Here is a 144179-nt window from a genome sequence, read left to right as displayed (position 1 = left end):
GCGCAAGAGTTCTTGCATTAAAGTAGTTGGGCAAGAAAGCATCTACACTGGCATGTGCTTTTGTGCAAGAGCATCCATACCAGTGTAGACTCTCTTGTGCAAGAAAGCTCTGATGACCATTTTAACCATAGAGCTTTCTTGTGCAAGAAATTCATGTTGCCTGTCTACACTGGCCTCTTGCGCAAGAACAGTTGTGCAAAAGGGCTTATTCCTGAGCGGGAGCATCATAGTTCTTGCACAAGAAGCCCTGATTTCATACAGTAGAACGTCAGTTTACTTGCACAAGAACACACGGCCAGTGTAGACAGGCAGCAAGTTTTTGTGCAAGACTGGCTGCATTGACACAAGATCGCTCCAGTGCAGACACAGCCATAGGGACTAGGAAGATGGTGAAAATGGCTGCTGCTTGCTGTCCATCCCCATTTCCCTCCCCTATAAAGATGCACCAAAGCATTTGAAAGACCTTTATTTCTAGCTGCTTCTCTGGCCTTTGGATTTGGGGGGATTAGCACAGTTTTAGCCAAAAGCTGGGCAGCCCAGAGTGTCGTCTTAGTGTTATTTACATCTGTCCATGCACATCATTGTCAGAACATATTCCTGCCTGCTGCCGGTACGATGAGACAAACAAAGCTGCACCAAAGGGGTTAACTCCCCTAGACGGAAAAGCCTTATTTCCCCAACTCAAGAATCATTGTTTCATGAAGAGACCCGCGACTGTATTGAACCCCTCGGCAGGAAGGCTGCTGCAGCTCTGGTATTTGCATGCCTCCCCAGAGCGCTGTCGCCTCACCCTGTACCGGGAACCACTCAATTAAGGTGCACCAGGAAGGATGGAGTATTGATTTATTTTAGCACAACCCGCATCTGTAAGTCACTATGATTGTAGCTGCTGTGTTCCTGGAAGGCCTTTCGCTTTGCTCTCCTTGATGCATCTGCTGCTCCAAAAGCACCTGAGTCAGGTCCCATATGCTCGGAAAGGATATTTTAAAGCACTCCAAAATATGAGGCTTAAGAACTTATCTGGCTGTTTCGAGGACTGAGCCATTCCAAGGGAACCCTACAAACAGTGGCAAAGAAGGAATCTGTGCAGCAAAGGACAATGTGCCATTTCCAGAAGGAATTTTGAGACCACTGCCTGTTACGGTTCAGGGTTGTGTCATCGTCATTTAAAGGATCAGGAGTGGCGGGATTAAAAATCCCTGCACGGGTCTGGTTTGTTTCTCCTTCTGGCCAGCCTATGCGTCTGTCCCCCGCCTCCCTGTTTGGATCAGGGATCAGGCTGACAACGTACACCTACTGCACTCAAAATGGCACACTTTTTAAAAATCGGGCTATGCCAGAATCAACGGAAGCCCAAGATGGCTTGTAAAAATGGGTCCATCAGACTAAACAGCACACTGTAATATAATGCATTTTGCAGTGTCGATTACTGTGCACCGAGGCATAACATCGTTAACATTTCGCAGCACAGTGGTGTGCAAAGTAGTAACGCGAAAGCCAGGCAAACGCTGCACTAACATCACTGGAAATAACTATTCAGACTGCTACTTGGTTTTATTTCACTCATACGCGTGTATCCTTTTGCACTCACCTGCTCTAACTCTCCCCACATACCAGTTGGCTAGAACTTAGGTCAGGACAGGCCATTTTAAGTGAATATTCAGAACGACAAGAATCTCGGCTTGAAGCAGGTGTTGCGACATGTTTAATCGGAAAACAGAGTCACGCCATGTGGCTGACGTGCCCCATCAAAGCTAGGAGCTCGCCTACCCCGACTGAACTGCTCACAAGCTAGCTACAAACCACCCCCTTGTCACTTGGGATTCTGTTTGATTGATGAAGACAGGTGAGATGCTCATGAGCGTTTTGCAGCCAGAAAAGGGGGTGATCTCAATCAATGCTGTTAATTATTCATTTGTCGCCGCTGGCTTCGTTTCACATTTTTGATGCGGTGTCAGTTCTCCACCTGGGCCTCGCTTTCTAATGATGATTTTATTTCCCCGTGATCCTCCTTTCCGAGTCCCAAGCACATTGAACAATCTCTGGCAAGAAGGGCAATGGAAGATTCCAAACCACCAGTTCTAGTCCAAGCTCATTAAGAGAGTAATTGAATTGAACATTTAATCTCTGGAGGCCTAGGGGGAAAGACAGTCGTCTTCTCCCATGTACATGAAGGTTTTTTTCAGGCAAGGCAAAGTTCAGGCATCATAGAATCATAGAACTGGAAGAGACCTCAGAAGGTCATCAAGTCCAGCCCCCTGCTCTAGGCAGGACCAATTCCAATTCCATCCTGTCAAACCAGCAGGAACACATGTCATGCTGCCAACGGAGCAATCGCTCTTGAGACAAACCTGTAGCCCAGTGTTTCTTAACACTGTGAGGCAGTCAGAGATGTGCCACAGAGAACAACAGAGTTCAAAATGGCCGCCTTAAAGGGGGCAGGCCAACTTTTTTTTTTTTTTTTGGCTCAATAATTTTTCCCTGGCCTCCTTTTTTTTTTCCCCCCTCAACAAAAAATCCTTGGTGTTCTTCATAAAAACAAATTGTTTGGTATTCCTCCATCTTAAAAAGTTTAAGAAACACTGCTGTAGTCAATGACCAGCCACGGTCTCGCCTAGCCACAGCCATGTTCCCCTTCCCTTCCGGTGACCGTGTCGTCTCCTGCATGCTCCCTGCTTAGCGATTTCATGGGCCACTTGCAAAGTGCTGCAAAACAGCCTGTCATTTCCACAGCCGGTCAACCCGCCTGAGCCCCATACTCAGCAGTTCCCATGATCTGCCAGCCTACATGGATTTCCTCTGGCGTTTTAAAGGCTGTTTGGGTGTTGAAATACATGAATTGGACTCATCATAATCATCAAAGCAAATCCCAGAGGAAAATGGCTTCCTTGCTGGTCAGGTGCCACCCAGGAGGGGGTTCTAATACTAATTGGAAGCAGTAGCCTAATTGACGTTTGTTTCCTCACTGTGGCCTAAGGCTTCATCACCACTCAACATTGAAGCAGTTTGACTAAGGCAGGCATGGGCAAGTTCTGGCCTGCGGGCCCAATGTAGCCTGCAAGCAGTTTGATCTGGCCCATGGGCTGCCTTGTCGAGACGCCAAGGCAGGCTTTCTGCAACCCGAGGCTGCTCAAAACAGCTGGCAGCTCCCTCTAGGGGCTGCATGCCCCTAGCAGGAGAGAGTGGAGACTTTGCATGGGGACCTCAGCCCCAGGTCACAACCCTCTCCTTCACCCAAACTCCCTCCCTGACCCCACCCCCTCTCCTGCACCCCAGTCCCTTATCCCAAGCTTCCTTCTGCACACAACCAGACCCCCACACCCTCTCCATAGAAAAGTGCAGCCCTTCCCCACCTACCAAACTCTTGGAATGGTCCCCCCACCAAAAATTATTGCCCACCCCTGGAATAATGCCTTCCCTATACTGATGCAGAGCTCGATAGTCCAGAGGTCGATCTTCTGGGGTTTGCTTTAGCAGGGCTAGTAAGTCCAGTACTCATGGGGTCGCAAGGAATAAGGGAAGTTGACAGGAGAGTTTCTCGTAGCTGGAGTTGTGTATCTGAAATCAAATTTATCCCATCGTGTAGACCTGGCCTGAGGGTATAATATCTATAATCTATCTTCTACTGGGACCTTGGTTTAAATGATACATGCCCACACGCACAGTTACATTGCTATCGCACACCTTTATTTACACCAGTGCAAATCCCATGCCTTACCCGGGCCGTAACTATCCCGATGCAGGACTGTTGTTTGCTTCTCTTGCTCCCCTTTTCTTTAGAAGAAAGCTGATCTCCGTGGTTGTGCGTGTGAATGTAAAAAGTGCTGCTGCATTTTGTTTGCATGAGCAAATAGCCCTGGCAGTTGAAATGCAGACCTCTGAGCACATGTGCCGCTTGCCACGCCCTGACTAGCAGGTAGGGTTGCCAGATGGTTTCAACAAAAATATCGGACACACTTGACATTACAGCACAATCTACATTACATTTTATTTTGAAAATACCAGCCATTTATATATTCTCACTTATATTTTCTCAATTTATTTCCCGGACAGAAAGCTGACATATTGGACTGTCCAGTTCAAAAACTGAAATATTGGACTGTCTGGTTCAAACCCAACTAGCAGGGTGCACATGGGTAGCTGGAGGTGCACATGCTCAGATTTGCATTTGCAGCTTATTTGTCCAGGTCCAAAAAGGAGCAAGTTTCAAATACCGAAGAGCCTCTGACATACTTGATAACTTGTGTTGTGAGCCTTCCTGGTAGAGAAACAATTATAACTACTGCACAGAAGAACCTATTTGGAATTTCAGCAGCAGTGCTGTCTAATGGTCTCAGCACAGCCCTGGGAGCTAAGAGCTCCTGCGTTCTAACCCAGCTGGCTCACTGTCTGAGCCAATCACGTCACTTCTCTGTCTCACAGGGCTGCTTGTAAGGGTGATGTGAATGAAGATCCACAATGCAAAGCGCTAGCACCTGAATTTAATTATTTGATCAATTCAGCTGGGGAGGAAGGGGGCTACGCTCCAGTCCGGTCAATTCATTTCCCCCAAAGCCTTTCGCAGCGGTTCCATTTTCATAAATTCGGTCATATTCCCTTCATCATAGGGCAGGCCAGAGTCCTCTGAGAAGCCTTGAGAAAGGAAGAACAAACATTTTGTAGGGGAAAGAGGTGGGGAAAGGCCTCATGCAACAACTGGCAGAAGCTGCTCCCCAGATGTTCCATGCACCAAGGTTACACCTTTGACTGTATTGACTTTCCTTCTCTTTGTTGAGATGGAAAATTCCCCTCCAGAAATCGGACTCCATCCCCAATGCAATTAGATGCAGCCTTTAATCTGTCATTATCACAAGATTGTGCGGGCTGCATGCATACTAATAAGTGAGTTTGATATTTGTACAAGCTTTTTTAGGATGAATAATTAAATTGACTTTAGCCATTAAACCTTGCCCATTAAGCTTTTAATGCAAGGATGTATTTTAATGGCTGAGGGCCATATCGCTTTCTTTATGGGGGGGGGGGGTCTTAATTAGGGTTTTAATGCATCCTGTTAGGAGCCTTTTGCAAGAGTATCAGTCATCGGTAGCATGATCTGAATGGCTGGAATTGAGTGTTTGGAGTATGTCTCCTGCTTTCCCTCTGATCTCCAAGGATAAATTGTACTAGCAGCAGTAATCAGTGTCTTGAGTGTGATTCTTTTTTCAGTAGTCTGAGACCCTTGGCTAATAGATAATAAAAGCTGTAGAAGAGCTGAGCAGATACACCAAGTAATCTATCTGAGAGAGTCCGTCTGTCTGTCTGTTCAAGACTCCTAAACGCTAAGAGCTAGGACCACCAAATTCAGTATACAGCTTCCTCCTATCATAACTGAAAACAGGATGTGCCAGGAAAATGGGATGTGCCAGGAATGGAATTGCTTCTCAGGAAACCTAGCAGAAAAGAGCCAGGTAGGTGACACTCCTCCCCGCCCACCCTCGGAGACTGCCACCCTCCTGAGCCTTCCACCCCCCCAAGGAGCCATTTAGAATTGAGCTTCTCCTCCCCCCCTCCTCCCCACACACAGATTCATAAAGGGACATTCCTGGCTGTTTCCCCTTTGTCAGGGAGTGAGGGGAAAGTGCAGTTTGCTTCATTCCTCATTCTGGCGGGGGTGTGGGGGACAGATGCATTTTGCACTCACTCCCTGACAGGGACAGGAAGGGGAAGAGCAAACAGCCCTGAATCTTATGGGGCAGGGCTCCAGCTCCCCCTGCCCTCTTCCCTACAAACACACACATACAGAGTCCCCTGCCCTGAGCCCTTCCTCACCCCCCAACCCTGAATCCTGGATCCTCTACCACATCTCGTGCTCTCATTTGCACATTCTCGTCCGATCCTTTTTGTGGAAGAGGTTTTTGCGCACGAAAACCCCAGTGTTGACGGGGCCGTTTTGCGCAACAAAACCCTTTTGCACAAGGACCCTTATTCCAAAAAGGATCAGAAGAGAATATGCAAATGAGAGCATGAGGTATGCTAATTAGCGCTCCATTTGCATTTCCTTTTCCGCAAAAAAGCGGCAGTGTAGGCATAGCCTGAGGTTCTCCATCACTTGGAATCATTAACCCACGGAGGGAGATGTCTTTCTGAAAGAGATTCTAGTTCAACTGAGTGTCATGGAGCTCAGTGAAAGAATCACGGGGTGGCAGTGCTGGATTGAGACACGCCAAGGCCCTACAGCATGTCACGTTTAAGAGGCCCCCTTGCATTGCCAAAAAATGTGTATTCTTCTCACAGAACGGCCATTGAAAACAGAAATAATAACGTTTTATATTTGCATGTCTACAGTACCTAGCTGAGGATGCAACTAAAACCTTGTCATTTTTCTTATTTATTTAGAGGTCCCTCATAATCTGTATCTTAGTCAACGTGTGCAGAAATCCAGCACTGGCTGGGTGGGATTCTGGGCTGTGTGGTGCCAGAGGACAGCCTCGCTGTTCACAGTGGGCCCTTTTGACCTTTAAAATCTAGGACAAGACAGGAGACTTACCAGGGGGGTACCACCAACCTCAAGCATTCCAAAACCATACGTCAGGCCCCCGAAATCGCCAGGTTGTCTGTAAGATCAGGAGACGTTTGTAAAATAATGAGTTTGGGGGTCTTTTTAGTGGCTCTCTGGTTGTTAAATGTTGAGGGTAATTCGCTTCATGGGTTCAAGCTCTTCCTTGCAACAAAGTCTAGAAAATGATTTGGGGGGAGGGGAGGCGGTCGAATGAAAGCGGAGAGTCACCTGACACCAACTGACCAAAATCCTGAAATTGGGGAATAAAATCGCTACCGGAGCTGGCAACACAGCCATGGGACTCCCAGTCTCAAGCACCAGACCTGCTCTGCAGGCAAATGCTCTATCCTCTGTCCCCACTCTAGAGGATCCCTTATCCTACCTTCCTAATAGGCGAGCCAGGTACATCCCTGGGACAGCCAGTATTGGCTGACCAGCTGCTGCCTGGGTGGGCAGAAAGGGGAAGACTTGAATCCGCCACCCTATGCTCTTCAGGCAAATGTCCTATCCTCTAAGCCAGTGTTTCTCATACTGCTCCGAGACATTTCCAGGGGCTCTACGAGGTTGACAAACTGGAAACATCGATAGGTACAACACATACAATCCGTGGACCACTGGGGCGCCACATAAATTGTTATGTATGTAAAGGGCTCCGGAGCCCAAAAAGTTTGAGAACCGCTGCTCTAAGCCACTCCCGAGCCCAGCCCATCTTTAACTACAGCAACTACAAGGACAACAGAAATGATTCGAAGCTCAGGAGAATCATTGTTCCCTCTCTCCATGTACCTAGCTGTTCTTTAGCTTCCAGGACCTTTCGAAGGCCAGGTCAGCAGAATGTATGGTTCCCAATGGCTCCCCTCTCAAACAAACCCACCCTGCAGCTCCTAGCTAAAGACCTGTCATAGATAGGGTTACAGGGATTCTTCCTTGGAGGGTGGGATGCCATCAAACCAGAAGGGGGCCTTGGACTTCCAATGATTCTTGCTCCCTGATACAATAACAGACTGGAAGGTGAGAGACAGCTGATGATGGTCCCATCCTTCTTCTAGGAAGTGTGGATAAAATGTGGTGCTGCCATTCAGGGAGTTTAATTCCTCACAACATCCCGCATCAGCAAATGAATCCACCTGCTTGACACCTCGGCGCCCCACCTGGGCTGTGGGGCTTGCATTTCCTTGTCTCTCAGTGGTGCTAGGAGGCTTGATCTACTTGTGTGAGGTGCTGAAATTCTTGGGCGTTGAGAGCCAGATAGGTTTAGGTTGGACATTAGGAAAAATTTCCTGTCAGGGTGGTTAAACACTGGAATAAATTGCCTAGGGGGGTTGTGAAATCTCCATCACTGGAGATATTTAAGAGCAGGTTGGACCGACATCTATCTGGGATGATCTAGATCAGGGCTACTCAACACGTGGCCCACAGCCCAATTGTTTGCAGCCCACGGTGTGGTTTGGATTTACGTGGGGCTCAAAACGCAGCCCACAGGTGGGAGCCAAAACAAAAAAGTCGTCAATGTAACGATTTTCTGTTAATATGAGTTTTAGTAGTTAAATTCCTGGAATGTCATTGCTCATTAAAAGTGCTGTCATGTGGGTGGAAATGGATTAAATATTGCATTTTATTTTATTTTAGAACTGACTTAAATGGGGGCCTATGTGTTGTGTGAAGTTGCCATAATCTTTGTATTCATGCCCTTCAGTGTGAAAGAAGCTATTTGCATATATTTGCCTATATATTGGCATGTATACGCAACCAAACTTAAGTTGCAGCATGTGCTGTGCGTATCATTGTGGCCCCCGGGGCTTCCACAGTTGAGTAGCCCTGATCTAGATGGTGCTTGGTCCTGCCGTGAGAGCAGGGGACTGGACTCGATGACCTCGCAAGGTCCCTTCCAGTCCTAGGCTACTGGCATGATTTTGCGCAAATGCTTTTAACGGAAAAGTTTTTCCGTTAAAAGCATTTGCGCAAAAGAGTGTCTAGATTGGCACGGTCGCTTTTGCGCAAAAGCATCCGTGGCCAGTCTAGACGCGATTTTGTGCAAGAAAGCTCCTATCGCCATTTTCGCCATCGGGGCTTTTTTGCGCAAAACAGTTCTTCCCTGTCTACACTGGCCCTCTTGCGCAAAACCATTTGTGCAAGAGGACTTGTCCCTGAGTGGGCGCATCATAGTATTTGCTCAAGAACACTGACAATCTTACATGAGATCGTCAGTGTTCTTGCATAAATTCAAGCGGCCAGTGTAGACAGCTGGTAAGTTTTTGCACAAAATCTTGCCACTCTAGACACACCCCTAGTGTTCTGTGATTCTAAGAACAGGGAGGGGGTTTGTCTCCTCTGGTGGCTATTTTGAATTTAAACTAGAGCTATAGACGTTTAAGGCTGGAAGGGAGCATAGGGTGTGTCTACTCTACAGGGTTTTGTTGACAAAAGTCCACTTTTGTAGACAAAACTTTACCTGTGTTTACACTACCGCCGAGTTCTATCGACATAATGTTAACAGAACTTGTCAGTTTTGTCGACGGCGGTAAACCTCATTCTACAAGGAATAACGCCTTTTGTTGACAGAGTTCCGTCAACAGAAGGCGTTATTGCATCTACACCAGTGGTCCCCAACCTTTTGGGGCTGCCGGGCACCCAGGGATGGGGCCGTGCATGCGTCGCGCACACGGGGCGGAGGCCGCGCACGCGCTGGGTGCCCGGGGTCCGGGGGTGCAAGAATGGTTCAGGCCATCCCTGGTCACTAGGAAGGTGCACATAAATGCCCCAGAGGGTGCCATGGCGCCCGCGGGCACCGCGTTGAGGACCACTGATCTACATTGTCCTTTGCGTCTACACTCTCATGTCGACAAAGCGGCTTGCTTTGTTGACAGAACTGGATGTAGACAGGACAGTATCTGTCCACAAAGCCTCTGTCGACAAAGTGTAGTCTAGCCGTACCCATAATGCTCATGTAGTCTGACTTCCTGCCCAGCACAGGCCGGAGCCTTCTGAGTTGTGTTCCTAAGTAACTGGAAGCCTGCCGTAAGCAAATAGGACAGACTCTCGCTCTTCTTGCCCTGGTCCTCGCATGCCCCGGGGGAATCGACGAGCTACAAAAAGCAAATCACACGGCGGCTCAGAGCATGTGGTGTGATAGAGCCAAGTGGAACCCGGGCCTTGCACATCCGGATGTTTGTTCTATGTCTAGCAAGCTGAGGGCCAGATTCCCATGTCCTTAGAGGAAGGCAAAGGAGCCAAGCAGCCAGCTTAACTGGCAGGCCCATGCCTATGGCGTTCTGCCGGGTCTCTTTGCAACCCCTGGTGGCGTGGCTGTGGCCAGGGAAAGGAGGGTGGGCAGGGTGTGCGCCAGATTATCCCAGCAGGCGGAAGGCCTGGGTGTAAATTAGAGTCACCTTCGGGCTACCCTACTTTGCTCCGGGGCTAGCCCAGCAAATCCCAAAAGGGTTGTAAAAAGCCATCTCTCCCTTCCCCCTCCCATTGCGTTCTGCACCTCGCCCAGAAAACCAGGCCAAAGGAACGGGGCCACAGGCTCATTCTGCTGTGATTTTAACCCTTTGCGGGCCAGTCACCAGACAGAGGCTCTTCCACACAAGGAGGTGAGCCTATAAGAATGCCGGACTGACCATGGGTCAGCATACACTGGGAGACTGGGCTTCAATTCCCTGCTCTGCCCCAGACTGCCCATGTGACCTCAACAAGTCACTTTTCCAAGCTGTGCCTCAGTTTCCCATCTTCACATGGGGGGAAATAGCCTTGCCCTGCCTCACCGGGGCTTTGGGAGGTTGACGTCTAGGATGGGCTTGGCGCTCCACTTGCAAAAAGTGCGAGGTGGTGTCAAGCCAGAGAGCCAAAGCCCAATAGGGTTATGGATTTGCTTCAAGACAGAGTCAATTAGGGTTAGAGAGTTGCTTTGATTAATCTCACTACATCACTACTATTACAGGCTTAATACTGCCAGATGGTTTCATAGCTACTGCAAAGTAATGCAACAATCCGCACAGGCAAAGCAATGCATATAAGAGCAACAGGCCCTTGGAAATGCTTACGCCCTTTCAGGTCTGTGGGAAGTCCCGTTCTGGTCACCTCACACCCAGCCACAGTGGACGTGGCTCCAGCTAGGGGGATTCAGGAAACCCTTTGAGGTCTAGGTCCCTGTGGAGACTCAATTGGGCACGGGACTTCCTAGACTAGTTATACTATTGGGGCTACGTCTACACTGGCAGCTTCTTGCGCAAGATCGCTTTTGCAGAAGAGTTCTTGTGCAAAAACTCTTCCACAAGAGCGCGTCTACACTGCCATGTGCTTTTGCACAAGAGCATCCATGGCAGTGTAGACGCTCTCTTCTGCAAGAAAGCTCTGATGGCCATTTTAACCATAGGGGCTTCTTGTGCAAGAAATTCATGTTGCCTGCCTACACTGGCCAGTTCTGGAAGAACTCTTGTGCAAGAGGGCTTCTTCCTGAAAGGGAGTGTCAGAGTTCTCGTGCAAGAAGCCCTGATTTTCTACAGTACAACATCAGTTTACTTGTGCAAGAACGTGCGGCCAGTATAGACAAGCGGCATGTTTTTGCACAAGAACGTGCCAGTGTAGACACAGCCCAGTTGTTTACCAGGTGTGCACGTACCTGGCCCAACACCATTCTTTTCACTCTGATGCGCTGAAACTGAGGTCAAACGTATTTACCGCTTAGTAGGTTCCCAGCTCAAGGCCTGGGTTAGAGCTGATAAAGGCCGGCTGCTCTCTGGGCTTGCCATGTGCCACAATATGCTAATCTGGGTCCAAGAGGGATGGAAACGTCCATTCTAAGCAGGATCCACATAGAACTTTCATGTGACAGGTGGGAGGGGCAAATCTTCTTGCCAATGAGCCATCAGCCCCCGTGAAACTCTGCACAGAAGCCACCAGCTCAGCAAGCTCCTGCCAGCAGCCTCAGCCTTGCCCTGTGGGCTCATGGGAATTTTCTTTCCTGCTGCACCCAGGTGTTATGACACGGTCGCTTGAGCCAGGAAATTGTCACGTCCGGAGGGCAGGCGGGTGCTGGCTGGCTGCCTGAGATCGCTGTCGCTGTTCCCATCTCCCCGGCTAAGCAGAGCATGAAGGGCAGCGGAGGTTTGCCTGTTTGCCATTACCTTGTCAATCAGTCCAGCTTCTCATTAGGAAACCACCTCTCTGCCAGGTGTGCCCCGTAATGGGATTCACACGCGGCTGGATACCACCATGTCTCCAGCAGAATGTGCCCTGCTCTGTGCAGCCAGTCGGTGCAATAGGGTCTGGCCACGTTGGCTAGGATCTGAGGGCCATGCACATGCCCTCCTGTAAGTAGGGAGGGAGGCTCACTTTAGACTAGGGATGTTGAAGACTAGTAAGCATTTGCTTATCGGATAGTCTGTTGACTAGTCAATATCCTCCCCCCACTTGCTGCCTCTCTGAGATAGGAGAAAGGGTACTTCAAAGTGGCAGTGCCACACACTTTGAAACCCCACGGCAGCCGCTGTCCCTTTATAACGCCGCCTCTGCACAATTCAAAGGGGCAGCCACGGAGCCTGGAGTGAGCTAGAGACTCCCAGCTGACCCCGGGCTCCCTGCAGCATTTCCCCAGAACCTGGGATCAGCGGGGGAGTCCCCAGCTGACCCCAGGCTCCTAGCAGCATGCAGTGTCGCATGGAGCCCGGGTCAGTGGGGGACTCTGAGTCCCCTGCTGATCCAGGGCTCCATGGCTTTGAAATACACAAGAGCCTCTGCTGGCACACCATGTGCAGCCTGGAGTCAGAGGGATGTCCCGTTAGCCCCGGGCTGTATGCAGAGTTCCGCAGTCCTCCTTTGAAATGTACAAGAGCTCCAGCAGGGGCTCTTGTACATTTCAAAGGAGGAATGTGGAAGTGCTTATCGACTAGTCGATTAGTCAATTAACCGCATTTGAATACCCTTACTGTAGACGTGGATGTGTTCCCAGACTTGGGGATACCTTTAAAAAAAAACTAAACAAAAGTCTGGGGTTCTTAAGAAGAATTGTCTTGTGTACTAGAATAGCTGCAGGGGAGGCGGGTATGCCAGGAAGGGGAAGGCATTGCTTTCCCAAATCATCAGCCTGGCCCCACCTACTGTAGGCATGCTGTGGGGCGGAGTGTTACTGCCCCTGAATGCCCGCCCTCCCTGTGCTCCGGGGCTGGAGAGGCTGGGGCTATGCATCACCCGCTCTCCCCATGGTGCTGGTGCGGGGCTTGGCTCCCATGGAGTTGGAGCCTGGGTGGTAGGGTTGGGGCTGGGGGAGGGTTGAGGGCTGACCTCCTCCAGCCCTACCTTCACCCACCACTCATGAACAGCTGAATAAATGGTGCTGTCTTGGCTGCATTGACCATCTCACACCCTAGCAGGCTGAGAAAACAAGGCGTGTACTGATTTGTCTTTTAATCCTCACTGTACTCATGACAAAGTCTTGTGTGTGAAACTGAAGAAATGCTAGTCCCTCCGAACTACATTGAGATATGGAATTGATATTACATTTATTTCATATCATTCATATTTATTTTAAATGCCTTGAGCTGCTTATTTTTTCCTTCCTGCTTTGTCCCATTTCTACACATTTAGTAGTCAAAGGCCCGTGACAATGAATTCTAATGCTATCTACACTATCACATATATAAAGCACATTTCATGCTATCAGATTCCCCCAGGACTACATGGTCTGGCCACTGACATGCAGCCAGCTCTGGGGAGGAACAGTGGAACGGTGCACAGCAACAAAACACAATACCCCCATCCATAAAAATACTTCAACATGCACTTAACGCCTGCTAAATCTATGCGTGCAAGCCTGCGTTTAGAGTTAAGCACACACCCAAGTGTTTTGCTGAAGCAGAGCCTAGCACAGTTCGTAAGAAATCCTGTATCCCCTTGAAATCGTGGAGACATTTGGTTGACATTAGAGGGCAAGAATTGCCCTTCTGTTCTGATTTTGTACGTTCCTCGCACAATGGGTCTGTGACAGGGGCTCCGAGGTGTTGTGGTAATACAAATAAGTTAAAGATAACATATCCTACTTGACATTCACTTGACAGCTCCATAGTGGTAGAAATGTAGCTGTGTTAGTCTGGTGCAGCTGAAACAAAAAACAGGACTGTGTAGCACTTTAAAGACTAACAAGATGGTTTAATAGGTGATGAGCTTTCGTGGGCCAGACCCACTTCCTCCAGTCATTCTTGAACTTAGACATCAGCCCATCTGGTGCAACAGATCTGAGGCAGGATCCAAATTAAAGCTCCCAAATCACAAAGATGTGGGCTTGGATTAGAATGGAACATCACCTCTTCTCTGCCTACCCTACTGCTCCTGAGAGCTGGCATGACTCATTGATGCACCATTTCTTATTTCCTCCTATCAGTCGCTTTGCCTTGTATCCGGCTCATCTGCTGCACCCACAATACTGTACAGCACCTGCTGATGGGACAGGAGCTCTGGTCGAACTGTGGACCCCAAGGCGAGGTGACCAAGTGACCAAGTCCAGCTGATGGTGAAAATCCCTGGAAAAAGATCTCACCTCGAGTGCAAGGTAAGTGTTCTTGTCTAGTCTAAAGTAGGATTTGGAGGAGATCAAGCCAGGGGAAAGGACCCTCTTCCTGCCAGCATTCGAGTAGGAATCTCTCTCCTGGAGACACAACACCGCACCTCTTGGTCTAGCCATGTGGGAGATGACAGCTGTACACACTGAATGAGTTCAGCTGCGTTGTCGTCTAAGGCCTCAATGGTAGATCTTTCTAAGGCGCCCATCCCTTGGCCTAAGCATTGCGTTCTGGGGTATGTATGGAGCAGAGATGGGGTTCCAAGCGAGGCCAGCTTTGTTGTTACCATACCTGCGTTGTTGCTATGGCAACTGGGGACCACATAGGGTACCACGGTTACTGGCCCACCACAGAAGCGCAATATCTGATCGTCAGTTCCAAGCCCACTTTCTCTGTTGGCACAAGAAGCCGAGGAACGGAGAGCCGCTTTCTGAGGCTGCTCAGATGCACCAGTAAACCAAGGAGGGGCATCTGGAGGATGAAAATCGGAATGGAGCCCATTTTAACCTGGGCAATTCCAGCCTCTAGGAGCTGGGGGACATTTATCCACCTCCGGCCACCCCTCATCTGCAGCTCTTCCTGCTGCACTGGCTTTCAGGACAGGTGGCCCATTTTCCACAGCCCCTGGGACTGACCAGATGGTGCCCTCCTGCTTTGTGTCCAACATGCTTCTGGACTTTGTGTCTGCTTGGCACGCGTCTATCACTGCTGCCCCTCCCTCCTGTGACACGATGCTCAGCCCAGTCACTGATGTTATTGGTCGCTTTTGTTACCCACCCGCCTCCCAAAGTCAGTGTCCAGCTCAGATCCAACGCCTCAGCTACTTCTCACTCTGCCCGGCATCGTCAGCTTCCGCGCAGACGTGTGTAATTTATTCTGACTGGCTCCAATGGAGGCACTAATTAATTTTCCTCATTTAAAAAAAAATTAAACAAATGGTAGCGAGTTCTAATGCAAATTAATTCTTCATAGAGCACGAGGCATTTCACAAATCATTAGCAATAACTCTTCCTGGAAGCCGGGGTAGGCTGGCCGGGTTAATATATTCCAACAAGCTGCATAGCAGTGCTCTGTCACTCTGCTGACTTGCTAGCCCATTTTCTGCTCCTAACCAAGAATCACGTCAACTTTCGGACATTCCTTGTCTGCACTTGGGGCCTTAGAGACCGTGCCGTGTCCTTCAACAGACAAATCCTGAGAACTCGTCTATGACTCACAGATCTTCCCAGGAAAGGACTGTAGAATCTCACCGAAACCACATGTGCATCCGGGGGGAGGGGTGTAAAACTCATCCATGCTACTGGCACGTGAATGCCAGGCAATTCCAACAGCCTCTTTGATTGACCCACCCCGCTGGCAAATGCTAGATCCAGTGTGTTTCAGAACTGTGAAAATTACAAGCTCCCACTTTAAATTCTGAGTGGTTTCCTGCTTCTTCTTGCCAGATAGGGGACTCTGTCGGGAAGGGTGCGGTTGGGGGCGGGCAGTGTGGCAAAAGCCAGTGTGGGGCAAGGTGTTTTGATTCTTTGCCTTTGGGAGCAGCATGCTTCATCCCTGTCTGTTTGGGGTTTTGTATGGGATGGGAGTGTTACGTTGCAGACCTCCAACAAGAGCATATAATTTTTTAACTTTTCTGAATTCATGCCATCAGTATAACAGCCGCTGGCTGACTCGCTGTGCCAGGCATAGCTCGTTAACTGTGTCTGGAGTATAAGCAAGGTGGGAACAGTTCTCCCGGTTGTATTTAACTTTCTATTATCACTAATGGAGCATACCTTGTGTTTTGAAAGGGTTTTTACTACCCTCCCCACCCCTCATCCCTGATCCAACTACCCCATTTCTTGCTCGTATTTCCTTAATTGCCTGCCAAACTCAGGCAAGTGATGCAGACAAAGTCCAGCTGCATTAGTTTGAGTCTTTTCCCTTCTTACCCATCCAAAATCTAAGAGCAAATATAGTCATCTAGCAAATATACACTCCCTCCTTCCCCTCCACAGTGCAATCCTTTCAGGGCATTTACCTGTACATTCATTACAACAGCAGAGTGAGAGTTCTAAGACCAGAAGCTAAAAGGCCATTAAGAAAAAGGGCAAGGAATAGCTTTGTATCTCTCTAGTAGCGGTAAAGACTGTGCTAGGATGAGTCAAACTCACAGCTCTGTGCAAACAGACTCCAAATAAAACAACTTGATTGCAGATTAATGACACCATAAAAATGTATTTCACTGTCCATTTAGCAGATGTTGATCATAAATATTTGGGATTATAAATAAACTCTCCCATGTGCCACTGTATTGTGATTTCTGTCTCTCCTGCCTCCCCTTGAGTGCTTTATGGACCGCCATGAATCACCGCTGGGGATGGTTTAATCATAGTTTAAAATATGAAGGAAATAACAGTCTCCAACTTTCTAGGCATTGGTCTCGGATTCAGAGGCGCGTTCATGCAGGTAGCAGCATGTAACAACCATTAGAACTGCCGCTCAGAGACAAATTTTGTCCCTGTATCCTATCTTCCAACAGTGGCCAGTGCCAGGTGCCCCAGAGGAAATGAACAGAACGGGTAACCATCAAGTGATCCCTCCCCTATTGCCCATTCCCAGCTTCTGGCAAACAGAGTCTAGAGTCACCATCCCTGCCCATCTTGGTTCATAGCCACTGATGGACCTGTCCTCCATGAATTTATCTAGCTCTTTTTGACCCTGTTAAAATCCTGGCCTTCCCAATATCCTCTGGCAGGGAGTTCCACAGGTTGACTGTATGTGACGTGAATAAAAATGTCCTTTGGTTTGTTTTAAACCTGCTACCTATTGATTTCATTTGGTGACCTCGAGTTCTTGTGTTATGGGAACAAGTAAATAACTTTTCCTTGTTTGCGTTCTCTACACCAGTCCTGCAAGGCTAGAACTCTGGCTGGGGCTTCAGCAGCGTGTTAAATGGCAGTGCAGGATACAGGGGAGTGTATCAGAGAGTTTGGCATTACAGCAGCCCCCAGTAAGTCAGTTACATATGCACCTGGGTGGCCTGCCTCCTAAGAATTCCCTTGGCTGTGGTGGAGTATCCCCTTTCGGGGTGGGATTCTGTCCCCCGGTTGGTGCTTTGCTCACAAAAACAATCCTGCAGAACTCATGTTCCAGTCTGTGGAGGGGAAGGCCTTCATCTAGAAGAGGAAAGTCCTAAAGCATCCTGCCAGGGCACAATCCTGCTGGAGCACATGACCTATGAGGAGGACTGAGGGATTTGGGTTTGTTTAGTCTGCAGAAGAGAAGAGTGAGGGGGGATTTGATAGAAGCCTTCAACTTCCTGAAGGGAGGTTCCAAAGAGGATGGAGAGAGGCTGTTCTCAGTAGTGACAGATGGCAGAACAAGGAGCAATGGGCTCAAGTTGCAGAGGGGAAGTCTAGGTTGGATATTAGGAAAAACTATTTCCCTAGGAGGGTGGTGAAGCACTGGATGGGTTCCCTAGGGAGGTAGTGAAATCTCCATCCCTAGAAGTTTTTAAGTCTAAGCTTGACAAAGCCCTGGCTGGGTTGATTTAGTTGGGATTGGTCCTGCTTTGGGCAGGGGGGTGGACTTGATGACCTCCTGAGGTCTCTTCCAGCTCTCTGATTCTATTTCCCATCCCCACACCAGGGTGGCCCTAAAAGGCCACATCCCAGCATGCTAGGATGCTCAGCTTTGCAGAAGATCCCTTTGCACAACCACAGCGAGATGGTGCACAGACAGAACTATTATCCACAGGGCTCGACCAATAATGCAATCTACTCACCCGTGGCGAGTAGATTACAACCCAGAAGAGGTGGGTTCGGGCGATCTGCGCATACGCAGAACGCCGGACAGTTTGGCGAGCCCTGAAATTTATCCAACCTGCCAAAATCTCCTGAGCCCATCTGTATCCATTCCCAGAGCTCATCTGTATCCATCCCCAGGGCCCAGCTGTCACTGAGGAGACAAATCCTCACCACCAACTTCACACCCCACCACAGAAACACTCACCCAGAAACCAATCCCTGCCATGAACTCCGGTGCCAGTTCTGCCTAGTAACACCATCACAGGCTCTAAACACATGGACAGATGCCATCACGTGCCAACAATGCCCCTCGGCCACGTGCGTCGGACAAACCGGACTGTGGCTATGCAAAAGAATAAATGGACATGAATCAAGACATTACGAATGGGTGGAGAAGCACTTTAACCACCCTGGATGCACCGTTTCTGACTTGCAAGTTGCCCGTCTCAGGCCAAAAACAAACAACACATTCAAACAGAGCCTGCAAGGAGAAACGTCTGAGCTGGGATTCATATGCAAATTTGACACGCCTAAACAAGGTTTAAATAGACAGATGGAGTGGTTCTCACATTACACTCTGTACTCTTGCCTCAGCATGGGCTTCTCTCTTTGTATTTATATCATTCTACCAAGCACGAAATGCCATTCTCTTCGCATTAATGAATGGCTCAGTTGCAACACCATTCTCATCAAACCAATCCTGATGTTTTCTGGTTTGGTAGCCTCTGGCTTCCTCACAGCCACTGATGATGGCTTCTTTCAGCTGGTTCCAATGTTCCCCACTTTCTTCTGAAAATTCTGATGACAGCTTTTCTTCTAAGACTGCTTGGAAGATGATCCTACTTTGACTACGAGTGATTGCACATCACAATAGGCAATTTCCCCTTCCAGTGCTCTCACCTTCTCTTCACTGTTGGAGATGAGCTATAGCCAGGCTGATTTAATTAGCCCCGATGTCACACTCCCCGCTCTGTTTCCCTGCTTTTTTTCTCTTCCGCATCTGAAGAAGAGAGTTGTAGCTCAGGAAAACTTATGCCCTAATGTCCTAATAAATGTGTTACTCTTTAAAGTGCCTCCGGACTCTTTGTTGTATTTTAATTGCACTTCCAAAAAAAAAAGGTATTTGCCTGGGACTGCGAGAATTTGCAAGACTGCTTTTCCTGGAGCTCAAAAGCCAGCCTGTGCTCAGTTCTGAACAAGTCAACTTGTCTTTTAATAGAGAACATACGAAAGGCGACACTGGGTCGGACCAAAGCTCCATCCAGCCCAGTATCCTGTCTGCCGACAGTGGCCAATGCCAGGTGCCCCCCAGAGAATGAACAGAACAGGGAACCATCAAATGATCCATCCCCTGTCGCTGATTCCCAGCCTCTGACAAACAGAGACCAGGGACACTAGAGCGTGGTCCCCAACGCGGTGCCCGTGGGCGCCATGGCGCCCGCCAAGCCATTTCTGTGCGCCCGCCGAGTGTTCGGGGCCAGCCCCTGGGCGCGCAGCGTATGGGTGGCCCTGCCCCCGGGTGCACGGTGCAAGGGCTGTGCCAGCCCCAGGCTCACGGCATATGGGCGGTGCCGGCCCCTGGGTGCACGGCGCAGGCATGGCACTGGCCCCGGGTAAGTGGCACAGGGGTGGCACCAGCCCCGGGCACGCAGCGCAGGAGCAGCGCTGACCCCAGGTGCACAGCGCGTGGGTGATGCCGGCTCCTGGGCATGCGGCACAGGAGCGGCGCTGACTCCAGGTGTGCAGCGCGTGGGTGGCCCCGGCACTGGGCACGCAGTGTATGGATGGCCCCGCCCCCAGGCGCGTGTGCAGCCCTACCCCCAGGCACGTGTGCAGCCTCGCCCCCGGGTGCCTGGCGCGTGAGTGGCCCTACCCCCGGGCGCCCGGCAGCCCCAAAAGGTTGGGGACCACTGCACTAGAGTTTGCTAGTAGTTGTTATTCTCCACTAGTGTGTCCTCTTCCAGAGAGTAATTAAATGGCCCTTTGCTGAACTGTACACACCTGACAAGCTCCTGCCTTGATGTGAGAATGAGTCAGTCATTAACAGCGGGAACAGCATGTGCATGCAAACACCAGCGCTGCTTGTTCTGCAAGAGGGGGGAACAGTCCAACCTGCACAAACAGGTCTCCTTTGTTCACGATGTAGGAATTAAGATGGCTACAGCACCTCTTTCCCAAAGGAAGGCCTGGGTTTGTTTCTTTTACAAGAGGCAACATCGCACAACTGTGGGGAGAAAAAGCAATACCAGCATCATTCAATAATGGGCATGAAACACAGTGATACACAATTTTCCATTAAAGCCAGAGATCAAACTCCCTGCTGAATTGTTATTTGCATTTGCTGTCAAGGTAAAAACCGTTTCTGCTTGGGATTTCATTATATTCATAAAGGTTTAAAAATGAAGCTAATTAGAGAGAGGTTGGCAAGAAAAATCACTCGCCGGGACTGGGAGGGGATAGAAGTGGTACATGAAGCATTTACAAGTGACCTGGCTTCAAAACGCAGCTTCATGCCCTAGCAAGGGAATAACCCTGCCACCACATCGCTGCTTGAAGGAAGATATTAGTGTGCTGATTTTAACTCCTCTGGCAGCCGGCTGATTTGACCAGCATCTTGACAAGGGCGAGACTGCTGGTGTGCTCAGACTAGGGATGGTTAACTGGTTAACCGGTGGGGGCGGGAGCAATTCCAGCCCCATGGACCTGCCATGGACAGGGGTGTTCCAGCCCTGCTATAGCGACCCCTGTCCACAATGGGGGTGGGGGCCGCTCCAGCCTGGCCACGGCCGACATGGGGACCACCCATCCTCCTTTATTCGGTTAACCAATTAACCAATTACACGGGATTTTACATCTGTCATTGTCTCATTTCCTCGTACTCCTTCATCAGCCTGGATCCATCTGTTGATTCTTGTTTTGTACTTAGCTTGGAAGCTCTTTGGGGCTGGGCCCGCCTTTTTGTTCAGTGCCTGGCACAATGGGTCTGTGGTCCACGCCGGAGACTCTGAGGAACCGTGATAACATGAAAACTGAACAAACAAGTTGCTGGATGCTCACACTTCTTCTCCGCTAGATCTGCTGTCGCCCACGTGAATGAAAGGCCAACACAGGCTACGTGGCGGCTACAGCTGTTCAGGAAATCTTTCTTTTTCCCTTGGGAAAAATGTGTGTGAGAAATATGGAATGTCGTATCCTTTGACATTTTTCTCTGATTTTTTTTTAATTGTTGTCAAAAATCCCTAAAAATGCTCCAGTGGGTGGAAAATGTTCTGCTCCTGCCCTGGAAAATGTAGTTAAAAATGGACATTTCTGGTGGAAATGTCCATTTGGACGCACCAGGTATTATCCACCAAATCCACTTCTTCAATGGAAAGTTGTCAACCAAAGGGCTAAGCACGGCCTTGACCGCACACCTGCATAGAACTTCGCACGGCTGTAGCGGGATGTGCAAACGGGGGCTCTCCAGCCAACGACTGGCAGCCCCTGGCTTCTAATGTAGTGCTCAGCCACTCTGGATCAGACCCACCTCGGGAAACTGATGCCTAGATCCTTCATGGGAGGATCCTTCATGGAGAGCCCGGACCTGAGTGATGAACTCCTATTCACACGCTTAGGGTACGTCTAGACTACCGCATTTTGTCGACGGAAGTTTTGTCGACAGATACTGTCGACAAAACTTCCGTCGACAAAGAGCGTCCAGACACATTGAGTTCTGTCGACAAAGCAAGCTGCTTTGTCGACAGAACTCCATAGTCTGGACGCAATGTTACAGGCAATAACACCTTCTGTCGACAGAGTTCTGTCGACAGAAGGTGTTATGCCTCGTAAAATGAGGTATACCAGCGTCGACAAAACTGCTGAGTTCTGTCGACGTTATGTCAACAGAACTCAGCGGTAGTGTAGACGCTGGTATAGTTTTGTCGACAAAAGTCCACTTTTGTCGACAAAACTAGGTAGTCTAGACACACCCTTGGTGCTTGCTTCCTGCTGTCTACACTGCCCCTTCTTGCGCAACAAAAACCCTCTTGCACAAGGCCGCTCTTCCGGAAAATAATCGGCGTAGCGGCATTGCGCAAGAGGGTTTTTCTTGCGCAAGAAGGGGCAGTGCAGACAGCTCCTTCTTGTGCAAGAGCCTCTTCCGCAAAATGGCGGCTCATTAGGTATGCAAATGAGGCTCGGCGATATTCCACGCTTAGCCTCATTTGCATAGCTCTGGCGCAAGATCGCGCCAGTGTAGACATAGCCCATGTGTCGGGAAGTGAAGTGCCCTGAGGCAGGGGCACTCTGCTTCCCTCCCCTGTGGAGAGGCCAGATGCAGCAGGTTGGAAGAGAGTGGTATGGCGGGGCGGAACACCACTTCTGGCTCCCGCCACATGCTTGGTGAGTGCGGGGGTGACCCCTGCTGTTGCCCTGTAATCCCCCGGGTTCCTCCCATCCGTAGGACAATTGGGGCTCAAAAGTGCAGGCCTGGGGCAGCCGCCCCGATTCACCCTATGGAAGGGATGGCTCTGCTGGAAGAAGTAAACTAATCCTGCCACCCATCGTTCTCCCAACCATGCAGATAGAGGAGGGAGCCAGTTGTGCCCCCTGACGAGGCCGTAAGGGGGAACCAGCAAGCCAGTCTCCCCCAAAACTGCCAAGAGGGGGGAGGTGAAGCTGTTGACTGAATCCCCCCAAGGAGAGAGACCCAGGTGGTAACACCTGAGGCTTGTGGAGAGGGCGGATGCAGGTGAGTGTCACAAATACGGACCAGTTAGCAAGCCCTTGAGCCGACAGAGGAGTTCTTAACACAAATGGATCCAGCAGCCTCCCCAAAATGCCACATTGCTGAGCCTCCCGTATTCCAAAAACTGTTGCCTCCCTATGATCCTTGCGATATGGGATGAAAGGGAATCGCAGCAAAAGCCCACGTGCCCACGTTTGCTAACCCAAGCCCTCAGGCCTGATCAGCCCCGAAAGTGGGGAGCGTTTGGGGAACTGCGGGGAACCAGGCACTGACCCAGCCCCCGTGCAAAGGCTTCTGCCACCCCGAAAAGGCCAAGCACCTCTGAAGAGGGAAGTCACTGGGACACAGTCCACTGCATGGAATGATTCCGAGTCAAGCCCATAGACTCTTCAATCTACAGTAGACTTCCGATAATCCAGAACCTATGGGACCTAGGTGGTGCCGGATTATCAAATATGCCGGACTATCAGGAGGTACTATAAACTGGTTATATATATACTGTATACATTATATACTGTATATAAAGTATTCCTAGCCCTTTTTATTGTACATACTGTACACAGTATACTGTAATGTTTTAGTTTTTTTAAGCCTTTTTTACCCTTTTTGCTCAGTTCAGCTGCTGCTGCTGCTACCTTGTGACTCATTTTTTGCTGAAGCTCACTCACTAGGCTCCTGCCATTTTGATGTCGGACTATCAGGAGTGCCGGACTATTGGATGCTGGACTATTGGAGTTTTACTGTAGATCAATTCTGACGCCCTACAAGACAATGCGAAGTGCAAATCACCACCAGCCAGAGAAGAGGCCTAGCAGAGAGAGGTTTCCTGCAGTGATGGATAGCCTGTCATCCAGCAGCACAGGTGACGTGGACCCAAACGCATTTAATTACAGCAGGGAGGATAGGAGCAAATGTCCAAGTCCCTGCCAGCCGGCAACTCTACCAGAGAGAGTTTGGTGTCAAAATTTCCTTCAGATTCCCCCATAGTGCTTGCAACAGCAGTCTGCTCTCTGGAGCCGTGGGGGTGGCCAGAAAAGGGAAAGGCAACAAGTGACTTGCTAGATCTCATTGGCTTAAGCTTCCCTTTGTGCTCCATGACATTTACACACCTCCGCGTGGAGGATGAGGGATTCCTGTGCCTAAAGGCTGCACACGCATATTGCTGCTGGCATCACCAGTCAACAGAGTTCTTGCCCATCCGAGCCCAGAGATTGTCTCCAGTTCTGTCTGGGTACAGGTGTGGTGCATAGACTTCCATAGGATCCAATCTTTAAAAGGTTTCCTCAGCTAAGAAATTAAAGCACACAGAATATCCACCACAAGGTCCCGACGTTTTTATTGAAGTTGCATGTCTAATTATCTTGGTATAATTAAAGTAGTACGATCCCCCCTAATATGGAAGCAGGAATACTGGAATAAAGGTCTTATACAGGTTTTGCTTATAGGAAAAGGTATAAGCTATACCTGCATAAGGTACCATGATAATGGTATAACCACAAACACGCTAGACATTGTATTAAGATTACAATACAAATAAAACTCACACCCGTAACCAAAATAGTTAGACCGGTGCAAAACTGTGAGCAGATTAGGAGCTTAGAAAGGCATATGGGAGTCAAGGCAGCAAGCCAGGCTCCAACAAAACTGACGAGAAAGCAGGGGATGATGGGAGATGACTATGCACTGACACGTTCCCACATGACTAGGGAAATGTGGTCTAGATGAAATCACAAAAAAGTGCGTGCAAGATGTTTGAAAAAACGTGTACTCGGAGTAGTTATTAGTGATTGCCTGTCAAGCTGGGAGGACGTATCTACTGGGCTCAGTCCTAGTTCTGGTACTAGTCAGTATTTTCACTAACGATTTGGGCTAATGATTTGGAGAGTACAATTGTGAAACGTGCAGATGACACCAAGATGGGAGGGATCGAAGCACTTTGGAGGTCAGAATTAGAATTCAAATCAACCTTGACAAATTAGAGAATTGGATAGAAATTAACAAGATGAGATTCAGCAAAGAAAAGTGCAAAGTAATTCACTTAGGCAGGAAAAATCACATGCACAACTACAAAAATGGGGGGGGGGAACTGGCTAGGTTTCTGCTGGAAAGGGTTTTGGAGTTGTCGTGGATCACAAATTGAACAGGTGCCCACAATGCGATGCAAAAAAAAGAGCCCAGAGGAGAGCAACAAAATGCTATAAAAGGCTTAGACATGCTGACCTGGGAGGAAAGGTTAAAAAAACTGGCCTGTTTATACTTGAGAAAAGGATAAACAGAGCGGGGGCGGAAGGATAAGAGACTTCAAATATGTTAAGGGCAGAGAAAAAGAGGATTGGGCTCAGTTATTTTCCATATCCAGCAAATGTAGGACACAAAATAATGGGCTTAATCTGCCACAGGAAGATTTAAGTTAGTAGGAAAAGCTACCTACCTACAAGGGTAGTTAGAAGGGTGTAAGAAGGCGTTGTGGAATTCCTGTGCCCAAAGGTTTTTAAGAACAGTTTGGACATATGCCAGTCTAGGTTTACTGGGTCCTGCTTCAGTGGAGGAGGGGATACCATTCCTGCCTGACATTTCTATGGTTCTGTAACTACCACCATTCACCAAAGCCCAGTTGCTCAAAGGCACAGGAGTTAAGCTCTTAACCAAAGTTCCTTCTAATTTTTTCCATCTCTGTGTAGAATAAATTTTGTTGCATGCACCAAGGCATACATGGGTGTGCATCACCAGTACAAACATGCTGCAGGCTGGGAGGGCTCTGCTAATTTCTGCTCAATGCCCGCCCAAGCACTCAGTTTCCAGGGAGCATTGCTCCTAACTCCAATTAACTTCAGTGTGAGTTGCTGAGCACCAAGTATCTATCATGGAAATTATGTGCTCATCGCCATGGAGACTAAGCCCCACTAGTATCAGTGACAGTGCAAAGCCAAGAGCAGCTGTTAGGCCCTGAGAGGCACTGCTTCTAGGGATGGATACCGGCTCAGCGAGGATGTGCTGTTTCGTCCCAGCCCTGCCTGTGTAAGGCTCTTTGATAGGAGCCAGTCTGCGCTTTGTGGCTATTAACAATATTGTGTGTCCAACCAGTAGTTTGGGTATTGCTGAAAGCCACTGATCAGGGTGTGTTATATGCTGCCAGTCCACAGGAGCTGTGGAGATGTTCTAACTCCCCAACAGAACCTGGCTCTATAGCTCAGGCTCTACAGACTCAGGCGTTGTCTACACTAGCAAGGGTTGCTGATAAACCTCCCTAGTAAAAGTGCAGTTAATACAAGCTAAAGAGTGCTTCTGCTAGCAGCTTGCACCGGGTCTCCAAATTAAACAAGCAATACCAGCAAAAGGCCCTTTTTTTTTTCCTGGGATAGCAGTCTGGGCTTTAGATTTAGGTTGGAGATGAAGGAAAACTTCCTGTCAGGGTGGTTATGCACTGGAATAAATTGCCTAGGGAGGCTGTGGAATCTCCATCACTGGAGATATTTAAGAGCAGGTTAGACAGACAGCTGTCAGGGATGGTCTAGAATGGTTGGTCCTTCTGAGAGGGCAGGAGACTGGATTTGGTGACCTCTTGAGCTCTCTTCCAGTTCTAGTGTTCTAGGATTTTATGGTCGGATTATTCTGTCAGAGCTATGTGGAAGGCCAGGGGTGATTTTCTTCTCCCTCCCCCGTACACACACATTCCTGACAGTTATGGCAGCAAAATTGAAGTGTAGACCAGATCTGTAGCACTGAATGATCCCCAGTCCAATGTCCCAGCTGTATCAGTCAAGCAGCCGTCCTTCCCCCTTAGGCAAAATTTCCCTTCTCCCCACAGTGCTGCGCTAGCTGGAAACCCCACTACACCCCTAAGGCATTGTGGTGGAATCGTAAGCAGAGCACTTGTGAAGCCGTATTAGCTCTTTCAGATGACAGGCAGTATATTAAACACTATCATTATGTTAATTGTATTATGCAGTCCTCTCTCATAAAATACATTGTAAACCCTTCCTTTATAATAATATGCACCTTGTCGTAATTCCCATTTTATAACACAACCTGCAAGAGTGTTCTGATAATGACAGAGCTCCTTAGAAATCATGACTTTATGTGTTTGACAATTACTGTGCAGAAACTATATGCTTATTTTTGCCATGTAAAATACTGTGGTGCCTTTAAACTTTATTTCAACATTAGTATGCAACATATTTCCTTTTAACGGTTTGGACTGTTTGTATTTCACTTCTGTACGGCAGCTGGTAAAGCATTAGTGATATCTAGTGGCCATTAGCAGTGCTACATAGGTATACAGTAATGTACAGATTGAAATTCTCTAGTCCAGTAGCTTTGAGACCTGACCTGTGCTGAACCAGAGAATTTGCCAAACCACAGGCGTTCAGTATTGTCTAGCAGCATTACCAAGACAAACACTGCCTATCGGGTGCTTAGAAGATATTTAGAGGTAAATTAAAGCTAAATAGCAGCACAGAACATTGAGCGCGAGGACTGGAAGCTGTAAACAAACTTTATGGGACCATGGGAACTTTGGCCACACCCATGATCAGTGGACATCCAGCTCACTAAAATCATGCTGGACCATGGATGTTACCAGAGCAGATTAGATTGGATTAGTGGTTCAACCTGCAGTATGATTTAAGTGCTGGAGGAGCAACAGATAGAATTGTCTACTTTGATAATTCATTTCTATTTAGTGTAAAGAAAGCAGAAGAATAGTTTGGAATAAAGAAAACTTTGAGGCTGACTTGATACAACAATTTTTTGTTTATTTGTTTGCATTTCATCTGTCCAATGACTGCTAGAATCTGCCAAGCATATGTAAGATAATGTGAGTGGGTTGCTGTTTCATGGATCTGGCTGTAATGATGATTTGCATATTCAGGAACAAATTGGAATTTGCTTGAATTGATTTTTGTCCTGGGAATATCTATGGGTAGTAAATAGAGACAGTAAGGGTACGTCTAAACTACATGGCTCCGTCGATGGAGCCATGTAGATTTGTTTGTTTGGCAAAGGGAAATGAAGCCGCGATTTAAATAATAATTTGCAGATGATACCAAACTGTTTAGGATAGTCAAGACAGAAGCAGACCGTGAGGGACTCCAAGAAGATCTCACCAAACTGAGTGATTGGGCAACAAAATGGCAAATGAAATTTCATGTGGATAAGTGTAAAGTAATGCACATCGGGAAAAATAACCCCAACTATATGTATAGTATGATGGGGGCTAATTTGGCTACGACAAATCAGGAAAGAGATCTTGGAGTTATCGTGGACAGTTCTCTGAAAACTTCCACACAGAGTGCAGCGGCGGTCAAAAAGGCAAATAGGATGCTAGGAATTATTAGAAAAGGGATAGAAAATAAGACCCAGAATATCTTACTGCCCCTGTATAAAACTATGGTATGCCCACATCTTGAATACTGTGTACAGATGTGGTCTCCTCACCTCAAAAAAGATATTTTGGCCTTGAAAGGGTTCAGAAAAGGGCAACTAAAATGATTTGGGGTTTGGAATGTGTCCCATATGAGGAGAGGTTAAAGCGACTGGGACTTTTCAGTTTAGAAAAGAGGAGACTGAGGGGGGATATGATAGAGGTCTATAAAATCATGAGTGGTGTGGAGAGGGCCAATAAAGAAAAGTTATTTATTAGTTCCCATAATAGAAGAACTAGAGCACAACACCAAATGAAATTAATGGATAGCAGGTTTAAAACTAATAAAAGAAAGTTCTTCTTCACACAGCATGTAGTCAACCTGTGGAACTCCTTGCCAGAGGAGGCTGTGAAGGCTAGGACTATAAGAGAGTTTAAAGAGAAGCTGGATAAATTCATGGAGGTTAGGTCCATAAAAGGCTATTAGCCAGGGGATAAAATGGTGTCCTTGGCCTCTGTTTGTCAGAGGCTGGAGAGGGATGGCAGGAGACAAATCGCTTAATCATTGTCTTCGGTCCACCCTCTCTGGGGCACCTGGTGCTGGCCACTGTCGGTAGACAGGATACTGGGCTAGATGGACCTTTGGTCTGACCCAGTACGGCCGTTCTTATGTTCTTACGTTCATTTAAATTTACATGGCTGCTGCACTGAGCCAACAAACAGCTGATCAGCTGTTTGTTGGCTCAGCGCGCTAGTCCGGACGCTCCCCTGTCGACATGAAAGCCCTTTATCGACCTCCCCGATAAACCTCATCCTACGAGGCATAACGGGGAGAACGGGGAGGTCGATAAGGGGCTTTCAGGTCGGCACGGGAGCGTACAGACTAGCACGCTGAGCCAACAAACAGCTGATCAGCTGTTTGGAAGCTCAGCACGGCAGCCATGTAAATTTAAATGAAGCCGCGATTATTTAAATCAAAATAATAAAGCATTTCTTTATATTTCAAAATATTTCAAAAACAAAGCATTTCTTCCTTTGTTTTTGAAATATTGATCAGTAACCACTGTGTTATTTTTCACCAATATTTCCATCTTTAAAACTTTGTGAGTGCATTTGTGAATGTTTTATACAGGGCTGAACATGTCTTACTGTCACAGGTAGGGTTGCCAGATGGTTTCAACAAAAATACCGGACACACTTAACATTACATCACAATCTATGTTATCAAGGCTTGACAAATGGCGGTGAAATCTACTCGCCAGCCCCGCAATGTGCATGCGCAAGACCCGCATTGTGCAGGCACATGCTGCTAGTGAACGGGGTGACCGGCTGAAATCTACTTGTCACAGGTGAGTAGAAACAGCGATTTGTCAAGCCCTGTATATTACATCTTATTTAGAAAATACCGGACATTAATATTTTCTTATTTATATTTTCTCAATTTGCTTCCCGAACAGAAAGCTCAAATACTGGACTGTCCGGGTCAAAACCGGACACCTGGCAACCCTAGTCACACGGTCTTTCCTGAAGTGCCCAGCAGCAGAAAACGGTGTACAGATGAAGAATTTAGCCTCTTCCTCTCACCTGTGATTTTTGGAGAAGAGGGAAGGCCAGGAACATAAGAACTGTTATACAGCATCAGCTCCGCTGCAAACCTCACCCAGTATTCTGCCTGGAACCGTGCACCAGTGCTCAAAGCTTCAGAACAAAATGCAAGAAACCCTGCCATGGATGATTATGGAATAAATCTCTTCCTAGACCCATGGACATTGGCTGTCTACTACATTATTGGAATTTTCCCAAATAGCGGAAGGGGGATAGAAAACAACTGCAGTTTATGAGATATAAAAATCAAAGTGTGGGTCAGCTAGAGGTCAGTGATTTTAAAATCAGATCATGCCCCTCATACCCTTAGGTTTGCATTTCACACTTGCATGGGGAAACTCTGACATCTAGTGGCCTCTAAGGGTGTGTCTCGACTACAGGTTTTTTTTTTTTTTAAAGTAGCTTTTCGAAAAAACTTCATCTGCATCTAGACTGCAGCCGCATTCCTTCGAAAGTAAATCAAAAGAATGCGGTAGTTTTTTTTCAATTGCGGTAAACCGCAGTATATGAGGTATAACGCCTTTTTTTGAAGTATTTTTTCGAAAAAAGGCGCTATTGAATGCAAACTGTGCTTTTTCGAAAGAGAGCGTCTAGACTTTCTTTCGAAAAAGCGGCTCGCTTTTTTGAAAAATCTGCTTGTAGTCTAGACGCTCTCTTTCGAAAAAGGCTTGTAGTCTAGATGTAGCCTCAGGCTCATCACATGAGCATGGCTCTGCCAGCCCATCTGAGTGGACCCCCCGCCAGGTTTGCACAGTCCACGCTACCTGGACTTCACTGCTGTTGTTATTCAAGCTAGCTCGATCAAAGCTAGCTCAGGTATGTATGTGTACATAGACTGCAATCACACCTCTGATGGCAGCATCCATATATTCTACTCGGTGCTATGGAAATCATTTGGAGGAGGTCCCTGCTGATCGGAATTTTCCATGGCATAGAAGCACTGCACCAGAGTCAAAGATGAAGGACAGAGACTACAAAGTTCATGGAACACAAGGCCCGGACCATGTTAGAGTAGTTGGCATAGTGTAGTGTATGGATCCTGGGTGCAGAATCCCCCGATGCAGTTGTACAGCTCCCAGTGGGGCCTCTAAAAAAGAAAAAACTGACTCCATTTCACATTTTATCAAAACTGGTTGATAAATATAGGAAATATTGGGGGGGAAAGATTCTCTCTAAAAATAACAAGCAGTCCTGTGGCACCTAAGCCCTGGTCTACATGGGGAGTTATTTCAAAATTACTCCCCTTATTTTGAAATAATAAGCGGTGCATCCACACGACCAAACCCGTTATTTCGAAATAATAACTCCTGCTTTTCACGAGGAAAAACGCTTCTTTCAAAATAGTTATTTCAAAATAATGGTACTTTGGATGCTCCACTGCTGCTATTTTGAAATAATTACTCCCCAGAGTAATTTTTAAGTAATTACTCCCCTGTAGGGAATAATTCTGGACACGCTGGATGCAGGTGAAAACAAGATGAGGATTTATTGTACACCAGCACTGGTGGAGTACCAACCAGGGGTTAACCTGGAGAGCACTAGTTAATGAAAATATTACATTGAATTATCTAGGCAGCAGGTGGGCGGAGTAGAAGCAATGTCATAGGTCCTAGCGGCAAGACATAATGAGCACATAAGCCAATAAACTACAAAGGTTAGACAGTATCTCCGCCCACCACCAATTAAACGTCTTATCAATGATACAGATAGTTATTCCTAACAAGCTAAATAAGCCAACATAAACAAAAGACATGTTGATGGCAACTTTGTTTGCTGTAATTAAGATTGTAGAATGATTACTGCTTCACCTTGGTGTGGTCCTTGGGATCCAGGTTTATCATCTAGAATTAAAGGAGACAGTGAGAACGACTTCCGTGAAGTTTGTTTTGGTACCGGCCAGGGTCTTATTGGAGCGAGGTCCTCTTGGAATGTGGTTGCCAAGGAAACCAGGGTCATGTTAGCTGCTTGTTCTGTGTTTCCAGGCCTTGCCTCAAATTTAGGATTTGAATGAGAGATCTTAGCAAGGTACCATGGACTGCTTCAGTTTACCCCTACATCCCCAGTGCTTCCTGGGGCTCCAAGTTGAGGTAGCACATCCACACAGAGGGAGCCTACCTTGGACTAATTTCAAGACTTCCCTGTAGGGTGGACACACTATTTCAAAATAAGTTATTTTGAAATAATTTCCTAGTGTAGCCATTTCAAGTAACACCCACTTCATTAGATGAGCTTGACTGGAGCATCTAAAGAAGTGGGTTTTACCCACAAAAGCTCATGATATTATATATTTATTAGTCTGTAAGGTGTCACAGGACTACTTGTTGTTTTTAAAGTTACAGACTAACACAGCTACCTCTCTGAGCCAAATATGACACGGCTACCTCTCTGTCAGATGTGACAAAAATATACACATCTGGCTACGCAAATACTCTTACTCTGTCCTTACCCTTCACTAATTGCTCATTATTGACAGGCGGGAAAAATTAAAAAACAATAACTGCCCTTGTACAATTAGTATTTTTACGAGTACGTTTGTTATCAGTCTCCTAAGGCAACTTTTCTGACTGTGCTTTCATAACTTATTTAAATAATTTCACTACCAAGAAAATTGGGGAAAATGTGAGGTCGGAGACAGGAGCATCATTAATCCTGCTACGGTCACACTTATATGGTACTCATCCTAGGAGTGATGTCATGTGTGGCATCTCTCGTGACTGGTAACAGCAGGAAGGCCACCATCTTTTGTTCACAGTCCAGCATGCTCAGTCATTGCTTCTGTTTGTCTTTGTTTCTGTAAGTGTGTGTGGGTTCTTTCTTCCTATGCTCTGTACATGTGTACAATGGTGTATTTTAGGGCGCATGCTGCTTTTTGGTTCATGCTTCACGTGATTGACTTTGAAAGTCACTGTCTCATGAATCTGGGTCAAATGGAAGGATACGTTTGTGTAATGGTGAAAACAGAAATTGTTTAAAAATAGAAGAAAATGCTTAAAAAGGAACATTAATCTTATGAAATAAACGAACGCAAATTCTGCCACGTCAGCTTGTAGCGTAGGGCTCACACTGGTGCCCTTTCCGTGCATTTGCAGTGGTGGTGTAGCCAGGGTGGAGACAGGATGTGAGAGACGGCACCCCACTTTCCCTGGGGAGGGCTCCCTCTCCTTTGGGGGCTGCCCCCCACTTCCCCTGGGGGGGCTCCCTCTCCTTTGGGGGCTGCACCCCATTTCCCCTGGGGGGGCTCCCTCTCCTTTGGGGGCTGCCCCCCACTTCCCCTGGGGGGGCTCCCTCTCCTTTGGGGGCTGCACCCCACTTCCCCTGGGGGGGGCTCCCTCTCCTTTGGGGGCTGCCCCCCACTTCCCCTGGGGGGGTTCCCTCTCCTTTGGGGGCTGCCCCCCACTTCCCCTGGGGGGGGCTCCCTCTCCTTTGGGGGCTGCCCCCCACTTCCCCTGGGGGGGCTCCCTCTCCTTGGGGGAGCTACTGAGCTGGGGGAGTCCCCTTCCCCTTCCTGGGGTGACGTGTCGGGGTTTTACCCCCGAGATTCCGCCCCGCCCCGCCCCGCCCCCCGCGCTGCGCTGGCAGGAAGTTTGTCCCGGCCGCCTCGCCGTCCGGTATCCAAGGCGGGCCGGGGAGAGCGGCCCCTAGCAACGGGCCGGGATCGGCCTCCGGCGCCATGGCAGCCGCCGGCGGCCCCACGGTCTTCCTGCTCATGGTGACCGGGCAGATCGAGAGCGCCCAGGTGAGCGAGTCCCCCCCGCCCCGCCCCGCCCCGGCTGGCGCCTGGGGGCCACGGTGAGGGGCGCGCTGGAGCAGCCTCGCTCCGGGCTCTCCAGCATGGATGGGGGAGCGTGGCCCTGTGCCCCCCCCGCACAGCCCCCCCCGGCTGAGAGCTCAGCCCCCCCCGCACAGCCCCCCCCCGGCTGAGAGCTCAGCCCCCCCCCCCGCACAGCCCCCCCCGGCTGAGAGCTCAGCCCCCCCCCGCACAGCCCCCCCCGGGCTGAGAGCTCAGCCCCCCCCCCCCGCACAGCCCCCCCCCCGGCTGAGAGCTCAGCCCCCCCCCCGCACAGCCCCCCCCCCCGGGCTGAGAGCTCAGCCCCCCCCCACCGCACCAGCCCCCCCCGGCTGAGAGCTCAGCCCCCCCCCCCGCACAGCCCCCCCCCGGCTGAGAGCTCAGCCCCCCCCCCCGCACAACCCCCCCCGGCTGAGAGCTCAGCCCCCCCCCGCACAGCCCCCCCCCCGGCTGAGAGCTCAGCCCCCCCCCCGCACAGCCCCCCCCCGGCTGAGAGCTCAGCCCCCCCCCCCGCACAGCCCCCCCCCCGGCTGAGAGCTCAGCCCCCCCCCCCGCACAGCCCCCCCCGGCTGAGAGCTCAGCGCCCCCCCGCACAGCCCCCCCCGGCTGAGAGCTCAGCGCCCCCCCCGCACAGCCCCCCCCCGGCTGAGAGCTCAGCGCCCCCCCGCACAGCCCCCCCCCCGGCTGAGAGCTCAGCCCCCCCCCGCACAGCCCCCCCCCCGGCTGAGAGCTCAGCCCCCCCCCCGCACAGCACCCCCCCGGCTGAGAGCTCAGCCCCCCCCCCCGCACAGCCCCCCCCCCGGCTGAGAGCTCAGCCCCCCCCCCGCACAGCACCCCCCCCCGGCTGAGAGCTCAGCCCCCCCCCCGACAGCCCCCCCCCCCGGCTGAGAGCTCAGCCCCCCCCCCCCGCACAGCCCCCCCCGGCTGAGAGCTCAGCCCCCCCCCCAGCACAGCCCCCCCCCGGCTGAGAGCTCAGCCCCCCCCCCCCGCACAGCCCCCCCCCCGGCTGAGAGCTCAGCCCCCCCCCCGCACAGCCCCCCCCCCGGCTGAGAGCTCAGCCCCCCCCCCCGCACAGCCCCCCCCCCGGCTGAGAGCTCAGCGCCCCCCCCCGCACAGCCCCCCCCCCCGGCTGAGAGCTCAGCGCCCCCCCGCACAGCCCCCCCCCGGCTGAGAGCTCAGCGCCCCCCCGCACAGCCCCCCCCGGCTGAGAGCTCAGCGCCCCCCCGCACAGCCCCCCCCCCGGCTGAGAGCTCAGCCCCCCCCCGCACAGCCCCCCCCCCGGCTGAGAGCTCAGCCCCCCCCCGCACAGCACCCCCCCGGCTGAGAGCTCAGCCCCCCCCCCCGCACAGCACCCCCCCCCGGCTGAGAGCTCAGCCCCCCCCCCGCACAGCCCCCCCCGGCTGAGAGCTCAGCCCCAGCCCTCCGCACAGCCCCCCCCGGCTGAGAGCACAGCCCCCCCCGGCTGAGAGCTCAGCCCCCCCCCCCGCACAGCCCCCCCGGCTGAGAGCTCAGCCCCCCCCCGCACAACCCCCCCCGGCTGAGAGCTCAGCCCCCCCCCGCACAGCCCCCCCCCCGGCTGAGAGCTCAGCCCCCCCCCCGCACAGCCCCCCCCGGCTGAGAGCTCAGCCCCCCCCCCGCACAGCCCCCCCCCGGCTGAGAGCTCAGCCCCCCCCCCGCACAGCCCCCCCCCCGGCTGAGAGCTCAGCCCCCCCCCGCACAGCCCCCCCCCCCGGCTGAGAGCTCAGCCCCCCCCCCCGCACAGCCCCCCCCCCGGCTGAGAGCTCAGCGCCCCCCCGCACAGCCCCCCCCCGGCTGAGAGCTCAGCGCCCCCCCGCACAGCCCCCCCCCCGGCTGAGAGCTCAGCGCCCCCCCCGCACAGCCCCCCCCGGCTGAGAGCTCAGCGCCCCCCCGCACAGCCCCCCCCCCCCGGCTGAGAGCTCAGCCCCCCCCCGCACAGCACCCCCCCGGCTGAGAGCTCAGCCCCCCCCCCGCACAGCCCCCCCCCCGGCTGAGAGCTCAGCCCCCCCCCGCACAGCACCCCCCCCCGGCTGAGAGCTCAGCCCCCCCCCCGCACAGCCCCCCCCGGCTGAGAGCTCAGCCCCAGCCCTCCGCACAGCCCCCCCCGGCTGAGAGCACAGCCCCCCCCGGCTGAGAGCTCAGCGCCCCCCCGCACAGCCCCCCCCCCGGCTGAGAGCTCAGCCCCCCCCCGCACAGCCCCCCTCCCGGCTGAGATCTCAGCCCCCCCCGCACAGCCCCCCTCCCGGCTGAGAGCTCAGCGCCCCCCGCACAGCCCCCCCCCGGCTGAGAGCTCAGCGCCCCCCCGCACAGCCCCCCCCGGCTGAGAGCTCAGCCCCCCCCCGCACAGCCCCCCCCCGGCTGAGAGCTCAGCCCCCCCCCGCACAGCCCCCCCCCGGCTGAGAGCTCAGCCCCCCCCCGCACAGCCCCCCCTCCCGGCTGAGAGCTCAGCGCCCCCCCCGCACAGCCCCCCCCCCGGCTGAGAGCTCAGCCCCCCCCCGCACAGCCCCCCCCGGCTGAGAGCTCAGCCCCCCCCCCGCACAGCCCCCCCCCCGGCTGAGAGCTCAGCCCCAGCCCCCCGCACAGCCCCCCCCCGGCTGAGAGCTCAGCCCCCCCCCGCACAGCCCCCCCCCGGCTGAGAGCTCAGCCCCCCCCCGCACAGCCCCCCCCCCCCGGCTGAGAGCTCAGCGCCCCCCCCGCACAGCCCCCCCCCCCCGGCTGAGAGCTCAGCCCCCCCCCCGCACAGCTCCCCCCGGCTGAGAGCTCAGCCTCAGCCCCCCGCACAGCCCCCCCCCGGCTGAGAGCTCAGCCTCAGCCCCCCGCACAGCCCCCCCCCCCGGCTGAGAGCTCAGCCCCAGCCCCCCGCACAGCCCCCCCCGGCTGAGAGCTCAGCCCCAGCCCCCCGCACAGCCCCCCCCCGCACAACCCCCCCCCCCCGGCTGAGAGCTCAGCGCCCCCCCGCACAGCCCCCCCCCCCGGCTGAGAGCTCAGCCCCCCCGCACAGGCCCCCCTCCCACTCACCGGGTTTTCTTTCCTTTCGAGTTCCCGGCGTGCGACGAGCTCTACTGCAAGTTCTGCTTCGTCTACGGCCCCGACTGGGCCCCCACCACGGTGAGTTGCGCCCCCCGCCATGGCGCCCCCGAGGTCAGGCTGGGGGGGGGGGTGGATGGTCCCTGGGGCTGGGGGGCTACGTTCCCGTGGAGCCCCACTCATGCGCGGGGAGGGGAGCCCCTCGCTGCCAGCCTAGGGAAGGGGGGCCCCCCTCACCATCCCCAGCAGGGAACCACTCGGGGAAGCCCCCCAGCACTGAGCACCCTCCTGCACCCCCAAGGCCCCCCACCGCCCACACTGCAGCCTGTATTAGGGATGGGAAATCCCATTGCTTCGGTTAACGAGTTAAACACGGTGTGTAACCGGTTAACCAACTAAAGGCGGGTAAGAGCAGCCCCCTGCCCCCCAAGTGGGGGTTGCTTCAGCCCTGCTACTTCCATCCTTTGCAGGGGCTGGAGTAGCCCTCTGCCTGTGGCAGGCCATGGGCAGGGGGCTGCTCTTGAGCACTGGTTAACTGTTACCTGGTAAGCATCACCCGTTAAGGATGATGCTTACCAGGTAATCATTTAAGCCTGTACCCCCTTTTGCATCCAAGCCCTGAGCCCCTTTCCAAACTTGGAGCCCTCCCTTCCTACACCCCAAATCCCTCATCCTCATGCCAGAGCTCTTGTACCTCAACCCTCAGTCCCACCTTCTCAACCTCAGTCCCATCCTAGAGCCCACATGCAAGCTCGGGCTAAGCACACTCACTCTGCCCCAGCCCCGAGCCCCCTCCTGCAATCAGAACCCCTTGTCTCTACTCCTGCCACATAAATTATGTGCATCAGTACAAAGGTGATGTGTGCATCACCTACCCATTGGTGCCCATAAGAAAATTCATTCCGCTCAGGGGTGGGAAAAATTAGAGGGAATAGTGGTCTTGATCCATGACCGGAGCTCCTAAGTGTTACACTAATCCCAATGCTAAATAATAACTTAGGAAATACACACACTAAGACTACGTCTACACTGCAGACTTGTTGCACAAGAGCACGTCCACACTGCCATGTGCTTTTGCGCAAGAGATGTGCTTTTGCACAAGAGTGTCCATGGCATCATGGACACACTCTTGCACAAGAAAGCTGTGATGGCCATTTTAGCCGTAAGGGTTTCTTGCACAAGAAACTCCGGTTGCCCATCCACACATGGCTTTTTACACAAGAGCTCTTGCGCAAAAAGGCTTATTCCTCGTAGAAAGAGGAAAAATACTCTGAGTTCTTACAATTAACTGTACTTTGTAGTGTGGACGCTCCGCAAGTTTTTGCGCAAAAACTCTGCAGTGTAAATGTAGCCTCAGATGGAGATGGGAGCTACAAGTGTCTTTCCTTTTACATTGTCTTGGAAAGATGAGGTGGTCTAATGTACTGGGACTATATCCGGAATTCTAATATCATCTCTGCCCTGATTACTAAACAAATCACTTCACTTTTCTGAGTTCTAATATTCCCTCATTTAGAAAGTGAGATTAATTATTCTGTCCCATTTCAGAGGAAGTGCTAATCCTGGTACAGCACTTCGAAAAACTAGAATGTTGTGTATGTGCTGTGTGTTGTTATTGGTTTAGTTACTCTTATCCCTTGTTTTGTGGTTTACATAATCAAAGCACTTTCTATTGTTAGTTATTATGAATCCAGTCAATGCTTTTCATAAATGTGGATAGGATGAGCTAATTGGCAAAGCAGTATGAATAAGGGTCAGATTTTAAATGGATTTAATTTTGCATCAGTTTGCATGCCCAACCCTGTGTTTGCACATGCAAAATATCGTATGCACAGATGGAAGGGAAGGAGCTTTGGATATTAAAAATGTAAGCTCTTTGGGGCAGGGACTGGAGCTTGACCTTGATGGTCTATCTCAGGACCAGGCAAGATGCACCCCGGGGGCTGGATGCGGCCTCCCTATCACTTGAATCCAGCCCGTGGACTGCATCTGGCTGCTTTCTATTTATATTGTGCTCCCTGTGCCACCGAATTTCCAGGCGATGGCTCAGGCAGCAGGATCCTATTTAAATGGCTCCTGGTCACGGCACTACCCCAGCAGGGGAATGAGCTGTGAGCCCTTTCAATGGCTGCAGCAACCTTATGCAGCTACCAGGCAACAAAGTAGCGGAAGAGTCAGGAGCCACAAGTCCTTTGCTGTGTTTTTAATGCAAAGCCTCTGGCCTAGACAATCCTGCGGGAGGCTAGTCCCCAGCCCTGCCCTTCCCGCCCCAGGCTCTGCCCTTTTGGGCGTGGAGCCAGCCCGTGATCACGTACCAAAATTCATTAAGTGGCTCCCCTGTGAAATTAATTGTCCACCCTTGGTCTATCTGAAAGCAGGCATTCAAGTTTTGTAGACATGAAAAGCATACATACTTTCTGTATAATGTGGGTGAATATCAGCCGCTTGTATTTATACAATATGTAAGCTTTTGTTTTAGGGTTTGGAAGAGGGAATATCTCAGATCACTTCTAAAAACAGAGATGCACAGCAAGCCCTTGTGTGGAATTTTCCAATTGACATTACCTTCAAAAGTACCAACCCCTATGGCTGTAAGTAAACCACTAAGAAAATGTATGACTGAATACAGGTACTTGGTATTTGAAGATTGTAGTTCTGGAATGGAAAGCTGAAAGCAATTCTGTGAGTCTCCATAACATATTACTGGCATGACCTTCTGAATAAAGGAGACTATGCCCAGCAGTTATTGGAAATCACAAACATGCATGGCTCTGTGTCACATTTTGCCTTGTGAATAAAGGATAAACCAACTAATATTGTGACTTTTGTTCTGTTGAGTCTAGTTTGTGTTTTCTCTTGATTGTGCTTTTAGGTAATGCATTTTGTTACCTTTCCTAAATGGGGATATCATAGAAATCATAGGCTACGTCTACATTGGCAAGATTTTGCGCCAAAGCAGCCGGTCTTGCGCAAAAACTTGCTGCCTGTCTACACTGGCCACGAGTACTTGTGCAAGAACACTGACATTCTAATGTAAGAAATCAGTGCTTCTTGCGCAAGAATTATGATGCTCCCGCTCAGGAATAAGCCCTCTTGCGCAAGTGTTCTTGCACTAGAGGCCAGCGTAGACAGGCAACATGAATTTCAGGAGCAAGAAAGCCCGATGGTTAAAATGGCCATCGGAGTTTTCTTGCATAAGAGAGCATCTACACTGGCACAGATGCTTTGGCACAAAAGCACATCTCTTACATAAAAGCACATGCCAGTGTAGACGCTCTCTTGCGCAAATACTCTTAACGCAAAAACTCTTGGGTTAAAGAGTATTTGTGCAAAATCTTGCCATTGTAGACGTAGCCAGAAAACTTTACACTATTTCAGTAATACAGGTTGGACCTCCCTGGTCCGGCACCCTCAGGGCCTGACCAGTCCCAAACGAGGGGATTTGCCAGACCACGGGAGGTCCCTCTCCTTCTGACCTTTGCTAAACTCCCCCACCCCCCCCCCAACTAGTGCTTCAGCCCACCCTGCTGTCGTTTCCTGGGCCGGAGCTCTCCAGCTCCTGCTGGCCCTGCAGCTGCTGGGGCCAGAGCTCCCTGTCCACCTCCAGGGCTCTGCAGCCAGGGCCGGCCCTTTGCTCCTGCCCAATTGCTGGGACCAGATTTCCCCACTGCATTGTCCCCCAATCCTCCTAATACTGGGCTCCTGGCTGAGTTGCCAGCCCCCCTCTGCTGCGCTTCTGCCCCAAGGCCAGACCTCCCTATACCTGGGTGCTGTGGTCCAGGAACATCTGTGGTCCTACCAGACCACAGATGTTGCCAGACCAGAGAGTCCTGTTTAAGGGAGGTACAACCTGTACAATTAGCAGTTTGCTTTCCTATGCCTACTGGCTAGTAGTTCCCTAATACAGGTAACTAAATACATATTTGGACCAGCAGTTCTTGACCATCTATAGTTGCTTTCAGGTACTGTTAAATAACAGCGGGTTAGTAATGCATTTAAGAAATTTTAGGGCCAAATCCATCTCCTTCCTTGCCCTTAACTCCCTTTATATTAACACCTGTTTTCTTTTTAAGGGCCCCAAATAGTAGTAAGCGTCTATGGCCCTGATCTTTTTGGAAATGATGTCGTCCGAGGTTATGGAGCTGTTCATGTTCCATTCGTACCTGGAAGGTGGGTTAAGGGTTGGTTCATCTTTCTGTTTGAGATGTTCCTCCCCAGATATAATTTGACCTTAGCTCCATCTTGTTATTTTCGAAGGTAAAATTATCAGAGCCAAAATAAATGCCCCCAAGCATCTCTATAACTTGCTTATGCCATGGACATGGAATCTATTCTCTGACAGACACTGGGTCATCAGAACTGAGCCTTGATGCCTTTTATTCAGCATAGGGCTAGTTTTAATTTGTGGATGGGAGGGCAGGTGAACTGGCCCAGATCCTGAAAGGGCTTGAGGCACCAAACCCCTATTGCTTTCAGTGGGACATAGGCACCTAAATGCTTTGGAGTGTCTGGGCATGCAAGTCTTCAGTTCTGCACTGTCTCATCTCCTGAGAGGACTGTACCATTCCAGGTTTAAGGGGCTCCCCCAGCTGGCCTGGTGCCCTTTGCAAGTTTCCCATGCAAGCTGTGCATTGGAAAGTTTGATTTTATTCTTACAAGTTACTTGTGGAGGTCTCACCTCATTTTTTAAATCTGTATTTGTACTTTCATTATTATAATACAAACAGGAGTATTGGAAATTGGTAGTAGGTGCATTTCATCAATACATACAATCTCTCTATCAATTCCATTTTAGTCATAGAAGAACCATTCCTATGTTTGTTCCAGAATCCACATCTAAGCTGCAAAAATTGACAAGGTAATAATCAAAAGTGATGTTAATGACATGAGAAGGGACATTTTTGTTTTAATTGATGGTGTGTCTATTCATTGTGTACACGCGTGAGTTTCTGTATGGGTAAAGACATTGCTCATGAGTTTAATGGGCAATATGGCTTTACTTATAAAGCCTTACCTTAAAATGTAGCATTAGCCATCTACTTGGAGTGATACTCTGTATCTTCATCCTTCTTCTTATCCATGCATTTGAAAGCATGACTTTGAAAAGCATTTGCTGGATTCCTGCCAAGACAGAGCTGTTTGTCTCTTTGAAAAGTAGCCACCATATAATGGCAAACACAACCAACCACACATTCCCTTCTATTCACTGAGGCTTCCGAAAGAGAAAACATTGCCACTGATGAAATGGTGTGAGTAAGAGTGCAAACAAAGCTGCTTTCCTATATAGACTTGAAGTGAACACATTAATTTCTTTCTAGAATAGATTTCACTAATATTACACTTATTTTTCTTCATGTAATTCAGCAACATCTGCTGCTGTAATTACTCCATGATGAAAACAATCATTATGAGGATGCAGAATGTTAAATACAGCATAAAAAGTTGTTAAAATTAAAATTGGACTATTCCCCAAGGGACATGTTTACATTCTAAGAATGAGTGTCTGTATATATTGGTTGCAATCGGTTGTTTTTCTTGAACAATAACTGCCTCTTTCATTTATATACACTTTTATTGTTCTTTTTCTCTCTTTTTTTTCTCCATCCTAATACAAAATATCGGTGTTTAAGAGTACTGATGGAGACCTTGGACTTCACAGGAAATGTTTTCAGAAAATAGGGATGTTAGATTTCATGGTTTTTAGTAATCCTGTAGCAACAACAATTTTTTAACAGTTACACGATTACTAAAATTGTCCAGTTCCCCACCGCTGCTATAAAGGAAAGGTACAGCATATGCTTGCACAGATTTCCCTGTCCAGTGTGTATTTTTATAACCTTTTCCTAATTAATGGAACGCAAATGCTTTTAATATACACAGATATTGCTCAGCATAACAAAGTATTAGGTCTCCCTCAAATCCTTAAAGATAGGTGCTGTTAAAATATCTTTGACAGAAACCGACCTTCCGTCCCTCAGAAATAACTACTATGAACAGGGAGGGGGGTGATATTTATTTTATTTCCAGGTATACAATGAAACTTCCTTGCAACAAGTCTGTTAACAAGTGTGACACCCCCTCCCCCTAGCCCCCAAGTAAGTTGTTTTCTTTTCTCCTTCTCCAAGTTGGCTCATGGGAAGACGACCAGAGTTCACGGACCCAAAAGTGGTAGCTCAGGGAGAAGGACGAGAAGGTAAATGACTGTAATTCCTCTGTGACTATGGACCAGACTTTGACCATTCCGTTTCTTTGTTAAAGCTTTAGAAGATTATTTAAGCCTGCTGAGAATAACCCCACCCTGGTGTTCTGTGGGGCGTCTAATGCCAGTTCAATCAGCTGAACTAGCTAATGGTGTTTTCCTATTTCTAGTGACCACGGTGCAATCCCAAGGCTTTGTGACCATTTCCTTCAACGTGGTGACTAAAGACATGAAGAAACTGGGCTATGATGTAAGCCCGGCTGACATGCAGAACCCTTCAGTGGTGTCTCTTACAGAGGGGATTCATAAACATTAAACAATGGGGAGGTTTTCAAAGGTGCCCGTGAGAGACAGGCACCTTCCTTGTATTGATATTCTATTTTAATTGGAAAGCTCAAGCCATAAGGTATGTTGCAAAATATCTTTTTATTATCAACTTTTGTATATATTAGTTAATGAATTTTCCAGTTTACGTTTAAAAAAATGTGTTCAAAACATCAAAGCAGGCCTGAAATTGTTTACCAACGGTTTTGAAGTAGAAGGAGGAAACTCAAATTGCAATACATGAAGGGAATTTGAGACTAAAGTGGAACAATCAGACACTTTCCCTGGAAAAAGCAATGTTTCTTCTTCATACTGCTACTACAGTCTTCTATTATACTCTCTTTTGGAAGTGCTTTAGAATTTGCTCGCTAAAATATTTGATATGCAATATGAGTAAATCCTTCCATAGTTTTCAATTAAAGCAGTTTTCTATTGTTTCATACTTTTAAGAAAAGCAAAATCCAAAAGACTCTTCCCTTTCCAGTTTCCTCTCCTTCTCCAAATCAGGCTTATGCACACCAACAAAAGGTTTGTTTTAGGGGGAAGAATTCACACACAGTGAAGTGTTTAATATCCCCTTGCTTCATGCTCATTGGCACTAGTAGCAAGTGCAGATACCAAGGAGGAAATAGATCTGTGTGTGAGGACGTGGAAAAGAGCAAGTAGCGCAAGTAAACAGGCTGTGCATTCAGCCATAAGCAATGAGGAATCCCCTGCTCCAATCTATTACTGAGACCCACTGCTGGAGGGAATTACCAGGAGTAGCAATCAGGGCACCTCTCCCTCATTATGCAAAATTTTGGGATTTGTGCATCCTCTTGGTTATTGCTGAAGATACATCTTCACTTGCCCACTTAGCCCAGCTCTTCCATATGCTTGATTCCCACAGTAACCTAAAGAAATAACTCTGTGATGACAGTAGCAGCTTTCCCCCAATGAAATGCCTGTGATAGCACAAATTCAGCAGTCTAGTCAAAGTACAGGATAGGCTGTGAGGCAGGCAGGCAGTTTAAATGGGTCCTATACCCTGGCTTTCAGTAACCAGCACAAATAAGGAAAATAATGTGCTGACTTTCACATTTGATTGAAGGTTTTTCTCCCTGGTTATATTACCGTAGAAAGCCTCGTAATAGTGTTTCTTATGACTGTACATGGCAGTAGCTCCAAAGCTAACCCACTGTTCTCAGACAGCTGCAGCATAAGGGTACAAGAGAGGCCTTCATTCAGAGAATATGTCTACACTGCAGGAGCAGGCCAAGGTCATCTGACTTGGGCTGCAGAGCTATAAAATGGCAGCGTGGATATTTGGGCTGCAGCTGGAGCCCTGGTTCTGAGAGTCTGGATGTGGGCATGGGTCTCAGAGCCCAGGTGCCAACCTGCATCTATGCCCCCATTTTTAGCCCTGCAGTCCAAGCCTGATTAAGCTGACCAGTGCCACAGTATTTTTATGCAGTTTAGACATACAGTCCAAAATAACACAAGTTCTAGTCTTATGGCATTTTCCCCCATCCTTTGTGTCCAAAACTGAAATCCATAGAGAGACATCTGATTATTTAACAACTTGAGAGACTATATTGCGGCACATGTTGACTTCAAATAGCATGAGAAGACCAGCATTAATATTATTTCAGCCCTGTTTATAAGTCACTTAGATTAAAAAGCCTGTGGAAAAACAAGCACAAAGAAAAACTAATTTTAAACCACTGCACATCACAGTAATATTAAATAAAGCAAGTTACTTACGTTACCATAATTCTTGATGCATGTAAAGTCTACACAATAAACACTGTATTTTGTAAATATGAATGATAAAGGTAATAGAAAGCATTTTGGAGCGTAGCTGCATTCCCTAATCATTTTGTAGTTTTATAAATGATTTTACAAATCTATGTTGCTCGGTTTATTTTTTCATGCATTAGCTTTTGTTCTCTATCATCATTGTGCGTTTTGAATTATAACACTAACACCCATTATAATGAACTGTTCTACTACAAAGCCACAACTACACTCAAATTAATCAAGAGAAAGATATTGGGGTTTTTAGTACTTTGTTACAATGTGGCCATGTAAGTACCTTGATAGATCAGATTTGGAATATTTGAAAGCAGAGATAAATAACTCAGCACAAGTGAAATATAATACCCTGGAGATTTTTACTCACTTGAAATGACTTAACCCCTCTGAACAATGAGAGCAAAACTGCATGAGGATTCCATGCATGGTACCCTATTAAACAGAGGAAAAATCCCAAACTTGACTCCAACAGCGATACAGTGAGTTTCTTCAGATATGACTCTCTAGGGTATTTTGGATACAGGAGCTCCTGCATTTACCAAGTAAGGGGATTTCACATAGTAGTTTGAAGTTGGCCATTTATGTTATTCTTTGTTCTTTCCTCCTGTGTCCATCTTCTGCTGTCTTCTTGCCTGAAACAGGTGAGGGCTGCTATGGTTAAAGCAATGCAGATATGTCTTGTTTGGCCACACTCCATGTACAACGCAGCCTGACATAATTCTCTTTTGGTACTGTATTAGTGACCACTCTAAATTGGGGGTGGGGAATACAACTCCAATTCAGTGTATTAAAAAAAAAACCAATCACAGTCGCTTAGAGACAGTGTATTTTAGATTATACTGTAGGTGCCACATTTGTCGATTACATGTTTATAACTTTGTCTATTATTTTTATGCTTCTTGAGGGACCGTCAATGTCCTGGGTAGATTCTTTAAGATCATCCCGTTCTTTAATGCTTTTTTCTAGGGCTGAAGGTCCATTGCCTTTAGTAGGTTAGCACTTCAGAGCAGGGACATTTCAGCATCTGGCACCCTTTGCCTGTTGTGCAGCACCGTCTGTGTGTCTTGTGCCATCAAAATACCAATGGCATCTGGCAAATCCCAGGCTTTGTCTACACTACACATTTTTGTGGCAGAAAATATGCTAATGAGGGACTCCATCATGGCCTGTAGGAGGGTCAGTAGGCTTGTCTCACCGGAACTGTGGTCCATTACCTACCCAGCTCCTCAGCCATAAGCACCAGAATTCAGACCAAGATTGTCTGCATGTATATTCTAAGCAAAGGTGGCGAACCTACAGCCTGGATGCGGCCCCCAGCTTGCCTAGGTCTGGCCCCCGAGGCACGAGGCTCCCCCCATAGCATTGGAAAATTCGCACTGGTGATCTAGCCCTCCTGCCCCCCTCCCATGGGGCTGGAGCACACAAAATCTACTAGCCTGGGCTTCCTTAGGCTCTGGTGTGTGAGGGGAATGTGGGGAGTCTTTCTTTGCTGGGACCACATCAGTGTGGGGGGAGGTTCCTCACCTCTGCTAAGGCTACATCTGCACTACTCATCAGGTGCCAGTGTGTTGCGTACATCTAGTCGCAAGCTACTGTGAAAAGCAGGCTGCATTCACACTGTGGCTGTGTCTACACTGGCGGGTTCTCGTGTCAGAAATATGCAAATGAGGCTAAGCGTGGAATATCGCCGAGCCTCATTTGCATATCTAATAAGCCGCCATTTTTGCAGAAGAGGCTCTTGCGCCAGAAGGAGCGGCTTCACTGCCCCTTCTTGCGCAACAAAAACCCTCTTGCGCAATGCCGCTATGCAGATTATTTTCAGGAATAACGGCAAGGGGCAGTGTAGTCAGCTCCTTCTGGCTCAAGAGCCTCTTCCGCAAAAATGGCGGCTCATTAAATATGCAAATGAGGCTTGGCGTTATTCCATACTTAGCCTCATTTGCATATTTCTGGCGCAAGAACCCGCCAGTGTAGAAATACCCTTGTAGAAACATGTTGGCTAAGTGAAAGGCTCTGGCAGAAGGGAGGAAGTGGGGAAAGATTTCAGCAGCTGTGGGGAGCTGCTGAAAACTTTCCCCACCTCTGCCAAAGCATTTCCCTGTTACCCAAGACTTTCCCTGCAGCTGTGGCTTTGTGTAGGTAACCCTGTATCTGTATAGTGGGATCCACATCCTTTATTCTTCCCATCCTTTGCAGTGTCTCACCCTCTCCGCTCCTGGTTATATCTGTGTTTGTATTGCACACACCGCTGAACAGTCACAAGGCAGAGTACCATGAGTGAAAGAAGGGTGCGTGCCCCGCGACTGACAGGGAGAAAGCCTAATGACATAATGAGAATAAAGAGACGAGACCACCCGTTAATGCATACTGGGTAAGACAGAGTCCTAGACACAATCATATTTAACAATTAAGATATTTACAGTTTGAGACATCTATTGTGGAAGTTCATATTTGTCACCAGTACGAACTTACTAAATATTCAAGCTTTCTAGTTATAAAAAGAAAGTTATTGTAATGGAACAGCTAGGTAAAGCCATTTCTCCCTGCTCCCTCAGTGAGCTGGAACAACAGCAACGTTTCATCTATTAGAGCTGCAGTCTCCCTATCCCAATATATCGGTCCCCTTACTACCAACTGTGGCTGTAACCCCAAGCTTATATGTATCAAACGGAAGTCTTCCAAACAGTTAAATTGCAGGATTGCTGATTGGTAACCAGCCACAAGATTAAAAATACACATTGTTCGAGCCAATCAGAAGCCAGCACACCCTACCACCCGTGGGAGCAGAATTAGAAGAATAGACTTTGGCTGAAGCCAGGTGGGTTGTCCAATGGACTTCAGCTCCATAACTGCAGAACCAGGTACCTTAAAGGTGGGTAAGCGCTATGGCGGTCAGTGCAGACCACTCCTTTGGATGTGCTCTGGAGTGCAGACTCAAGCAGTGGGGTTCCCAGGAGATCCTGTACAACAAGATTCCACTCAGGGGTAGGTCTCACTGTAAGGAATTTTTTATATTCGGCCAAAATGATGTTCTGCTCCAGCGTACCCCCGGGAGGTCAGCCTCTTGGCTGTGCTCCTTACAACAAATCTAAACCTTTCTCTTTGCTCCTTTGTGTCTACAACCCCAGAAAGCTTTGACACCTATTTGGCTCACCTGGCCATCCTTGAGCAAAGTCGTGTGGTTTTCCACTAAGGAACTAAGACAGAGAGAGAGATGCAATTAGCTATATTACGAGAGTATGTCATGCTAAGATAAGTTTCCTGATTTGGCACAGGACTTATTTTCACAGAGGGACCGACTTTCCCAGTGTCATTTCTAGCCCCCCTTCGGGCCTGCCGGCCTGGGCAGAAGGCCTTCACCAGGTTCCTTTGGAACGTATCACTCAACACAATGTAGATGAAGGGGTTGATGCAGCTGCTTGCATAACCCAGGCTGATCGCTACGTTATAGGCATAGAGGAACATAATGGAGGGCTGGGTGATTTTGAGATGGACCAATTGCAGTATATAATAGGGTGCCCAGCAGATAAAAAAGGCAGAGCAAATGGTGATAGCCATCCGCATGATCTTCTTAGTCCTGGCTCTGAAGTTCCTCTGGGGCAGTGGCAGTACCTTGCATGAAATGTGCTTCTGTATCTTCAGGTACACAATGCAGATGACTGCCAGTGGAATGACAAACGCCAGGAAGAATTGGTACAGCGTGTACCAATAGATATCAACCGAGAGGTTGGGTAGGATGATGCCACAGCCGGCTTTGCTTCCAGGCAGAGCAATGGGCTGGGTGTACATGAACACCGGCACGATGGTTAGGAGAGACAAGAGGTAAAGCAGCAAGATCACCAAGGCAGCTGTGCAAGGGGTGCGCATGTAGGCGGAGCGGATGGGGTATACGGTGGCCAGGTAGCGGTCAATGGACATTGCCGTGAGAATGTACGTGCTGGCAAACTGGCTGTTGGCATCCAACGCAGTGATGATGGTGCACATGGTAGCCCCGAAAAGCCAGACCCCATTCCCTAGGAGCTGGTGGATGAGAAAAGGCATGCCCAGCAGGAAGAGAAGGTCCGTGATGGAGAGGCTCACGATGAAGACATCTGCTGTGTTGTGGTTTCTCTTGGGTCTTTTGGTGATGGTATAGATCACAATGCAGTTCCCCACAGTTCCCACCAGGCAAATTATGGCAAAAATTACAGGGAGGACAATGCTACTGTGGTCTTCCATTTCTCTGGTGCCTGTCGAGAAAAAGATCATCGCGTTGGTTAGATACGTCATTTGGACCCAAGCCAAGGAGGGAAGGGTTGAAACGTTCCTTTGTGCAATGTCACCCAACTAGCTGCACGTGCATTCCTGGGAATTAACTAAATAAGAACCAACCTCAGCTTCCACCCGAGACCTCAAAGCTGTTTTGAAGTTGGAAAATGTTTGACATTATTACTAACTAGCCAATTAGCCCATCCTAAGATGGGATTTTCAGGGGTCTCCTCCACGTCAGTCTTCTCTCCTGAGCCTCCAGTCTCTCGTGCCATCTCTCTCCCCCTCTCTCTCTCCCCCTCCTCCTCCTCCTGCCTCCCTCCCCTCTCTCAGCTCTCCTCCGCCTTCTGCCTCTCTCTCCATCTCTCTCTTTCTCTTCTCCTCCTCCTGGCTCTCACTTTCTCTCCGCTCTCCTCTGTCTCTGTAGGGGATACATGCTCGTCCAGACCCTGCCCCTTGGGCGTGTACATCACCGCCTTGCCCCCCTTCACCTTCCACCATGGCACTTGGATGACTTCTGTGCCGCTCAGCCAGGCTGCCGCACGGGAGCAAGCAGCACAAACGGCTTCTCTCTCTCTCCTCCTCCTACTGCCTCTCCCTCTCTCAGCTCTCGTCTGCCTCCTGCCTCTCTCTCCGTCTCTCTCTTTCTCTTCTCCCCCTCCCGCCTCTCATTCTGTATTTCTCTTCTCCTCCTGCTGCTTTTCTCTCACTCTCTCTCTTGCTGTCCTCTGCCTCCTCCATTCTCCTCTCTGTCCCCTCCGCATCCTCTGTGTCTGCTCCGCTTTCCTCCTTTTGAATCCGGCGCCCTTTCCTGACGTCAGAGACGCATGCTCGTCCAGGCCCCGCCCCCTGGCTGTTCCCTCTGGGCGGCGCTGTTGCTCCTGCCGTGGCGCTCGGCTGACTTCTGCGCCGCTCAGCCGGGCAGCATGGACCCCAAACAGCCACTTGCGCCCACATGGGGGCCCAGCTGAGTGGTGCTCAAGTCAGTCGAGCGCCATGGTAGGAGGCAACAGCGCCGCCCAGAGGGAACAGCCACCGTTTCAGCATTACAGAGTCACAGACATTGGGTTACTATATATATGATTTGTTGTATTATGAACCAGGGCTAGAAGCAGCGGTGACTGTTCCTTTGGGCTATGGCTACACTCGCGGCTTCTTGCGCAAGTAATATCGCCGAGCCTCATTTGCATAGCTAATGAGCCGCCATTTTTGCAGAAGAGGCTCTTGCACCAGAAGGAGCTGCCTACACTGCCCCTTCTTGCGCAAGAAAACCCCTCTTGCGCAATGCCGTTATTCCTGCAAATAATCTGCGTAGCGGCCTTGCACAAGAGGGGTTTTGTTGCGCAAGAAGGGGCAGTGTAGACAGCTCCTTCTGGCGCAAGAGCCTCTTCTGCAAAAATGGCGGCGCATTAGCTATGCAAATGAGGCTCGGCGATATTCCACGCTGCGCGTGTAGACATAGCCTTGGGGTATTTCTGACCCTTTAGGAAGCAGGCCATACTGGCAATTGCATGAGAAAATTTCTTCTTCCTATCTCCTCCATAGAGAATGGCTTTTTTCAAAGGGCACTGCAAGACAGCTCTCCCCCACTTGTGATACTCGGTTGCCAGATCCCTAAGATAGTAACGGTGAGAGCGCTTTGGAAGTACCTCTGCCCCGGCATAGAGCTGTCAGGCTACATCTAGACCGGCATGATTTTCCGCAAATGCTTTTAACGGAAAAGTTTTTCCATTAAAAGCATTTGTGGAAAAGAGCGTCTGGATTGGCACAGATGCTTTTCCGTAAAAGCACTTTTTCAGAAAAGCGTCCATGCCAATCTAGACGCAGTTTTGCACAAGAAAGCCCCCATCGCCATTTTCGCCATCGGGGATTTTTTGTGCAAAACAGTTTTCAGCTGTCTACATTGGCCCTCTTGCACAAAAACATTTCCGGAAAAGGGCTTTTGCCCGAACGGGAACGTCAAAGCATTTGCGCAAGAAGCACTGATTTCAGACAGTAGAATGTCAGTGCTTTTGCGCAAAATCAAGCGGCCCGTGTAGACAGCTGGCAAGTTTTTCCACACAAGCAGCTGCTTTTGCGGAAAAACTTGCCAGTCTAGACGCAGCCTAAATGTCTACTAGGGCTGCCGGCAAAGGCTCGGTATCATGCTAAATCTTCCAAGGAGGTTGAGGGAAGGGAATATTCAAGGTCAGCTCCTCACTTTTCCAGCCTTACACTGGTCCTCCTGTCCCAATCCCTGCAGCCTTAACAGCCTGGCTTTCAACCCCCCACACTACTTTTGGGCCGGCCTCCTCCACCTTAGCACAAACTGACGTAGCTGCCTGCAGACGCAGGGAGCTAATTGGACACATCAACGAGAAGCCACTTTTGGAAAAAACTGAACTTTTGACCACAGCCAAAATTTCAAGTTAATTAAAAATCAGATCCAAGCCGCATGTGTCAGAGCAGACTCACCGCCAGCTTCATCTGCCCCATGCAGGCAGCTCTTCCTACCCATTAGCCTGACTGGTGCTAATTATGGCATGTAGCGCTGATGCTTCCAAAAGTGCATGACCTCTGTGTGTCCAAAGGCCAGACCCAGCTGCCGTTGGGAGGAATGCCGCAGCCCTTGCCAGGAGCTGAATGGAGCCATAAACCTGGATTCTTTGGAGCCTGATTAGCATCTGAAGAAGACAGTTCATCAGTTCATGTTTTTCACAACATCAGTGTTTTCTCGGCCTGTAATTATCCTCCCTCTCAGAACATGGGCCTTGCAACGTGGCTAAAGATCAATAAAAAAAAGCTGCTTTTGCTTTGTAGGTGCAGGGAGCTAGCGTAAGACGGGCCATCAAGTAATCTGTTATGAGGTTTGGAACAGAAGAAACCACTGGTACATGTCCTTCATAAGTACTCTCCTCCTTTTGATGTGGCTCTGCTAATTGGGCAGCTGAGTTCACAGAGGACAATCATGAAGGGGAGACAAGCAAAGGCAAGGAAGACACGCAGATTCATTGCAGCGCTTTGGAGAAGATAACCCTATTAGGGATGTAAGCGACTAGTCGACTATCTGATAAGCAAAAGCTTATTGGATAGTTGAGGGACTAGCTGACTAGTCACTTCCCCTCCCTTCCACCTTGCTGCCTCTAGCAGAAGCAGCAAGGGGTGGAGCAAGAGCCGGTGCTGGGGGAGAGCCAGCTTAAAACCCAGTTGCCCCAGGACCTTCTCCACGGTGGGGCAAGAGAGGCAGCTGGGTCCGGGTGCAAGCTGGGAATCAGCTGATTCCCGGCTCACGTCTAGCCCCAGACACACCTCTGCTTTTTAAGAGCCGACAGCCTCTTAATCCATTTAAAAGGATAAAGCACAGCAGGGAGGACCCAGCGTAAGCTGGGACAGCTGATTCCCAGCTCGCACTGATTCCTCCTGCTGCGCATTAGCCTTTTAACTGGATTAAGAGCCAACAATCTCTTAATCCGTTTCAAAGGCAGAGCCACAGCTGCAGCTCCCCCTTATCGACTAGTCGATGGGAAGTCCATCGCCTAGTTGATTAAATACATTTAACATCCCTAAACCTTAAGACGCAGGAGAGGGGGTAGCTTGGGCACACAAGGCTGCCCTGTTTTATTAGCCAACCTGTAGGGCAGCTTTGGGGCCAAATGTCCAGTCATGCTCTAACTCCCATGCGCTCAGATGACAAGCTTCTAACCCCCATGAGACGACTTCCCCATGCAAATCCATCTGGGGTCAATCCTATAATCCTGCGTGTGCAGACAGATGTTGAGGTCACATGGCAGACTTGTGTTTTGGTGGAGAGATTAAGAGAACTTGCTCTACCGCCATCCGGCAGTCATAGAAAAAAACCTGCAAGGTCCATTCTGACTGATGTGAGGCACTTTACAGGATGTGATCTAAAGCCTGTTACAGTCAATGGAACTTCAGTGGGCTTGGGAACAGGCCTAAAGTGCTTACAGGACGTTTGGAATCGTTCCCCTTTTGTCGGCATCCAATAAGAACGACGGATGGACTTGACTGCGCTTTGGATCACGCCCCGGTAGGTGTGAAGCTGGCGTTCTGATGTCAAGCAATCCTTCCCTAGGGGAGCATCTCCTCTGAACCCCAAAGCTCTCAAGACGATGCTTGGCCCTGCTGTGAGGGTAGGGGACTGGACTTGATACCCTCTCAGGGTCCCTTTTGGTTTTATTATTCTATGATTTCCGGCCAACCCCTGCCTGCTGTCCCCCAAAGCCCCCCGTCGATAAACAGCAGCTTTCTAACCCGCTGTGCCACTAGCCCATTGAAAGCCTGAAATGCTATGAAAAAGCCATTTGCTCAGTGCTTGCAATAGCAACACATTCACTAAAGAACGTCCTTTGGAAATGGCCTTTTGCCCATTCGCTGCCTCACAGGGAGGAGGAGAACCCAGACATCCTGCGGCCCAGTCCTTATACTGGGCAGTGTACTGGTGCACCAGACCCTCAAAACCCCCTGAATTTTGAGGCAGTCTCAACTTGGCTCAAGTTCCAGCTTGGCTCTCCGCAGTTCAGCCCCAGCCTCAGGCTTTGCTGGGCTCTCAAGAAAATGCTCTCAGGAATGAGAACAGCCCTCTTCAACCTGGCGTAACTATGCTGGTGGCTACCCGCTGGCTAACGGTCTGGCATGCCCAGTGGCCGTGAAGGAGGTGATGCAAGCACAAAGCGGTCAAGGGGGCAGAGGGCCCCACTCAGTGCTTTTTTGGTAAGGAAAAAGGTGCCGGTACTCCGGGGCGAAAGTTGTTGAGCAAAAAAAAAAATCGTGCTTCCAATGAGAACCCCGTCGCCCCAGGAAAAGAGGTGCCGGTACACCCGAGGGGGGTGCAATTCATTTAAGTTATGCAGGGAAAATAGGTCCCGGGTCGTACCATCAGAAAAAAAAAAAGCACTGGCCACACCCCTCTGCCTCAGGGAGGTTCTGCCTGGGTTCAAGGCACAGAGCTTAAGGCCAGAAGGAACCACTAGAGTCTCTGGTCTGCCCACAGGCCACCAACATCACCCAAAATGAGACCCACTGTTAAGTGCCACAGGCAGCCCTACAAGGGCCCAAAGTGCATCAGTACCAAGCCGTGCCCTGGGACTGGCCCCAGCCGAGCTGCCAGCTCAGCTCAGCTCAGCAGATACGCTCACCTCCTAGCCGAGCCAGTGAATGCAGGATGTGGGCCGGGCGGGAGGGTTCTCTGGGAGAATTGGTAGGGTGGAGGGGGCACTGGGCCGTGGGGGAGGTGTGTATGTGTTGCAGGGGGGTTCTGTGTGGCATGCACTTGAGGTGGGGCTGTGAGCAGGGTGGGACTGGGCCGGGGAGGGGTTGGTGTGCAGGGCACTGTGCATTTGTGAGGGGTAGAATGGGTCTATAGGTTGCTGAGTGTAGGTCGGAGTAGGCCCTGACCCCCCCCCCTACCCCCGCGGTGGTGATCAGGTAACCCCAAGCATATGAGCAAGGCCCAGCCAACCAAGCACCGAAGAGGGCAAGAACACCCAGTGATACCTCGGACGCCGCTGAGGAAGGCAACTAAAAACCTCTCTCAGAATACACTGCAGGGGGGGCGGGAACTTAAAAGGGCCTGGAGTTCCTAGCTGCTGCCGCCATTACAGCAGCCAGAGCGCTCGGCCGTTTCATCGCCGCTGGAGTCCCAGGCAGCATTGAAGGCCTGGCTCAAGGTGACATGCTCCCAGCCCCACCCCTTCCACCCGAGGCCCCCGCCCCTTCGCAGGGCCCAGGGCCAGCTCTCCCCACACACCTTGCCCAGAGCCTGGCCAAGTCTGGCACCTGCCTTGCTGAAGTCCAGCAACTCAGCGCTGCTGCCAGTCCCTTTGCTAAAAGTAAAAAAGCATTTAGTTCTCCCTCCTTTGGGAAACCTGCCCTGCAATGCAAACCCCCCTTTGCCATTATCTCCTTGGTACATGAGCGTAGCATCATTAAGCATCATTAGCTTGCTTCACAATTTGCGCTAACGCCTTGCGTTGCTACTGACATCTCCCTGTGCCAGGCGTGAGCCAGGACCAGGGCTGGGCTGGGCTTTTCAAAGGCACCAAAGGGAATTAGAAGCCTGTATCCCATTGTTGTTCAAAGCGGGGGGGAGTGTCCGAGTCCCTGAGGTCCCTTTGTAAAGCTTAGCCCATACTCTGTGGCTGTAGCACACAACCGGGCCCATGCCTGGTTGATGCCGCCTGCTTCTGCGTCAGTAGCAATGTGAAGTGACCGGAACGCTGAAGCTACCTAGTAGATTTGAGGTCGTGTCTCCCTTCCCCTGCTGCTAAATCTGTTAACACCATCAGAACGGCCAGCCCAAAGGTCCCTCTAGCCCAGTGTCCTGTCTGCCGACAGTGGCCAATGCCAGGTGTCCCAGAGGGACTGGACAGAAAAGGGAATCATCAAGTGCTCTAACCTTTATCACCCATTCCCTGCTTCAGGTGAAGAGGCGATGGCCACCATTCCAGCCCATCCTGGCTAATAGCCACTGATGGACCCATCCTCCATGGATTTATCTATCCTTTTTTGAACCCTCAAAGTCCTGGCCTTCACAACATCCTCTGGCAAGGAGTTCCACAGGTTGACTGTGCATTGCGTGAAGCAACACTTCCTTTGGTTTGTTTTAAACCTGCTACCTATTAATTTCATTTGGTGACCCCCCTAGTTCTTGTGTTATGGGACCAAGTAAATAACTCTTCCTTAGTCACTTTTTCCGCACCAGTCATGATTTTATAGACCTCTGTCATATCCCCCCTTAATCATCGCTTTTCGAACTGAAAAGTCCCAGTCTTTTTAATCTCTCCTCATAGGGCAGCCATCCCAAGCCCCTCGTCATTTTTGCTGTCCTTTGCCAAAGCCAAGATATCTTTTTTGAAATGAGGTGACCACATCTGTGCACCGTCTTCAAAGGGGACCACTGGGCGTTTATTTGCAGGCTGGAACACAGATCTGGGGCCCAGGACTAAGCGAGCCATCTTGCCTCGTTCTCTATCCCTTTTTTAAGGATTCCGAATATTCTGTTTGCTTTTTTGACCACCGCTGCCAACTGAGTGGATGTTTTCAGAGAATGACCCACAGTGACTCCAAGATCTCTCTTGAGGGGTAAGCACTCATTTAGTCCCCATCCTTGTATCTGAATGGTTCCCTTCTGCCATTCCTTCAGCCAGGGCACTTGGGAAGGCCAGGAGCGAATGTGTGGGGTCCAACTCCATGTGCTGTCCACACAGCAGAGTGCTTTCTGAGCTGTGCGGGACACAGCGAATCACCCTTGTTATATAATTGTCTGGGACTGTGTTTGTGGGAGCTAATTACCTAATGCCATAAACATTTCCCCTAATTACATTGCTGCGTGGTGCAATTTGCGCCACACGCACTTGGTGAAATGTTTCTCTCTCTCTCTCACACACACACACGCACGCACCCCCTTGTGAGTTCAAAGCAAAGGAGTCCTCTGTATCAACACGGACATCTTCCCTATTCTCCCTCCTTGCAACCAACCCACGCCTGTACTGCCCACACCGCCCTGCTGTAATGACTAACACCCTGCTCCACGCCCACCCTCGTCCCGTCTGAGTCCCACCCTCCCTTGGGGACCTGCTCCCAGCTCCTGACCGAGGCTCCTGAGGGCGGGGGAGAGGGGCACAGACGGGGGCAAAGGGGGCGCACTGTGAAAGTTTGGGGGCCGCTGTATTAAAGATTCGGTCGCGTGAGGAAACTTCCGGGAATAGTCCAGTCAAAGCTGGCAACCCTGTTTCCCTCAGAAGGAAGCGGTCCCGTGTGTTTCGGGGGCAGGGCCTGCGCGTTGCAGTTATAGGGACCCAATTCCCGGTGTAGACAGCGCGCTGCTGGTGGGCGGCTTCCCCTGTCGCTGTCGTGCGTGGCCGTGGGGTAGCAAAGCCGGCAGGAGACGCGCGCCCATTGGCGTAGGGAGCGTCTTCTCGGGAGCTCTGCAGCGGTGCAGAGGCCTTGTAAGGGTGGCAGGGGCCTATGTTTCCGCTGCCAGATGCGGATGTTAGAGGCTGGGGGAAGAGCCTGTTGGGTGCCCTTGGGAGTTACTGCGCTTTGCTGTGCCTCAGTTTCCCCCCACTATAATGATAGGAGGGATGTACAATCCTGTTTGATTAAACATAATGTTTAACCCGTTAACTGATTAAAAGAGGAGAGGGGGTCAGCCGGGGGTGCCGCCACCTACCGCAGCCATGGACAGGGGCTGTGCTAACCACTACCGGTAAACAGGTGAATCTTACCAGTGAACCATTCACATCCCTAAATGACGCTGACCTGCTCCGGGACGTGCTTTGCGATCTCCTGATGAAACCCCTCCAGGCGGCTGCTAGCCACCGCCATAACCCAGCTACGTCCTGGCTACCGCAGGATGATAGTGCATGAGGGAATCCGACTGCAGGGGCTTCAGCAAACACGGCCAGAGAGGAGCCTCAGCAGAGGAGGGTAATGATGCAGCCCCGTGCTCCCTGGCGACAGGGCCCAGGAGGGGGGTGTGGGAGAGGCATGGCTGGAGGTGCTATGCCCCTGTCTTGGGGGTTGCTGTGCAGTCGGCAGGTTCGGGGCATGGTGCTAGGTAAGACCCGGGTGTTAAACAGTGTCATGATCTCGCTAGGCCTCCAAGCAGAGTTGGAACAACGTTAAACGTGCGACTGAGAAATGAGGAATCTCGGGCCACAAGGAGCTTTGACTACAGCATTTCCATTGTGCGTCAGTATTGTGGTGCAAGCAGAGGTGAAAGGAAGCAGGGGCGCCCTGGTGCACCGCTCCAGCAAGAATTGGCTGGGCTGTGGCAGGAGCCAGCAGGGAGCTATTTAAACAGCTGGTCGGGGCCCAGGTCACAATAGAACAGGACCTGTAAGAAAGGTGAAGTTACTCTCCCTGCTGGCAAGTGGGGCTGAGCGTCTCAGCGTGTAGACAGAACACCCTCAGAAATACGCCACGGATGTCGTCGCAGCTGCACAGCACCCCAGTGGGACAGCTGGCTGCCGCATGGCATCGGTCACATAGTCTCGTGGTAGACGAGGCAGGAACGGGCAATAAACACGAGGCAAAGGGAAGGCTTTTTACCTGCCCACGGTGTTGCCGTCGCGTTGGAATCATTCGAACCCCACAGGCTGCTGAAGAAATCGCTCTTGGGCGCGGCCATCTCCCTAGGACACAAGAGCAGGCAGCTGGTGATCTGGGAGGCTCTTGGTGGTTAAGTGAAGTGCCTCTTCCTTACGCATCATGCCGCTTTCCCACAGGACACCGGACCAATTGGATAGGACCTACACAAGCAGCAATTGTACCTGGGGATCCCACCGTTCACAACGGCTTGTCTACACTAGCACTTGTGTCTTTTAATGGTGTGAAGTCTCCTCCCCCGACTGATGCACGTTTCACCGACAAAAGTGCCCATGTGACCAGCGCTAAACCGGCAGAATACGCTCTCCTCTCAACATAGCTATTGCTGCTCTGGAAGGGTGGTTTAATTATGCCAACAGGCTACCCAGGAGCCCTTGCAGCAGTGCACCCATAGCATAAATATAGCCTAATAGGCACTGACTTCAGAGTAATGTCACCATCGAAAAAATCGAAGCAAACTAGAGCAAGCCTCCTACATAGAAAACAGTCCTGTAATAATCCATTAGCTCGTTCCTATTTAGTGACCTCGCTGCGCACCATTTAATCCTCTGCGTGTGTTTTCTCTCTCACTCAGTTCTATTGGTGTAAGGGGCTTTGAGTCATCACATAAGCCCAGAAACATACTTAGTCATCTTTCCCAGTGATTAAAAGCTAGTCCAAAGCATAAAACATGTTTGCATTATAGGGAAGCTTGCAAAACATTGCGGGGCGGGGGAGGATGTTAAAGGCAACTTGCAAAGAAACCAAAGCCACAGTGACCGTCTCATTTTGAAGAGGGCTTTTGTATGCAGGGCGGGTAGGTCTGAGCTAAACTTTCATTTAAACAGCCAAAGGGCGGAGGTAGCGCAGGATACGGCCTGAAGCGAGCCGGCCGGGTGGTGAGCAGCGGCGCATGCAAGGGTTACATGCGGGACCTGGCGTCGGCGATGCACAAGGAACCGCTGTTACCGCGGGTGGGAGCGCTCTGTGGTGGTTAGCACCCGTGTTTAAACGAGCGATGCACCGTGGCGTGCACCAGTGGGGACCACGGCTGGGTCCACGGGACAGACATCGCGCTTCGTGTCGGCGCGGGCGTGGGACGCGCGGCCTGGGGAGCCGCTGGGACAGGACAGAATAAAAAGGCTGCAACTTGCACTCCTCCCCCGCCCCCTTCATAATCTGCCCTCGCGACCGCGGGCCTCTATCGCCGACCGAGCCCTCCAGGGCAAAGAAAAGGAAGCAATTAGCCATACCTGGAAGGCTGCTTGGCTCTTCCGCTGCTTATTCTCCTCAGCGGCCACTGATGCTGCTCCCCTCCCGATGCTTTGTGAGTCTCGCTGCTCACAGAGCTGCCTTCCTAGCGCGTGGTGCGGTGCTCGGCCAGCCAATGACAGCCCAGTCCAGCCAGTGCAGAAGTACCCGACGCTCCAGTCCCATGCGGCCGGCAGGGCTTAAAACACCCACGCGCCGGGGGCGTGTGCCTTGGTGAGCGTTACGGACACAGGACTGAGTGCTGTTCGCAGTCAGCGCCGGCAGGCCCGCTCGGCCCGGGAGAGGCAGGCGCTTCCCAGCACCCAGGCAGAGGGGGAAAATACAGAACCGCGTGAGGGAAAGCAGGTGGGACGGGGTGAAATGGAGCCTCCCGGAAGCCTGAGCCCCAGGAGCGTGCACAGGGCCAGTCAGGCTGGTCGGCCGCTGCTGTAAACTCACATCTGATTCATCCCTTACGCTGACAGCGCCTTCTCTGGGCCAACGGCGCTAACATGCTTCAAGGGACGGCCCCACAGCCGGGACGGGGAAGGACGTGCGGCTTTCACCAGTGCATGGCACAGCTGGAGGAGCAGTGCCGGGGGGGGGGGGGGGAAGGAACTCCTCCAAACAAGCCCCGCACAGTGCTGCGTGGCATCCCCTGGAGGGACGAACGGCCCTTCTGGGTCTGTTCTGGGAGGACTCGCTGGCTCCAGGCCACACAACGCCCGCGTCCGTGCGTCCAGCCTCCACCCTCACTGCGTGGCCAAGCAGCCCCTGCTTCCAATCCCTGCTGGGCACCGCTTGGAGCCAAGTGGCCCCTGTCCCAGGCGAGGGCTGCGGCCACCAGGCTGGGGGGGGACAGGGGGGGCCTCTCTCACTCGCGCTGCTCCGCTTTGTGTAGCGAATTAACAGTTCCTAGCGCTGGAAGGGGAGGGGGGACGGGACAGCCCAGTGGTTTGGCCGCTCATCCCAGAGAATAAGGGTGACACGGAACAGGAATAGGAATTTATTCCTACCCCGTGGAACAGCTCAGACAGGGAGCAACACACCCAGGCTCGCCCAGAGGGGCCCACCATGGTTTCCGCTCAGGCAAAGGAAGGTTTTGGGCCTGAATCGCCGACCCCCTCACCTCAGAGCAAATTGTATCTGGGCTGGGCCCACCTGCCAGCCCCAGGAACCCTCACACCGGGCAGAGCTCAGCCCGGGAGACCAGCTCTGAGCTCCCTGCTGCCATGGGCCCTGCTGTGGAGAACACCAGCGCTAAGCCACCCAGCAGGGCACAGGCTGAGCTAGGGCCCCGAGCCGCCCAGTAGCTGCGAGGTGGCATCAGGATGGCAGGCGGCTTTGCCAGCAGAAACGGGTCCCGGGGGAGGGGGGGCATTTTAGGCACCTCGAAGGCCAGGCAGCAGCTCAGTGGTGGCCCCTGCAGAGCGCCTGAGGCCTATGAGTCTTAATGCTGCAGCGTTTTGGGGGCCGGGCCTGTGAGGCCGGAGGAGCTTTTGTTCTGAGTCGCCTTGACAGGCATGTGTGAGAGCCCTCCAGCTCTCTGCCCTCTGGGGAGGGAATCACCTCCCCTCCCTGCCCCCGGAGCCTTGGCAGGAGCCAGGAGCCCTGAGGAGCTGTAGGCGGGAGGGGGGACGGGGGGGGGACAGAACATGCACAGGACAGCTGGTCCCCTCATTCCACGGCCAAGCAACCGCAGGTCAAACACTTGAGTCTGGCCTCAGCAGGACCCGGCCTTAAGCGCAGCCTTCCAGGCCGGTGAGTGGGGACGCTGGTTGAGAAGCCCACGCCTGAGCCCAGAGGGTATTGACGGGAGACCTTCCTTCCAGCCACTCGTCAGGGTGGGCGCTGGCGGGGGCCGGCGGCCGGTTTCTATTGCTGTCCTCTCAGAGCCAGGGCACCCTGCCAGGGGGCCCGTCCCCCAGCGCCTCAGCCAGCTGGCATGGCGCAGGTGTCTCGTTTGCACACGGGCATCCTGGTGCAGCCCGGCTCGTGCTATCAGCACCAGCCCCCGGTCCGAGGTGTCACTCTGGGCCGTGCAGGGAGGACGCGGGGCCACGGCATTAGAGCAGCGGTTTTCAAACCGTTTTTTTTCTGGCTACAACAGAGCAGGGGGTTGAGGGGGGATGGGAGGGGGAGAGGGTTGAGAGTCTCAGGGGTGAGGGCTGCGGGATGGGGCTGGGAACGAGGGGCTCACGGTGTGGAAGGGGGCTCTGAGCTAAGGCAGGGGGTTGAGGTGTGGGAGGGGGTCAAGGCTCAGGGATGGAGAGTCAGGCTCTGGCATGGGATCAGGGCTGAGTGGGGGGGGGTTCAGGGCTGGGGCAGGGGATTGGGGCCTGAGCTTGCCCCTGGCATAGCTGGGGGCTAAAGCAGCTTCCTGCCTCTCCTGGCATCGCAGCCTGCGCTGCACCCCAGAAGCAGCCAGTCGCAGGTCTGACACTCAGGTCAGGCAGCTCCATGCAGCTCTCGCCCACAGGCCCCGCCTCCCCAGCTCCCATTGGCCCATTCCTGTCCAATAGACGTGCAGAGCTGGTGCCCGGAGTGGGGGCAGTGTACTGAGCCCCATGCTCCCCCCCCCCCACCTAGGAGCTGGACCTGCTCCGTCCCAGGCGACACTTTCCCAAAGAGCCCAGTTACCCTGTTACCTCCTGTGCAGGTAGGTTGCCAGATAGTTTCACAAACATGGCAGGAAAAAAATTGGTCGAGCAAAAAAAGGGGGGGAGGGGGAGAGACACCAAAGTTGTTGAGGCAAAAAATAAACGCAACCATGCAAAAAAGAGTCCCGGCGCCTGCAGCAGGAGGTAGATGTACCCCTCACGCCCCCTCCCATGGCTAGGACTCTGTGCTCACCCCCATAGCAGGGGCCCTCAGCCATCTCCCCTGCCAGAGGCTCCGACTGCTCCAATCCCCCATACCCCCTTGCCTCCCTGCCAAGGTAAAGGACGTGCAGCCCCCGTTTCCATGGCGAGGAGGACATCAGAGGGGTAGCGCCTTGATTTCAACCCTCAGCTCCTTTCGGCGGGTGCTGAGCACCGGCTTCTCCGTGCCATGGGACCCCGGGTGTAAACAGGCAGGGAGAGGGGATCAGCTCGGGCAGGGCTGCAGGCTGGCACGTGCTGAGGGACCTGCAGGCAGGAACAGGGCAGAGCGTGGGGGAGAAGTCGAGCCAGGACAGGGCCGGCACTTGGGAGGTGAACATGTTGTCCCCAAACGCATTCTCGAGCCACAGCTAAAAGCCCCAGCTCTGAGCTCTCCTGCCCGCAGGCTCCCTGTGGTCACTACTCAGAGCCACTAACTGCTCTGCCCGCAGCCAGCCCAGGGCTGAGCACATGTGCCTGGCCAGTGCAGGCCAGCTCCCTGTAATGCTGCCTCTCGGCCCTGCCTCCGCAGTCAAACTCCGTTCTAGTTTGCAGGCCGGGGAGCAGCACGACAGCTGCACTCAGCCATCCAGGCAAGACAGCTTGGAAAAGCCCAGAGGGACGAGCCACATGGGGGCTGCCCACGGCTAAGGAGACCGGAGGGGCTGTGGCCAGCGTCCAACCCAGACACCCTCATAGTGACATGGGATAGGCTCACGGGTCTAGTTACTCCTCCTTACGACGAGCAGGGCCTGTGCGTCAATCCTGCTCCCTCCCTCCCCTCGATTCTTCTTCCTAAGCCCATTTTCTAGCAAAGCGAGACTTGGTCATTCTAATACTATCTCCCACTTGATTACGTACTGTGTCAGGTACCTAAAATGCCCAATGCCCTTCTTGGGGTACACCCTGCTACTCCGGATGTTGCAAAAACTACTTGGTTAATAGTTTCATGGCTGTATCTTGAATGGTAGCATGCTGTATCTGCATGGGTGTGCAAAAAAAAATATTCCGGCCTCTCAGAGCTTCCCCCCAGCCTTGCCTGTGTGTTTATGTGCACCGGACGTGAGACAGGCCTGGGTTTTGCTTTGTAAGAGATCTGCACGGTGGTCAAGTAATAGAGAGGTAGCTGTGTGAGTCTGATCTTAGTAAAACAAAAGGGAAAACATGATGTCGCGCTAGCTTGTCAGTCTTTAAAGTGCTACTTCATTTTTTTTCCCCTTTTGTTTTACTGTGGTCAAAGCAGACATGATTATTTTTTGTCAAGACAGGGCAGTCCAGACGGGGCACGATTGGGCTCAGAAGACCGAGGTCAGCCACCGGAGCCAGGGGGCAGGAGAGAAGGCTCGGGAGGCTGATGTTGAATGTTGGGGGCTGTGAGCAGGGTTTGGGAGGATGGCCTGCCGGAGCTGGAGGCCTTGGATAGGGCTCTGGAGTCCGGAGCACCTTGATCTAACTCAGGAGGCCGAGGTGGGGCACAGGGGGTCGTGATCATGCTCGGGAAGATGAGGTGAGCCGCCAGAGCCCAGGGGTGTGAGATCAGATGTGGGAGGTTGTGGGAATCTGCTGGATCCTGGAGGGGGAGCGAACAGGCTAAGGCTGCTGAGATGGGTCACCTGAGCCCAGGGGAGTGTGATCAGGTTACGGAGGGTGAGGTTGACCGCTGGGTGGCCATGATGTTTCTCAGGAGGCCTAGGTTAGCCACTGGTCCCAGAGAGGTGTGATATCAAGCTCAGGAGGCCGAGGTTGGCCCCAAGAGCCCATGGGTGTCTGATAAGGCTCAGGAGGCCAAGGTTGGCTTCCACAGCCCTGGGGCCACGATCAGGTTCACATGGCCAAAGTTGTTACTGGGATCGGCAGCCCGAGGGCCATTGCTAGAGCCCAGGGCCTGTGATGGGGCTCAGGAGGCCAAGGTCGGCCACCGCTGCCTGGGGTTGTGAGATCGAGCTGGGGAGGCAAAGTCGGCCTCCAACGCCCGGGGGACATGAATGGGTTCAGGAGTCGAAGTCGAGTTTGTCTGTGTTAGGAATTCCTGACGCGTTCTAATGCTCAAACTCTCTAAAGCAGGGGCGGGGACCCTCAGGCCCAGGGGCCGTATACAGCTCCCAGCTTGCCTGGATCTGGCTTCTGAGGCTCAGCCCCTCGCCCCCTCCCCCCCCGCAATGGGGACCCTGTGCTGGCCCTCCAGCCCCCCTGCAACCTCCCACAGTGCTGGAACACACAAAAGCCACTAGGCTGGGCCCCCCAGGCTCTCGTATGCGAGGGGACTGTGGGGAGGGTCTTTCTCCTTCTGTCAGGGGCCACATGAGCGAGGGGTTTTTGTGTGCGGCCCTCGACCGATTTCTCTATGGGGCAGTAGCTCCCTGACCCTAAAAAGGTTCCCCAGCCCTGCGGGCCGAAGACAAAGAGACAGAATGTTAGACACACGCTGTAACCAACACCTCAGGCACAGAACCTGCCAGGGCGTCTTGCGGATTCATTTAAACAACACGCAGGGCTAGACCGGAAGCCGTCCTTAGGGCTAGAATCCCTCCATGTTCAAGGGCCGCGTGGCCTGGCCCGCACGGTTCCCTCCACCTTTCAAAGACAGAGCTTGGTGGTAAGCGAGGCCGGACCCGCCAGCTTCACGTTTGATTTTCTTTTTAGAGCCGCATGACTGGGAGAGATTTCAGCTCGGCTTACGTATTCCACTAGGGGGAGAGCGTGGGCTGTGGAACACGCCACAGGACAGTTTTAGGAAAAGTCCTTCCAGGGCCAGGAGCCTTCAGAGCAAAGCCAGACAAGCCGGTTAACAAATTCCACTACCAGCTACTTGATTGCGGCCAAAGATTTCCAAACCCTCAGGTCCAAAGCTAGGCACCGTAATCTTTATTCTCTGCAGCTATGAATTAAGGCAGGGCTGTTTTCCTCCTGTCACTGCTGGGTAAGGATGTAAAGTCCTGGTTAATCAGTTAACTGGTTAAACTGTAGGTTAGCTAATTCAACAGGATCCCTCTCCCCTGCCCCACACTTGGAGCTGTCAGCAGCAGGAGCCAATGCTCCCGCCATGGGAGGCTGGCTACCAACCCCTGAAGGGATGGAGCAACCCTTTGCTGGCAGTAGACCATGGCATGGGGCTGCTCCATTAAGCATCACCTGGTAAGGTTCCCTACTGCTGGGGAACTGAGGCACAGAGGCCTGGTGTGCACTGCAGAGTTAGCAACACCTAAGGCAGCTTCCATCAACCTACCTCCATAAGCATCAACACTAAATGTTCCCATGTAACTTGCTCACTACCCCGACTTAACGCCACCTCCACAAGAGGCGCAGAGTCAAAGTCGATACAGCTAGTTCAAAGCAGCGTCCACGGAGGCCAGCGGGTCTCCACCTACTTGCCCTCATGGGCTGATACACAGCTCTGCATGGTACGTGGGCGACAGCCACACATCTACGCCACCCGCACGGCCCGGAGGATGTCACATGGGCCGCAACTCTGTGCTGAGTGGCCATGGGTGGAGCACTGGTGTAAACAGGGTGGCGTGCACCGACTGGCACTGCCCGTCAGTTATCCCACAACAGGCCCCGTGGACCATTCAATTGGCACAAGCACTCCTGGTCAAGAGGCACACCGTGGAAACAAGGATCACAGTGTGGCCACGCACGAGCGATTTCACTACTGCCGTGGCCACACGTCAACATAATAGTGAATCTTGTAGCCTAGACTTGCCCTGCCGCCTAGATCAGGGTTTCCTAACCTATGGATCGGGACCCAAATAGGGGTCGCTGTTACATTTCAAAAGGGTCGCCCAGTGTCTCCCCAGGTGGCTCTGCCCCCTCCTCCCCCGGTTTTTGAATTGCCTTGGGTCACCAAGTCTTCCTGAATTGTCAAAGTGGGTCCCCATCTGGAAGAGGTTGGGAACCGCTGGCCGAGATCCTCAAAGTACTGACATCAATGGGAGTTCGGACGCTGCGGACCTTGGAAGGGCTGTGACTAAGTGGCTTGCCCAAGGTCACACAGGAAATCTGTGGCAGAGCAAGGATCTGAGCCCTGGGATCCCAGCTCCCAGGCCAGCACCTTAACTACCAGGCTACACTTCCTCTTTTCCCAGTTCTGCCATAGAGTTCCTATGTAGCTCAAACCAGTCAGGCCTCCCTCTGCCTCGGTTTTGCCATCTGTAAAATAAGTTCTAGGTTTTGGACCCCGATGAAGGAAAGGTCCATTTCCTATGCTGCCAGCAGCAGCCAGGGCACCTGTTGGAACGTGGCTGTGCCCGACTTGTGGGGAGCAGCTAAGGTCCCTTTGCGCTGCACAATTTTGGATGTGCTGGAACTGTAAAGCCAGCCAAGCCTGGGATTCGAGTGTTGACGGGGACTGACTGGCACCACAGTTGTTATATAATCACATTTTTCTGCGCTGTCAGGTGCTACGGACAGTTCAAGCCAGCCACTGCCTTGTAACGCTGCGGTCGCATTAGGGGCTTTGTACCAGGTCTCAGCTTTATCCAGAGGCATGACAAAAATCGGTGGCTCTGATCTATGGCTAGGATCCCAATCCTCTTTAGAGGTTACTCTTTCCTTTTGAGTCAGCACAGACAATATCCAAGCACAGCACCAGGAGACACTGGCCTGCTAGACGGAGCAAATGATCCACAAATGTTAAAGGTCCCAGAGCTTTACCCATAGAAGTGCTAACCCTGGTCCAATTTCACACTGAGCTGGGTGCTAATCCTGCCTCTAGCACTGACATGCTGTGGCCAAGTTCTCGGCTGATTTCTCCATCTGAGAATGGGAAAATGCTGACCTCAAGCACTGAGGCATTACTATTTCCAAAGTGCTTTTTAAAATGCACAAGGCTAAAATAGAATCAGTTTTCTGCCTTTCCCCTGCAGTTTCATCTGGATACAGCACTACACTCCATTTGCCGCCCCAAACATGTGCATTACTGAACAGCTGCAGGACTGTTCTACATGTCCTACTCCAGAGGGGGACATTACTATACTTAATTTCTTCTAAGTATTTTGAAACCCTCAGGTCCGATATGCTATATAGAGGTGCAAAGCATTATATTGTTCTCCAAGATTTTGGTAATATTTGGTTGACACATGAACCCGTCACATTCTCTTCTGAGAGAAGGTGGGTAAGGTAGTATCTTTTCCTGGAATACACAAGCTTTGAAACTACACAGAGCTTTTCATTAGTTCTGGAGGACATCTGAGCTACATACAAGTTGGGACAGACTATTAAGCAGCAGGGGTAAGATGTGGAAAGCTTCTTTCTGGAATCCCTTAAGATCTGAAGTTACTACTTAAATATTCCCTCGTAACAGTAAGGCACAAGAAATCACCAATAGTATTTAAGGATTTAGCTGGTAAAACATTACAGAAGAGTTATATTGTTTAAGAGAAGGCACCTCGTGCCATGAAAGATGCATCTCTAACACACAGCTCCACTAACATGATGCCAGTGAGAGAGAATCATGTTAATTACACCATTGCAATCTCCAGCCATTTGTTTTTTCATGCCCCACCTCCCCAGGGCCCACCTCCATTGAAGTGAGAAGATGCCTATTCCTGTAACCTCATCTCAGAAGTATTCCCCTTCAGGTAATGTGAGAGCAAATAGCTAAAATTATAGTACTGCATTTTTTTGTGAAAGCATCCAGGAAATTGGAGATTTGCACAGCTCTTACATGCTTGTTATCAGATACTTATAGTTCAATACTCACATTTCCAATTCTCCTGTCCACTTGACCTTTGCAGAAAACTCAGCTGCATGTCACTGGTAGATCGCCAAACCCCTATTGATCCTGAGTAATTGCCAGGGATTTTTAAAGCACCAAAGGGCATGGGGTCAGGATATTTAAATTCATTTAAATGCCACGTCCCCAGCAATTACAGTTCACAATCGATTGCTAGTCATACATTACGAGCTGGGATCATTACAACCATGCCAACTCTGGTGGTTAGCTATTTATAATCCTTTGCTCTAAAATAAACTTTCTGTATTAGATCCGCAATGCCCAAATTCAAAGCTGTGCCAGTGATGTTTACCTGGAAGGATACCGGCAGCCTATTGGAGAATAAAAAGCTTTGAATCTCAGCGATGCATGTGAATTCAAGTTGGTTCAATGTTCTCAATGTACATTGCAACCAGCTGTGAATGTCTTGCCAAATGATTAGCTCCTGCCGATGGAAGGGATTTTCGGTTCTCTTAATGGACACGGACATGAGGCCAGGACACCGAAGGAAGGAATGAATCAAATCTGAACGTAAAATTAAACAGAACAATTGTGCTAATTTAACCGAGAGAGAGGAAGCTATTTTAAGCCAGAGAAGTATTACTGAGGGAGAGCTTTCTGATAACTCAGAGGGTGTCCCCACAGCAGATTAAAACCCAGGACTGGTCTGTGCTTGCCAACTTAGACACCCAGGGCTCTGGGGCTTTTGTGTAGGCACCGGGCTCAGGCCAAGCTCTGGGAGTCTCCCATTCCAGAGCCCAGGTTCCACCTGAACCCGGAAGGGAGTTGGCTGGCACGGGCCAGCTGCAGATGTCTAGTTGCTGTACAGACCTACGTCTTCAGAAGAAAAGTGCCGAGGGTAAGAACACTTTGCCAAAGCAGCAAGTATCACTGGGCCTCTGTGGGGCTGCCACAGTGAGAGTGATCACACTTCCAAGGGGAAATGGAAACAGAGCACTGACAAGGCCCTTGCCCACTTGTCTAAGAGCAGATCAGTCTCAGTTGGGTACAGAACAAACCTGACCCCTATTCCATTGCCTGACCCATTCAATTGTGCTCCTCCCACCCCAGTAGCTACTTTGGCTTACAAAGGATTGTTATGCTCAGCAGCTTTTTTTTAAAAAAAATGTTACAAGTCATCACCAAATTGCCCATTCAAGTCCTTCCTTGATAACTGGGACACCGAGCCCGCTGAAGGAAAGATTTAACCATTTTAAGTAGGCAAGTCCTAGCTGATGTGCATCTCAAATGTATTCCCATAGTAGAGCGCATGACAGGGAAATATCAGGGGATGGGATGATCCAAGCAAAGCAGCTAACAGCATTCACCAGGAGAAGGGGGAAAATGGCAGAGGAATTATTATGGCCATAGAAGAAAGTTACACAGGAACAGAAGATAAAATGGCATGTGTCCATGGTGAGAACTAACAGCCCAGCACCAGAAGTGAAAGATATCTAAGCTGTCATCTTTGGTAGCAGATGGTTTGCTCATCGGTTCATTTCACATGCACAGACTGAAGTCAGATGAATCAGAGGTGAGCAGAGATGGCACAGGGGAATTGGAGTGTCACTGTAGTGACGGATTTGTGGCAATCACATCCACAGGCACAGGTGACAGTGGCTTTTAACGGCCCCACCCTCTACAAATGTGAGAAATTGTTACATAGAAAACTGACATTTCTCCCGTTCCCTTCCCCCCGCGCCCCTTCCTAACAAGCGAATTCCTGACACCACAGTAATTTTAACATTATCTGATTGCCGATTGGCCTGATTAGCAGCAAACAGCGATGACAGGAAACGTGGAGGGTTTCCTGCCAAAGAGCTCTTGAAATGACCTGGTAATGAAGTGCACTTCAATTTAGAACAGCCAGAATTAGAAACTGCAATCACCAGCCAAACAGAGGTAGGCTCCGTGCTAAGGGGTCTGCTAGGCCACTTGAGTAAAGGTCATCAACGTGGCAATGCCAACACTAAAGAGAGGATAAATACAAAGGACTGACCACGGGCAGCACAGGTTCACAAGGAAAAAAGGGAAGTTTTTCCTATTGCAGGTCAGAGAGTGGGTAACTTGTGTCACTGAAAGATGCCCTGGCCCTGATTCTGTGGAAACTGTTGGACCTAACCCAGGACTTCCTTAGACTTAACATTTCACCCTTGGTATATGAAGAACTATTTAGGGCTTCTTGGACAGAGTTAAATATCCCTTTGAAAATGTTATTTAAAACATGGTACAATTTGGAACATCACTTGAGCCGTGTAGCCAGGGCCAGGCTACCAATATTTCTGTTTTATGGGATTACCAAAGACTTCACGGAATTTGAATTAAATGAGGATGATCTCTTTAAATACTCTTTTCCTAGGGCTTGCTGTTTCTGCTTCTGCAAGAGACCAAGACGTACAAGGGAACCCAGACTCGCAAATGAGAACTATTACCGCTCTAAACCACTGTTACACAGTAAAAATCCAGGTGCCAAGCTTAATCTGCTTTTCAAAGCAGGATCCAACCCATTGACTTCCATGAGTATGGGACCACTCTCTAAAATGACATCTTTTTAAAAAAATGTATCCCTTTGAAATAGGATACAAATGCTACCCTGGAGATTAGAAAAGGAATGCAACTCCAGAATATAAGCAATACAATTTTAATTCTCACCAGCCACCTACAAATCCCTCATCTTTCCACTGTTCTGATGGCGTTATTAAATATCACATTTTTGTGACATCGCTAGGGAAAATAATGACACGAAGATACAGAACATTATGATACAATAGTACAAATGATAAATTATATTTATACAGTAAATAATGTCAATAGTCAGCACAAATTCATAAAAAGCAGCTGCTCCCAAGTATTATGAAAACAGTTTGGTAAATATTTCAATTGTAACACTTGTAAAGGAAGCAAGTTTTGTGAGATTCTGCTGTGAAAAATAAACCATAGATTTCTCCACAATCTGTGCAATATTAATACATACAGTACACATTAGAAACGGCAACAGTAAATGGGAAGAGGGGTAACAGACACTATCTTAGCTAAGGGACTTCAAAGAGACTGTACACAGCAAACCCACTGTGGTCTCCCTTCCCGGTCCCCTCAAGACATTTTAGTTTCTACACAGTATAAAACTGAATAAATAACTGAGCTTATTTTTGGGCTTAAAATTATACCAAGATACCTTTACAAAATAATTAACACTATTTGTCTTTGGTCAATTTGACCAGTAAGGCTATTTTGGGATACAAACTTTTTAAATCCAAAGCACCGTCTTATCTAGGGGGAGGACAGGGGTGCCAGGAGAAATGAGAATGTGAATGAGATCAGATACACATGATGTGCTCCATCAAAAGAAAAAAAAAACAGTTTAACTCCTAATCAGAATATGATGATTAAATGGATTTAACGTTTTGACAAAACCGATGCTTTGATCGGCTAGGGCAGAAACAGTCTTTCATTGTGGTTTATGTAGTGCCACAGGTATGCATGGGATCTTTGCAGACACAGCTATGCATAGAATATACCAAACCATCCCCGTGTTTTTATTTCATTTCATATCCCAACACACTTCAGGCCAGGGATCTGAAGGCTGTTAACTTCCTTGGCCCAGTGCTCTGTAGCACCATGAGACATACTTATCACTGCTCAGACACAGTGTGTCTTGTCATGGTTTGCTGTGCAATGTATGTATAAAGTAGCATAGCTCTTACAAAAGCGATTTGGTAACAGCTACAATTTGTCATTCAGCAGTTTCATTCAACCAGTGCAGGAAAGCCCCCTACCAGGCCAACAGTACATTTTTATCACCCCGTAAGGCTAGCTCATTGCTCTGAGTTGCAGGTGGTTTTAAAAGAATTGCAAGTATGACCAGCTCCATCCTGATGCTATCGAATGGCTTTCAGAAGTTGCAATCAGAACCTGTTGACTGAATGGATAATGCCCTCATCTAAGCTTTACACAAGCAACTGACCAATTGAAGCCGGGGACAATATTAAAGAAAGTAACTCCATAGTGGAGAACAAAACAGAGTGAATTTTGCCACAGACCCCAGTTGAAAAAAAAAATGTTTTTTTTGTTTGCTTATATCACAACCCGTAAAAGTTCCTACTGCTAGCAAGAACCGTGCCAATTCTGGCTTTTATAGCGATCAATAATGTCAAAAAAGTCTCTTTTTCTCATTTTGAAAGGCAACACAAATGATTTCTTTTTCAAGACTTTCTGGGTATGCACAGTATTTTCCCCTCCTATATTAAATATGAGAAGGCTAATATTCGACTCCTCTTTGTAAACCCAATGAGAGGGTAGAACAGTCTGCATAGAAACACCCATGCAGGTAGCTTTCCACACACTGACGACATCTATTCCAACCTACACATCTAAAATGTCTGACTATCCCATTTTCAATAGTTTTTCAGCCTCTCTGTCCTCTGCAAAAGCATATAAATCCAGTTCCTTTCACACCAAACATTTTGTGGCACACTCATGTTGGCTGATACAATCCACCAGAACACGGAGTTCCACCATTAACTTGTTTCAGCATTTTTGTAAACCAGGGAAAGGACACCAAAATGCATCAATTCATATGCAGTGATGCCCCAATCAAAGAAGCTACAAGCTCCTGTATATGTGCGTTGTGTATGTTTGCATTCCCTGTGAAAGTAGAGCTTTAAAAATGTTGCTATCGCAGAGAAGGCCAGGTTTACACCAGTAACACCGACTGAAACCTGTGTACAGTTTAGTGCTGATGAATCCAAGACATGGGAGTTAAACTGAACTATACATTTGAACAGCTGTAAATGGAACCGGTAATGAACATGGAGTGCACTTTTAGTTAAAAAAATTAGCTGATCAGGTTAATGAGTCACGTGTTCATAGATTTACTTTTTTTTTTTATTTCAAGAAGTCACTATGGACAAAAACAAACAGCCTTGTGATCTTCTTAAAGAGGACAGAAGTCCGTCCATTTTGGTCATCATCAGAAAAAGAGGAGTGAATTAAAGGGAAGGCATCCTTAGTGTTTTCTAAATGTAGTCTTAACTAATATTAAGTTCAAATTCATTTCCTCTAAAAAGTAATTAGTCATGAGGATTTGTTTTAAATTTCATTATGAATTCTTAATTAATAATAAAATATTTTAGTGTTAATCTTCCCTTTTAAATTCTCTTTACAGAAACAAAGAGCTAAAACCATAAATAAAAGGAGGGCATTAAACCATAAAAATGCCATTTGCCAATATCTTAATTTTTCAGCCTGACCTGATAAAAGTCTATCAAAACTAGACAGTTAAATAAGAACCACATTATAAAAATTAGCAAAAAATGACTATTAGATTATTCTGCAAACTCAAATATGGAACTGTACTAAAAACAAAATATGTGCAAAAGTATACAAGAGTAACTGCATATAGCAATGTTAAGCCTGAATTAGTTTTAAAGCTTGCCCCGATGAAACTGAATTCGAAGTTGTCCTACTGTATTTTGTTTTTCTTTCATCTCACATTGTAAGTCAAATAAAAATAAAATACGCACAATAACTTCCAAATGAAGTCACTAATGGACAAGCACATAGCAGAACACTCATTTAGCACGAGTGCAGCATGCCACTCACAGGAAGTTCCTTAATAGTCCTTAGATAGTAGTGTACGAATTCAACACTGCATACAACAGCACACATTATACTTGACAACTTGAGAATTTTCTTCAGCTTTTTTTTCCTTTCGAGACAAGCTTGCTTTCTCAGTCAAACCACCGATAAGAAAGCGGTGAGATTTTATGTTGCAATGTTTAATGCGTAAAACCAGCCTTCTGAGCTCTCTTCTAAGAATAAGGACTATGGGTGAACCAACAGTCTAGAATTGTATATAGTTATGTGCAAAAACATTCACTAGCACTCAGGGTCTCGTGTCTATCATACGAACATGAGAAATGATAGATGTAGGTAACAGTAATTTTAGGATCCAGCACATCATCTGACATCTACAAAATAGCAAATGGAGTTTAAAATGGTAGGTTCTCCCTAGAAAGTGTATTGAAATGGTTAACAAAGTAACAAAATGGGCATAATCTAACTTTGGCAAAAAGTCTGAACATTTCATGTAATGCTCAACAAGCCAAAGTAAGGTACCATCTGTAGCAAAGACTAGATTTAGATTAACTGGTAAGTAGACATAACTCTTCAAAGTTCGTAACTGTAAACTGCAAATTACTTCCAAGTCGCTTACACATCATTCAGTCCAAGCAGATCCTGTTCATTTTTCCCCAAAGACTTCAGCTTGGAAATATTATGAAAAGAAAGTTCCTTTGAATGGGTCTTTATAGGAGGAAAGGATTAGTTGTATTTGTGGGCTGGGCCCCTGATGGAGGGATTCCTGTACTATGAAGAGGCTGGGTCACTGATCCTGCAATGCTCATGTTCATCCCCTGGCCCATACAAGTGATAGATGCTATGGGGCCCATAGCTGGTAACGGCGCCATTCCCACAGCCACTGGTGCCATGGAAGACAGAGGTACTGGCTCCATGCCCATAGCTGGCACAGCACTAAAAGAAGGACTCGTGCCCATCACAGGACTTGCTCTCATCTGATTTAGTGTGAGGGGCTGAGGCTGGTTCACTTGAAAGGGGTTGATTGGAGTGGGTGCTGTAGCTGCTCCTAGTTTGAAAAAAAAAAAGAAAAAAAAAGAATGCAGTTCCAAAAAGGTCAGAGCTTTGCAGGCATGCCATGTATATTTACACATAAGGTTACACGATACTTCCCCCTACACACCCCTCTAAATGAATACCACACACTCCTACAGAAAAACTCAGAATCCCAGAAGACTGGGGTTGGAAGAGACCTCAGGAGATCCTCTAGTCCAGTGTTTCTCAACCAGTGGTACAGGTACCCTCAGGGGTACTCGAGGGAAGTCTGGGGAGTACGTCAATACTATGGAAATTTGGAGAAAACTGAATTTGTGTTTTAAGTTTTACAGTCCTTTATTATTTTTGTACTTTTTATGCCCAAAAATTTCATCGCCCTCGGGGCTACGATTAAGTTGTTTAAACAAATGTGTTGCAATGGCAGAAAAAAATTTTGTGTCTGACGACTGTAGGTCCTGGGGGTACTTATAATTTTGTTTTTAAAGGAGGTACTTTATTTAAAAAAGGTTGAGAAACACTGGTTTCTAATCCAACTCCCTGCTCACAGCGGGACCGAGTCCAGTAAATCATCCCAGACAGAGCTGTGTCAAGTCTGGCCTTAAAAACTCTAAGACTGGAGATTCCACCACCTCCCTAAGATAACCCATTCCAGTGCTTCACCGCCAGGGAGCGGACCAACTTACTGGGCTCCTGGACAAGGTGTGGGGAGCTTCACACTTCCAGAAGAGGTGATGACTCAGATGGAAGGGGCAGGGCTGGGGCAGCCAAACCTCAGAGCTGCCAGGACCATGCCACACGGTACCCACCCCCTGCCCTCGGAGCTGCTCAGACTGCGCCGCCGCACAGTGCTCCAGTGGCAATTTAAAAGGTCTGGGGCTCCGGGCCACCACTACAGAGGTGGTAGTGTTGGTAAGAGCACCGGGTCCTTTAGAGTCACTGGGCTCTGGGACAATTGCCCCCTCTCTCTCCCGTTGCCAGCAGGCATGTTCAACACCCTCCTAATGAAACACCCTCCCCACCCCCTGCAACATCCAACCTACACCTCTCCCGCTGCAGCTTAAGACCATTGCTCCTTGTTGTCTCAATGGTGGCAGACGAGATCAGCCTAGCTCCATTCTTTTTGAACCCCCCTTCAGGTAGCTTAAAGCTGTATCACTGGCATATACTGAGTCACATGTGTATCTCAGTAGCACAAATTCCATTTACTTCAGTGAAGAGATATGTATAACCTGTCCCCCTATCTATCTTTATGAATGCTGACAGACCACCACAACACCGATGGGCAGTTTTCAACTTTCAGTCAGACACGTTGGCAAACAGATTCTGAATTCATCTGTTAGGAGTGTGCCCGACCATGATATTCTGGTGATACACTGCAACAGATAATTGCAGGTAATTTTTATTCCTTTATAGCACTTTGTCTATTATGTTCCTTCTACCCTCTCACTTCAAGATATAAGCCATTTCACTTTGTTTAGAAGCTGCTCCCATATTTGACTCCAAGATTTGTCAGGAATTCATGCTGTAAACGAACTATTGCTTTTTCCAGTTTCACTGTAATTCAGAAAAGAACTTTCCCAGCACTTGATGCCTCTGGACCACTGCCAACACTATACATTCTTTATACCATATATGTTTAGATACTTGTAAACTGTGTGTAGTGACTGCTAATGATAGATATGTAGACTTCCTGTTGCTGAATAATGCTAAGTTGCAGTATCATTGTTCATGGTTTTGTTTACTCCAGTATTTTAAAGAACTCCATAAACACATTTAAAAATATTTAAGACAAATTACTATCACATTAAATAATCTTCACCAGGTTACCATGCTATAGAACTTTCAGTGCATATAAAAGATTCAAAAGTGTTTGTCTATTTATTTACCAGGGATGAACCAAGTCATAAATGCTACTTTAACACAGGCATTTCTGAAGGAGAGCTATCATAGCAGATTAGTTTCCAAGTATACCAATAGTTTCTTTTTGATCGGATGAGGTTATTTCATGGCTAGCCTATTTATGGCACAGTCTCATCCTACTGAAATGTAAACTGGAGTGAACACAGGTTTTTTCCAGGTTTCACCTCCTACGTTTCCTCTAACCCCCATGCACTATTAAGCCCCGTGCAGGGTCTCAGGGCTGCAGCAGGGAAGAGATGCCTCTCCCTAACCCACAAAGCTGCCAGGGGAAAGGTTCCCCTGCCCTGTTCCCAGCACAGAGCTGCTGCAGCCAAAAGGGAGGCGCCCCCTCGGCACAGAGCTGTTGCAGGTGGGGCAGCTCCATGCTAGGGGCTGGTAGGGAAGCTGTAAACAGGAGACCGCTGGGCACCGTGCACTACTTCTACCATGAACACCTGCTCCCACCTGCTCCACGTGCCTATTGGCTAGGAACAGGCCAATGGGAACTGGGGGGAGGGGGGGGAATTGTGCTTGCAGGCGAGGAGAGCATACACAGTGCACTATGGAGCCTCTTCCCTCTTCCCCTCAGGACCCGGGCCCAGATCTGTTGGCTGCTTCCAGAACATCCTGCAGTGCCCCAGAAGAGGCAGGCACAAGCCACTGACCAGGAGCCACACAGGTAAGACGAGACCCATCGCCCACCTGACGCTCCACTGAGTGCCAACCACCATCACCTGGATCCCCTGTAAAGTCCCATTGCCCCGCACCCAGAATCCTACAATGAGCCCCTGTGCATCCAGATCGCCCACTGAGCCACCCCCACAGAGAAACCTCACGCCCCACACCTGGATCTCCCCACACTAAGCTCTCACTTGGATCTTGCTGGGCTGAGCCTTCCCGACAAAACGTGCTCTGCCTTGCACAGAGGGGCAGGCCCAGCCCTTGCACCATGTCAGTTCAGGTGCCACCTCACTGGTGAGTCTCTGTACAGTGGCAGTGGGGGCTTGAGCGTGACCTCCCACCCCAATGCAGCCAGTGCTTCCCACTGACATGCTGGAGCCACATGTATTGACTGAGAAAATTTGCACAATTTTAAATTTGTTTGGCACAGAATTCCCTCGGGAATAACAAACAAGGGGAAACGGGGGAAAAAAACCATGCAACTACCATGCTGCTTGCTACCTTCACACTGTTCACTCTGTGTGTTCTACCACTTCCTCTACCTTAGGCCTAGTCTTGTCTATTTAAACAATATGCACTCATATCTTTCTATTCCCCTATCTGTAATCTCTTGTGTTGTATTGGGATTGTAAACTCCTGGGAACAGGGACTGTCTTTTTGTTCTGGTTTTGTGAAACATCAAGTGCAAGGCGGTCCTATGTCATGAATAGGGCTCATTTGTGCGACAGTAATACAAATAATAAATAATGAGTATGTGTCACTTGCCCAAGATAACACAGAAGAGCCAGGAATTGAGCCCAAGTCCTCATTCAGTTCATTACCCTTCCCAAAGACCATGCTGTCTTTCCCTTCTAATTACAACAGTGAAAGTCCTGCTGTCCGAAGTAGTTTAGTACTTCCTGGCTTGCTTGTTGTGCAAGACTTAGATTGAGCTACGGTCACCAGAGATGAGTGGGGTTTCTTCCACAAGAACAAATTTGGAAGACAAGCTATAAACAAAGTTTTATAACGGAAAGGGATGTAGTGAGACATACCAGGAGCTAAGAACGGATTCAACGATGGAACAGGCTTTGGTGGCTTAGTCACCAACGAATCCAGATTCACCAAAGCTGCATTGGGCCCCAAGAAAGACTCGGGGGTTTTCCGAGCTGCATTTTGTTTGCCCGATGTCATGTTCATGGGCTGAGAATCAAAGAGATCAGGACTTGTTGTACCACTATGCTGGGATGGCAAAGTGGAATCTGACTCAGCTGTTACAAAAAGTCAAGAACAATCTGTTAGATTTCACAAAGTTAAATGCTACAGTTTACTAAAACCTGTTATTTGTGGGTTCACTATGTAGTACCATGCAAAAAAGTATGTGAAAGAAGCAAGTGATTTCATTTTACTACTGAAAATATATTCTTAAATCTGATTTTATGCTAGAATTTGTTTAAATTGCCATGTTTTACACTTAGCATTTTATTAAATCCTAAGTATCCCACAGAAGTGTAGAACACTAGACCTACAATTGCAGGGTAATATAAACAAAGCTCTACACAACTGACTTTGGTATCTTTCTAGTCTGCTGTGACAGACTAGGGATGTGAAAGGTTAACCAGATAGCTGGTAACTGGTCGGGGCCGGAGCAGCTCTGCCTGCCGTGGGCAAGGGGACCCATCGTCCGGAGCAGCTCCTGTCCATAATTGGCCAGTGTGCCCCGCTGGTAGGGGCTACTCCCATGGAGCAGCCTCTGTCCCTGAGGAGCCCAGGTTCACTTCAGACAGGGACTGCCACCTCCAGCGTCAGCCCCAGCATGGGAGCTGGGAGCCGGCAGCAGCCTGAATCCCACTATAGTCGGTTAATTGGTTAAATGTTAAGTTACCCTAATGTTTAACTGGTTAGCTGATTAACCAGAATTTTTACATCCGTAATATAGACATGGATTAATAACCTCTATGAAGAAGATATTTGTAAGCATCAGAACTCTGGCCTTGAACTATCATCTTGATAGATGTTTTCATTCAGTGTAACCCATTCACCAATTGACAGATTTCTTTTGAGAGAGACATGAACCAACACTGACCTGTGTCACCAATCTTACCCCTTATAAAGAAGTAGTATCAATACATTCACATTTTTAAAGTCTAGCAGTTTCTTTTTCATCCAGTGACAAACTTCCCCAAAAGTGAACTTTCAATAATTCTTCCACTAGCGTTGAATACACATGTACTCAACTTGCTTTGTTTCCATGCCTTCTACCATGGCCTTCATCTACTCGCCATGACTCATACCCAGAGAACACACTGAAGATGTGGCTTAGTTAAGCATAAGTTATTGGGCTAAATTTATAGGGGTAACTGGATGAAACACTATGGAAATTAGATTATATCATGGTGGTAACTGGTTTATTACTATGTTATCTATAAAAACTGCAACAAGTTCTATGCACTCCCCGGGTTGAACTTATTCACTGGGAAAGGTGCATCTTGCTCTGTCATAAAAGGCATGCCTACATAGCAGGGCAAAAGCCAAAATAAGCTACGCAACTTGAGCTATGTCTCAATTGCCTAGCTTAAGTCGAAATAGCTTATTTCCACTTTTGGTGCTGTCTACACAGCAGGAAGTCCAAGGTAGAGCACTTTTCTATCAACTTCCCTTGCTCCTCATACAACGAGGGTTACAGGAGGAGGAGTAAGAAGTCCCCATTTCAACATTGTGTGGAAATAACTGCTTGCTGTGTAGACGCGGACTATGTTATTTCAGAATAACGTCAGTTATTCAGAAATAATGATGCTGTGTAGACATAGCCAAAAAGATTAAAACCGTTGGTTTAGAAAACTTGTATCAAACTGCCCTTTGGCACATACCTGGCTTTCTGGAATTTCGAAGGTTGTCAAACTCAGAAAAGTCATCTTTAACAGTACCATTCAAATTACTGAAAAGGTCAAACGACGTACTTCCTGTTTAGGAGAACAAAAGACACCTGTCATTAATAGCTCTTCAACTGCATTATGTCCAGTGCTATTAAAAGCCATTTCTAAACTACTCATGTTACTTGAGAATCCATTTCTCTCTCTGTCCTGTCATGACCATTAAGGTCAGCTGGAGTGGTGCTGCTGTCATTACCCAAGACCCAATTCTTTATGACTAGTAGCAGTGCATTTTCAGTATCTGGCCCTTACCTCTGGTACTATCTTCCTCTGATTTCTCAGTACGGAGGCCTTCCAAGGCATGTGTGGTTAAGTGTCTTTAGGATGTAGCAGCAATATCAAATAGTGCCATTAGGAAATGAGAGCAGCAGTGATTTTACTGCCCAAAACAGAAGGTAGCATATATATTAACCAGCAGTTCAATCAAGTGTGCATCCAGATGCTGGGGTGATGGGCATCACAAATTCTATGTAGTATTGGAACTAGAAGCATGGATATAGTACAGTGGTAAACAAAATGGAATGTAAATGTGGCCATACATGGAGTAAGAATTTGGTTCCCCAATTCAGCTTCTTGCTTCACAGATTAAAGGAATTTGGAGAGCAACAGAAAAGACATGCTCAGTACTTGACGAAGATAAGGTGCTAGAGCTATGGTATCCAACACGCTAGCCACATTTGGCTATTTGGTTGGTTGAGCGTGGCTAGTTGGAGGACAAAATTATTTAGATTTTCAGAACAATGTGGCTAGTTCGCTATAACAGTAGCCACTATAGTGGCTACTCCTTCAGAACTGGCTGGAGATCGTGGCATTAGAGTGCTAAGCAAAGAGGAGCCTAACCCTTGCTCTGCAATTAGTGAAGAAGACATTAACCAGATATGGAAACATCTTTAACAAAAAGGAGGGGAAAACACCTATGTAAATAGTCATTATATTACCCAAAACCTACAGGTGGTAGAATTTGAAAGCCCCTTTTAAAAGCAATCAGCATTAAGCTGCATTACATCTTGAATCACCACACTCTAGAGGCGTCTAACTAGCTCAGAGATAAAATGAGAAACCAGAATGCAAGTAAAGATTCTGTTGCAAATGTTATTTATCTCACAAAAAAGTGTTATAAAACATCTTTAGTATCATTAATTTTACAGAACCATTTTGAAACATTCCATCTTTCTTTGTCCATAGAAAGCTAGATTAGACATGCTCCTATCATTCCACATACACATCCTTCATTTATTATAAAATGTACACAGAGGAATGATTGCAAACATTTCATTTAGCACAGACAGTCATGGCACCAACCCCAAACCAACTTGCTATTGTGACTGTTGAGAGCAGTAAAAGCCTCAAGGCATAGGCAAGGAGTTGTAACGGCTCTGCACTGTTACAGAAAAATTTACGGAGGAATCTTTTCTAACGCCTAAATGGCAGGAAAGCACCAACCTCCCATTTGCACTTTTGAAAACCTCCTCCTTGGAACAATGAATGCTGACCAAACACTGAACTAGTAGTTAACATCCACAGAGACATCTTTTTGCACAGCAAGTTACCACACTGAAAGCTTCAAAACAAGTGACATTTTCAAATTGTTTTAGTTCTCTAGGTTTTAGAAATTAAGCTTTTAGAAAATTTAAGAGAGTTGTGACTGCACTGCTGTCATAGGTCCATTGCATAACTGTGTGTAGCAGGTGAATATAAAGACTGAAGAGGTTGTGGAAGGGAGTGGAGGAGGAAAAAGCCACACAAATGCAATGCTCTGACTCAAAATAACAGCACTGAAATGTCTGCTCTAAAAGTCTATTGTGGGTCTTATTTACTTTGAAATCCAGCTCTAAGTCCTTAACTGCAACTATTTCTTTTATCCACTCCATTTAACCATCACCCACATATCATCTTAAGTTAGTCTAGAATAGAAGTTGAAAAATCACTCCTCAATAAAAAAAAAAAAAAAAAAAAAAAAGGCATGCACGCTTACACCACAAGTTCAGTACAGCCTATTTACTGGAAAGGATGTCAAATGTAAACACAGTCTCTTACCAGAAGTGGAAAGAGTTTTGTTTCCAGGTGCTGGTCCCCACGGATCTACAGTAGCTTTTGTTGCCACGGAGGATGACTGAGAAGAAGCCCAAGGGTCTACATTTTTGGACAGAGACTGAGTAGTGGATCCAGTTGGTGCTCCCCATGGATCAACAGAAGCAGCTGGTTTGGCACCTGCAACAAGAGAGGGCAGGATCACAGATCAGGCATACAGTCACTTTGCAAAGTTTTCTAAGAAATTAATTAAGTTAGAAACACTGCCCCTGCAAAGTAAGCACTAAGAGATCATTGTAAAATACTGGATGCTATGTTACCCCAATTTTACCATGCTATATATACACAGACAATTAATTTCTATGGACGACTCCAGAAAAATAAAAACATGCTCCCACTTGAATAATTAAACTTGCTGCAATTTGCTTTCATGGCAAACTGTCACTCATCATAGCACTGAATTATTGTGCAGACAGAAAGTGACATAATAAATAATGGTTATATTTAAAATAACTTCAAGTGAACTAGTGCTTCTATAAGCCATTATCTAAAAGAAATCAAGGACTTAATGTAAACACTCAGCGTTCAAGGAAAAGCCTACTTAACAGCTTCAAATGTGCCATTTTGAAACTCTCTTGTTTCCACCATAATTTTGTAAAAAATTCAACTTTCTCTGAGCTACAACTTTTCATCCCAATTTGTGATTAGGCCTTCTCTAAACTGTCCCCATCTATTTCCAAATTATCCTGTTCTTTTCCCCCATTTTGATGTCACTATTGACTGTAATTATCCCCACCCTCAATACAAATCTCTTCTCTAGTCCTTTACTTATATGATCTGCAAGTTCAAGTTTAATGAAAGAAACCTATGCAATGAATTTGATCCATCCCATTTCAGTACATTACTAATTCAAGCCTTATTCTTCATTCCCACAGAACAAACCTCCCAAATTATTTATATTTTAGTAAAACCTAAAAACCCCAACGGGGGGCTGAATTGCAGATAGTCCCTATCCTAAAGAATCTATGATCTGACAAGACAAACAACAAAATGTCAATGTGTTCAAAGTCAGATTTCTTGCTAATTTCATCCTCTCACAAATCCCTTTCCCTACTAACCACCTTAAGACCAAGTGCCAGTCAAACTTCACTTGCTCAGCCCCATATCCTCCTACCTTCTCCCACCATCATATGAAAACACGCAGGCTTGTGATGCCACTGAAGAAGCCAAACAAGATTTCAGTCAAGCCAGGGCATCACGCTCAGGTGAGGACTATACTTGACAGCTACACTGTACTAGCAAAGCTGCACTTTTGTCAGAATGAATTATTCCAGACCTCTCCCCAAAAGCCGGGACTTAGGGCTGCCATGCATGGAGCTGCTGCAACTGGGAGAGAGGAGCGCTCCTTTGGTCACAGCAGCAGGGCCAGATTAAGAAAGAGGCTCTAGGGGCTGCAGCCACTCAACACCTTGTGCTCTCTGCCAACCCTATCTGGCAGTGGCTATAAGGAGAGAGGGAGGTGGTTTGAGGTGTTGCCAATTCCCCCTGCCTATTTGAAGCATGTCACTGCAAGCGCCAGGAAGTTCTGTCCCCATGCTACCCTCACCTCGAGGCTCTGCCCCCACAGCTTCCATAGGCAGTGCCTGCAGGGCAACGTGGGCTGCATGAAGCCAGCTGTCTTCCCCCCTCCCTCCCCAACCACACACCAAACAGGAATTGTCCCAGATAAGAGCCCCACACCCCAATGCCCCAGCCCTGAGCCCCCACCTACAACCTAAGTCCCAAACTCCTTCCCAGGTCTCACATCTCAGCCCTGAGCCCACTGCACCATCCTCTCCCCCCTAGACCACAGATCCCAACTCTGAACTCTAACTCCTGCCCAGACTCCATATCCCCACCCCAACCTCCTGTCCTCAGCCCACTCCCACATTCCAACCCCCTTTGCACCAGTTCGGAGCCCAAACACCTCATCTCCATCCTCAATTGAGGGCCCGCATCCCAACCCGAAGCCCTCATTTCCCCCCCCCACACACACACACTTTGAACCCCTCGGCCCCAGTCCCTCCACCGATCATCTATGTGCAGAGCGAATTTTGTTATGTGCACCAATATGGCACTGATGTGTCTCAAATAATTTTCAGATTAGTGCACATAAAATTCATTTTGCACATGAACATAAAAAAAATTAGAGGAAGCACTGATGGGAACCCAGAAAATTTTACTTACCAGCCAAAACTAATATAAAAACAAAATTATTTGCTTATAGCACAGCCACACAACCTTTTAAAGTTAACAATTATCTTCAGGTTAGACTGTGTGTTCACCTCCACCCTTTTTCCAAAATCTTGATTTCCACAGAAACCAAGATATACTTACCAAGAGGAAATGTAAACATATAAAAAGAAGCTAAACGCTTTATTAGAAGAACAGGACAGAGCCCTCTTGTAGTAGACAGCTGTATCACCTCAGTTCACTTTGCTGTTTCAGTTCACAAGCAAATCCTCAGTTTAAAGAGTAGCACCACACAAGCCAACTAGGAAACCAGGAGATAAGCATTCTAGCCTGACTTCCGATTTGCAGAGGGGTTCGCTCACTTTCCTCAACAGGTGGCATGTTTTTGTCCCATCTACAGAACAGGAAATGCTTATGGGCTCGTGTGAATACAGCTACTCTCAATCTAGCACTCACACTTCCTTCATCTGCATTGTGTGTTGAGTTACGATTAATGAGGCCATGCAAGAAATGCTAATGACACTACACTCAATAAATGGAAGCTTTCAAACTGTCTTTTGTTCTTTCATAAGATAGATCACAAAATTTGAACAGTTGAAACTAAGAGCATTTAGGAAAATACCTTCCCCCACTCCTCTCTACTGAAATGTCAAAGCAGAGTTAGGCAGAACTAAAATCCTCTTTTTTAATGAGTCACTGTTCCACTAGCAATCAAGATTCATAAATCTGACATCTTCAAGGTCTATCCTTGGGAGCCAAGTAGTTGGCAAGCAAGAACAAGGATTGGTTATACATAGCATTAATAAAGTTGGGAGCCAAGGACAGGAAACTCGACAGCTGCAGCTAATACCATCAATTGACAAGTTTTTGCTTGTAACTTTAAAACACAAGGTTGATGTAATATTCCTTATAAACATAAAACTGTCTGAAAACTCTAGAACTCTGATTGACCTTTTCTCATCTCATGTTTCACTGCTCATCACAGTGAAGATGCAAACTCTGTTTAAAACAAAACAATGAACCGTGGCTGGCCCAATGGCTGAGCAGCTGCACACTGGGCTAAAATGAGAAGACATCAATGCTTCAAGTATCAGAGGGGTAGCCGTGGAGACAACTGCCATGCGGACCTCATGATCATAGGGAAGGAAAGGATGAGGAGAAAAAAATTGATTTTGACTACCCGCCAATCAGGTTTGTCTACCATCATTCAAGTCATATAACTTTCTGTGGGATCTTGATCAACAGAGATGTCCGAAAGGTGGGGGGTTACTTATGGAATCTAGGCCAATGGAGAATCTACGCATGCGATCATAATCCTAATAAGGTCCACAAGAGTCAAGAGAAAAATTTTCTAAGGAGCTAATAGACTCCTGAATGAAGCATTTTCTTCAACTTATTCTGCCGCTCTTCTTAGGCACACTGTTGTATGGTGTCAATCTGAGTCCACGCCAGGCACAAAATGAGCTAGTGATCTCTGGCTCCTATCCCAGATTTCTGAAATACATTTGCTAATTCCCCACTACCTTGGCCAGGGAGCCCTGCGCAAGATGTCTATGAAGGAGAAAACATGAACTTCCTCACACAAGTGTCACTATCAGGACCACAAGAACCTATACAGACAGCCATTTTCCACAAATACCCGCCAGACTTGTCCTGCTTTGTCCCTTTTGCTTTTTAATGGTGTTTCTTAGGAGTCTTGTGTGTCACACGCCAACGAATAAGAGAGATTGTCTTTTTTGCTTCTGTGTTCCTTTTAAAAAAAAAAAAAATCTACAATGGCACTGGGTGTTGCCTTTTCCCCACACCGATCCCCAAATAGCGGAATCCTCCGTGTCATCTTCAGAATGAGATATGACAATGCTGGCTTTTTAGGGAATCTTCATATTGTTACTTTTATTTTACTGGCACTTCATTAAGACAAGACAGGAGACCCTGGAGATAAAGGGACTTGAGGCCTATAAATCAGGATCTGGAGAAAGGAGGACTCTAGTCCATCAAAGGAGATGGCAGAAGCTAGAACTCAGGCCTTTGGTTTCAGGTCAGAGAAAACAGCCTATAGATGACAGCTCTGAAACAGGCTGCAAGTGACAGAGCCTCTGAGTAAGAGCCAACTGAGTAAAACATCTGGTTAATAGCTGACCCATGAAAAATAGGTGTATATTGCTAGAAGGGAATACTCAGTATGTCCTTTACTGGTACTTGAGATCGTATGGGTTTGAATTGGTATATGAACTAGAGACTTAATTAGCAGGTATTTGTGGATTTTTTTAGTGATTACATTTTTACACACCCAGGGCAGGAGCCAGTAAAAGCCTGCTTCCCATGAGCACCAGCTCCAGTCTGCCATCTACTCCATTTCTTCTGATATAGAAGCAGCAACGGTGGGGGGGGGGGAACGGGAAGGGGGAGGAGGAGGACAGGCAAAAGCCACTTCCTGTGTGCACTGGCTCCTGCCTACCCCCTCACCACCCGCACTGCTGCCCGAGGGAGGCAGCAGGGGGAGGGGAGGGCAGGTGGCTCCACAGAACAAGCATGGCTCCCCATGGGCACTAGCTCCCAACTCCCCTTGTTGCCTCTGATAGAGAGGCAGCAAGGGGGGTAAGTGCATGTAATCATTAGGATTAATCCTGTAAACAACTACATGCTAACATCCCTAAAATAACAGTTACCAGTTGATTGAGGAGCAGAGGGAGTGGAGTAGACAGTGGGTTAGGACTTCAGCCAGGAACAGTGACTGTTGGGATGTGACCCTCAACAGTTTTACACCTTTCCATAAATTGTCTGCTTCCTTCATGCCCAGAGGAAATAGAAGAGAACCTCTAGCTGATTCTCCTGGATCTCTGATTTAGGCTAATTTGGTTCCTGCCTGAGTAACTCCTGACTGGATTGAAATCGTGTAGATGCTCCTGGCTGCAGATCACAGAAAATTCAGAGCCCCACCCCCCCCATCAATGCATTCAATGATGAGAGATTTTGAAAGAAGCAGTCCTTGGCCTTCCTCTGCTTTCAGGGTTTTTCTGCCATTCCCACACATCTCATTCTATTTCTGAACCTTGGTAAACAAACCTCGGAAAGCTTCTGGGAAATACGTCCTTCATTCAACTACACAGCTCAGCAAATCAACCCAGATCATATGCCTCACAATTTAACTAGTAATGTTTGCGGATCATTTGTTTTAATTACTTTTTTCCCAGTGTTCAGTAGAAGAGGATCCTGGAAACACCTGCATGCAGCTGAAGCAGCATAACTAAAGTCAAACACTTCACGGAAATGGGAAATTTTTCTGCCCAGGCTGTCTGGATTTGTCCCTAAAGATGAAGCTATCTGAAGACCCCTGTAAGAGCTCTGGATTTTCTTATACAACAGAATAAACTCTTTGGATAGCCTTGGAGTCCATGGGCCCTAAAAGCAGGTTGCCAAATAGGTCTGGCAAATCCAAAAGGACTTAGCTGGGAGGCATACTACAGAGGCAATAAAAAGAATAGGAAAGACACCCAGAAATTAAATATATAGCTCTCTAACATGTGCAGGTTCAGATCTTTCTGCATCAAATACATACACATTAACAGTCAAATCAAGACATCTTCAGGGTTTCATAAAGGATTACAATAAATTTAACATTAGATTTTGCCCATTATAGATCTATTGAAAAAATACCTAATTTAAACCAATGAGCAGTCCTGTGGCACCTTAGAGACTAACAAATATATTACATCATGAGCTTTCATGGATAAAACCCACTTCATCAGAAGAGGAGGTTACTTACCTTCCTGAAACTGACGTTCTTCGAGATGGGCATCCCTGGGGGTGCTCTACAGTAGGTGTAGGTGCGTCCCAGCACCTCAGGCGCTGGGACGTACCTACACCAACAGTGGAGTACCACCACGGACGTCTTTTGAAGAAGTGGGTTTTAGCCATGAAAGCTCATAATATATTTATTAGTCTCTGAAGTGCCACAGGACTGCTCATTGTTTTTAATGTTACAGACTAACACAGCTATCACTGAGATTTAAACAAGTTAACTGATTTACTATTGACTGTCAGTACAAACACACTTCTTCATTAAGAGCAGTAGTAACACATTGAAATCCACTTGCAATGGATTGCAGATTATAAGAACCTGATTTAGATGCCTGTCACTGCCTAATAGATTAAGAATCTAAGATGATGAATACAACTACAAGTCAGAGAATGAGTATCTCCAACATGAGACACACGGTTTCTGCTACCAACTCAATTTCCACTTCCCTCCCTTGGGGGGTATAAAGCCTAACTATAATGGCATAAAATCAAACTAAACAGACTGAAATTTCCATTACAGTTTCCTGTGGATGAAATGACCTAGCTGGTTTATGAAAAATCAACCACGTTAGATCAAAATACTTGTTATGGAGAACGTCAACCTGCTCACTTATAGAAAATCTTGGGCAACGTCAGCACCACGAGTGTTTTTCAACACTACTTCTGCCAGTGTTTACTCTTACCAAATGACTGCCATGGGTCAGATGCAGTAGCTGTAGCTGCAGATCCTCCCCAGGGGTCTTTCTGGTTTGCTCCAGCTGTGGGTCCCCAAGGTTCAGTTTTCTGGGGGGCTGGTGCTGATGAGGGCAGTGCGTCCATGAGATCCAACAAAGTTGTATGCTGTGGGAAGAAATATTTTTAGGCTTTAATCAAGACGACTTCTACCCTGAAGTAGCATGTCCATCATACCACAAAGCAATATTTTGTTCTGTTACACACCTTCACTGATCAGCTGCCTTGTCTTTAGCCTGCATGAATGAATCACATCTACCACAACAAAATCCCAAAAGCATATACAAGCTCAGATTAAGCTATGTTTGACTGTATCTCATCATTTTGCAGCATAACCAGGAATTTCTTAATTGAAGGCACTACCTCCTTCTTTTTGGGAATTTTAATAGTGTCTCTGCGACTCTCCTCCAGAGCCATCTGTAATCTCAGATCATCTCCACGTCTGAGGCGCTCCTCCTGCAAAAGAAGACACACTGTTGATACTGTTGGGCTAGACTGTGTAAAATGGTGCAGTCTGCTCCCTCCATGTGCTTAGCCCACTTGGCAGGCCAGTGCAGGGAGAAAGCCTACAATAGCCTCAACTCTTGCCAACCCCCTTTGGAACAATTTGCATCAGAGATGTACAGTGGGTTACAAAGGACAGATTGTCCCTTGCATGTGACATGATGAGAGTTCCTTGGGCATCTCTCCTCACTTAGGCACAGGCCGAAACTACCTAACACTCATTCTCTAATATACAGTCCACTTGAAATCTCAGTTGAAAACTTGATTTTATAACTTTCCCAGAATGAGAAACCAAAAATGGCTTGCTTAAACTGATAAAGAAAGAATTTAAAGAAAAAGCCAATATTCCATCTTCAAACTACTATGAACCATTATTATGGGGCAGCCGTTTTAACTTCAGTTTTCCTAGCTTTTGTCACTCTCTCTCAACATTTGATAGAATTGTTAGGACTACAAGGAACCAAGAATCACTCTAGTGAGATCCATTTTTTTTTTGTGGGAGTCTAAAATCTTCGGGCCATTTCTAATTGGTTCATATCAAATTCATCTCAAATGGTTTTGATTCCATCACCACTTTCTGGATTTGATCTTGTTCCCTAGTTGTTGTATCTTTTCTATTTTAGTTTAAATTAATTATTTCTAGCTTTATAGTTAAGCGAGAAAAAAATCATCTTCCTTGTTGTATCCCTATTCGAACAAAGACTTTTATATTGAATGTACAGTTATAAACTGATGTTTGAAGATCATTATGGAAGTATCTGGCATGATTCCATAATTAAGGATAAGTTCTGAATGTATAGTTGAGATGCAACCCCTTTGTTATATATAGTCTCCCCAATACTACAGCATTTACTGTGAATACAAAATACATTTTCTGTGAATTACCAAAAAAAAAAAAAAAAAAGTCAGACTAGCTGGAGGTAAAATTAATTAAAAATTAGCATTTTAAGAAATTTAGCATTACTGGTCACCTTTTTATTTGTCCCAAATGATCTTAACAGAACACCACACTCTTCAATTTTAGCAGTTTATAGTTACAACTCACTGAAATTTTGTATGCTTGCCACATTAGCAGGAGGTTTTTGGGGTTTTTTTTGTTTTTTTTTTGGCAATAATTCTTCATAAATGAGAGTCCAGGAGAATAATGTTCTTCCAGAGAGGAGGTCTCATTTCAAAATGGCTGCCGTGTCTTATTCTCAATGGGTTTAACAGTTATTACCTCGCATAGTTCCCAGTGGAATGGGACCAAACAGCATTCTTGGAAGATGGTGTTCCTCTTTGCAGTTAGTGCATAGACAGAGAATGATTATAATAGACAGGATACTGACCTGCTCTGCAACTTCTCTGCTCATTGCTAATGCAAGCTGCAGCTGGAGCTCCTCCTCTCCACTTGTCTGGGGTCGTGCTTGCTCTAGCTCTGAAGAAACTCGAGGGGATGTAGCTGTTGAAAGAACAAAAACATATTGTGTGTGTGCGCGCATACACATACACACACACACCCCCCTTAGGATATCTCTTAGCATACCTGATTATAGAAATGAAAGGCAGTGCAAAGAGTTCAAGTTGCTCTTACAAGCCAAGACACTGGTCCTTATCCTAAGAGACACTAAGGACTCGCCACACCTAGGCCGTGTCCAGACTCAGAGGTTTTTTCGGGAAAAGTAGCCTTTTCCCGAAAAGACTTCCCCTGCGTCCAGACTCAAGCCGCGTTCTTTCGAAATTATTTCGAAAGAACGCGGCTTTTCTTTCGATGGCGGTAAACCTCAATTTACGAGGAAGAACGCCTTCTTTCGAAAGTCCCTCTTTCGAAAGAAGGTGTTCTTCAATGTAAATAGGCCGTCTTCGAAAGAGAGCATCCAGACTCGCTGGGTGCTCTCTTTCGAAAAAGCGGATTTCTCTTTCGAAAGATCCGCCTGCAGCCTAGACGCGATCTTTCGAAAGAGCCTCTTTCAAAAGAAGCCTGCAGTCTAGACATAGCCCTACTGGTGTAAAATGAGAGTACAATATGCTCCGCACCTTGAAGGATCCTTGGATGTGATCTGTCAAGGAGCTGAGCATGTTCTATTTCCTTAATGTCAACAAACAAGATGACAGACATTCTAATGGGAGCTTTCTGAAAGTTTGATAGCTTACAGGAAAATTGTGCTTGGAAAACAAAGAATTAATTTATTTACAAGGATAATAATATCAAGAAATACTGAATAACTGACTACAACAGCTGGATTTATCACTTCAGCAAATGAAAAGCTTTAGAGATAGGGGTCGCTGGTTTCATAATCTGTGGTTAATCATTCAAGAGATGTTTTAAATACCTGTAACATGTACAAACGTTACAGTATAGTCAGACTTTGCTGAGAGTCAGCCAGCATGAAGGTAAGAAGGGGATACCTGCTGCATTTTTATAAGCTAATATACAGTCTTGGTCTAGACATTTACGTAATCTATTCACGTACAGTTTATAAAATAGTAATATTCTCTGCAAAAAAACATTTCAAACAATGATCATTTAAAAAGATTAAAAGTTTAGTATTAGGAAATATCTTAAAGATAGGATGCAATATTTTATAAAATCCTCGTTTAAAGAAAATAATAGCAGGGATAGATATTTGTATTATAACCACTACAGAATTCTATCTAAAATGTCAAGAATTTATCTTCTGAGAATTAGTTGCAAATTAGACTGGCAGGTCTTTAAACAGAGATGAAAGACTCTGCGCTAAAAAATAAATACTTGTGTCAAAACTGCCTTTTTACAATTATAACATTTGTATTACAGGAGCAACCAGACTCTCCAATCAGGTTTGGGACTCCATTATGTTCATTGAATTATTGAGTTTTTGTAGTCTGTCATGGTTTATTCGGTGTACATTTAAACATTCATTTTTCCTGCTATATGGGTAATCCAGCTTTATATGCAAATTATCTTTTACTTTTTAAAATAAAATACTAACAGATTATGGAAGATTTCTACTGTTAAATAACTTGTGTCTTGGTAAAATTATGTTTTTTCTAAATAGCACAGCTTAGTGTTTTAATGATCATTTATCAGTCTAATTTTTAAACACAGTTTTTAGTCACGTTTTATAAATGAACTATCCCCTTCACCGGATTCAAGCCAATAACATTCCTGAATTGATATAAATGGCAATTTTCCCCCAATCCTTCTTTTGGATGGAAATTCACCTAATCCTTACCTCCCTACTCACAGAATCAGCATACCACTTCCACTGCATTCCAAATCTAAAGGAGTGATGGATGAATTTAAAGACCTGAACTACATATTCTTACACTATACTGATCCTTGGACTGCCAAACCACTCAGCCAGGCCCACCACTTTCAATTCCAGTGATATTTACGTTATTTAACCACGGCAATCTTTGCAATCTTACCCCATTCTCAGACCTCTTCTCCATACACCTAAGTTTTGTTTGCATCACAACTACTCTACTCTTTCAAAAAACAAGGCCAAACAAAATCTTACACAGAAAGAATGTCCAATCCTCCACAGATTATAGCATGGCAATCACTAAGAAAATGGATCTCCACTCTTCATTTAAATGCATTTCTCATTCAGTTATACACATACTCATCTGAATTTCAGAGGAGTTGCATCCTTATGTCCCTACATTTGGAGGTAAGAACATAATTCTTCTAGATCAGGGGTCTCCAAACTACGGCCCGGGGGCCGGATGCGGCCCGCGAGGCCCTCTCATCCGGCCCGTGGAGACCTTTTTGGATTCAAAGGCAGAAGAAGTGAGATTGTTTCAAAACCCATTTGAAGCAGATGTGGCCAGTTGCCCAGATGAACTGCAGCTGGAAGTCATTGAGTTGCAAGCAAATGACCTCCTTAGGGACAAGTTCAAAATAGGACTGGTGGGTTTTTACCAGTTTTTGCCCAAGGAAGACTTTCCTAATGTCAAAACTTTTGCATCAAGGTACCTTTCAATCTTTGGAACAACATACCTGTGTGAACAAACATTTTCAAGAATGAAATACGTGAAGAACAATTTAAGAACAAACTTGTCCGATGATAATCTCAGGTCACTGTTGATGTTAGGGACAACAAATCTAAAGCCAGAAATGTCTGCTATTTTGGCATCCAGGAAACAATTTCACCATTCACACTAATACAGGTGTTCATGTGTAGTGTATGAATGTGTTATTAAATAATAACTGAATAAAATAATATTAAATAAATAATTAAAAACAACATCCATGTTTTGATTGTTTTTTATTTGGACCTCAAGTGTGTAGTCGGCCCCCGAACTGCTGTTTGATAGTTAATGCGGCCCTCGGGCTGAAAAGTTTGGAGACCCCTGTTCTAGATCATTGATTTTTCAACCCTTTTGCATTTGTGGATGCCTAACAAATTTTGAATGGAGATGAAGGCCCCTTTGGAAATCTTGGACATAGTTTGCAGATCCCCAGAGATCCATGAGACTCAGATTGAAAGCTACTGTTCTAGATAGACCAGCTCTGAACATATAAAAAAGGCTCCAAAATGTTGCCAAGTGCATGAATGGCAAAGGGGAAGCAAAAAGATACTAAATAAGACACTAAGTAAATAACCAACTTCATTCTTAATCACCACATAATTCTTGCTTTAAAAAAAAAAAAAATTCCAGCTTCTACCTTCTGATGTGCTGCCTGAGTTTTCTTTTAGTTCTCTGGAGATGCTTTGGTAAAGAAGGGAGTCATGCACTCCAATCTCTGCCTCTCTAAGTTTATATTTGGGCTCTGTTAAATATAGCATGCCAAACAATTGCAGCTGCCACACAAGATCCTGAAAAAAAGCAGCCTGAGATAACAGGATAGTCCCATGCTAAAGCAGTGGTGGGAAAACGTTTTTGGATCAGGGACCACTGACGTACAGAAAATCAGTCAGGGGCCGCACACAAGTGAGAAGCAACCCACCAGCGCAAAACAAAACAAAACAAAAACAAAAAAACTCTGACAGAGGCTACCTCTAGACTGCAAGCCTCTTTCAAAAGAATGTGTCTAGATTACAACCAGTACTTTCGAAAAAGCAAGCCGCTTTTTCAAAAGAGAGCGTCCAGGGAGTCTGGATGCTCTTTCGAAAAAGCAGTTTTTGCATTTCATAGCGCCTTTTTTCAAAAGAGCACTTTCAAAAAAAAGGCATTATTCCTCGTAAAATGAGGTTTCCCATGATCGAAAAAACTGCCACGTTCTTTCAATTTACTTTCAAAAGAATGCAGCAGGAGTCTAGACGCAGGGGAAGTTTTTTCGAAAAAAGGCCACTGAGGCCAAAAGGCCAATTTTTCGAAAAAACCTTGTAGTCTAGACACACCCAGGAGAAAGACACTCCCCTCATTCCTCTCACACACCAGAGCCTGGGTGGGAGGGGGGCCCGCAGGCTAGTAGAGTGTGTGTGCTTCAGCCCCATGGGGAGATGATGGGGAAGCTGGAGCACCAGGGCAGGCTCCCCAGTGCTGAGGGGAGCCTTGAGGGCCGAATCCAGACAAACCAGGGCCCACATCCAGCCCCCAGGCCTGAGGTTCCCCACCCATGTTAAGGGCTCTGCAGAGTGGTAGCAATATCCTACCAGTGACTTTCGTGACAAGCGGGGAAACCTGTGAGTAGCATTAGTGTAGTATGTTCTCTTCAGTATTTTTGTTCTAAATATGCAATGCAGAAGTTGCAGCTTCTTTCTAAACATCTAATACAATCACAGAGAGAGTGAATGACAACAGTATGGCCTGAAATACATGGCTATTTGAGAATGGATATACTTGGGTCACTGTTAGAAAAAAAATGGAGTGTTCTTGCTACCCAAAGTTGGAAAGCCATTCTAAATGATCAACATCAGTACAGGGCAAGGCGAGCTGCTCACAATCTTGAACTTGCATAGTACCATATACCCCCTGGGTAATCCTCAAAATACTTCTCTTCCAACCAGCATCAGTCTAGCCTAACCTGATATTTTAAACTAGCTGTTCCTGATCCAGCCTAGGCCAGACAAAGGACAAAGGCATATCATCAGTATACTACTGGTATCATAGCCCTACGTATCTCTTCTCTTGTCTTTTACTAGGGATGTAAAATCCTGTTTAATTGGCTAACCAGTTAAATAATAAAGGGAAGGGCTGGCGGATCATTCCTGCCAGTCTGGAGGCCCCTCTCCCTCCGCCACAGGCAGGGGCTGTCCCAGCTACTTCCAGTTCTGCTGAATCGCAAAGAGGTCTAACCAGGAAAAACCCGCACCACTGGAAGATGTTATGGAGGACATCCAGCCAAAGCAATCACTCATGGGCAAAGAAACACGTGCTGAGGCGATCTACCAGCTGCTCCTGGGTTCCAGGGTGGTAAGACACTTCCAGGTGAACTGGGTGAGCTACACACAAGTCCCACACGCAAAGGGTTTCCTGGCAAAGCAAGGAAGATCATGCACCACCCTATTTGTAATTTATGGCGGTCGTGTTGTCTGTCAGGACCACCATATTCTTTCCACAAATGTGAGGAAGAAAAGCCAGACACAAAATGATTCCAGACCAGACATAGTGGAAATGGGATAGTCGGTCTCTGAAAGGGAAATGATCCAGTTGCATCGGTACTCCGTCCTCAGGCACACCTTCCAAAGGCCTGCTTGAACCCAGAGGGAGACTTGGGCTGGCCCTGGTTGTTATCAGACCATGGTCCAAGATGGCTTGCGATGGGGGTATCAAGGCCGCCAACATGAAAAATCAGTTCTGGGTCTGAATGGGAAGGGCCTCTGTGGAGGCTGAGGCTTAAAGATCTTCCTTTGGGAGCCAGAGTGTGCATACTTAAAGATTTCATGTATTGCATGAGTCTTTGAAGCTGTGAAGGCCAGAGTTGGTCTGATCTGCAAAAAGGCCCCCTTGTCGAAGGGAAGGTCTTGGATGGTCTGCTGCACCTCTAGGGGAAGGCCCAAAGGTTGGAGACACGCCACTCACCTCATGTCAGTACCAGAGACCAAAACCTGTGTTGCCAAGTCCCTAGCGTCCAAGGGTGCCTGGATGCAGGTGTGGGAGACTGCCTTGCCATCCTGTACGATAGTCAAACTCAGTACAGGAGTCCTGGGGAAGCTGGGTCCTGGAACGACCAGGCATTACAATTATAATGGCTTAGAATAGGCTAAGACTGTGCGCCTGGTGCCAGTTCCAGGCGATGTGGATCTAAGGCAGATTCCATGAGGAGTTATCTTAAATGAATGTCCCACTCTCTTCTGGCATGAGGCTTAAATGCCTTGCAGATCTTACACCCATCAGGTTGATGAGATTCCTCCAGACACCCAAGACAAGTCGTGGGGGTCACTTGTTGGCATGCATTTCAGGCAAGCACTGCACAAAGCCCTGAGGCTCTGGCATGCCCCAAGTCACTGAAGGGCAAATGTACTAACTAATGATGAATGGCACTTTGCAAAGCAAGAGAGCCAAAGTTCCAACAGTTGCCACTGGCAGTGAGATGAAACAGAGGAGCAGTTGGGCTGGGCGGGTCATATAGGGCATTGTACTGGTGATGCTCCAGGGAGCTCCACAGCTGACCTGGAAGGTAGCAACTAGGGAAAAGCTCTCTCACAGTCATACATGCAGCATTCTCACACCTAACTGGAATACATATGAGCAAGCACGTGAAGAACTGCATTCACACAGATGTGGTATAAATACATTTTTCACGAAATAATTAAAATAAAGTACACCAGTGTTTATCTAGCATTAACTTTTTTGTCCATCAACTCCATTTTTTAAATTCCTGCATCATCAGAACAGTTGCTGTATACTGACTGAATACTGCATAATGTTTTAGTTGCAAGGATCCAGTATAAAGGTTATTGCTTTAGTTACAATATCTCTGGCACACAAAGAATCTCTTACACCAAAGCACATGACCATTAACTCAGATGTTTATGTAAGATAGAACTGAATAGATCAATTCTGACCTGTTAAGCCCTGCTTTGTTACTGCTTTGAGCATTTTCAGATTCAGGCATCTCTAGGCCACATGGAAACAACTGTGTGGGATATTTGCTGTTACGGTGATAAATGCCACTGTCCTGTTCTCTCCCCATGTCCATCTACAGTATAAAGAAACAATTTCCAATTTCAATTAATCACTAAAGCAGGATTCTGTTCTACCATCTGTCCTTATTGCCAGCTATGTCTTTTATACATATTTATTGTTAATTTACTATATTTTGGCTATACTTACAAGCCAGCTGGAGAACCCTAAAGGTTTCAGTTACTATATTAGAGAAAACAGATACACAGCAGTGTTATTGTTTACATCAATGACACTAATACAAAATCAGCCACAGCATAGGTTTAGCATTTTCACCCAAATATTTAGACTACAGTTCTTGGAAAGTCTCCAGTCTAACCCATGCCATTTTATATGCTATGGCGGGAGTGGCAAAACACGGCTCATGGGCCAGATCCGGCCCATGTCCCAGCAGAAGCCTCAGGCAGGCTCCCTGCCTGCCTTACACCCACATGCCGCTTATGATGGTTTAGGCTGGCCAACAGGAAAAACTTCCTGACTGGTACAGCAGTTAAGCACTGGAATAAACTAGTCAGGGAGGTTATGAAAGCTCTATCACTGCAGATTTTTAAGAGCACTTTAGACAAATACCTGTCAGGAGTGGTCTTTCTAGATAATACTTAGTGCTGCCATGAGTGCAGAGGAGTGGACTAGATGACCTCTCGAGGTTGCTTCTAGTCCTACAATTCTATGATGTGTCAACAGAGGCACATAGCCAAAGAAAATAAAAACTCTTCACACAACATTGGACTAATCAAGCTGTTCTTATGCATGCTGGTCCATCTTCCTCACTACTGCATATAAGGGGTGAATTTGGCCTGGTGAAGCTTTAGCATAAGACCCAAGAGGGAAAAAAGCTTATATACACAATCATTCTGAATTTCCTTTGGTGAGAAGTCCAATTAACTAATTCCATTGACATTCTCTTTGTATATAGTCAGGGAAAAAAGGCTGAATTAGAGCAGCAAAACTTTAAGATAAAAAAATTTCATATGACTAACAGGCAATGTTAAAACCACACAGATTTCAGGAAAAATACATCTAAGATTACTTAGGAACACCCTTAAAACAACTGTAAGACAGTTCCACATTTTTAAAACTTCAGAAATGCTCTTTTTAGGGCATCTTTCCTGTCATTATCTCGTTAAAAAGTGGACTATAAAACAAAACTAATTTCTCAATTAAGAGAGCCACTTACTGCCTCAAGGCAAGAACTGGGCCTACCATGTGCACACCATACTGTCCGCTTAGTTTACATAGGCTGGGCCAGGTCGTTAAAATATGTAAGAATCCTGCTCTGCAAGTGCGTCAGAGCAGGATTTTAGTACATTGTGACACACTGCCTAGTCATTATTCAGAAAGGGGCATCAGATAGGCAAAGTACAGGAAGCATAGCTGCACGCAATCAAAATGAAACAGGGTACACCTCGTCATAGGCCTAATATAGGTCCTTTTAAAGCAAGATAACATTTATTTCATTCATAGGACAAGATGGGAAAGGAAAGACATCAGCTTTATTGCAGAGTTCCTTTTGGCTACCAACCTAACTAAACATAATACAGATATAATATTCACCATAAAATGAAGCAATTGACTTGACTTCTCCGATTCACACTTCTATGAATTTTTGAAAATCTCTTAAAACGCTCCTCATATTCCAGATCACGCCTTGTAACTCCTGCTGTGGCCTATTTTAATTCCTGAGGAGCCATAGCAGATTGACAATGACAATCCTGAGGAGCTATGATGATGAAAAGACAATGTGATCCTCAGTTGCTGCTGGAAGGGAGAGGGAAGGGAAAGGGGGCTAGTCTGAGATGAAAAAAAGGTCTGACTCCCTAACACCTGGACAATTTCTTGAGTCCATTAGCAGCAGCTGAGGATCTTGCATGCATGTCCCAGCTGGAGTACCACACGCGGACAGACCAACATTCTGCTGATGGCTGGTGAACTCCAGTACAATCCCAGAATAATGAAGGATTCTGGAAGTCTAATGCCTAATTTAGACTCCTGTTTAAGGGAGGGATGTGAACAGGTAACTGGTTACACAGTAAGCATCACCCGGTGAGGGTGATGCTTACTGAGCACCGGTTAAACTGATGCCTGGGAGCAGCCCCCTCCCACAGCCTGCTGCTGGCAGAGGGCTGCCCTAGCAGGGCCAGGAGCCGGCGGCAGCCCCAGCCCTGGGGCAAGGAGCTCTTAGTAATTTCAATCTCCTGAACTAATTTTCCTTTTCATTCCTGGAGGTGGTCCACTGGGTCAGGAATGAGGCATACTGGTAAGGGGAGGCATTGCAAGTAACTGTCACGATGCAGCTTTGGTTTATAGTGCCATCAATCCAGCCCTAAATCAAAAATATTAAATTCACATGAAAAAGTAAAATGTTGATATAAAAGTTCACTTAACTCACTTCAGTATATATACAGGATTTTAAAGTTTACCACAATTACCTTAAAATGGTGCCACCAAATATTTCCATCATATGTTTATTTTTAAGCAACTCCCCAAAACCTATAAATTATCAAGCGTAGCTGATTAAAAATTAGAAGGCAGGAAATCATCTTTGGTATCAAGGCAGGATCTGTCAACATGATTGCTTATTTATTTTGTTTAAATTTTACACTATCTTGCTAGACTTAATATGCAGATAGATGTCTTTATAGGAAATAAAACAAATATACAAACACTAACTGTTGTTACAAATAACACATGGCTATTGATACTATCATACATCCCTAGGATTACTCCAGTTTTACAATATCATAGTACAACAGCCCCTGAGGACATCTGAAGTAAAGCTTTGGGGAAAGGATTTTACTGGAAATAGTGGATTGTTAATGGATCAGCTGAAGATATCAGAAGGAAGTCTGGAAACAGAACCTTTATAACACATTCTCAAAAAGGCTAAGTAACATCTTTCATATTATGGAGACTGCTCAAATTCTCACCATGTTACTCATTTCCCTTTGAAATAATATTTAAGGTATGTATGTAAAAAGTAAAATGTCAGCTCATTACTGACTATAACATACCACATACACTATTCACTAAAATACCACCCTACAAGCCTGTAAGAAATAAGTACATTAAAAATTGGGAATCATGATAAAAGTAATATGGCTCTCTCAGAAATAGAATGATACATGCAGGCATCAAGCGTCAGTTTTCCCAAGTTCAAATCATAGTATAGGACCAAATGAGAGGACACAGAGGGTTACTCAATGTGTGCAGTAACATAGGTTGTTCAGGATGGTTATCCACCTTAGGTGTCTGGAGCATTGCTGCGCCTCCAGTCAGAGATTTTAGGTAGCAGTGCCCTGAATCTATGTCCAAAGCAGAGGGAAGGAAGGGTGGGTGGTGGAGCACCCGCAGGGACAATCATCTCGAAGAAATTCCATGAGTAACCCTCTCCTCCTCTTCCAGTGTCCCTGTGGATGTTCCACCTTAGGTGACTATGGAGCAGTATCAGTGATCGGAGGTGGGTGCTTCAGCTAATCAGTATCATGCACAGTAGCTAGAACGCGGTGCCCAAACCGAGTATCACGGGACAGGTAAGTATCAAGAGCATAAATGCTTTGACAACAGGTGGCTCGAGGACCACACTGCAGATCAATAAATGCCTGTAAAAGGGATGCTATAGAAGCAAGCTGTAGAAGCCGCTATGGCCCTTGTAGAGTGTGCACGTAGCTACAACAGAGGATCTCAGCTAAAGGTGGAGCAGGCAAGTCTGATGAAGTCTGCTATCCACCTGGAGATTCTCTGGGTAGAAATGGGCATGCAGATAGATGCTGTGTGCGATGCACCATGTCCAGAGGCGGACAGCCTCCCTGCATAGGCTCTGGTACCTCCCTGCCTGTTGATGTAATACATAGTTGCCTGATTATCCGTAAAGATTTGTACCGTGTCGTTACGTATGAGGTGTAGGAAATGCTGGCATGCATAAAATTCCACTCTGAGCTCTAGTATGTTTATGTGCAGGTTGGATTCCTGTGGGGACCATCACCCTGAGTTCTGAGAGAGCCTGAGTGTGCCTCCCCAGCCGAGAAGAGACGCATCTGTTGGGATGGTCACGGACAGGGGTTGGTTGTGAAAGGTGCTCCAAGACACACGTTTCTTTGGTCTGACCGCCAGTCCAGGGACTGTTTGATCCTTACTGGGATTGATACCAGCTTGTTGATGTTATGGTAGTGTGATTTGTATACAGTTCTCAGCCACAAATGCATAGGTCTCATGTTCAGTCTGGCATGCTGTACTAATGAAGTGGCTGTTGCCATGTACCCCAGTAACTGGAGACATGTCCTTGAGGCGGCTTGTGGGCTGGATTGGATCAATATGCCTACGTCCTGTATAGTCTGGAAGCTTTTTAGTGGCAGTGAGGCTACAGCCTCTATGCAACCGAGATGTGCTCCAATACATTCTATTGTCTGAAGCGGTTGGAGCTTACTTGAGTAGATTTATCTGCAGGCCGAGGGTCTGGAAGTGTCCTGATTAGGGAGACCACGTTCTCCACTTTTTGACTTGTGCATGCTCCTATCAGGCAGTTGTCAAGCTTTGGGAATATCAAGGCCCCTTATCTGCAGAAATGTGCAGCAAACACCACAAGCACTTTTGAAAAGACCCTCAGAGCTGTGGAGAGTCCAAATGAAAGCACTGTGTATTAGAAGAGTATCTCCCACTGCAAATCTGAGCTACTCGCAATGCGCCAGGTGAATGGATACGGGAAACCATGCGTCCTGTAGGTAGAGAGTCGATAACCAGTCCCTTTGTAATGTCCAGTACCCATCTGTCCATCATGATGGGGGACCAGTGGGGATAGAAAAGTGCTAGGCGTAGGGATGTGGTTGCCTTAGAGGGGTGCTGCTGGGCTCTCAACCTGAACTTCGAAAATGTTTGCCTCAGAGTTGAGGCTATCAATAAAGAATGAGAATTGCTTAACAGTGTAGTGCGTGTATTTTGCGAGTACCACACTGCAGCTGGAGATCCAGAGTTGAAGAGAAGCGAAAGAATAGGCCTCTCCCCCCACGGGGTCCAGGTGTTTCCATCACTTGAAATAAGGTGCGGGTCTGGCCATATTCTGTTTCGGGGAGGCTCACCAGGGATAAGCCACCCTCTTGTAAAGTTCTTGGAATGATGTAAATAGTCTCCTGATGTGGGAGGAGGGGGCATCAAGGTGTCATCAGGGGAAGATGACGACATGTGGGTTGGTGGAGGTGAGGAGGCAGAGATTTCCTCATCACTTGAATCTGGTTCCTCCTCCTCCTCCTAATAAGCAGATCTATTGAGGGAGGGTACAGACATGGACCTTAATGGAGCAGAGGGAGGTGCCTGAGGTTGCCCTTGTGATTGCTGGGCTCTGAAGGGCGCCCGGGAATCCCAGTAGGCTGACACTGGCACTGGAAGGGGCTGCCATTGAGGCAGTGCTTGTTGCTGAGGCTGTTTTGGGGAGGAATGCCCCAGTGTGTGGGTACCAACCAGGGTTCCTCATCGTCATCGCTCGAAAGTGGTGGCACCGAGCCTGAAGGAGTGGAAAGAGTGAAGCTGCTAGATGAGGGTGTACCGTCGGTGCCAAATAATGGGCTTGTTGGCACAGATGTTACTCTCAGCTCTTCTGTCGCAGTGAAAGGCCACAGTGCCAGCATCACCGGTACCGATGGCAGTTCCGAGGGTGGTAGTGTTGCTATCTGCAGTGCTGACGGTTTCATATACGGGGTCGCTGGTACTGCATGCTTGTGTCTCGTTGGTGCCGGGGGCAGAATAGGTGCTGACAGCACTGAATGGGACCTCAGTTACTTCTGTGCCAATGGTGTGTCAGAAGGCCCTGGTTTGGCTTTTGTCTTTGATGGCATCACAGTTGAGCCAGCCAGTGCTGCGAGCATCAATTTCAACTTAGGCTTCTCAGATGCCCGCTTTAGTAAGGACCTTGGACACTCAGGAGCAGTCAATGCCTGACAGTCCCGGTAGCTTCTGGTCCGGTACCTTAGATGAGGTCAGTGCAGGGGTTATCTTGGGCATTTTTTTAAAAAGAGGAATCACCCTCACTTGAAGAATGGGATCTCTTCCTAGGTTGTTGGAGGAAGAGTCTCTGATGCTGGAGCCGAAGAAGCAGCCTTCTCAGATATAGCCAATGGAGAGGGCTGCCAGGGTGGAGTGGAGCGCTGCGAGTCCGAAGCCAGCCGTATGGTATTCTTGAGGGAGAAGAGTTTCAGTTGTAGCTTCCTGGCTTTGTCTGTGCGAGCTGTTAGCTGTCATGCAGGCTGTTGCTCAGGGGCTGAAGCAGGCAGAGCCCAGGCTGCGCAGGGCTGGTTCCAGCCCAGCTGGGCACAGCAAGGTGCTGGGGAAGGGGCCCCATGGAGGTGGCAGAAGCTTGTGACCAGCCGCCCAGCCTGGATGTGCAGAGCAGATCCAGCCCCACCCGCTCCCGGAGCAGGTAGTGGAGCCTGTAGCGAGGGGGAGGCGTTAACCCCTTATCTCATGGAAGCTGCATGCCCGGGCTGGGCAGGAGTAGCCCCAGGAACGCAAAGCCCAGTGCAGGGTCATGCTGCCAGCTCCAGGCCACCCTGGCCCCTACACACCAACCATACCCCTTGCCCTTCCAGCAGGAAGCCAGAACTGGTTCTCAAGCCTTGTGTGCACCACACAGCTGCTGCTGCTGCTGCTGCTGCCGCCGCTGCCGGGAGGGAGGGCTGAGCTCTTGCCAGCATGTACCATTCAAAATGGACTCACATGCCACTTATGCCATGGTGCCTGGTCCTGCCATGAGGGCAGGAAACTGAACTTAATGACCACTCAAGGTCCCTTCCAATTCTAGTATTCTATAACTTTTCCCCAAGCACTGACATGGAGACAGCAAACTACAGGAGGGGGGGGAAATCTCTGGGAATTCTAGGCAAAGCTGAGAGATTTCATGAGAATACAAAAATTCTATATTGTCTAATTTCACACACTGTTAACTTTGTTAACATGAACATGTACTAGCAATACCAGAAAAAGAAATAGGAAAGGTAGATTCAGAATTACAGGACTGTGAAGTAAGATTATTTAAAGTGTCAGCATCTCCACAGTGGCTGAGAATAGAGCTCAAGTCTGTCGGGGAGGGGAGGGGGGTCATGTTCAGCTGGTGGAGGGGACCCGGCACAGCATGGGGGGGGCAGGCTCGGTTGGCAGATGTGGACTTGGATGGTGGAGGGGACCCAGCATGGCCGTAGTGGGGGGGGGGGAGGAGTCAGGCTCAAATGGCAGAGGGATCAGCGCAGCAGATCCGGTGGGCATAGCTGGGGGAGGAATGCATGTCCCCCAGCTGGGGCAGTTCCAGGTTCTTCGGCTCCCTGTGCCACACAGCAAGAGTGAGGAATACAGCAAACTGTGCACTTTCCCCTCACTCCCTAAGGGGAACAGCAAGCAGTGTCCCCATAAGAATCTGGGAGGGGTGGGGAGAGCGTCAGCCCTCCTTAAAGGGCAAATTGGGGGTGGAAGTCTTGGGGCTAAGGCAGTCCCGGGCGGGAGGTGGGGAATCAGTCCCTTTCACCTGCCTGGTGTTTCTGTCTCTCTTCTGTATGGTTTTCTGAAAAACAATCCTATTCCAGACACATCCCATTTTCTGGGCACAATCAAACCTTTACCTTGTTCAAAGTTATGATGAGACGAAGCTATATGCTGAATTTGGTGGTCCTAGCTTTTACCATTTAGGAGTTCTGGAACACACATATAGACACAGAAACTCTCATATATACATATTCATCCTCTCCCTAACTAGCAATTAATTCTAGTAATTTGTAAAGGCATTAGTACTTCCCAGAAGACTTACAGAATTTCAGCCACTGCAAAAATGCTTTGTGATCTGTATACTAATTCTCTAGAAAGCTCTACTGACACACTCATCCAACCACAAATCAGAATCTGAAAGCTCTGGAACAGATACAGATTTACAGAACAAAATCATCCTCATTTTTACATGCGTTTGATTGTATGTACTTACAGCCATGGTAAGATGCAGGAGAGCCTCCAGACTTGCCATATTCTTGCTCTGAATAGCTAGTGGATAGATTAGGCTGACTGGAACCTCGTCCAAATGTGATCTGGTTGCTACCAACTCCAGTGGCCACCTGAGCCATACGCTCTTTGGTCTTCAGGGCTTGGGCCCTCTCTGTCTTGAGTCGCTCATCATCCTTCAGAAGAGAAACCAGCTGCTTAGACTTCTCCCTTACATTGATGCCCTGGTCTTTTCCATCTCGATCGATATACTGGAAGTCCTTCAATGTTTGAATAGCAAAAATATTCTCTTTACATTGCTGTGCCACCCTCTCGGAGCCAGTTTTAATCAGGTAATCTAACAGAGTAAGGGCCTTATACACATGCCGCCAGTTTTTGCCATGGTCATTCAGCCGTTTCCAAATCATGCTCATAATTTCAGAAAAGGCTACCACATTGTAAGTCAGATCTGCTATTTCAGTCATTAAGGAACTAGAAGGACCCCAGGGATCATTGGAAGTTGCTTCCCGAACTTTTATTTCGGCCTCTGAATAATTGTTCACGATGTTTTTCATTTGCCGCCTAATAGACGAAGTAGTCATTTTTCTCCCCTTTTAATAATACAAACTTCAAAAAACCTTCAAAAAGATTAACTGTTTTCCCCGGTGCTAGTTTCTGGACTGTGAAGACGACTTCGTATTACTGATTAATTTGAAACAAGTGCTGCTAAAATCATTTCCTCCCTTCCAGAGAAAGGTGCATAACACAGGAAACCATAACCTAAAAATAAAAACAAAACAATTAGTTATAGCTTTAACTATTCCTTTGTCAATAAAAATGTCCAGCAAAATTGCCAAAGTTTTGAAGTTAACTGAAGGTGATTTCAAGGCCCCTAATGCATTTTATGTAGAAGAAACCCAGTTTTGCTCTTTATCTCAAGACTAACTGCTGGAAATTCACACCATTTAAATTAGCAATATAAAAAGAAAAAAAGCATTAGAATAGAGCACAATTATTTCTATACTCTCTTTATAAGCTGTTTCATCACAAACATGCATATTGACAATGAGGTAAAGTAAAGCCAAAACTATTAGCCATGAAATTACTTTTGAAACTTCTGAGTTCTATAGTACAGGTTGAACTCCGCTAGTCCAACAACATCCTTTGTCTGGCATGACTTCAGTTAGCCAGATGTCCACTTATCATGGGTGTGGCCAAGTTTCCCACAGTTGTTTACAACCACCAGTCCTGGTGTTCAGTGTTTTGTGCTGTTACTGAGCTCTTAAGACAGTTGGGGTAAATTAGCGCTAAATAAGCAGTGGAAGTATTTAGGGATGTTAGCATTTAACCGATTATCTGATGCGTGCTGGTTAATGGCATCAGTTAAACTTGGTCAACCCTTGGAGAGGTGGCTTTGCTGCAGCAAGGCAGCGAAGCCTCCTTCCCGGGAGCCAGGTGGGCAGGAGCTGGTGACCCCATTCCTGGGAGACTTCGCTGCAGGCTCTGCAGTATAAAGCTAAGCTAAGCTTTATACTGCAGAGCCCGCAGCACATGTAACTACTAAGATTTTTAGGGATTACAGTGTTACCATTTTAAATTATTGTTAACATCCCTAGTTGTAATTCTACTGTTTGCAATGAAGACTCCGATTTTTGCTGAAGTTGCAAGTATATTGTACTTGATATTGATTCATTGGTGAGATGCTAATTCACTAATGCCTCTTAAAAGAATCCTAAATTTTCTATGAAAATAACTAATCATGCATTAAAAATGTTTTCTCACTTTCATCTCAAAGGCTGTTCTCAGTCCCCAAATGTTAAGGTCAAGTAAAATATTAATTTCATAGGAGTGGGGAAGCAGGTGAGTTGTGTACCTTTTTAGTGTTTGCTTTATAAAGTGCCCAACTTGATTTATTGCTAGTGCCAAAAAAGCTATAAAAATTAAACTCTTGCAAAATTTTTATTTTAGACAGATCATTAACAAAAGGGGTCCCTCCTCCCACGCCCTTCTTTGCCATCTTAATAAAATAAAATGAAGCATCTCAAAGTATTATACTTGGCTTTTTAATAGCAAAAATGTAGAATAGATGAACCAAAGAAGCAAAAATGTTTCTAAGATGAGCTTTGGGTCAAAGTACCACCATGTTTAGCTGATTCATATCAAAGTAAGCTACTGACTTAGCAACTGAAATTGCATAATTATTTCAAGGTATCAATATGTAAAATATACGAATGCTGCACAGTGCAAACACTAGCTATTTTATAATTGCTATAGAAGTGCAAATTAAATGAAATTTGTAATTTTGTGGCAGAGTTAAGAACACCTGTTTCTGTTGCACCTAATTTGGAGCAACAATTTCTGTTGCACTTACTGATAAATATGAAATGATTTTCTATATTGTTTGTTCCTCTTCAGATCCCTTTATTCTGTGTTCTCTACTGTAGGTTTATCACTTATGCTACAGGCATATGTCACATTTTGTTGCTACTGCAGCAAATCCTTCAAACTAGAGAATTAGGCTAATCAAATGAGCTGGGGTGGCCAACCCGCGGCTCTTCATCCCTGAAAGTGTGGCTCACGAAGCTGCCCCACGCGCCCCTACAAACGGCCCCCAGTGCTCACCAGGGGCAGGGGAGCCATCCAGCAGGGCAAAATGCCATTAGCTGGCAGGAGCCTGATGTGGCCAAAAAGCCTAACCCTTGGTTTTTAAAGGGGCAGCGTCCTTTTTTGTTTGTTTTGCCCAACAACTCTGGCTGGTGGGCAGCTCTTCCTTTTCGGGGGGACATCAACAATTCTGGTGCGGCTCTTCGCATTTTTCCCACCACTGTTTCGGCTCTCTGTTTAATGGGTTGGCCACCCCTGAAATAGAGTTCCCATCACATTCCAGGATGTACACATACAGTACTGCCTGAGCAGCTGCCCCTCTTTGATCCAGCTGCCCCTCTTTGACTCTAGCTGGAGTGCAGCGCAGCCTCAGCAGGCAGCCACTGGCCAGGGCTTTCAGCCCAGGTGGCTGCCCTTGTTTGCTCCAGCCCAGCTGGCTATGGCATTCAGCCCACCAAGGCTGTGCTGTGCTCCAACTGGGCTGGATCAAAGAGGGGCAGCCACCCGGGCAACTGCCCCTCTTTGTTAACTTGCTCACTGGAAGGGGAGAAGATGTATGCACGCAAACACACACGTGCATCCCCGCTCTTACCTCCTACTCCGGGAGGGGACTGGGCAGCTGACACACGTGGCACGCTGGGGACAGGGCTGCATGTGGGGTCAGAAAGCCACCTTCCCCAGGATCCTGCTGCACGCAGCTGGGCTGTGTGTGGATTCAGGGAGCCCCTTCCCCAGCACCCCGCTGTGCCTGGCCCAGCTGAAGCCAGCCCTGGGCAGCTCCAGGTTCTGCCTGCCCCAGCCCGGCAGCTGCTGCCTGCAGGCAAAGGGCTGCGCAGGGAAGAGACTCTGACCCCTTCCCCCTCCTCTCCTCAGCACTGCTCCCTGGAAACTGCAAGTCCCAGAGCTGCTGTCCTGTTGGTGAGTGCGCTAGAGGCACAGAGATATGGCGGGGAGGGGTGAAGGAGGATGTGCGGGCAGGGGTTGCACTGAGGGGAATGGGGAGATGCAGGGGAGCGAGGCTGGAGCAAAGGGAAGATTTGAAGGGGATACAATTTTACTTTGCAGAAGCTGCACTTTCCTTTATTCCCTCTTCTTTGCCTCCTTCCCCAACTAGTTGATTGCATTCTCACCACCCCCAAAGTCCACTCCACACCTTTTCCTGCCACTAAACTCCCTTCCAGACCCTGCACCCCACATCCCACCCAGATCCTGCACCCCTATCCCACTTGCTGGAAGCCCTGTCTCGCACATTGAGCCCCTCATTTCTGTTCCCAACCCAGAGCTTGAGGGTGTCCACAAAATCCACTAACTCTGGAACCCAAAAAAAGTAAATCTGGGTTATGGGAAGCCATGAACCTCAGTCCTCCCTGCCCCCTCCCCTCACTCTGTGGGGGCTGAAATGCCAGAAGAGTGAGGTTTCTCAGCTAGGGGCCACATCAGCGAGGGTTGGGGATTCTGTGAGGAGTTTTTTTGCTTCTCACTTGTGTGGTCCCCAAAAGATTTTTCTGTGGGTCAGTGGCCCCTGACCCAAAAAAGATTCCTCACACCTGCCATAAATAAAGAAAACACAAACCTTTTGTGTTGGACATAAACTTTATTTAAAATGAAGTTTGGTCAATGAACATGAGAAAGTTAAAATGCTTGCCTTAATCTGTTTAATAATTTAAATTAAACCATTCTCCCCAGATGCAGCACTAGCAAAATGGCTCAGGTGTAATTATGTAATTAACGGTGAGTTTCTATTAGCAACGGGTAGTACATGGAAAGGTTTAGAGAAGGCGGGGTCTCAAGAAAGGGATGTGGTCTCAAGGAAGGAATAGGGTAGATCCTGGCTTGCCCTGACATTTAAAAAGTGATCTTGGATGTAAAAAGGTTGGAGACCACAGATTTAGGATGTTGAAATTAATTTTCACACCATATCCATTTGTGATGCTATCACTGTATATCTAAATAGTTGAAGTTACTTGTTCTGTTTTATAACTTGATTTTTTTCATAAAATTGGGCACCTAATAGCCATATCCTGATCAGATAGCCAGTTACATAATGCTTCTAGTATACTTGAATTTCTCCGATTTCTCTGTTTCTCTCCTCGCAAAATTGTCTCATCATATTCTATGCAACTTCTTGGAATAGTATAATTCCCTCTGCTAGCCTACTTTGTACTTTAGTTTATATCCAGGTATTTCATTCATGTTTTAGGCCTACTTAGAATTCTGAAAGTTCTTGTTATCCAAACCTTTTCTGAATGCTGCTACATTCTTCGCTTCCCTTCCTTCCTCTTTTCCCCCCACCCAAAAAAAAAAAATTCACCAGTTTTTTCCCCCCAGTTACAGGAGGAGTGGAATTCAGATGCTGAGATGGTGACTCCTCTGACATACGCAGAGTATCCTCAGCTGCGCAACCCCAGCTAGAAGTAGTGTAATCTCTATTTCCTGAACAGAGGATATTCCCGGACTCTGTTCTTTCTGGTGTTAGTCTCATAATAAATTAAAATTATTTTCCTAGGAGTTGGATTAAATAAATGTAAAGGAAAATGCTATACTGCTGCATTTTATTTCAAGTCTGATTTTAATTCTTATTAGAGACAAGGTGTGTGGGGTAATTGAGGATGGGAATGGTTAACCGGTCCCTCTACCAGATCTGGCTAACTGTTGGAGGCTGGAGCAGCCCCACGGGGCCTATTGCAGGCAGGGGGCTAGAGCAGCTTTGCAGGGTCCAGGCATGCCACAGACATGGATACTCCAGCTGGCCAAAGCAGCTCTTGCCCATGGCGAGCGGGGGGGGGGGGGGGGGGGGGGGAGGGGGCGCTGCTGCCACCCACCCTCTTTAATTGGTTAACTGCTTAAACATTATGTTTAATCAGTTAAGCAATTAAACAGGATTTTACATCCCTAGAGCTAATAATATATTGGGCTAACTTCTGTTGGAGAAAGACACGCTTTCAAACTTATACAGAGGTTTCCTTCAGATCTGGTCTTATGACCAACTTAATTTTCTGCAATACTTAAGCTATCAGTTTTTAATCTTTCTTCTTCCAAGAATTAATACTGAGACAGATTAAAAGATTCCAAAATTTATCCTGTTGTCATTGAACTTATTTGCTGAGAATTGTATTCTTAAAAGGACATTATTTTGCACTGTTCTTTCACTCCTGTAAAGTTGTACGTTTATTTACTTTGAAAAGTTGCCCTCTTAATTCTGCCTTCATTCAAATGGCATGATAGTAATTTGAAGAATGATGGTAATGTTAATTTTGCAACCAGCGTGCTAGTTTTCACCCACGCCTTTTTGTTAGCGATAGTGCAGTTACTTGTACATGTCTGGAGAAGATTTTTAAAAGTACAACCCTTGTTCTACCAGCAAGGTAATTTTTTTCCTTATGGAATCAGGTGGTGTTTAAATATTTAAACAACTGGTTTAATTTGTTGCTTATAAAACATTTAAAAAAATAATTTCAATTTGAAAATCCAAGGATATAATTAATATTACTATAACTGACAGTAAACATACAGGAAAAATATCTGACTTTCTGTTCACTCAAGTAATGCATTGTAAAGTTTAAATGGGCTTCTGCCAATCTGAAATCTAATCATCTTCAAAAAATTTAAAAGGTTTTCCATTTATGAAGTTTACACTTGAGTTCCCCTGGGAATATTTTGGATTTATAATTGCATTTTCATATCATTTAAAACAAGTCCTTCCTTTGTGCTATATGAAATGTGCTCCCATCCAGCAAAAACAGCGATTCTACTAGATATATAGTGATGTCAGTTAAACAAAGGAAGGAAGGAAGTGTTTTCCCTTGGGTCTGTTAAGTTATACAGGTTAATTTGCATGCATCATTCTGCCGCCCCTCTTCACTGGCTACCAGTTGAATATTGAACCTAGTTCAGTGTTTCTCAATCAGTGGTATGAGTACACTTAGGGGTACTCGAGAGAAGTCTGGGGGGGGGAGGGTATGTCAACAACTGAATTTTGGACAAAACTGAATTTGTGTTTTAAGTTTTACAGTGCTTTATTCTTTTTGTACTTTTTACACCCAAAAATGTCATTGCCTTCCCAGCTATGATTAGTTGTTTAAACAAATGTATTGCAATGGTAGAAAAAAAATTGTGTCTGAAAACCATAGGTACTGGGGGTACTTATTTTTTTAAGGGTAATTTATTAAAAAAAAGGTTGAGAAACACTGACCTAGTTCAAGGCATGCTCCATGATATTCAAAACCCTCTATGAACTGGTCCCTAAATATATTGCTCTTGACTCTGCAACTTGATCCCATCAATAACTACAGGCTGAACCTCTCAATTCTGACCACCTGACCAGAGAATCTGCCCAACCATAGGAGTTGGATATTGTTTAGAGATATTACCAACATTTCTAGGGACGTTAGATATTTTATTGAATAATTATGTAACTGCATAAAATCTTATTGGTTACATGATTATTTGATAGTCTCTGGGGGTGGGGGCAGCATCTGGTGCACTCCCGGACCTACTCCCAAGGATCCCCCTGCCAGTCAGCAAGGGGAGCAGGTTTAAAAAATGGCTCCTCATATGGATGGCATCCTACAGAGCAGCCTCTGTCCACGACAAGCCCAGGCCTGCTGCAGACCGAGGCTGCTCTGCAGCAACAGCCCCTGTTCACAGGGGTTCTGAGTTCCCCATGGACAGGGGCTGTGCCGGCATCTCACCTGCCTCTATATGGGCATCTTGAAGATGGTGCTTGAGGGGAACCAACTTTTAAGCTAGTTCCCCTGAGCACCAGCTCCCACCTCCCTCCCCCCGTCTCTGGGAGGCAGCAAGGGGGGTGAAGGGAGTAGGTGACACTGTGTGAGCGGATACATGAGGGAAGCTTGCCTGAAAGCCAGCTTCCCACATGAACCAGCTCCCACCTGCCCCCCACCTTCCGTTCTGCTGCCAAAGTATCAGAGACAGCAGCACGGAGGCGGGAGGGGAAGACAGGCAGTTCCACGTGATTCAGTGCTCATGAGGAGCTAGTTTAAAAGCCAGCTCCTCATTGGCAATGGCTCCCACCTCCCCTTCCCCCCATGCTTGATGCTTCTAATCCAGAGGCAGCTGCGGGGGGGGGGGGGAGCGTGTTTAGTCATTTGGATTAACCAGTAAGCCAGTCTTATCGGTTAATTGTTTACTTGACTATATGCTAACATCCTGAGTAGGGATTTAGGTACAACATGGACCTCCATTTACTGAAATAAAAATTAATGAGATATTTTATCAAAACCACTTTTATTACATGCAATTTTAAAAGCACCCATCATGTTATAATATCTGAGCTCTTTCTATACAGTATCTCTACATACCTGTATAGTTTACTGAAAGTAAAAAAGAAAAAAAAAGAAGAATGGCAAGCTTTGCTTTATGACTGAGCATAAATGAATAACCTGGCCACTGAGATTCTGAACTTGCAAGAAGTGAAACATGCCAATGATTTGTATGTTTCATTCTGCAACCTGTCACACAACTGAGATTATCAACAAGAAAAGCAACTATGTTCCAGAATGAATAGAGTAAAACATTCACTGGAAGAATAGAGCAGATTAGGACAAATGATCCAAGTCACAGCTATACACTAGGTCTAATTTTATACTTACAAGCTTTGGCAGAGTCTCTTTGAAAATAACATGTTCCTTTGCCTACAGCTAGGTCAAGTGTCATTGGCTGCACACAAGCTTCTTTTTATATCTCACTTTATTTCTCACTAGTAATACAGAGATATTAGATAGGTAATGAATAATAGAACACGGTAGAATTGCAGAAGAGTATAGGTCAAATCATTATACACCAAGCTAAATATTCTAAATCCAGATGAATGCAACAGTATAGCACAATAGAAAATATCTACACAGACTCCCATCAAATCAGAATTTGTTCTCTGGGGGTTATCCATCCGAATGAGAGCACTTCAGTTTCCCTTAATATAGTTAGTAAAGGATAAGGATTAGAAATTAGAAAAAAGTGTAGAAATACAAAATAAATGCATATTACCATGATTACTTGGGTGATGCTTTAGACTGAAATAAAGGTGGAGAGGGTCTCTCAAAAGAACATGCAGAAAGAAAAATAAGATATGTTGGGAATATATCTGCAAGAGGACATTTCCCTTGGAATACATAAATGGTTAATGAACTGTGTCTGTCATTTCAGAAGATGCCTGCAACTCAAAAGTAAACTTCCTATAATGAAAATGTGAAAACACATATTTAGTGTGCTCACATCATATAATTAGCCCAAAATTGTTACCACTGGAAATTATGTATCTTTTCAGCTAATGTTTAAAATGGGATCTGACATCCCTAGGTTGTACCAGGGAAATGGGATTGCTTCACATAAAACCACACAGAAAAAAGATATAATCACCAGGCAGACTGAAAGGGGCTGGCTGCCTCTCTCCCTTGTCCAGAACCGCCCCAGCCCTGAGCCTCCTACCCACCAGGTGTCCTTTAGGGAGCATGGGGGCAGTGAAACTTTTCTCTCCTCCCAGCTCATGGTTGTTCCCTTGTGTCAGGAAGTGAAGGGAAAGCGCACAGTTTGCTGCGTTCCTCACTCTAGCTGGAGAGCGCAAACAGTAAATCAACCTGAACCTGTCCTAGCCAGGGCACATGAACCCCTCCCCCAGCTGCTGCAGCAGGCATGGAGAGGCACTTCTCACCTGGCCCCAAGCTGCTGCGATGAGAGGGGGCTGGGGTAGTCCTCCTCTGGGGAAGCCTGTATACTGAACAACAAACAAAAAAATAAATCCAAAAAACAAATATGAGTCCTAACTCTGCCCCGAGTATTGGTACCCTGCAGTGTGGCAGGGCTTGGCCTTTGGTCACCTTTCCCAGGGTTGTGTAGAAATTTGTGTTGTCAAAGGGGGTTACAGTGAAATGAAGTTTGAGAAACCCTGCTTTCATCCAATAAAAAGGAAAGTAACAATTAAGCCTCAATTTTATCTTCAAAGATGTCCTTTACAAAAAGATAGCCAACAGAAAGTAAATTAATCACGTGCAACTCAGTGGGGGGGGAAAAACTCAGTGAAATCATCTTCCCTCTTCACTTCCCAAAAAAAAGCGTGTTTTTGTTTTGTTTCGCTGAACTCAAACATATAAATTGAGTAAAACTCAATTCATTTACAGACACACTATGCTTTAACAAAGCACCTTCTTACAGACATAAGAATCAGAAAGAATGTCAAACATCAGCACTTGGCAAAGATACCAAAACATAATCAAGGAGAGCTTTTCATACTCTCTCTGAAAAGAGAGCCAATCTGCCTAAGATGCTGCTACTGCTCTTAACAGGATCAGAAATGCCATATAAAGGAGTTCTGGCCAGTATTACAAAGATCAGGAACCTGTCTGACCCAGGGATGTTAAATAGCAGTTAGTAAGTTAATCTATTGAGCAGTCGATGGAATTTCCATTGACCACTCGATTAGTCAATAAGCAGGGGGTGGGGGGGGGGCCGCTGCGGCTCTGCTTTTTAAATGTAGTAGGAGCTGCTAGATCCCCGGCTGCACCTCTGCCTTCCCTGTCACCCTTCCCTTGCAGAGATGGTACTGGGGGGTAACCGGCTCTTAAGCCAGCTTCCTCAGCACTGGCTCCTTCTCAACCCCACTTGAGCAGCAATGGGGAGAAGTGACTAGTCGAGTAGTGACTCAACCAGTCGCTTACATGCTTAGTTTGACCTCCTCCTGCAGTGCACCAGTTTCCCAATCTTAACCGTATTCTTTAAGACATTTCAGAAGGGGATGATCTGCTAGAAGATGGGATCTGACCACCTGGTATGCAATGCGCCTATTTAGAAGGAACAGATTGTCAGTGTTATGTATATACTACACACAAAAGGGCCCTGAATTAGGGATGTTAGAGTTTAATCGATTAACCGTTTAACCACTAAGCATCAGCGTATTGGTTAACAGTCTCTATTAAACTCCGCCAGCTCCCGGTGAGGTGGCCTCGCTGCGGCAGGGCACTGAAGCTTCCTCCCTCGGAGCCAGACCGGCAGGGACTTGCAGCCCTGCTCCCAGAGAGACTTTGCTGCAGGCTCTGCAGTATAAAGACAAGCTTTATACTTCAGAGACTGTGCATATGTGACCATGTAACCACTAAAAATTTTAGCAGATTCATGATTACTATATTATGCGATTTTTAACATCCCTACCCTGAATTAATAAGTCTTGCCAGTTATTAGGATGATATTTTTGGCAACACACAAGGTTGCTATACAGACTAGTTAATTTTTCCCTGTGTGAATTGAGAGGCAGGGGAAAGAAGATTCCCTAGCATAGATATGACATTAATTTCCACAAATTCTTTGGTGGATGTGTACTTATTTTTGGTTGCCATGAGAATGCTTCTTGAAGTTTTCTCATCTGTGCTACAGCAGAAATATTCTACCTGCTCTCTTATCTACTGGGGACAATTAGATGAAGTATTTTCTGAGTAGGTGGCCAGATTATAAAAGGGGCTTTTAAGGCCTGCAGCCTGTGACCCTGGACTGCAACCACCAAAGCGCATAGGTGGGTGGGAAATCAGCCCTGTGTGCTACCGTTCCCCTTCTTTCTCCACCCACCTCCAGGCTGGAACTCAGTGCATCGCTGGTAGCGATGTTTGCTTGCAGGCTTCACACTTGCTGCTCCCGTTGGCTGGGAATCACGGCCAATGGAATGGTAGGGGGTGGTGTTTGCAAGCACAGGACCATGCAGAACCACCTGCTCCCCCCAGGAGCTGTGCCCACTAAGTGTCCCAATCCTCTGCTCCCTCCTGCACCCTACCTCCTGCCCAGACCCCACACCACTCCGCCCCCCCCCCCCCAAACCCGTGCTTTGGCCTGGCCGGGCTGGAGCAGCCCCCACACACAGCACAGCACAGGCAGTAGGCTGCTGCAGCCAGGCCAGGCCAAATCTACCGCAGGTAGGGGCTGTTCAGGCCGGGCCAGGCCTGCCCTGCTGCACTGCATATATGAGAGCCTGGACAGCCCTGCCTTGACAATAAATGGTGATGTCTGCCTTGACCAGAGCGTGGATCTCTAAAAACCAAAACCCAGGCCTGTCTAAAGTCTGGTGCACGTAAGCACACAGGCAAGCTTGGGGGAAGCGGAGGCAGGAATATTTTGTACAATAATGCAGATTCAGTGGTACAGAGAGACCACATCAAGAACACAAGGCAATCAACCGTGTACTGATACTTCTATTTCTGATTGGCAAAAATTCTTGATACAGCCATAAAACTATTAAACACTCATGCAGTTTTTGCAACATCCAGAGTAGCAGAATGTACCTCAAAATAAGGGCATTGGGCATTTTAGGTATCTTACACAGTACGTTATCAATTGGTAAATATTAGAATGACCAAGTCTCACTCTGCTGTAAAATGGGCTTCGTAAAAAGATTTTGTGGGAGGAAGGGAGCAGGATTGACCCACAGGTCCTGCTCGTTGTAACTAGAAGGAACAGACCCTTCACACCAGCTACAACAGTACACAGTATCCCAACGGGGTAAATCAAAGGGACCACAACCTGCTGCCTGGTACCGTAGGTAGCATATGGATGATGTGTAAATGAAGTAGGCTTAATTAATGTAATAATAAATCTTTTATTAATTGCTTTTGCATTGTTCTGTGCTGTACTAATTGCTTTAGAATTTATAGTATTTAAGGTTTAAATTATATAGTAATGGTTTTAAGGCTTATAAAACGTAAACAGCTATTAACGGGATAAAGCTTGCAATAAATAAGAAAGTTGTTAAGTCTCTCTGGAGTGTCCTGGTTTCCCTCAGATCTAAAATAAATCAAACCACATGACACTGCGCCACAGGCGGAGGACTGCCCAGGCGGGGGTAGGCGCCACACTGCAGGCAGGGAGCTGCTCCAGCCCAAGTGTGCTAGAGGGCCCCTTGAGCCCGCTACAAGGCAGGCCTAGCCAGGCTGAAGTGCCCCCAGCCTGCTGTGCAGTGGGCCTGGGCAGGGGGCTGTACCAGCCCAGCCAGGCTGCCAGTTAACCGGTTACTGCCCAGACTCTGTACACCAACTCCCCTTCCCAGAAGCCCCTTCCCACACACTGAACACTTGTATCTGGCCCCATCCCAAAGCCTAGGAGGCCACACAATCAACTAGCCTCAGTCCTCAGAAGAGTTAATCCAGCCCTGCTTGTTAGCCTGCTCTTCTCGATATTGGTGACAAATACTTGCTTCTAAAAATCATCTGCTGCCTGTTCTACTGCTAAATGTCGCTTTCCCCAGAGTTGGCTCTTGTAGGAAACACATGTTCCATCCTCTCAGACTTGATACTTTGTCACTAGCAACTTTATAAATAACTTTAGTGCTGTAACTAGACGATCTGTACTGGCAGAATGCATTTCAATACCAAAATGTTAGAGATTTTCAATGGAAGTGATATTTCAAAGTAGGGTTAGTATCAAAGATTTGTAAATCTAAAAGAGATAAATAAAATCCCTTGAGATATTGATGTTAGCATTTTCACACAAACAGGTATTTGTTCAGCATTTAAATCCAACACTGTTCTCACTAGTACACAACATTATTCTTGTACTAGGGATGTTAGATGGTGATTAATTGAATAATCGTGTAACTGCATCAAATCTTAGCAGTTACATGATTATTCGATGGTCCCAGGAGCAGGGCCGGCAGCCAGTGCGCTCCCAGCCCTACTCTTAGAGAGCCCCCGCCACGCTAGGAGGAAGGGGGAGAGGGGGAGGGGAGAGGAGAAGCAGCTCAGCATGAGCCAACATGCGCAGGAAGCTGGCTTTCAAGCCAGCTTCCCACATGTACTGGTTCCCCCCGCCCCTGCTCTGCACTGCTACCTCTCTATCAAAGACAGCAGCAAGGGGAGGAGAGGGGGAGAGGCAGCTCCACAGGATCCAGTGCTCATAGGGAGCCAGCTCTGCTAAAATGGCAGCAAGGAGGGTGCCTGCATTCGACAGGATTAACCAATAAACCCATGTTTATTGATTAATCCTGTACATACTTGGCAGCTATTATTCATGTGTGAGATTACATTGGTCCTTCTTCCTTGTTGACGAACAAGACAGGAAAAAAAATTGGTGGAAGCTAAAGTTTAGCTCCAGTATCATACTCCTATCCCTCTATAACTCATCCGAGATGAGATCTCCAGAAATCTTACCAGATATTAAGCTTTGGTCACCTATGACGACATATTGCATTTCCTATGCCAGAATCCGGCTGCTTCTTTTAAGTCTCTCATAGGGATGTTATCTTGTAGACGACTACATGATTAACAGATAAGTCTAGGCTTATCAGTTAATCTTGTTGACCACACCTATTTTCCCCCCTTTGCTGCCTCTATCAGAGGCAGCAGCACAGGAGGGAGGGGGGACTGCTACAAAGCAGCCCCTGTCCATGGCAGCCTTGAGCTCCAGTGGACAGAGACTACCTCCACATCCCATGGAGTGGCCTCTGGCCATGGTGAGCCTGAAATCCGCTGCAGACAGAGACTGCTCCAGCAGCATCCCCTGTCTCGGGGGGCGGAGGGGGGGGAAGGAAGGAGGAGTCCAAGCTCCCCATGAACAGAGGCTGCCTCTCATCCCACAGAGCAGCCTCTGTCCATGGAGAGCTCATAGCCCCAAGGACTGGGGCTGCTGCCACCCCACATTGCTGCCTCTGGGAAGCTGTTTTTTTAACTGGATAGAGAGGCAGCAGCAGCGCAGAGTGGCAGGGGGCTCCCTGGGAGAGGGACCAGAATCTGCCAGCCCTGCCCCCAGGAACTATTGAATAGTCATGCAACTGCTAAAACTTCATGCAGTTGCATGACTATTCAGTTACACAATATCCAACATCCCTAATCTCTCATGACTGTATGGACAGTATCCTATGTTATATGTTTGGAGTGTCTCTGGCTTTCTAAAAACACACTTCTATCCTGATTCCAACGTTAATTTTTCCAAGGTCCCACCAAAACAAGCCTTTCTACTACATACTATGCTAGATAAAGCTTGCAAAGGACTAGTTTCAGACAATTACTGGATTCTAGTAGGTACACTAGCTGATATTACTGTGGTTGGAAGTTTCATATTATCCGCAACAGTTTCTAAGAGAAATATTTATTATTGAATATTAACATTGAAGTGAAAGGATCTGTCTTTAAAAGCTGACTGACTCATGCATGCAATCCTCCAGATCAGTCCGATCAATGTTGTATGTGTATGTATGTGACTATCATAAAGTCCTATTTTTTCAGACTGAATTTCAAAAAGCTTTATCAGCAGCTTTGAGTCATCTGCCTTCAATACCAACTGGGATCATTCAGAATAACTATGTGCACTAGTGAAGAATGGAGAAGGCTGATTAAGAAAAGACTTCAGAAGAAGTTGCAGCATCCAGTAACTGACAACCAATTAGGATTGGTGCCAACAAGGCCAACAACAGATGCAGTGTTTGCAGCCAAAAATTTCAAGAGAAGTATGGAGAGAAACCGAAGGAATTGCACTGTTTGTCTGGATTAGAGAAGGCTTCTAAAAGTTCCTCAAGAATTATTATGGTGGCACCTATGGTTGTGCAATCTGTCAGACACATGTTCAGATGACCATGCATATATATGAGTAGCACAATAGCAGTGAAGCTGAAGCTACAGTAATTCATTCCCTGATTTACATCAAGGTCCAGCCTTAATCCCAGTCCTATTTGTGACTGCACTTGACGTTACAATGTATGAGATCAGTGGAGAGTGTGATGGGGTGCAGTCACAGAAGACCCCTTGGAGGTGCTTCCCAGTGTGCTGACAAAGCCACTGACACTCACCTCTGTGCTCTCTGAGGCTTCTTGCCACCCTGTCCTGTTGGGCCAGGTCTCCTGGTCTCCCCTAGCCAAGGCACAGAGCTGAGATTACTGCCCCCCCAACAAGCAATACAGGCACTGAATTTTTTCAGGTCTAAGAAGAATGTAGTTTTAGGCCTAGCTTTGAGGAATCTAACCCCCAAATGGAATCAGAACCCCAAATAAATCATTCAGGTAAGCCCCTTTTAACAATGAAAGGAGGATGTACACACCGATTGCTCCCCAAAGTAACAATTATTTCAATTGGGCTTGATAGTAAATACAAGTGATTTTATTAAGTGAAAACAGTAGGATTTAAGTGGTTGTAAGTGAAAATGGGTAGAACAAAGTAGATTACTCATTTAAAATAACAGAAAACACATAGCTAGTTCTAACACTAAAAGCTCAGTACAAACTCACCCTAAAACTGTTCATATGTCAGCTAAACCTCCAAGCCAGGGAAGATCTTTTTTCCCTGGGGTGTCTGGTTCATTCTCTAGGAGGGAATGACATGCCAGCCAAAGACCAAGAGACTAAAGAACTTTGCACCTTAAATAGCCTTCCTTTTTAGGTGGGAATTCTTTGTGTCTACATTCCACCCTTCCATGAAAAATTACCTGGTCAGACCCTACCAGTTAGGGTGGTCATATGCCCTCCTAAGAGTAACCACTGCTAAGACTTAAAGGACAAAAGCTTTTTACAGGTCATCACCCATATATTAAGGGAAACACTCTGGATGGCTTTCATTTACACATTGAAAACCATAAACCACTCCATATTTCTAACTTTATATACAAGAATGATACATACTCAAAATAAGATATAATACAGATCCAGCAGATTGTGACATTAAAATGGATAGGTTACAGGAGGTATTTTGTCCAAAGCATCTTCAAATTATGCATATTTGCATCCATAAGTCAATTTCATAAAGCATGGGGGCAGGGGTGAAACCTTCACAGACAGGCTCCACAGAACATTTTTTTTGCCATTAGGTTGTACCATGAAGACAAATATGATCTGGAAAGGGTCCTAGAATTACGGAGGGCTGCAATGGAAGAAACTAGCTTATGGCTCAGCCAACAAAAGACAGAATACATGCGATGCTTTGCTGAGAGGGACATGCAGCCAACAAAACTAAATGATACAAAATTAAGGTCTGTGAAACAATTGACATATCTGGATTCAGTGTTGACCATGATGGGAATGTCAATAGAGTGTTAGGGGTTTTGTGAAAAATGACTGATGTAAGTGGAGAGAGTTGATTGGATTCTCATTCATAAGAATGTGTTGAGGAAACTAAGAGCAAAGTGCGCTGGATCATGACTAGGCCAGGCAAGGCATATGGGTCTGAAAGCTGGTCAATGAGGAACAGCAAAGAACATCTACTTCACACTTCTGAAATGAGAATGCTCAGGTGGGTGTTAGGTAAATTAAGAGCTGACAGACTACAAAACAACACAATTTAAGCCATAGGGCAGGAAGCTCCCACCACAGAAAATCTGAAGGAGTGACGACAGAGATGGATGGATCATATGAGATGAGCTATGGGATATGCTGGCCAGAAAAAACAAGACCTAAAAACAGACACAGGACACAGACTATAAGGAAGACCTAGAAAAAGGTGGTTTGAGATTCTGAAAAAGAGGATGTGAAGGCTGTCATCAGCCTAGAAGACTCCTTTGAGAAGAACACTTAGAAATGAAGAAGAGCCAATGAACACAAACAGACAGAATAAGGAAAAATAGTAGTAGTAAGGAATGGACAAGCATGACGACTTTCTTTTTTAATTTAGAAAGAAAACTTTTTTCACTCTCTTCCTCTCATTCTAAAGATACTTCCAGAGTGTAAATTATTCTTTCAATCACTGATTTGTGTTATTCAGGAAAGAATACTCTTTGCTGACTTTTGTAGATCTCTCCATCTCTGAATGAACTCTTCCCCTCCTCAAAGGAGGAAGGGACAATCAAACCTGCTCTTGTGCTTTTGGTCATTTTACTCTGTTGCTTAAAGACTTCTCCCACATTTCTCTGCCCCTCCACATAAGAGTATTCAATTACATCCAGTCAAATTGCACAGGAGTCTCTAACCCAGGGATTCTCAACCTATTTACCACTGAGAGCCACATATGCCATTATCTGTGTGGTATGAGAGCCACATCCCTCTCTCCCCCTCCCCTCCTCTCTCTCTCTATATATATATGGTAGCTGTACAGCTCTGAGGATGTCACATGAGCAGCAGCTGTGTGCTGATTGAGTCACAGATTGAGAACCACTGCTCTAACCTATTAACATCCATCTACTAGCGAGGAGCTATGAATCCATCAATACTGCCCCTATGTGTGCATGCAAAAATATCATGCTGAACCTCCTACTGACTGTATTTTGAGCCAGTAAAATTCCAGCATCTGTGCATTAAGCTAACAGCAACTATTTCATTAAAGGAGGGGGAATGGATGTATTAAGATCACCCTCAATTTTGTTATCCCCTTTGAAGCGCTTGGTAGCATTTGCATACCAATCAAATCCTTCTCCAAAGAGCTGCAGACATCTTATTCCTTACCAGGATCGTCAGCATGCTCTTCAGAAGCTCACATCATCTATTTACCTGTAAAGGATATAGAGGACTATACCTTACTCTGCTTGACACTGTTTAAATTAAATATTGTTACATATTAAATTGATTTGTGATTTCAGTTTGTAAACAAGTACTTCATTGTTTCCTTAATACAAGACTGTTGCAAATGTTGCAGTGGCTTGGATTTTGACTCAGCTATCTCAGATCAGCCTGCATTATCCATTTTACAGAGTTATGGACTGAACCTCCTTGCGATACCACAAGGCAAGTTTTCTCCTAAATGCTAATATATGTTCTAAACACAAGACAGCAGCTAAAGTTAAAATAAACGCTTGCTGATGTTTCAAAAAAGTAGAGTAATGGAAAGGCAGAAGTACTTTACAAATCACTGTTACTCTTAACAGCAGGAGCGGAACATTAGGATGGAAACAGGAAGAACAAATTGTCAAAGATGGGAAACTGCCACTGTCTTAAAGATGACTTGAAAAGTAGAGGCAGCAGCGCTGGGGGGGGGGGGGGGAGGGCAGAGGAGGTTGCTCTGTGGCAGCAGCCCCTGTCTGCGGGGGGTTGTCCAATGTCGCTACATACAGAGGCTAATCTGTCTGAGCTGCCCGCAAACAGGAGTTGCTCCATGCCAGAGCAGCATCTGTGTGCAGGAACTCTGCTCCCCTCTCCCCACAGACAGAGGCTGCTGTCGCTCCACACTGTTAACTCTGTATTAGAGGCAGCAGCATGGGGCAGCAGGTGGAACTGATCTGCACAGGGAGCTGGTTTTTAAACTGGCTCTCCTCACAGATTGCTCCTACCTGCCACCCCGAGCTGCTGCCTCTGATACTGGGCAGCAGCGTGCGGTGGCAGAGGGCTCCCTGGAAGTGGGGCCAGGAGTACACTGGCTGCCAGCTCTGCCCCAGAGGACTATTGAATACTTGTGTAACTGCTAAAATTTGATGCAGTTACACAGCTATTCAATTATACAGTGTTTAACATCCCTAGTGTACAGTAAAGCATTGTCTACATCAGGGAAATTCTTGTGGGGGAAAATGGAAGTACTAAGGAAGTCTGCTGCTGGAATCATTTTCAGCACCAGGCCTCCTAATTCAGCTCACAAGATCAATCAACATGGTGATGAAAATAGTGTCACTAAAACAGGCTGACTACATTAGCACTCCCAAATTTTCAAGAACTTCTTTTGAACAGACAATGTCTCAGTGTACAAGATACTGTGTGGGTCACATCCTGAGCTCCCACATCCTAATTACATAACAGCCATACTGGGTCAGAAGAAAGGTCCATCAGGCCCAGGATCCCATCTTCTGACAATGGCCAATGCCAGATACCTCAGAGGGAGTGGGAGTGAACAGAACAGGTAATCGTCAAGTGATCCCTCCCAGTCACCCATTTCCAGCCTCTGACAGACAGTCCTATGCATCCTGACAAATAAGTATTAATGGACCTATCCTCCATGAATTTTTCTTGTTCTTTTTTGAACCCTGTTAAAGTCCTGGTCTTCACAACATCAGAGAAGCCTGATTCAATTAAGTGTTAAATCTTTAAATGTAAAAAACTCAAAAAATGTTGGATGTTAACAGCTCTCATATGTAAGCCTGTACTTTTTAAATCATTATAATTTTTCAAATATTTTATTCTGACTTGCATTCTTCCTTGATGTTTGCCTTTTCTAACACACCCCTATGCTCTCAGCAGCTCCAGAGACTGTCTTCAGTGAAACTGTGAAACAGTGACATTATAAATGCCACAGACATGTTAATCACTAAACTGTAATGAGTTTTTTCCTCTCCACTTCCCTCTAGGCTAGGAGCAGCAATGTAACTTTAATCAAAACAAAGTAGCAACCTATAAGTAAAGAGGGTGTGATTAAGAGGGGAATGCTATTTGCATCTGCTTAACATGTAAACAGTAATTGTGTCAGCTGGACTGCTTAAATCCCTCCTACTTGGATATTTCATGAACAGAAATCAATGTGAGAATCACTCTTTTTAAAACAAATAATTAAAACAGGAGTTTTAACAAATATACAGAAGAGGTTTATCTTCACGGATATCAAATATCAGCATCGCATTTAACATTTTCTCTCCTGTTTCAGGCACTGAAGTTAAAAAGGAATCTTAAGGGGTTTATTTGTAAAGAGTCAAAACAAAAGCCCCTGAATATACTTAACAATTTTCTTGTATAACTGTGTCAGTTAGGACTGATTTTTTTTAATCGATATGGTTAGACTTGTAAAAGTCCTAGGGTGCAATAGTGTACTGCACTGGCTATAAAGACAACACATTAGTAAAGTTATTCCCATTCCCATTATGGGAAGAGCTATGCCAGTATAAAGGTCTTTTATACCAATATAACTTCATTTACACTTTTGTAGCATTTTAACTATACTGCACAGTTATAAGGACAGCTTCTCAGTATAGAGATAAGCCCTACTGAAAATCCTTTCCCCTCCCATCTGCTAGACTATCAGTCTCTGATTTTCTGTTAAAAATCCCTAAAAATGTTGACAGATATTTCATGTATGCAGTGCCATGACAGAAAATAGCATAAGAAAAGAGACCCTTTATAGAAAACAGGGATATTAAACAGTTAACCAGTAAGCCTACCAATAAGCATGAGGCTTATTGGTATGTTTACCAGTTTACTGACCCTTGGTAGTGAGCTCTAGCAGCGGTCAGACCGGCAGTGGGACCTCGTGGCTGTGGCAGGACCCTGGCCAGGGTCAAGACTGCAGATGAGCTGGGCAGCAGCCCAGATGGCAGGAGCTGAGTCAAAACAGTTAACCAGTTAACCATTTAGCATCCCTAACAAAAGTTAGTGGATATGATTTCAGGAGATCAAAGGAGGACTGAAGAAGAATCACATACCTTGCAAACAGACCAGTAAAAGGTTAAAAAACAACTGGTTGAACTCTCTCATAGCATTTAAAACAAACAGTTTCTATATTTGGGTATGTAACAGTCCATTGCTGATCTCAGAATCTTCAAAATATAATTTTCTTTTATTTTAGCCATTTTGATTAGCTATCCCACATAATGACAGACCCCAAAACAATACTTGCCTTCTCTCAAGCTTCCATGAGAACCTAAAAACAAAAAATAACTCACTAAGGTGCCACCCTAGTAAAATGATTTATAATGTTGATAAAAGTGTTCCCTCTTCCCTTCCAAAAAGTAGCCAAAAAGCAGGCCGGACCATTACGAAGTTTACCGCAACAAAACTTAACAGTCTTCTGGATCTTTTGAGCAACATGCAGCTATTCGTATGCATTAAACCAGATGGGAATGCATTACACAGATTTTCAGAAGTAATGGTTAAAGTGCTAATTAATTATTTCTAGTCTATATTTGCAGTCCTGATGGGAAAAGTACTAGGCACCTATTTCTGTTAACCTGCAAACATAAGAAAAGCATTATCCTTACTTTCTGAGAAATGCACTATAAGCCTGATGGAATGATCATTTAACTTATGTGAACTCTGCATAACAAAAACAAAAATTAGTTTTCCCACCCCCAAAACAAATGCTTGAAAGCTTATTAAAAAGTCAAGCATGAAACACAACATGAGATAGCAATCATAAAGTTAGCCAGTTCATACTTTAGGAGGAAAATACTTCAAGTAAATAAGAGAACAGATGTCAGTTGCATATACTTCCAACTGATTGTTATGTAGAGAACACTTTTTTAAAATGATGAAATACCTGGACACTAGTCCTTTTACGGCTCACAAAGCCTCTATTAATCTGACTTGATGGGTAGGTGTAAAATTCATACATTCCTCAGTCCCCTTCTGCATCCCAAACAGCCATTCCTATTCACATTTCTGCAGTATCACAAGCTGGTGAAGTGTACTCCTGATGAGCTATCTGAATAATTAAAAGCTTTGAAGTTCGGGATTTCAAGTAATTATTATATTCTTTTCCTTTACATATATTTATGACAGATCATCTTGTGCACAGACATTTATTAGAGAATACAGCCGTATTAAAAGTACATATTTAAAAGTGAGACTCAAGATCAATGTATAGCCAATCTTGATTTTTTTTTTAATTATTCTGATAATTTTATATGGTTAGAGGCCTCCAACCCACCTAGTCCTATTTCTGCCTTCTTGCTGGTGCAAGCCTTACCCCATCCAGATAGTGTTGAATATCAGGGAAGAAAATCAACTGGGACAACAGGAAGCTGCCTAGACAATCACTGCTGGTTCAAGCAGTAGCAACCTTTAAGAAAATAAAGATAAAGGCAAAGCTTTTGTTCACCCAGGTTCTTGCTGATGTGTATGTCCTTCGCTGGGCAAAAGCCACAACTGTGTGAATGGGGGCAGGCTTTCTTCCCTCAGAAGAAAAATTACAGAAGGTATCAAGAATGGCTATTTAACTGGCCCCAAGAGCACTAACTCGGGGAAAAAACAAAGGAGAGCTACACCATGGAGTGTGCTTTTAGACATTTCATGAACAGTTCTTGTATGGGGAATCCAAGGTAGAAAATGTGAATAGATTAAGAGGTGATTCAAGAAGAAAGACGCTACCTCATATCACAGTATGTAGAACTTAGGAGACAAAAATCTAAAAGGAAGCCATCTTTAACACACACTGGTTTGCCTTTCCTTAAGGGATATCAGAACTGCATAAATAGTAACATGAATTTTTTACTATTATAATCACTGCAAATAAAGGTCTCAGTTGTGAATTGTGCAATCCTTACTCAAGCTGATGAGCAATTACTCATGTGAGTAGTCCTACAGAAGTTAAAAAAAGAGAATAATTGCTCGCCAATATGAGTCAAGGTTGCACAACTAGGATAAAAGTTATTAAGTTACAAAACAAATTCAGAAGGGGATAAAGTGCAATTGACAGAAAACAGACAAAAAGTAAATGAGACGTTTATAGTTAAGTGTGAGGAAGTGATTTAAACAGCCAGGCACAGCTGCACTAGGGATATAACCAACTGGTCGACTAGCTGATAAGCATAAGTTTATCGGATAGTCTAGTAGTGACTAGTCTAATATCTACCCCCTCCCCCTTGCTGCCTCTCTCAGGCTACGTCTAGAGAAAGTGCCATTATGTGATTATGCAAATGAAGTGCCGGATATTTAAATCCCGGCTTCATTTGCACTTTCAAAGTGCTTCATTTACATCCCTCTGTGGAAAGAGAGATGTAGTCTAGATACACCCTCAGAGGCAGCAAGGGGAGGGAGCAATACCCAGTGCTGGGGGGAAGCCAGTGCTAGAGAGAGCTGGCTTAAAAGCTGGTTCCCCCCAGCACTGACTCCACAAGGGGCAGTGGAAGCAGAGGCACAGCAGGAAAACGGCACAAGTGGTCTATGAGAGGCAGAATGGGGGGGGGGGGGGGGACATGAGGCAATGCTGGGGGGAGCAGGCTTACAATCTGGATCCACCCAGCACCAACTCTGGGGTGCCACCTGCCCCTCCTGCTGCCTCTATCAGGGCAGCAGGGGAGGGGAGAGAATGGGGTGGCTGCTGCAAAGCAGCCTGTATCCCACAGGGGTCCCAGCGAGGAGCTGTGACCTCCTCCCCCACAGACAGTCAGGGCTGGCTGTGGGTAGGGGCTGCTGCCAGAGCAACCCTTGGCACCAGGAACAGAGGCTGCTCCAGCACGAGCCCCTGTTCGCAGCAGCCAGGGCTGGTCAGACAGGAGCTGCTGCCAAAGCAGCCCTTGCCCGCAGCCAGTCCTGGCCTTCATGCACTGAGGCTACTCCAGCAACAGCCCCTGTTCACAGTGGACAGGGGTTACTGGACTCCGTGTGTGCCGGTTCATGCAGACGCTGCGTCTCTCCATTTTAAATGTAGTACAAGCTCATGAAGTGGGGCTGCTGCTAAGCAAGGCTCCCTGCCTGACCCAAACCCACACCGCTCCTGGAAGAGCCCAGCGTGACTCCGCGGAAGAGGTGCATAGGGGACTCAGCATAAGACCATAAGAATGGCCATACTGAGGCAGACCAAAGGTCCATCCCGCCTGGTACCCTGTCTGCCGAAAGTGGCCAATGCCAGGTGCCCCAGACGGAGTGAATCGAAGAGGCAATGATCAAGCAATCTCCACCCTCTGACAAGCAGAGGCTAGGGACACCATTCCTTATTCATCCTGGCTAATAGCCATTTATGGACTTAACCTCCATGAATGTATCTAGTTTTCTTTTAAACCTTGTTAAAGTCCTAGCCTTCACAGCCTCCTCAGGCAAGGAGTTCCACAGACTGACTAAGTGCTGTGTGAAGAAGAACTTCCTTTTATTTGTTTTAAACCTGTTTCCCATTAGTTTCATTTGGTGGCCCCTAGTTCTTATATTATGGAAACAAGTAAATAACTTTTCCTTATTCACTTTCTCCACACCACTCATGATTTTATATACCTCTACCATATCCATGCTTAGTCTCCTCTTTTCCAAGCTGAAAAGTCCCAGTCTCTTTAATCTCTCCTCATATGGGACCTGTTCCAAACCCCTAATCATTTTAGTTGCCCTTCTCTGAACCTTTTCTAATGCCAGTATATCTTTTTCGAAATGAGACCACATCTGTACGCAGTATTCAAGATGTGGGTGTACCATGGATTTATATAAGGGCAATAAGATACTCAGAGCCAGTACCCTGTACCCCCTCCACCCCAGCCCAGAGCCCCTTCCTGCACCTAAACCCACCTCTCAGAGCTTGAACTCCTCACCCCCTCCCAAGCGCCAAACCCCTGCCCCAGCCTGGTGAAAGTGAGTGAGGGAAGAATAGTAATAGAAATGTAGCCGTGTTAGTCTGGTGTAGCTGAAACAAAATGCAGGACTATGTAGCACTTTAAAGACTAACAAGATGGTTTATTAGATGATGAGCTTTCGTGGGCCAGACCCACTTCCTCAGATCAAATAGTGGAAGAAAATAGTCACAACCATATATACTTCCATATGCACTTCCTGGACACCACAGTACAAATCAACAATGGAAAATTAGACACCACTCTCTACAGAAAACCCACTGACTCATATAGTAACCTACATGCTTCCAGCTCCCATCCAGAACACACCATACGATCCATCGTCTATAGCCAAGCCCTTCGATACAACCGCATCTGCTCTAATCCCACTGACAGAGACCAGAAGCTTCAGGATCTCTACCAAGCATTTATAAATCTCAACTACCCACCCGGAGAAATAAAAAAGCAAATTGAAAGAGCCAGACTAATACCTAGAAACCATCTACTTCAAGACAGACCCAAGAAAACCAACAACAGAATACCACTTGTCATCACCTACAACTCCCAACTTAAACCTGTCCAAAACATTATCAATAAACTACAGCCTATTTGAACAGGATACCATACTCCAAGAGGCTCTGGGAGACAAACCCATAGTCTCCTATAGACAACCACCTAACCTCAAGATGATTCTTACCAACAACCACAGGACATACTACACTAATACCAACCCTGGTATCTTCCCTTGCAACAAACCCCGTTGCCAGCTTTGTCCACATATTCATTCTGCTGATACCATTATTGGACCCAACCAAGTGAGTTATAAGATCAAGAACACATATTCCTGCGCATCCAGAAATATAATTTATGCTATCATGTGCCGAAAGTGTCCATCTGCTATGTACATTGGACAAACGTCTCAGACACTTCGCCAAAGGATTAATGCCCACAAAACAGATATCAGACAAGATCACAAAGAAAAAACTATTTCTTGCCATTTCAACCAGAAAGGACACTGTCTCAACGACTTAACCACCTGCATTCTGCTACAAAGACCTTTTACATCTGCACTTGAAAGGGAATCCTCTGAACTATCATTCATGTTAAAATTCGACACTCTCCGGGGGGGGATTGAACAAAGACCCCAACTACCTTACCCATTACCAAGATAGCTTCCCCAATTATCACCTCTAATACCATTAGCTCACAGACATCTAACTTTCCCCACCTCTAATATCATTAACTCACAGACACTTACCTTCCTTCCTCTCCCCCACCCCCCGCATCCCCGTTCTGTTCTGAAATGTGATTTGTCCTTTTCATATGTGTTCATTTTTTTTAATTGTATCCTTTGGTATATATGGTTGTGACTATTTTCTTCCACTATTTGATCTGAGGAAGTGGGTCTGGCCCACGAAAGCTCATCATCTAATAAACCATCTTGTTAGTCTTTAAAGTGCTACATAGTCCTGCATTTTGCTTGAGGGAAGGCGGCGGAGTGAGCAGGGTGGGGCTTTGGGAAAGAGGGGGGTTGGAGCCTAAGCTGCAATTAAATTCAAAAAGTGATCCGGGACATAAAAAGGTTTTGGAGACCACTGATTTACAAGAAGAACAGTGCAACAAAGGAAGAAGTCTGATATGGAAATTGAATTGCTTAATATCTCCTGGTCTCAATGAGAACAGATGATAAATCACCTCAAGTTTCAGAAATATATTTCAATGAAAACAAAATTCTGTATAGGTAAGAAAATGAATTGTTAGACTCTGCACTGTTCAGCTCTAGGTTCCCAGCACCACCAGAAAGATAAAACGCTATTAACAAAAGAAGAGAGCCAAAGAATATTGTTTGAGAGGCTGAACTAGTTCAAATTGTTTATGCTTGTAATATATAAAAATGTTCACATTGAGGCATATATTATATAGCTGATAAATTGAAATGTATATTTGACAAGTATCTTTCCACATAAAAACACTATAAAGGTAGACTACAATCAAAATTAAAATGTTATTAGATCCATAATGGCATGGTAATCTGGAAATACACAAAAATAATTCAATGACATTAAATTATATACATTTGTAACTTTACACATGAGGAAATTTGAGCACATATTAAAGTTTGCAGAATCACAGCTCACCCGTGTAAGTTTACACATTTGAAAGGAAATAATTTGAAATGTAATCAAGTTCAAAACATTGCGTTAAAACTAGCTACTGGTATTACACATGCCTAAGTATCACATCAATGATTATGATTTTACAAAATCACATTTGCCTATTTTTAATACTCTCTCATCATCTAATGTGTGAAAGATCATTACTAACAACAGGAAAATAGCTAGAGCTCTGTGTGCATAAAAGTTGGTATCTGCATCCATAACCGCAAAAATGAGCCACGGATATCCACATCCATATTCGTGGGTATAAAGCAGATATCTGCAGATTTGCAGGGCTCTAAAAATAACTGAACTAACCATACAAGGCATACATACAAGGCAAAAACTGAACTAACCATACACACAGTGCTGACAAATGCATAGACAAATGCACAGAAACTGAAAAGAGAATTTTTCCCTCTAATCTTTCAGTTATGGTTCTCTAAGCTTATTTATACATGGGGTTATTCAGGAATAGCTATTGAGCTTCAAAAATGTAAAACCTACTTTAATTCAAATTAACTTTCAAATGTAGACAAACCATAAGGAATTCTTTTAACACTGGTAGGGAAAAGTATTTTCAGGCTGAATTGTATTTTTTTTAATTGGTGCTCTTTTCAAAAGCAAAAGTTGAGAAACATTTAAGCTTTGAGATCTGGACAAAACAACATTTACATTTCTTTTATCAGGGAGCCCTTTTACTTAGACAAATCTGGTTGAGGACAGTAGCTTGATGGATTGGGTTGCAAAAGCCACCATTAAAATGGAACTATTTATCAACACTTCAGAAATATTATCTAATAAAGCCAAACAAACCTAGATCTCTAAATCTAAAGTTACAATTGCAACAGTATAGTGCCAGTACAAAAGAAGTTGGTGCTTGCTTATTTTTCACTCGTGCTACCTTCTTTGCTGTTGGGCTCAACTTTTAAAACGGTATTTCTGGGTAGGATCAAGAAAGCTGTGGTCATTTAATTCACATAATGTCTAATAAGTGCATGACTTGAAAAGATTTTTTTCAGAGAATAGAAACAGCAATATTATACCAGCAACACAAGAATCATGAAATCTGGGAGCTTCAAAGTACACTAGGCAGCCCTCTGATATTGTAACCCAATAAAAGGACATTAAAGTTGGAAGGCCTAAAATTAGACCTATCCATTTTGTTTTACAAAAGTATGCACAATGTTCCTCTTCACTGTGCCTGTTGCAGTATTCTGAGCTGGCAAGGTATTGAAATATACTTAAAATCCTGCCCTTTGAAGCACTTCAGACGGCAGGATACTAGTACATTTTGATACCTTGCCTGTTCACATCAAAATTAGGCAAAGCAGAAAGAATAACTGCACTTGTATGAGCCAGACATGCTGGATTTTCTACTTGTGGGTCATCCAAGAAAATAGGTGGCATTCTGTAACTATGGGTCTGGAAGCATGAAGGATTGGATTTTTTCCCCCTTCTAGATTATCATTAATAATTATTCAAAAATCTTGATATATGGGACATAGCAAGCTTGGCAGTGACCCTTACAAATCTTAAAATTTGTTTTCATTTGTCAATATCAGTGTTCCTTGTAAGCTGTGAGTTTGGGTGGCTACTTAGGAGTGATTCAAATGTCACCCAGATGATTAGCAGGATGCCTACAGTTGACAGTATGTGTTTCTATTGGTGGCGCACATCCACATGTGCCTTAATGCACATAATTTATTCCACTGATGGATGGAAAAAATTAGAAGGGAAAAATGTTCAGTATCTTTAAGAGTGGCTTAAAATAATCAGTCTTATCTGTTCTGTAACACCACAGAGGATACAATATCCCATATTAGTGTATGCTTCTATTATATATCAGTCAGATAAGTCACACTCAGCAAAAGGACCTACATATAGGTACCAATTTCATCACAACGCTTTCTAGCTGGTATGAACTCAAGCTAACCTAGGGACCTTCATAGTTACAGATAATTTATATCTTGATATCCTTGAAAGTTTCATTACAATATTGATCACTCCTTGAAAATTTATCAACCTGCTTTATCAATACCTAAAACTTTTGACCATTCTCTGGTATATATTAGTGCTCTTCTGCATGAAAAGCCAATGCAATAAGCATTTAAGATCAAAAGAAAAGAAGACATCTGAGTTTGTCTGAAAATAATTTAATGCAAAATGAGTGAAAACATTTAGAAAATAAGTGTGTAACTATACTTTTCTGCAATGAACACTATTACAAAAGGTTTACTTTTTCTATTTTGTCCAACTAAGTATAGACTAAAAAAGGATGTTTAAACTTAGGGTTTAAACATCCCAATTTTCTAAGACCATGTTCGCCATACTTGGTATAAAATCATCCAAAAGAAGCCCCATATTACCATAAAAGAAAAACATGTTTGGACAAATAACCATTACGCAAAGCTCAAACTAACAGAATCAGAATTACTAGCATCCTGAGCCAGAAACTCCAGTCTACATGATTCTTAATGTCTGCAAGAGATCTGAAGAGTCAGAGGAAACAGTGATACTTAAATACACAATGTATATCTTTGCTGAAAAAACAAGAACAATATCAAAAAGTTAAAGAGAAAACCACAAGTTTAACTAGTGTTATATCTGATGTGTCTAAGTGGAGAAACGCATACTGTTGATACTACCAGAAACAAATTATAAATACTATCAAGTAAACACACACAGAATGAATAGTCCTGTGGCACCTTAGGCTATGTCTAGACTACAAGCCTCTTTCGAAAGAGTCTAGACGCTGTCTTTCAAAAAAGCAGTTTGCATTCAATAGTGCCTTTTTTCGAAAGAGGACTTTCGAAAAAAGGCGTTATTCCTCACAAAGTGAGATTTACCGTGATTGAAAAAACCGCTGCTTTCTTTCAATTTACTTTCAAAAGAACGCGGCTGCAGTCTAGACACAGGTGACTTTTTGAAAAAAGGCTACCCCCCCCCCCCCCCGAAAAAACCTTTAATCTAGACATCCTTAGAGACTGACAAAAAGATATCTATCATGAGCTTTCCTGGATAAAACCAGATGAAGTGGGTTTTACCCATGAACTCTCATGATACTAAATCTTTTTGTCAAATCTCTAAGGTACCACAGGACTACTTGTTTTTAAAGTTAATGGCAACCCCTCAGACTTTTTAAACAAAATTATATATACATATACACACACCCCCACCCACTCCAGCACAGTGTTGCTTGGGACCTTAAGGCAGGGAGTGTGTGTGTGTGTGTGTGTGTGTGTGTGTGTGTGTGTGTGTGTGTGTGTGTGTGTGTGTGTGTGTGTGTGTGTGTGTGTGTGTGTGTGTGTGTGTGTGTGTGTGTGTGTGTGTGTGTGTGTGTGTGTGTGTGTGTGTGAAATCAGAGTAGGGGGGAGGAGAGGCTCTAGACAGGGGGCTGTGTATGTAAGAGGATGAGCAGGGGGAATGCCAAAGCCTTTCCCCCACTTCCAAGATCCCTGTCAGGGCTGCCTGCTCTTCCCCTTCCCATCCCTGTCAGGGAGCAAGAGCAAAGTGCATAGCTTGTCTCTCTCCTGAGCTTCCTAGACAGAGAGAGGACTGCAGCAAACTGTGCACTTTTCCCTCACTCCCTGATGAAATGGAAAAGCCAGCAATGTTTCAGTACAAATCTGGGAGGGAGGGGCTTCAGGGCCCCCCCCCCTTCCCTGAAAGGTGCCTCAGGAAGTGGGAGGTTTAGAGCTGTGGCAGTCTCAGCTGGGGGATAAGGAGGTGGGGTGTGCCCGCCCCAGCCAGTCCCTTTTACCTGCCTAGTGATTGTCTCTTTTCTGTATGATTTTATGAGAAGCAATCCCATTTCAGGCACATCCCATTTTCCTGGCACAACCAAACCCTTACCTTGATTTCAGATATGATAAGAGGAAGCTGTACACTGAATTTGGTGGTCTTAACGCTTACCATTTAGGAGTTCTTGAACAAACTCTCTCAAATATATAGATAATTAAACTTCAGACCTAAGAAGTTCACCTTTGCTAATATGCAATAATCCTTTATTTAAAGGACAATAAGATTTAATTTAACATAGTTCAAGCAAAACTATGCACACTGCTGACCTAAATAGTCCTGTATTTTGCTTCTGCTGACCTAAAAGTAATCTACAGCAACAGGTCCACTACAGATAAAACAGGAGGGGAGAGATACTCAACACCTTCATATTAGTTTATCTAGAAAAACATACAATGGGTTGATATTATCCATGTGTCTACTTTGGTGAACAAAGTACAGTTTTCAAAACTTATCTCCAAAATCTGAACTGCTCTTAAATTAACAAATTAACCAACAACATTCAAGTGAAACCTGTAGCCTGGCGAATTTAAAACATGAAGCTGGCACTGTGGCATATGCAGTTTGGAGATTTATGGTAAATCTCTTCAAGCAGTTTTTAATCAGTACTGTACCAGAATATATATATCATGTCACTAAAGAAAAACTAAGAAAATTTCCCAATGCTTTTCCTAGCATGAAATCTGTGATCAGACTTAGTTGCCACGATGAGAACTAGTTGTTAGGACGCTAACAAAGACAACACTGATACTTAGAATCCAAAGGGTATTCATGACATTCAAACAAACCCTAGAAATCACCCCTGGGAATCACAGACCACATGCTCGCTCTCTCTCTCTCTCTCACACACACACACACTTGCCAGCCACACACCCTCCAAACCCAGACCTACATATATCCTAGTCTCAACCTGAGGCACCACCACTGCTTTTCAGACACACCAAACACCAACCTCCCCCCCGAAATACTCACAACCCACCCTCTGCAAATGTACACCCATAGTACCCAAACTGCCCCTAGACAGACCCCCTAAACCTCCCTCACCAAACCTCCTTCTAGACAGACACACCCCATAACCTCCTCCCTTCAAATACACCCCTTAATCCCAGACCGCCCAAACCTCCAGCTACACCCCTACACTCTAATCCCCAACCCCCCCAAATACCCGGCTACATCCCCTACCCCCTAAACCCGAGCCCCCCAAATACTCCATACCCCAAATATCCAGCTACACTCCTACCCCTAAACCCCAGCCCCCAATACTCCATACCCCAAATATCCAGCTACACCCCCACCCCCTAAACCCCAGCCCCCCAAATACTCCATACCCCAAATATCCAGCTACACCCCTACCCCTAAACCCCAGCCCCCCAAATACTCCATACCCCAAATATCCAGCTACACCCCTACCCCTAAACCCCAGCCCCCCAAATACTCCATACCCCAAATATCCAGCTACACCCCTACCCCTAAACCCCAGCCCCCCAAATACTCCATACCCCAAATATCCAGCTACACCCCCACCCCTAAACCCCAGCCCCCCAAATACTCCATACCCCAAATATCCAGCTACACCCCCACCCCTAAACCCCAGCCCCCCAAATACTCCATACCCCAAATATCCAGCTACACCCGACCCCTAAACCCCAGCCCCCCAAATACTCCATACCCCAAATATCCAGCTACACCCCCACCCCTAAACCCCAGCCCCCCAAATACTCCATACCCCAAATATCCAGCTACACCCCTACCCCCTAAACCCCAGCCCCCCAAATACTCCATACCCCAAATATCCAGCTACACCCCTACCCCCTAAACCCCAGCCCCCCAAATACTCCATACCCCAAATATCCAGCTACACCCCTACCCCCTAAACCCCAGCCCCCCAAATACTCCATACCCCAAATATCCAGCTACACCCCCACCCCTAAACCCCAGCCCCCAAATACTCCATACCCCAAATATCCAGCTACACCCCCACCCCTAAACCCCAGCCCCCCAAATACTCCATACCCCAAATATCCAGCTACACCCCCACCCCTAAACCCCAGCCCCCCAAATACTCCATACCCCAAATATCCAGCTACACCCCCACCCCTAAACCTCAGCCCCCCAAATACTCCATACCCCAAATATCCAGCTACACCCCTACCCCTAAACCCCAGCCCCCCAAATACTCCATACCCCAAATATCCAGCTACACCCCCACCCCTAAACCCCAGCCCCCCAAATACTCCATACCCCAAATATCCAGCTACACCCCTACCCCCTAAACCTCAGCCCCCCAAATACTCCATACCCCAAATATCCAGCTACACCCCTACCCCCTAAACCCCAGCCCCCCAAATACTCCATACCCCAAATATCCAGCTACACCCCACCCCTAAACCCCAGCCCCCCAATACTCCATACCCCAAATATCCAGCTACACCCCTACCCCCTAAACCCCAGCCCCCCAATACTCCATACCCCAAATATCCAGCTACACCCCACCCCTAAACCCCAGCCCCCCAAATACTCCATACCCCAAATATCCAGCTACACCCCCACCCCAGCCCCCCAAATACTCCATACCCCAAATATCCAGCTACACCCCTACCCCTAAACCCCAGCCCCCCAAATACTCCATACCCCAAATATCCAGCTACACCCCCACCCCTAAACCCCAGCCCCCCAAATACTCCATACCCCAAATATCCAGCTACACCCCTACCCCTAAACCCGAGCCCCCCAAATACTCCATACCCCAAATATCCAGCTACACCCCTACCCCTAAACCCCAGCCCCCCAAATACTCCATACCCCAAATATCCAGCTACCCCCCACCCCTAAACCCCAGCCCCCCAAATACTCCATACCCCAAATATCCAGCTACACCCCCACCCCTAAACCCCAGCCCCCCAAATACTCCATACCCCAAATATCCAGCTACACCCCCACCCCTAAACCCCAGCCCCCCAAATACTCCATACCCCAAATATCCAGCTACACCCCCACCCCCTAAACCCCAGCCCCCCAAATACTCCATACCCCAAATATCCAGCTACACCCCCACCCCTAAACCCCAGCCCCCCAAATACTCCATACCCCAAATATCCAGCTACACCCCCACCCCTAAACCCCAGCCCCCCAAATACTCCATACCCCAAATATCCAGCTACACCCCCACCCCTAAACCCCAGCCCCCCAAATACTCCATACCCCAAATATCCAGCTACACCCCCACCCCTAAACCCCAGCCCCCCAAATACTCCATACCCCAAATATCCAGCTACACCCCCCACCCCTAAACCCCAGCCCCCCCAATACTCCATACCCCAAATATCCAGCTACACCCCCCACCCCTAAACCCCAGCCCCCCAAATACTCCATACCCCAAATATCCAGCTACACCCCCACCCCTAAACCCCAGCCCCCCAAATACTCCATACCCCAAATATCCAGCTACACCCCTACCCCTAAACCCCAGCCCCCCAAATACTCCATACCCCAAATATCCAGCTACACCCCCACCCCTAAACCCCAGCCCCCCAAATACTCCATACCCCAAATATCCAGCTACACCCCTACCCCCTAAACCCCAGCCCCCCAATACTCCATACCCCAAATATCCAGCTACACCCCCACCCCCTAAACCCCAGCCCCCCAAATACTCCATACCCCAAATATCCAGCTACACCCCCACCCCTAAACCCCAGCCCCCCAAATACTCCATACCCCAAATATCCAGCTACACCCCTACCCCCTAAACCCCAGCCCCCCAAATACTCCATACCCCAAATATCCAGCTACACCCCTACCCCCTAAACCCCAGCCCCCCAAATACTCCATACCCCAAATATCCAGCTACACCCCTACCCCCTAAACCTCAGCCCCCCAAATACTCCATACCCCAAATATCCAGCTACACCCCCACCCCTAAACCCCAGCCCCCCAAATACTCCATACCCCAAATATCCAGCTACACCCCCACCCCTAAACCCCAGCCCCCCCAATACTCCATACCCCAAATATCCAGCTACACCCCACCCCTAAACCCCAGCCCCCCAAATACTCCATACCCCAAATATCCAGCTACACCCCTACCCCCTAAACCCCAGCCCCCCAAATACTCCATACCCCAAATATCCAGCTACACCCCTACCCCCTAAACCCCAGCCCCCCAAATACTCCATACCCCAAATATCCAGCTACACCCCTACCCCTAAACCCCAGCCCCCCAAATACTCCATACCCCAAATATCCAGCTACACCCCCACCCCTAAACCCCAGCCCCCCAAATACTCCATACCCCAAATATCCAGCTACACCCCTACCCCTAAACCCCAGCCCCCCAAATACTCCATACCCCAAATATCCAGCTACACCCCCACCCCTAAACCCCAGCCCCCCCAATACTCCATACCCCAAATATCCAGCTACACCCCCACCCCTAAACCCCAGCCCCCCAAATACTCCATACCCCAAATATCCAGCTACACCCCCACCCCTAAACCCCAGCCCCCCAAATACTCCATACCCCAAATATCCAGCTACACCCCTACCCCCTAAACCCCAGCCCCCCAAATACTCCATACCCCAAATATCCAGCTACACCCCTACCCCCTAAACCCCAGCCCCCCAAATACTCCATACCCCAAATATCCAGCTACACCCCTACCCCCTAAACCCCAGCCCCCCAAATACTCCATACCCCAAATATCCAGCTACACCCCCACCCCTAAACCCCAGCCCCCCCAATACTCCATACCCCAAATATCCAGCTACACCCCCACCCCTAAACCCCAGCCCCCCAAATACTCCATACCCCAAATATCCAGCTACACCCCCCACCCCTAAACCCCAGCCCCCCCAATACTCCATACCCCAAATATCCAGCTACACCCCCACCCCTAAACCCCAGCCCCCCAAATACTCCATACCCCAAATATCCAGCTACACCCCTACCCCCTAAACCCCAGCCCCCCAAATACTCCATACCCCAAATATCCAGCTACACCCCTACCCCCTAAACCCCAGCCCCCCAAATACTCCATACCCCAAATATCCAGCTACACCCCCACCCCTAAACCCCAGCCCCCAAATACTCCATACCCCAAATATCCAGCTACACCCCCACCCCTAAACCCCAGCCCCCCAAATACTCCATACCCCAAATATCCAGCTACACCCCCACCCCTAAACCCCAGCCCCCCAAATACTCCATACCCCAAATATCCAGCTACACCCCCACCCCTAAACCCCAGCCCCCCAAATACTCAATACCCCAAATATCCAGCTACACCCCCACCCCTAAACCTCAGCCCCCCAAATACTCCATACCCCAAATATCCAGCTACACCCCTACCCCTAAACCCCAGCCCCCCAAATACTCCATACCCCAAATATCCAGCTACACCCCCACCCCTAAACCCCAGCCCCCCAAATACTCCATACCCCAAATATCCAGCTACACCCCCACCCCTAAACCCCAGCCCCCCAAATACTCCATACCCCAAATATCCAGCTACACCCCTACCCCCTAAACCCCAGCCCCCCCAATACTCCATACCCCAAATATCCAGCTACACCCCCACCCCTAAACCCCAGCCCCCCAAATACTCCATACCCCAAATATCCAGCTACACCCCCACCCCTAAACCCCAGCCCCCCAAATACTCCATACCCCAAATATCCAGCTACACCCCCACCCCTAAACCCCAGCCCCCCAAATACTCCATACCCCAAATATCCAGCTACACCCCCACCCCTAAACCCCAGCCCCCCAAATACTCCATACCCCAAATATCCAGCTACACCCCTACCCCCTAAACCCCAGCCCCCCAAATACTCCATACCCCAAATATCCAGCTACACCCCCACCCCTAAACCCCAGCCCCCCAAATACTCCATACCCCAAATATCCAGCTACACCCCCACCCCTAAACCCCAGCCCCCCAAATACTCCATACCCCAAATATCCAGCTACACCCCCACCCCTAAACCCCAGCCCCCCAAATACTCCATACCCCAAATATCCAGCTACACCCCCACCCCTAAACCCCAGCCCCCCAAATACTCCATACCCCAAATATCCAGCTACACCCCTACCCCCTAAACCCCAGCCCCCCAAATACTCCATACCCCAAATATCCAGCTACACCCCTACCCCCTAAACCCCAGCCCCCCAATACTCCATACCCCAAATATCCAGCTACACCCCCACCCCTAAACCCCAGCCCCCCCAATACTCCATACCCCAAATATCCAGCTACACCCCCACCCCTAAACCCCAGCCCCCCAAATACTCCATACCCCAAATATCCAGCTACACCCCTACCCCCTAAACCCCAGCCCCCCAAATACTCCATACCCCAAATATCCAGCTACACCCCCACCCCTAAACCCCAGCCCCCCAAATACTCCATACCCCAAATATCCAGCTACACCCCCACCCCTAAACCCCAGCCCCCCAAATACTCCATACCCCAAATATCCAGCTACACCCCCCACCCCTAAACCCCAGCCCCCCAAATACTCCATACCCCAAATATCCAGCTACACCCCCACCCCTAAACCCCAGCCCCCCAAATACTCCATACCCCAAATATCCAGCTACCCCCCCACCCCTAAACCCCAGCCCCCCAAATACTCCATACCCCAAATATCCAGCTACACCCCCCACCCCTAAACCCCAGCCCCCCCAATACTCCATACCCCAAATATCCAGCTACACCCCCACCCCTAAACCCCAGCCCCCCCAAATACTCCAGCCCCCCCCCACACGCCGTACCCCCGAACCGCAGGCCCCCCCCACACCCGCTCTCCCCTCCAGCCCCCCCTCCCCCGCCGACCTGCCGCTGCTGCCGCCTCCGCCGCGGGGCTGGGAGCGGGGCCCGGGGCTCTGGCTGCGCGGCCGCCGCCGCCTCTGGCTGGCTCTGACACCCCCACGCACCATCCAACATGGCGGCGGCTGGGGGCGGGGGTTGGAGGCGCCCGAGCGCGCCCCCGAGGCGCCCTCCCCGCGGGCACGAGCGCTGAGCGCGAAAGGCGGCGCCGCCCGGCTCCCGCCCCGCCCCTCGCCGAGCTCGAGCCGCGGGGCGGGGGCCGCACCTGAGGGAGGAGTCACAGACACGCCCCCTGGTGGGGGGCGGGGGCGTTGAATGACAGCTCAGACTCTCCGCCCCTTGGGGGGGGGGGGAGATCCCCAACCTTTCCCGGGGGGGTTGGAAAACACAGACCCGCCCCCCTTTGGGGGGTTTGTGGACATCACAGAGGTGCTCCCCTCTTTGGGGGTGTTGAACTCAGACCCTCCCCCGCTTTTTGTGGGGTGTATGTGTGGAAATCCCAAATCCTTCCCCCTTTGGGGGGGGTGCAAATCACAGCCTCTCACCTCCCCAGAGACCCCACTTTGTCAATGCACAATTTGGGGGGGGGGCTCAGTCATTTTGCAGGCAGGCTTGGAAATTTCCCTCCAGAGAGGAGGGCAAATCACCAAGTCCTCAAAGCACCTGCCTTTGATTTCCTCTCCCCCACTCCTTTAAATAGACAAGAATCCATCTCCCCTTTTCCACCCCAGCAGATGGCCACCCCCTACCCCAGCTCCCCATCACCAGGAAAACACACTCACCTGGGGGGACCACCCTGAAGGACCATCTATTGCAGTAGCTCTAAGGCAGGCTTGTTTGTTTTTTAAGTTTCTTGCCCTCTTGTAAAGAAGGATTTTGCTCTGTGTGCTGGAAGAAGACATTGCAAAAGTCACTCCCACTGTGACAGCCTGTGAGCCCCACCCTGCCTGGGCAGTGACTACAAACCAGCATGGTTCTTAATTCCCTTCCCCAAACCCCACCCCACCCACTCCCAGAAGTGACTGAAAAATCACTCCCCTAGTCAATCCCTACTCACAGCTAATCTCTCCCCTATCTCCCACGCTCCCTGCCCCCACCTCAGACACTTAAAAACAATGTTTTCCCCTGACAATTTCCTCCTTATTTCACTTAGGGGAGAAAAAATAATTTTAATCCCCTGTCCCTTTGTGTCTAGTGCAGCAAACACCAAAACAACCTGAGTTGTGATTAGGGATGTGAAAGCATAACAATGTACACGGTTAACCTATGAGCCTGAGCTAATCAGTTAACCCTCATAGTTACAAGTAGGCTCCCAGTATTCAAGGAGAGCCACCTCCCCCCTTTCCCAGGCTGCTGCCTCATTTTTTCCAGGAAGAATGACTTTTGCGCAAAAGCCTCTTGCACAAAAACGGCCCCTAATGAATTATGCA

The 144179-nt window shown here is 47.3% G+C and overlaps 3 protein-coding genes across 7 annotated transcripts; 1 reads left to right on the top strand and 2 right to left on the bottom strand.

Moving 5' to 3' along the window:
- Positions 1–33150: 33150 nt before the first annotated feature.
- B9D1 (B9 domain containing 1) lies at positions 33151–44819 on the top strand. Its single transcript, XM_075899789.1, has 7 exons — positions 33151–33311; positions 36420–36488; positions 38887–38998; positions 40481–40577; positions 41203–41265; positions 42533–42600; positions 42777–44819. The coding sequence occupies exons 1-7, from the start codon at positions 33246–33248 to the stop codon at positions 42920–42922; spliced, it is 621 nt and encodes a 206-aa protein (XP_075755904.1). The 5' UTR covers positions 33151–33245; the 3' UTR covers positions 42923–44819.
- A 2509-nt stretch (positions 44820–47328) lies between these two features.
- On the bottom strand, positions 47329–61402 carry LOC102443639 (melanin-concentrating hormone receptor 1-like). Its single transcript, XM_075899788.1, has 2 exons — positions 58024–61402; positions 47329–48953 (listed from the first exon to the last, which is right to left on the bottom strand). Exons 1-2 carry the CDS (start codon positions 58100–58102, stop codon positions 47914–47916), a joined length of 1119 nt encoding a protein of 372 aa, XP_075755903.1. The 5' UTR covers positions 58103–61402; the 3' UTR covers positions 47329–47913.
- A 9109-nt stretch (positions 61403–70511) lies between these two features.
- On the bottom strand, positions 70512–143680 carry EPN2 (epsin 2). Of its 5 annotated transcripts, none has more exons than XM_075899785.1 (9): positions 143532–143680; positions 105298–106070; positions 90635–90747; positions 89166–89258; positions 88754–88910; positions 82044–82217; positions 79944–80036; positions 78129–78344; positions 70512–74527 (listed from the first exon to the last, which is right to left on the bottom strand). In XM_075899785.1, exons 2-9 carry the CDS (start codon positions 105890–105892, stop codon positions 74190–74192), a joined length of 1779 nt encoding a protein of 592 aa, XP_075755900.1. In that variant the 5' UTR covers positions 105893–106070; positions 143532–143680; the 3' UTR covers positions 70512–74189. The 5 variants fall into 5 exon arrangements, with proteins under 5 accessions (XP_075755900.1, XP_075755899.1, XP_025036725.2 ...); XM_075899784.1 differs by lacking the exon at positions 143532–143680 and adding an exon at positions 142756–142893; XM_025180940.2 differs by lacking the exon at positions 143532–143680 and adding an exon at positions 97226–97359 and having other exon boundaries at positions 105298–105438.
- Between the last annotated feature and the right edge of the window lie 499 nt (positions 143681–144179).

Source organism: Pelodiscus sinensis, chromosome 16 (assembly GCF_049634645.1).
Source record: "Pelodiscus sinensis isolate JC-2024 chromosome 16, ASM4963464v1, whole genome shotgun sequence".
Taxonomy (NCBI): domain Eukaryota; kingdom Metazoa; phylum Chordata; order Testudines; family Trionychidae; genus Pelodiscus; species Pelodiscus sinensis.
This window is presented reverse-complemented; position numbering and strand designations above follow the sequence as displayed.

Bases quoted from the DNA above. Each gene is read 5' to 3' on its own strand.
- B9D1 (XM_075899789.1), top strand. From the start codon at position 33,246: ATGGCAGCCGCCGGCGGCCCCACGGTCTTCCTGCTCATGGTGACCGGG. The intron at 38,999-40,480 runs GTAAGTAAACCA...TTTCTTTTTAAG, and splicing joins AAGTACCAACCCCTATGGCT to GGCCCCAAATAGTAGTAAGC. The intron at 40,578-41,202 runs GTGGGTTAAGGG...ATTCCATTTTAG, and splicing joins GTTCCATTCGTACCTGGAAG to TCATAGAAGAACCATTCCTA.
- LOC102443639 (XM_075899788.1), bottom strand. From the start codon at position 58,102: ATGGCCGCGCCCAAGAGCGATTTCTTCAGCAGCCTGTGGGGTTCGAAT. The intron at 48,954-58,023 runs GTAAAAAGCCTT...TTTTCTCGACAG, and splicing joins GACGGCAACACCGTGGGCAG to GCACCAGAGAAATGGAAGAC.
- EPN2 (XM_075899785.1), bottom strand. From the start codon at position 105,892: ATGACTACTTCGTCTATTAGGCGGCAAATGAAAAACATCGTGAACAAT. The intron at 90,748-105,297 runs GTAAGTACATAC...TTCTTTCAACAG, and splicing joins TCCTGCATCTTACCATGGCT to CTACATCCCCTCGAGTTTCT. The intron at 78,345-79,943 runs GTATGTGCCAAA...TTTTTGTAACAG, and splicing joins TCGAAATTCCAGAAAGCCAG to CTGAGTCAGATTCCACTTTG.